This window comes from Parambassis ranga, chromosome 5 (genome assembly GCF_900634625.1).
Source record: "Parambassis ranga chromosome 5, fParRan2.1, whole genome shotgun sequence".
Taxonomy (NCBI): Eukaryota; Metazoa; Chordata; class Actinopteri; family Ambassidae; genus Parambassis; species Parambassis ranga.
In genome coordinates this window covers 20,088,805-20,218,631 of record NC_041026.1, presented here as the reverse complement: position 1 = coordinate 20,218,631, position 129,827 = coordinate 20,088,805, and the positions used below count along the sequence as shown (strand labels likewise).

At 40.0% G+C, this 129,827-nt stretch overlaps 12 protein-coding genes and 1 pseudogene across 16 annotated transcripts; 6 read left to right on the top strand and 7 right to left on the bottom strand.

Annotated features, from left to right (window-relative positions):
* Window positions 1-3,661: 3,661 nt before the first annotated feature.
* On the top strand, window positions 3,662-22,306 carry mapkapk2a (MAPK activated protein kinase 2a). Its single transcript, XM_028404946.1, has 10 exons — window positions 3,662-4,421; window positions 14,060-14,199; window positions 18,720-18,784; window positions 18,979-19,058; window positions 19,208-19,334; window positions 19,443-19,518; window positions 19,717-19,841; window positions 20,593-20,678; window positions 20,782-20,862; window positions 21,186-22,306. Exons 1-10 carry the CDS (start codon window positions 4,182-4,184, stop codon window positions 21,333-21,335), a joined length of 1,170 nt encoding a protein of 389 aa, XP_028260747.1. The 5' UTR covers window positions 3,662-4,181; the 3' UTR covers window positions 21,336-22,306.
* Window positions 22,307-25,984: 3,678 nt separating this feature from the next.
* Window positions 25,985-27,703, bottom strand: il10 (interleukin 10). The gene is made up of 5 exons (XM_028404950.1): window positions 27,414-27,703; window positions 27,258-27,317; window positions 26,973-27,137; window positions 26,364-26,426; window positions 25,985-26,248 (listed from the first exon to the last, which is right to left on the bottom strand). Exons 1-5 carry the CDS (start codon window positions 27,576-27,578, stop codon window positions 26,153-26,155), a joined length of 549 nt encoding a protein of 182 aa, XP_028260751.1. The 5' UTR covers window positions 27,579-27,703; the 3' UTR covers window positions 25,985-26,152.
* A 10,420-nt stretch (window positions 27,704-38,123) lies between these two features.
* il19l (interleukin 19 like) lies at window positions 38,124-39,418 on the bottom strand. Its single transcript, XM_028405200.1, has 5 exons — window positions 39,257-39,418; window positions 39,063-39,125; window positions 38,788-38,940; window positions 38,627-38,689; window positions 38,124-38,219 (listed from the first exon to the last, which is right to left on the bottom strand). Exons 1-5 carry the CDS (start codon window positions 39,416-39,418, stop codon window positions 38,124-38,126), a joined length of 537 nt encoding a protein of 178 aa, XP_028261001.1.
* A 3,033-nt stretch (window positions 39,419-42,451) lies between these two features.
* On the bottom strand, window positions 42,452-47,628 carry prelp (proline/arginine-rich end leucine-rich repeat protein). The gene is made up of 7 exons (XM_028404947.1): window positions 47,526-47,628; window positions 44,305-44,746; window positions 44,046-44,231; window positions 43,800-43,957; window positions 43,480-43,676; window positions 43,160-43,235; window positions 42,452-43,085 (listed from the first exon to the last, which is right to left on the bottom strand). The coding sequence occupies exons 2-7, from the start codon at window positions 44,734-44,736 to the stop codon at window positions 42,995-42,997; spliced, it is 1,140 nt and encodes a 379-aa protein (XP_028260748.1). The 5' UTR covers window positions 44,737-44,746; window positions 47,526-47,628; the 3' UTR covers window positions 42,452-42,994.
* Window positions 47,629-55,689: 8,061 nt separating this feature from the next.
* LOC114435320 (lumican) lies at window positions 55,690-58,357 on the bottom strand. Its single transcript, XM_028404948.1, has 4 exons — window positions 58,052-58,357; window positions 57,555-57,879; window positions 56,944-57,261; window positions 55,690-55,841 (listed from the first exon to the last, which is right to left on the bottom strand). Exons 1-4 carry the CDS (start codon window positions 58,355-58,357, stop codon window positions 55,690-55,692), a joined length of 1,101 nt encoding a protein of 366 aa, XP_028260749.1.
* A 7,378-nt stretch (window positions 58,358-65,735) lies between these two features.
* On the top strand, window positions 65,736-68,094 carry fmoda (fibromodulin a). The gene is made up of 6 exons (XM_028404949.1): window positions 65,736-65,806; window positions 66,276-66,659; window positions 66,765-66,887; window positions 66,962-67,102; window positions 67,185-67,452; window positions 67,847-68,094. The coding sequence occupies exons 2-6, from the start codon at window positions 66,300-66,302 to the stop codon at window positions 67,996-67,998; spliced, it is 1,044 nt and encodes a 347-aa protein (XP_028260750.1). The 5' UTR covers window positions 65,736-65,806; window positions 66,276-66,299; the 3' UTR covers window positions 67,999-68,094.
* Window positions 68,095-70,418: 2,324 nt separating this feature from the next.
* Window positions 70,419-74,658, top strand: slc6a14 (solute carrier family 6 member 14). Of its 2 annotated transcripts, XM_028404940.1 has the most exons (15): window positions 70,419-70,504; window positions 70,739-70,886; window positions 70,968-71,099; window positions 71,526-71,687; window positions 71,924-72,038; window positions 72,130-72,262; window positions 72,377-72,517; window positions 72,596-72,731; window positions 72,812-72,904; window positions 72,984-73,109; window positions 73,185-73,303; window positions 73,432-73,531; window positions 73,613-73,722; window positions 73,826-73,993; window positions 74,066-74,658. In XM_028404940.1, the coding sequence occupies exons 1-15, from the start codon at window positions 70,439-70,441 to the stop codon at window positions 74,219-74,221; spliced, it is 1,905 nt and encodes a 634-aa protein (XP_028260741.1). In that variant the 5' UTR covers window positions 70,419-70,438; the 3' UTR covers window positions 74,222-74,658. The 2 variants fall into 2 exon arrangements, with proteins under 2 accessions (XP_028260741.1, XP_028260740.1); XM_028404939.1 differs by having other exon boundaries at window positions 70,742-70,886; window positions 73,826-74,658.
* Window positions 74,659-76,727: 2,069 nt separating this feature from the next.
* Window positions 76,728-81,321, top strand: LOC114435493 (sodium- and chloride-dependent neutral and basic amino acid transporter B(0+)-like). Its single transcript, XM_028405187.1, has 15 exons — window positions 76,728-76,843; window positions 77,002-77,143; window positions 77,220-77,351; window positions 77,432-77,593; window positions 77,699-77,819; window positions 77,898-78,030; window positions 78,150-78,290; window positions 78,548-78,683; window positions 78,905-78,997; window positions 79,088-79,213; window positions 79,357-79,472; window positions 80,008-80,107; window positions 80,210-80,319; window positions 80,956-81,123; window positions 81,208-81,321. Exons 1-15 carry the CDS (start codon window positions 76,793-76,795, stop codon window positions 81,319-81,321), a joined length of 1,845 nt encoding a protein of 614 aa, XP_028260988.1. The 5' UTR covers window positions 76,728-76,792.
* Window positions 81,322-81,718: 397 nt separating this feature from the next.
* LOC114435317 (acidic mammalian chitinase-like) lies at window positions 81,719-84,413 on the bottom strand. The gene is made up of 11 exons (XM_028404945.1): window positions 84,283-84,413; window positions 84,143-84,172; window positions 83,853-84,054; window positions 83,718-83,774; window positions 83,475-83,640; window positions 83,181-83,305; window positions 82,838-82,961; window positions 82,576-82,758; window positions 82,380-82,499; window positions 82,162-82,300; window positions 81,719-82,084 (listed from the first exon to the last, which is right to left on the bottom strand). The coding sequence occupies exons 1-11, from the start codon at window positions 84,305-84,307 to the stop codon at window positions 81,825-81,827; spliced, it is 1,431 nt and encodes a 476-aa protein (XP_028260746.1). The 5' UTR covers window positions 84,308-84,413; the 3' UTR covers window positions 81,719-81,824.
* Window positions 84,414-94,652: 10,239 nt separating this feature from the next.
* Window positions 94,653-97,246, top strand: LOC114435312 (leucine-rich repeat neuronal protein 2-like). The gene has a single exon (XM_028404934.1). The coding sequence runs from the start codon at window positions 94,693-94,695 to the stop codon at window positions 97,030-97,032; it is 2,340 nt and encodes a 779-aa protein (XP_028260735.1). The 5' UTR covers window positions 94,653-94,692; the 3' UTR covers window positions 97,033-97,246.
* A 1,736-nt stretch (window positions 97,247-98,982) lies between these two features.
* Window positions 98,983-117,234, bottom strand: elmo2 (engulfment and cell motility 2). Of its 3 annotated transcripts, none has more exons than XM_028406399.1 (23): window positions 116,986-117,234; window positions 113,666-113,709; window positions 113,218-113,311; window positions 112,943-112,983; window positions 111,982-112,054; window positions 111,849-111,899; window positions 111,063-111,232; window positions 110,601-110,700; window positions 110,039-110,190; window positions 109,556-109,634; window positions 107,760-107,795; window positions 107,391-107,441; window positions 106,620-106,742; window positions 106,078-106,197; window positions 105,874-105,978; window positions 105,675-105,783; window positions 105,410-105,546; window positions 104,481-104,644; window positions 104,167-104,279; window positions 103,969-104,076; window positions 103,730-103,812; window positions 103,540-103,617; window positions 98,983-102,280 (listed from the first exon to the last, which is right to left on the bottom strand). In XM_028406399.1, the coding sequence occupies exons 3-23, from the start codon at window positions 113,293-113,295 to the stop codon at window positions 102,080-102,082; spliced, it is 2,172 nt and encodes a 723-aa protein (XP_028262200.1). In that variant the 5' UTR covers window positions 113,296-113,311; window positions 113,666-113,709; window positions 116,986-117,234; the 3' UTR covers window positions 98,983-102,079. The 3 variants fall into 3 exon arrangements, with proteins under 3 accessions (XP_028262200.1, XP_028262201.1, XP_028262202.1); XM_028406400.1 differs by having other exon boundaries at window positions 113,666-113,706; XM_028406401.1 differs by lacking the exons at window positions 107,391-107,441; window positions 107,760-107,795; window positions 109,556-109,634; ... (7 more) ...; window positions 113,666-113,709; window positions 116,986-117,234 and adding an exon at window positions 106,931-107,384.
* Window positions 117,235-118,504: 1,270 nt separating this feature from the next.
* On the bottom strand, window positions 118,505-127,271 carry arfgap1 (ADP-ribosylation factor GTPase activating protein 1). 2 transcript variants are annotated; one of them, XM_028405986.1, is made up of 13 exons: window positions 127,053-127,271; window positions 125,882-125,952; window positions 125,340-125,449; window positions 124,928-125,099; window positions 124,676-124,776; window positions 124,498-124,584; window positions 124,299-124,413; window positions 124,161-124,217; window positions 124,040-124,072; window positions 123,119-123,175; window positions 121,965-122,024; window positions 121,387-121,439; window positions 118,505-121,310 (listed from the first exon to the last, which is right to left on the bottom strand). In XM_028405986.1, exons 2-13 carry the CDS (start codon window positions 125,939-125,941, stop codon window positions 120,971-120,973), a joined length of 1,245 nt encoding a protein of 414 aa, XP_028261787.1. In that variant the 5' UTR covers window positions 125,942-125,952; window positions 127,053-127,271; the 3' UTR covers window positions 118,505-120,970. The 2 variants fall into 2 exon arrangements, with proteins under 2 accessions (XP_028261787.1, XP_028261788.1); XM_028405987.1 differs by lacking the exon at window positions 123,119-123,175.
* A 530-nt stretch (window positions 127,272-127,801) lies between these two features.
* LOC114435492 (ammonium transporter Rh type B pseudogene) lies at window positions 127,802-129,247 on the top strand (annotated as a pseudogene).
* The last annotated feature ends 580 nt before the right edge of the window (window positions 129,248-129,827 follow it).

Sequence of the window (129,827 nt, the reverse complement as noted above, 5' to 3'; positions counted from 1 at the left end):
GCACAAACAAACTCTATCTTTGTACAGTCACATCATTTGACATGTTGACTGCAGGCAGCGTACAGCCTTTCATTAAAATTACTGTGTGGCACAGTGTGCAGACAAAAATTCAACAAGCTGTAAGAGCAGCTCTGGATGGTCAGCTCCGCTGCCATTCTTTGTCAAATAAAAACGTATGAGAGGTGTGCCTCATTTACTTTACATTACACTGCAATATTCATCTCATAAAAGAATTGTGCTGAGTGCATAGAATTCATAAAATATTTATACCCTTTAAACTACAGCAGCCTCCTTCTTATGTTTGCATTCTTTATGTATTTATTGGATATTTTACACACCCCAGCATAGTATCTAAAGCCAGTTACATGAGAACAAGCGGTGAATAATTATGTATAATTTTTATGTGGCCTACTGCTGAAACATCCTAAATCTAATAATCTAAACTGCCCCGCTGGAATGGATCATAGTCCCTAAATGTAATCTTGACTTGAGGACACAGGCAGCTACGACTGGCAGTTTGACAGTGACTTTAAAGCACACCCTCTAAGGTCTCTACTCTAACTGTAGATAAAGCTAAAGGATTCACACACTAAACATATTCCAGGGGTATTCTTTCTTGTGATTACCGGTAGTTTTTCCAAACATGTTGAGACTAAAACAAGTTAGCAGTTGAAAGAAGTTAAAGTTAGTGTGACATATGAGTTATGTCTTGACCCCATCGTTCTATTTATACATGACATTACACAAGACTAATGTATGTATGTGAGGGAACATCTTGTGACAGAGGCATGAAACAACTTTATCTGTTTATATACTTATAATTCTACAAAAAGTCAGGTGACATGTTCAACCTTTTGTTTTTATCAAATGTAATGAGAACAACACTAAAATCTCAGCTGACTGTGCTGCTGTGCAGACAACCAAAGAGGCCAATGCATAGGTATTGTAGTTAAATCAAATTCCAGACATTTTTTGCATTGTTTTCAGATCTGTGCACACTTTGACTCCACAGAAAATGTGTTATTAACCCAGATTCTGAGGCTTTTCAGTGGTAAAACAGCTTTGTGCTATCCAGACACAAAGGTTCAAACGCTCAGGAGTATCTTCAAACCACTGTCACCAATTATACTGAGATTGAATAGTTTGAAGTGTGTTGAATTTCAGCCACACAAACGATCCATGATAACATATCTGAAGCGGTTTCTTAAACAAGGTTTGGATTTTGGTCCACACTGTATTGACCTGTGGGCTTCCCCATACAGGCTGAAAAAACACCACCACTGCAGATTCAGTATGATGCTGCTTAAGGAAATGTCTATTGTGAAAACTGAGGCTGGTCTGACATCTAGTGGTGAAAGGAGGTTCCACCTAAAGACATGCAGTCCAGGCAATGTGATGTAGCATAAGGAAAAAAAGACAAGGGTTAATTAGACTCAGATGGAAACCTGCATAGTCAATATGTTTAATATGTCCTACATATTACCTGATTTTTCTACTATTCTTTCTATCTGATGTCAGACATTTTGGCATGCAAGCAAGCCTGACATTCAAAAATAATCTGCTCTTTATGTCTTTATATTATTAGTAATTATTATTCAGCTCAATTGATATAAAATTTTGTCTTATCGGTGTGTATAACAAGCCAAGTGACCCCATTTTATTGTTATTATGGTGAGTTAATTTTTGCTAATTGCTTATTTTTTTCAATAATTGAACAATAAAGCAGTAAGGCAGGCTTTCTATTCTGTTATAAATATGTCATGCATGTACACATGGCTGGTATTGCACAGGCCAATGTCAAAGTCCTACACCTCACACTTTTACACTAAGTTTATTTTTGGCTGTAAGTCACTGACCTTCCTGCTAGAGAATACAATCGACATTTATCTAAACATTTAAAAGTGATGGAGAAGAAGCTAAAATTCTGTCTAAGGCGATGTTTCAGATTGAAAACATATGATTTTATTGATTTTTCTATGTTTTGAGGCAGCTATTGTATCTCAGGATGTGTCCAAATCCTTTACTTAGGTAAAAGTGCCGATACTGCAAAGTACTCCATTACTAGTGGTGGAAGAACTACTGAAGCTTGATACTTGGTAGAATTAAGTACTTAAGTGAAGGTCTTATGTAAGTACTTACTTTCAAATTCACTTAAAGTATTAAAAGTAAGTACCGGTACACACAATGAGTTGTCTCTCAATATCTAGGTGGTGTCATTTTGATGAAGAATGCAGATAGTGCTCCTGGTAATACCTCTGCCTCTACAGATGTCACTACTAGTAAATAACCATCAGCAACTCTATACTATATACAACTATATCCATGATATATATACTGTGTATATGTGTGTAAATCAAATTATTGATTTCCATTGCAAAGGATATATAACAGGTTAAAATAATCAAAGAAAAAAATTGATGTTGATTCGTGTGTGGTTAAATTATATTTTCAGTACAGACATCTTTGAAATGTACCCAGAACCAGTTATGGACACCTAGTCCAGTCTGTGTGTCCTGACACAGGCTGTGGGCATCGAGTGAACAGAGAATCTGGTAAAATAGATGATAATAAGTGGCAATATAGAAATAGGTTTTCACCATTTTTACTGTGTATTTTAACTCATAAAACTTCCTGCTTTAGTTTAATGTTATGATCGATGTTGTGTTAATCGATCATAACACAATTAATGGATGGAATTGTGTTAGCAGACAGTAGCTATCTATCTGAGCCAGTGCACCGGCATCATGAGTGAGGCACATTATAAAAACACAGCGCACAGCGCGACACATCTCCATGCAGAGTCTGAACTCCCGACAGTCCAGCACAGTTCTATGAATACAACTGTAGTCATAAAATGTCATATAATGTAAAAACATTGTAGGAATGTAGTGGAGTAGAAAGTACAGATAATAGCTGTATGTATGTAATGGAGTAAAAGTAAAAGTATGCACTATTATTTTTACTTAAGTATAAATACATAAAAACTTACAAATACAAATACTCCACCACTGTCCATTACAAAATATGCTTAAATATTAGCAGGCACATTAGGTAAGTATGTAAAATAGTGGTTTGGACATTTGTGCAGTTAACTGTTTTTAAGAGACCTCTACCTTAATAAATGATAGTTTAACTAATCTATTTTAATCTATTTTATGTGTTGTAGTCGATAAATCTGAGAGGTCGTCAGATTATTAATGCTTATAATTATAAAGCTTGGATTCACAGTCATACAGGTTTTGGCACAGTATTAATATTAACCATGTAAGAAGTTTAAAAGTTTAAAGGCACAGTTTCGTGGAGCTATTGAAAGCTGGCCTGTCCACAGTGAATGGGCGAAATCATTCAGAACAGCAGGCTGTAAAAACAAAAGCCCAACCTTGAGGTAACCTATAGGACTCTGGTCAGAGATTAGTGGGTCTATTTTTGTACCTCTCTCTGTTACTATCAAAACAGTGCAAGAGTGTCTCATCTTTCAAAGGTAATAAGATGAAACCAAAAGTTAAATAAAAAATATAAATAGAAATGTTGGTTCCTTAGGGTTATTGCATGCAGTAATCTTTAATAGCAGTGTTGTGTGTCTGTTATATAAATCACATTTCCTCTGTCGTACTTCTCCTTTAAGCGCAGAAAAAATTCCGGCCATGACGTCAGAAGTAAAACCTGCTCCTGCTGGCTGTCCGTTGGAAAGTGAAGTGTGTTTGCTGTGCTTCTGGTTTCGGAGTTTTCTCCTGTTGTCTGTCTTTTGTCGAGTATATTTGTTGTTTTTGAACTTAAGTCGACCGTTTTACGGTATTTCTTCGAAAACCCAGCTCAGTAGCCGACTTCTGGGATGTTTTAGAAAAGTTCCTGAGGCGTTGTTTGAAGACCCGGTGGACGTCGGACGCCACCGGCGATGGATAAGCTAAGCTATAGCTGAGTTGTTAGCCGAGTATCACACATCACAGTTATAGGGTCGCGGTAGCATGCTACCAGCTAGCTAATTTAGCATATTATCGGCTAACCAAGTGACTTTGTTAACCTGTAACGTCAGAACTACTGCCAGTAAGTTCAGTGGGCCTGGCTGCTACACGGTGAAGGCCGGCTAACTCAGGAAGACTCGGTCTCTGTTTAGAAGGAAGAGGCAGAGCCGTATTGTTGAAAAGTGGCTCTTGTTCGTCTCCCAGCGCCAGACTGTGAGCATGCTGTCCAACGCACAGAACCAACCACTGTTTCCGATCCCGGCGGGCCAGCAGAACCCGGCTGGGCAACAGAATCCAGCGGGCCAGTTTCACCCTTTCCACCCAAGACCCACCTTACAGATCAAGAAGAACGCCATAACAGACGACTACAAGGTGACCAGCCAGGTGTTGGGGCTAGGCATCAATGGCAAGGTTCTCGAAATCTTTCAGAGGAACACTGGGGACAAGTATGCGCTGAAGGTACGTTTGATACAACTAAACTCGTCAGAAACCACAGTTTGACCAAATAGTACATCTGTTCATATCCCAACTCAGTCAACCCACACCCACGGAAATGATTTCTGAACTCATTTATCGAAGTCACAGTTGACAGATTCTTAACCCGTAGTCTTATGATTGAATCATCATAGTTGAATATATTTAGCCATTAGCTCATTGGTAGAACAAAACAAAATCTTTAAGACCTCTTGGTTTTCTTAAAGATTTACATTTCACTCAGCTTTTTCACATTTTACACAATGCAGATAAAGTTAAACTTTACCACAGCGTTTTCACAATTTACACGCTGCAGATAAAGGTGAACTTTATCTTTTATACATTGTTCTTCTGATGGTATTGTGATAGTCTGCCTACCTTGCTAAATGTTGTCGTCATTGGCTTAGTCATACTAAAACTAAACCAGGTGTTTGCTGCCAAGTTATCTGTGATTAACATGTTTGAGACAATCATGTTGTAGGTTAACCCTCTAAGTCCAATTATAACAGAGTACCGTACTTCAAACTGTGAAGTGTGTAAAACTATACAACCCTGGTAATACAGCTCGCTGCAGGCAACACATGATGTTATTATTGTTTCTTAGTTAGCTTTTTCTCTGGTATAGCTTTGTTTTGCATATGATTCACATCTACAACTTCATAATAAGATGGGAGTCTCAATAATGGTTCAGGGTTTTGTTTGGGTTTATATAAAGGTGCTCTCCTCTGACCGGTAAATTAGAAAGGCTTAGGATAGGCTGTAAAGTGGCGCTTGCTGTATCAGGAACTACATGTAGAGATCACTTTTTGTATTGGTCAATGATTAATAAAGGGAAAATAGCTTAACAGGTATTTACAGGTGATCAAAGCATGACTCGGTGAAGCCACACCTGTATTATTTAAGGTATTATGTGACCTCAATTTGAATATTACATACAAAATTTAGAAAAATGTGTGGTCAGTCAAATCAATATACTGTGTAAATAACCAGGTTACAACTGTCTGTGTCTTGTGTAAACATGGCATAACCACACACATACCAATGTTATAAGTTGGTGAGTTGTTGGTAAACTGTGTGTAAGTGGTATAACCATAGACAAAAAATAACATGTTGGCATAGCTATCAAGCCTTTTGAGTTTTTTCACAGTTTTTACACTTGGACATAGATAGACATGAGGATGCAGAGCCGGAGTCCAAATTGACACACACAAAATTCACACACTTTGCCCCAGTTTCTGTTTTGTGGTATTTGTATTTTTTAGTCTAGGAATGTTGGTTTCAGGTGTAAGTAATTTTCTAAATTAATTTAGGAGAGACTTCATGTATAACATACATTATTTTACTTAGTACAAATATCATGCCATACAATCAATTAGCAGTTTATAAGCATAATCTGTTAACCTGTTTGTTCCTGTTGCTGTCAACTCATGTGTCCCTAGACTTCTTTTGGAACAAAAGTCAGTAAAACGCACATTCCTTTAAGCTCCTCCTCCCTTGTGGGAAGAGGAGCTGCAGTGCAGGTAAAGAAAGTCTCAGCTTGTACCATGCACTGTTGTTGTCTTGTCTTACACTTGTGTTGCGGCTGTTGAAAACTTGGTGTTGTTAGAACTTGCAACATAACAATCTGCACAATTGACACTGGGCATCTTGTTCTTCTCCTCATTGTGTGTCAGCCAGGGAAGCTACATTTGTCAAAGTACATTCTTTTTTTATATATAGCTGCTGTCTTTTTATTTGACTGTAGTTACAGCACTTTGGACGACTCAGTTGAATGTTCATCACTTCCCATGTTACCAAATGTTGCTAACCAAATGTCCAATACCAGCTGCAACCCCAATGTTGCAGTAGCAACAATATGAAGATGGTTTTCCCATTGTTTCTTACTCATGCCCATAGCTTTTCAAAAATAATTGTAAAACAGAGTAAGGCCACACCTACTCGGCCATTGCAAAGTTTAAAAAAAAATGCAAAGACATCTTAAGCAAAAGAACCCTTTTATAAAACAGCACAAATTTGGCAGGGAATTAATAGGAAGTCTGCATAATGTGTCAGAGCTGTACCTCTTAACTTTCTGCACTGTTTGGATGATAACATAGCTGTACAGAACTGTGTGGTAAGTATTTGAATTTGGAAAGATGTTGGTAATCGTCTGTAACATCAACCCGAGAATAGTTTTTACACTGTATATTAAAGCCGCATTCAACACTGCATTGAAAAACACACATTTGATATATACATGCCCAGGTTAATTGTTAGTAAAAGGCTACTGTCTAATATCAGGACCATTGAATTCTGAACTTACTGCTTTTTGGAGCAAGTTGAAAAAGTACCTAGCTCCACTAATTACTTATCATGCTGTTGTAAGACTTTATCCAGATAGACTGACATCTTTACTGAATGAGTTGATGTCCTTGTTGTTCCCTCCAGTAATGTAAGCTGACTCATCCCGTCTATTGTACTCATTAGGTTTGCATTATGCTAGGACCAGAAATTTGCAACACTTTTCACCTATCTACTAAAGTACTGCAATTGTGTGTTGTGTTGGTGTGAGACTGTGGCAGAGGACAAGTGATGAAAGTTCTAAAAGTCCTTATTTCACAACCTCATATCATGTATCATTCTTAATACAAGCTGTCACACAGAATCAATAGCTGTTACGTTGTGGCTCTTATCTTAGACAAAGCTCTGTGTCCTTTTTGTGTTAATTGGTCTGCCATATAAAGTATCCTGCTGCAGGCACACTTTCAAAGGTTGTAAGGCACTGCAAGTGTCACCTTACACACATTGCATTTATATATTCTACTGGAAGCAATCAGGTTAAGGCCACATTCTGCCGGATACAGGCACTGTGTTTGTTTAAAAAAAAAAAACAATACACACACACACACACACACACACACACACACACACAAAGGGCCTAATTTGTGTGGCCCTGTTATGCGATACAAGTGTAAGTGGAATAACACATCCTGAAATCAAATCCAATATGCTAACACAGCTTTATAACTTTATAAGTTTTATTGTCGTGCAGTCTGTGTCAGAAAGTGAAATTATGTAGTAACTTATTGTTACTCCCAGATTTTATGTTTTACACACATTATTTTTAGTTATAAGTGTACTTACCACAGCCCTGCATTTTGTGTTGCAAAGGCTCCTTCACTATACTACCTTTGTGGTGTTATTGCAGTAACTGAAAGCTTTTTAATTCACACTCAATAAAATATTTACCTCAGAAAGTTGAGTGCTAGTTAAACAATGACTTATTTAAATTTCTGGGCTTCAGGTGCGTTTCTTATTCATTTGCTTCAGACATTATTAGTTCACTCTCTAGCTTGTTCAGAAAGTCCTGGTTGTTAAAAAGGTTGGTTATTTATTGTAATAAGGGTTACATCAGAATTGGCTTTAAAAGTTGTTGACACAAGACAAATAAAAAAAAAAGCTACAATAAATACAAATTCGCAAGAAATACAATGTTTGGGTTGGAGTTGTAAGAACCAAGTACAGTATTGTAATTTATAGTGCAAAGCGAACAAGGTAAATAATACTTAGTAGTATTACTACATAATAGTAGATGCAGATATATTTTCTATATTATATGAAAGTTACCGCTGTTAACACTTCAGTAAAGTTGTTACATGTTTGCAGATGGCTGCAGTTTATATTTATTACCTAAATGATAAAGCCATCGAAAAATGACTTAGTTGCCTTTTATTTGGCATTTCTATGTCAATAGTATGACTGTTGCCACACTTTCCTTTTCCAGTGTGAAAACACACTCGGACACACAATAAATTATTTCTAATTACAGTCAAAACTGCATTTAAACTGTTTCACATCCTATAGACTTTTTATATATTCCACATGTAAGTGAACAGAAGCTGAATTGTAAGAATGTATTTCTGTTCACCTCTGGTATCTTTTACTTTCCATATTTTGTGTGATGGATTTGATTACCGTAATTTTCCATCATAGCCTTCCTTAATTAAGGAAACTCTTGTTTCTTGTTTGCATAATGTGTAAAATATGTTTATTGCAAAAGCTGATAATACTGGTTTGCTGAACATTATACTGTATGAATTCCTGTTTGCAAGGTAATGGATGAAAACAAGTGACTTCTTAACTGTAGTTCTCCTTTGTCTGGCATCATTAAGGTAATAGACAATGGTTGAATTGTCTGGCTCCATTTTGTGAGCTATACCAGTTGCACCTCCTACAATTTAGGAAGATTTAGAAAAATACACCTGTGAGGGGTTGGCAAAGTTAGAGGAACTTAAAGCTCTGGGCTGTTGTAGTGTATTCCCATTTTTTGGTAGTAGCACCCCTTTACATACACACTGTCATGTTTGATTAACACCCAGAAGAGCTCAACTCATAATTCAGTCATGAGATGGTGAGAAAAGGAAGGAAAAGGAGGGAGGCAGAGAGGAAGGAAGAGGTTCTCTGTTGGCCGCTGACTTGATTCTGTACACTTATGAGTGTGGCATCTTTTAGTTTTTTTAGTCCACTGTGTCACTACTTGCTTCAGCAATAGCAAAATCCCTCTACTTTCACCATAAACTGTATTCATCAGCCAATTGTTTGTAACTAGTTGTAGTTCCTTTACTTGAGATTAAGCTGGTAATAGAAAGTTAAGATTTTATCATCAGATGTAGTAGTTGTTCATGGGGTGGGTATTTGATAAAATATATAGAAAATCATTTTCATTTTACAAAATGATTATGAAAAACACATAATAATGAAAATATTATTGTCCAACTTGCATCCAGATGTATACAGGCCTTTTTTGTTCTCTTCCATAGTATTGTCTTCCAGCAATGTTTTTTTTTATTTTGCCACCAAAGAATCTGTTCTAGAGTTATTCCTATTAAAGAAAGCTATTGTCATCTTCTACCTGTAAAGGTTACACTGCTAGAACATATCCAGCTGCAAGAGACAGGGTCTACCTTGGATCGTTCCCCAGTCTAATACAGAGCTAACACAGACACTCATGTTCACCCCTGCAGTCAATTTAGACTATCCAATTAAAATAACATGCACATATTTGGCATGTCCCAACAAGGCAGGAGGTTTCAACATGGAACCTTTTTGCCCTGAAGCCACAGTACTTACCACTGCCCCACAGTATTGTCCTGTTATCAAGATTATTGTGTAAATATTAGTTTGCCATATCACAAAGTGATTGATAATTATTTTGCATTATAAGCTCTTTAGACGTAGTATGTTTTACTTAGTTTCCTTTTTATGTATTTCTCTGCATCTTTTTCTGTTGAGGGAAGTGCATTTGGGAGGATGTGGTATTGTGGTTGTTATAGATGGACCCAGAACTAGCCAACCAACTGTAAATTTGATGCAAAGTAATTTCCAGGCCCCATGCTGATGTAGCAGTTTATTCTATCTTTGACTTTTCAACTAACACATCTTTATAGAGTATAATTTGATGTTTGTGTTTATGCACATGTTCTTCATCAATGTCTGTGGGCACGTTTTCAGCATTTATTGCTACTACTTGGTATAATATTAGTACTTATTATTTCTTACCTGAACTATTAATGAAGATGCAGCTGTCAAGATTTCAGGTGAAGGTGAATATAAAATACTGTGATATTTGATGTGATACTGTGATTTGATTTTGTGTCATTACAAGTTTAGGATGAGTGACTAAAGGCTAAAATCTTAACTTATCACTTACTTTTGAGTGGACTTTAGTGTCACTACATTATACATAGGGAGTCGTGTGATAAATCTTTATTATTATTTTGTGCTTGACTAACCTTTCAGATTTACTTGTGTGACTTGTGTCTACTGTGCCATGCACACAGCATGCATACACCCTAAATTAAAAAAAAATTGCCTTAAGGGAAGAATTAGTGAGGCTACCTTTAAATTCAACTCTGCTGTTCCTCTGCTGCTTTGTTTCCATTATGGCTGTCCCCTGTGTATTCGGAAGTGAGACAGCTGCTTGTGTGTCATCCAGATTTAACCCTCTCTCACTTCCTACCCTTTGCCAGACACTCGATTTTAACAGAACTTGGATGAAACCAGATGTCTTGAGCAGTTGACTGACACATTGACTGTAAAAACGTAAACGGCACCTTACATAAAACTTACAAACATGTAGTGTAAAGTTTTTTTTAATGAAAGAAATAATCACTTTTTACTGTCAGTAAACAAGCAGATGTGTCTGATATGGTCACGTCCTATTGAAATGCAAACATATTTGCTGTTTTGCTGTGCACAAACGGACAAATCAAATACACATACACAGTTCTCTGGTTGTTGTTTAACCCCTTTTGTCAGGTTTAAGAAGCTTTCTTTATTGAGAGCAGCTTTACTTATCACCCCCTCTAATCTGCCCTGTGGAGAATTTCACTGCCCTGTCACCCGTAATGATGTTTTCCCATTGGTTTTAATAAAATCAACCATGGGTGTTTTTGCTCATGAGTGGCAGGTGGACGATGGGTGCTTCTTCAGCTTAACCCATTCCACCTCCCACTGTCCTGGGCTGGGGTGCCTTTGTGTTGGGTGGAGGAAGTGTATTGTCTGCCCATCTGCCTCCCTCCCTCTCCATAAGCCACACTGTTTAGCTTTAAAGGGCTAGCAACCAATTGGGGCAATGCAGTCCAACAAGCACCAGCAAATAGATGATGGGGGGATACTTGTGCATATATGCGCATGTGTAACTAGGGGAAGTCTGCTGTGTTTAGTTTGCCTTTTCCCATAAATGTGAAATGTCATTGTTCCTCTTTGACAGCTAGATTGGTAGAACACTGTAATGACTTAACATATTCAGTATTGCAAGAACTAGCTGGCTTCTTGATCTATATTTGCTTTTAGGTTGATCAAAATGAAACAAACAACCTAATAGGGTTTTTTTTTCGGCGAAATTATATGTTTTGCCCAGTTTAGAACCTGCAGTAAAAGCTTTTAAGGGCAAATCCTACTTGTGTGTTATCACAAGATGGATAACCATTGTTTTCAGTTTTGTCCTGTGTGCTAGTGTTTTTGTTCTGTGATGGCAAGTAGATTGTACAAATAGCCTATTCTGCTGTTGTACTGAACTGAGAATTTCTGACGTCAAACCTAATGTAACATATTGCATAGTGCTGAAACCATACATCGTTCTCCCACACAGACTATTAACATGCATACAAGTGTATTATGTGGCCATGATACTGTTGCCACATCTGTTCACTGTTTGGATCCTGATATAAACAAAGTTGTAGTGGTAAGAAATCCATTTTTTATTAATTGATCAAGGTCAATGAAGAACATTTTATGTGAATGACAATAATTCTTACCTGTTGCCCTTGTTCTTACCTGCCTTTCCAGTACATCAAATGCAAAATCAAACAATCCTGTTTTCTATTTTTAATTTATGTACAGTGTTCTGCCTAGTTGGATTGAAGCACTGTAACACCTTTTTTCTGCTACTGCTTCTGAATTTCCTCTTTTGCCTGTATCCATAAGTTCAGTGCTCTTTTTGGTTTTCCCCCTCTGCTGTGACGCAGGAATAAGGACCCTCCCTTGTTTGTTCTGTTCCAAAGGGTGGTTCAACTGTGCTTTGCGTACAGTGTTGAGATAAAGCAGTCATACACCATCATGCCATACCAACTCCTCCTAGTAACACTGATGGTCACTCTTTATTGGTTAGTTAGCCCTTGTAGTTATATCCTTCCACCTCTCGTAGGCACACAGCAGAGTGCACAGTGGAAGTGAAGATTTTCTTTACTGTAGGCAACTGTTTACACTAAAACTGATGAAAATAAGGGGATAACAAATGTCCATTTGGTGGAGGTATGGTCTTGATTATGAGGAAATGTGCAAAAAATTAAGTTCACTTTAGTAGTCAACGACTGCTTGCTGTTAACAAACTTAACTGGTTAATCGAGTACATCAAGTGAACAAAAATACTAAAGTATATACAACAATGTACAACAAAGTCTTTTAAAACAAGTGCAGTCAAAACAATTAAAAAGCACAGTGTCTGGAAGGCAATGGACTGTTTCATTTATTTTATAAATATACAATCAAAGTATATAAAAGATGAACTAAAGTAACATTTGACAGTTCAACAAAGTGGTGGTAGAGAGGCCCTTTTCCTTGACTTGAAAGTCATTTGACCTAAATGGAGACATCAGAGCTGTGTCGTAAGCTTTTAGATATCTTCAACATGAATACAATGTTGAGAGAGGAAATAAGGTGAGGACGCATTTGCACAGTTCTCATCACACAGCTTGTGACCAAGACAGTGGCAGACTAAAATATTAGTCACCTATAAAAATGTTTTTTTTTTTTTTAAATAAATCACTATAGTGTTTTCATCATTACTTTAATTTGCACAGAGTAACAGATTTTTTTTAACACAAACCAAAAACAATATTACTACTCCTCATTAAGAACTGTCCTCTTAATTTAGCCATAGTATTAATAACTGCTATACAAGCAGTTTTGCCTTAACTTAAGGAAGTATCATGCCAAAAGTGAAAGAAATAAGTTTAGACTCAAGATAAAGGATTGTCCATTCCTACAAAGCAGGAGAAGGAAATAGGAGTTTATCAAAACACTTGTTTCAAGAACTGGCATGACAGGTATTATCAGGAAATCCAAAGTCAGTCAGTACAAAAGTGAAGAGGAAAAGAAAGAAAATTGCCTTGGCAGTTGTTATAGGGTCTTTTCTCTACGGTGGGTTTGTATTTGGGCACTTACACACTGGGAGTTTGAGTGATGAGTATGTCTTGAAACAAGGCGACAATCAGTTTTCTCATTCAATTTATTTAAGAATTCTTAAATAAATACCTTGCAAATCTAACTGGCTTATGTTACAGTATCATGTACAGACTATCCAGTAATCCAGCAGTAACTGGTCTTTTTACCCTTAGTTTCTTGTGATTGTATAAATTTACTGACAGGCTTGTGTGCTAGACTAGATAGCAGACTTAGTACCGGTACTCTGCCCGCTGGAATGAAACCCACTGTGGTGACTATGGGGTGTGGGCAGGGTTGGAATGTAATACACAACAAAATGGACAGACGATGGGTCATTGTCAAAGCTGCAAGGAAGGATATTTTAAGGTTTTCTTGTGGGATTGCAGTATGTCATAATTTAATCTGTTTACAAAAACCTGCAGTTTACTTGTTGCTACTTTATACTTTATATAAACTGTGACACTTGTGACTTTGCTCTTGCCTAAACAAATAATGCCAGAGTGTAAATTACACAAAATAGTTGGTTTATATTTTGAGTTCCAGACTATACAGTTACAATGGGTCATAATGTAGCAACAGTTTATTTAGTTTTAGTCAGGCCTTTTCATTGAAAGGTGCATTGCGTAGTAGCACACACAGAGGGTGCTGTATTCACATTGGATTAGAGTGCAAAAACGATTTTTGACCTTCTGCCATGTGATGGCAGCACTGCACTTCTGTCTTTTATGTGTCTTATTGTTGTGAAAGGGACGTGATTAGTCTGCAATTGTTTGGCCTCAGTCAATAACATGAAACCAGTGTAGTGACATTGACAATGGCTCATCTTTTTTACTTTATCCCAATTAGTATGTGGTATGTTGTCATGTTCACTTGATGTTAATCAGTTTCTACCTTTCTTTTGTTGTCTTTCTTTTCAGATGCTGCAGGACTGTTCCAAGGCCCGCAGGGAAGTGGAGCTTCACTGGAGGGCTTCACCTTGTGCTAATATAGTGCGCATCATTGATGTTTATGAGAATCTCTATCAAGGCAGAAAGTGTCTGCTTATTGTCATGGAGTGGTGAGCACACACACACACACAAAAAATACTGTGTTCTGTCAATTCACTGTTACTACATCTCTACACCAGAAAGCTGGAACATCAATGCGTTATTCTGTTCTATTGTCAAGTCATGTGAGAGCCATGAGCCAGTATGTAGCTGGGACTGCGAGAGTGGGCTGTTTTGTGTATGATGATGATGATGCTAAGATACGTTTATGGTTACATTTATCCTTTGGGTTTTATATGTTTTAAAGCCTGACTTTGACTTAGATGGACTTTATTGTCCTTCCGATAAACAACTAGTGTATACAGAACCTAATTTTGTTAGTAAGATAGTAGGGATGAGTGAGTTCTGATACCAGGTAAATTTAAAAATTGTCATTAGATATTATTGAGTTATATATATATATATATATATATATATATATATATGAAAGGCCGGATTCCGGTTTGCGAGTAGGTTGCTTAGAGGCACAGTTAATTTGGCCGGAGTGACAGCTCGCATTCTGCGCAGTTTGTGTCTCCGGGACACTGTAGTTGCTTTTAGAAGTTCTGTTCTTCTGAAAGCAGTTTAATATGACCTACAGTATATTGCACCAAACCAAACAATCAACAAAAGTGAAAACAGTGCCAGAGTATTGCTAAACAGTCTAATTTAGTAATTACGGTGTGTCTACTGTTCTGAGGTCGCGGTTTTCGGTTCGGTTTACATTGTTGAGGTTTTTTCCAATTTAAACACTGGAAAAACCAGATGAGCACAAAATACACAGCCTATTTAGCCAACATTCAACATATTTAAGAATTGGTTCAGTGTTTCCCCTATTATTATATTAGGAGAGACTGACTGCTTGTAAATACATTGAGGTGGGGGAGGAGCTCACGGCCGCTGCTTGTCGAGGAGAGTAGCCTGTCTGCAGAATGATCCGTGCTTTCATGTCAGTCTCCAAAAGTCCCCGGAGAGGGTCACTTCAACTTGGATTCTACAAATTTTGAATGGCCAATTATATTCTTAGTATGCATAGGCTTGCTAGCAGTACAGGCATTTTTTTAATAAAATCCAAAAATCTGTATAGTTCTTGCTTATTTGTATTAGTCCTTAGTAGTAATGTGACACATACATGATGCCTTCTTGAAGTTAGGCAAATGTGAAGTGATGAGTATGTTGTCGGCTACATCATTGTAAGCACTTTTCAGTTTAATTATTGTAACTCTGTTGTGTGTAACCTTAGGAGAAAATGACCCATTTCTTCTAAATGAGCTTACTATCTTTCCTAACCTTTGCATTTCCACCTTGTGTAGCATTTTAAACCACCAAACCCCAACTTTTCACACGTGCCTTCATTAGGTCTGTGGTTACCATCGCTCTGTAGAGGTCAAAACCTGTCTGCCTCCACACTCACATGCAGAAGACACTGCTACTGATGACTAATTTCCTGGAGAACATATGCTCAACATGAAATGGCTAACACAAATTTTTTTTCTGCTAAAGCTAAAACATTTCCTTGACTATCACTTTTCCGTCTTTCTCTTTCGTCTGATGACCTACATTCTGCCGTTTAAAGTGTCTGTTGTTGTGTAAAGGGTCACTGTGTCACTTTGTCACAATAATAATTTAGGAAAATTGGTGCAAATTTACTTAACAATAATTACACTGGGAGATTTTTTTCAGTTTGTTTTTAATATTTGAAAGTTATTGTCCCAGCTAGCTTGGAACTCTTTATGAGACGATAAGCCCGTAAACTGAAACTGTGTTAGGGAGGATGTTAGTTTTCTGCTGTGATGGTGCAAGATGTCTGCCCTTTCTACCCCAGTTTTCATTAAAAACTAGTATTCTGCTGAGAATTCACACTTGACATTTTGAGAAATGCACGGGAAGAGGGTGTGGCTTAGAGGTTTATCTCTTACCTTTAACCACATAAAAAGCCAGTGTGAAGTAGGTTTGCATAATTGAGGGAGGGATAGCCTTACTGTTGCATGCTTCTCACGAGTCTTATACCAAAATACTGTAGCCGCTGTCTGTTTCTCAGTATGCAAGTTGCAAATGATTGATTTTGAGAAGGTTAAAGTGGGCTGTGGTTAAGCAGTGCTATCCCACAAGTCCTGGTTTTTATTTTGTTAAAAAAAAATGCACGCCTAAAGAATAGGCCCAAGCAGTGTTGTGGTTTTCAACACACACAAAATTTGTGAGTGGTGATTTGACCTGAAACTCCCAATGTCATACTGAGCAAAATGATTAAATGAAACTTACCCTATCAGCTAATCTAATCGAGTTCAGTTGCTTTTTCCTCTTTTCGTCTTTTGTTGAAGGTGTTGGCACCATAGTACATTTCTGTGATGTTATTTCTGCAAGGTCCACAATCAAGATGGTTAGACATCTTGTGTTCAATGCCAATGTCAAGCTCTCTGAGTCAGTAGGAAATACTAGCAATAAACAGCCTATGCTGGGCTCACACTGGCAGCAGAAGCTCCTCAAAGCATTTTGGCACCAGGTCCAACCTTTCTGTGTGCTAAACAAATATTATGTTTTAAGTTATGTATCCTACTGTACTTAATGTTAGTTCTTAAACAAAGCAGGAAACTCTGCTGTTCCTGCTTGTATTTCTCCTATTGTGTCCTGTCCCATACTGATACACACATTTCTTTCGGTGTTTACTTTGATTAAAATCTGAATTATATACTCAAGAAGTGTGCATTCAACTGCACTTGGTAAAAGCAGATCTTCCTAGAACAGACAAGCAGTCTGTAACTCTTTCCTACCTTCCTGTCTTAATTGACAAATTCCCTGCTTTGGCTGACCTATATACAGGTACTTGAGGGTAAAATGCCATAGTTTGAAGTCTTGATGTATCTGTGCATTTTGTTAATAAAATCAGTTAGGTACAGTCTTGACTTGGAGTGCCTTGTACACTGATTAAGTAGAAATACTATCATATAAAAATATCATATCATATCATATCATATAAAAAAACAACCATTTCCAGTAATGCTTTGGAGAAAATCTTCACTAAAATCAAACATCTGTTGATCACCAAAGTAAGAAATGATCAAGACATTAGGTGGAAAGAAAATGTCTGCGTAGCTTTGGAAACTGCTTTTCCACTTCCTCTTAAACTTTCATAGAATTGCACTTTTCATGTACTTTCTCTTCTACAAATCAGTGACAATGACTGCCACTGCTCACTCACATGGTCTCTGGACAGCAAATGATCACATTCTTGAAATTCACAGCTGAATTTTAAGATGGGTTCAAGATGTGTGCAACATCAGCATTTTTGACAACATTTGTGTATTTCTGAGAATTCACACTTCTTGAGAAATAGAAGAGGATGTTGAGGGGACTCAGGTTTATCACATATATTTAACCACATCAGAATATTTAGAATAACACCTGCACAATAGATCAGATTAGACTGCAATGATTTAATCTAAACTCTACAGGAGAGCATTTTGATTTTAATATTTAATAGAAGGATTTATCAGTGTACAATAAATTTAGTGTACATGACTGCAGCAGTAAGCCTTTTTCATTACAGGTGTCATTAGAATTTGTTAAATTATATGTGACATGCACAATTGTGTGGTATGCACACACAGTCAATAGCATTAATTAAACATTATATTAACCATCATAAATCCACAATTTATTTTTGACAGCCTTGTGATTCACTACTATACTTATCTGACACAGATGATCTATTCCAGCAGGCTGAGCATCTGAAAATAGTCAAATTAAGTCTTGGGTCTAATTATGAATTTTCAGGTTAAAGTAATTCATCAGTTTGTTGTAAAGGGTTTCACATAAATACATAATGTAAAATGCTGGCCTTTACTTCATAGATGTTAACGCCTGCATCCTTGCCTGACAGTTGACAGGGTTGGACTGTGTATCCTAAAATAGGGGCACATTTACCTTAGACATTATGAGGCCTGATATAGTTTCTTGTTTTGAGTTTAGCAGACCTGCCAACATGTATGCACTCACCAACCTGCCCCTTCTAGCCAGATGCTGGCGCTAGTCAGTGGAGTTCAGTCTATCCAACTAGCATGCCATGAGCAACAGTGACAACAGGAGTCCTCTATCTGCTGGTGTGAGTGTGCTCCCTTGTATGTGTGCACACACGTATCTGTGTGTGTTTGTCTGCCCACATATCTGCGTGTGTGTGTTTGTGTACGTGCATCGGGCCGCAGTGCACAGACAGCAGTGGTGAAAAGGACCGTGTAAGGGGAGAGGTTGGTGTTGGGGGGTAGTACAGTATCAAATCTTCAAGGTTGGCAGGTCTGCTTTAGCGATTTTAAAATTGTATACAAATGTCTTAAAATTTAAGATGTAGCAATAGTTAATTCAATGGAGGAAGTTATTATTAGTTCACTGCTCAGAAATAATTCTTGTGAGGTCAATTTCCTCTCAATGTTTCTCTTACCGTCATTGCAACATAATGCATAACGAATGTACGGAATAGTAAATCAGATGTCTGCTTGGTATACTTGGCCAAAATCTGATTTTTATTTATTCATTTACTTATTTATTTTTCTTGCAGCATGGATGGTGGAGAGCTTTTTAGTCGTATCCAGGACAGAGGAGACCAGGCTTTTACTGAGAGAGGTAACATGCTTATGTTGACAAAAATATCTCAGAATTTAATTAAATATTACCATATTTATTGTTTGATTACACAAAACGATGCTTCCACACACTGGTTCAGACACACTACTGCAAAACTGAACTTTGCCGACACCTGCTTAACATAAAAATAATTTTAAATGCTCAATGTTAAAAGACACTTTTTCTTATGTTAGAGGCATCTGACATCATGAAGAGCATAGGGGAGGCCATTCAGTTCCTACATGCAATAAACATTGCTCACAGAGATGTCAAGGTTTGTTTATTGTCATTCTATTTCATAAGAATTTTTCCATGCTCATTCTGAATAAACTAAAGCAATCTGAAAGTTTTACCGTATTAGGCATTGGTACAGTTACTAACGTCATGATACTAATGTGCTGGATTCCTGAATCCTCCCTGCAGCCGGAGAATTTACTGTATTCCACGAAGAGGCCCAGTGCCTTGCTCAAGCTCACAGACTTCGGCTTTGCCAAGGAGACAACATCACACAATTCTTTAGCTACTCCCTGCTACACACCCTACTATGTTGGTAAGAATCTGTTTCTGAGTGGAATGTTTACTCATTTTTTTGTAGCTTACTAAAACAATCAAAATGACACAACCTCTTAATTTCACCTTCCTTCCTGTCTGTCTACAGCTCCAGAGGTTCTGGGCCCAGAGAAGTACGACAAGTCATGTGACATGTGGTCATTGGGTGTCATTATGTATATCTTGTAAGTTAGACATTTTGTAACCTTTCTGATCCTCCTGTTTTACACACACACACACACACACACACACACACACACACACACACACACACACACACACACACACACACACACACACACACACACACACACACACACACATATATATATATATTTCTTATTTATTGTCATATATAATATTTCTTTTTAAACCATCAATAGGTTGTGTGGGTACCCCCCATTTTATTCTAACCATGGTCTTGCCATCTCTCCTGGGATGAAAAAGAGGATCAGGATGGGTCAATATGAGTTTCCCAACCCTGAGTGGTCTGATGTATCAGAAGAAGGTAATCTTGCAATAACAGTTGTGTATGTACAGGGAATTGAAATGTGGCAATTGTAAAAGCAGTTTGTGATGAATTATGTGTGTGTTATGTTCATTATATTTAAAAATTCATTACAACGAAAGGATAATATTTGTAGGCCGTGTTATGGTTTCATAAACTTCTGCAGGCACACTTTGTAAAACATCTCACCTAAGCAACAGACTGGTCTTTACTGTCTGATCAAGAAATTGAAACTGAATGGTGTTTCACCTTGTATTTGCTACAGTTCACCCTCAGTACGACTGAAAGTGATGTTTTATTTCTGCCTGATTGGTTTTAAAGAGAAACCTGTCGATGCTGCTTTCTGAGTGGGTTTTGTTTCACTGTAAGATGAGCTCTCTGGTTGCCTCCTTCAGAACAGTGCAATTTGCATTACTTACCACAAACTTGGTTAGTCTTGGTTTTTAAGGTGTTTTTTTGCATTGTTTAAAAATACTATAATCTGCTACTTACAGCATTCAGGTTTCATTGGTACTGCTGTGAGTGTGAGGGATGTTGGTATCTAGGTTTAGATGGTATACATGTGGTTCAACATTTTAACAATGTCTTTATTGATGGACAGTGTTATAAAAAACAAAAATCCAAATCCAAGCAAAATTGAAACTAAATACCACTCATTTATTTATAAAGTTTAAATCATCATAATCTGTAATTTGTTTATCTCCTGGGAAGATGTTTTTTTTTCTATTGATACAAATAATCATGCTTTCAGCTAAACAACTGATTAGGACCCTCTTAAAGACTGAGCCAACTCAAAGGATGACCATCACAGAGTTCATGAATCATCCATGGATCAATGTAAGCACAGTCTCATTTTGTCCCCTTCTTAATTTTGATTTTGGTGGCCAACATCATCACTGGAGTGAAGTAAGATTTGTACACTCTATTGTTCCTCCTACAGCAGTCAATGGAGGTTCCCCAGACACCACTTCACACCAGCCGTGTTCTAAAGGAGGAGAAAGATGTATGGGAGGATGTCAAGGTGAGACATCATAGCACCACATTCCTGCCTGTGTGGTAGTACTCCATGTCAATTAAAAGGCAATCTCTGTTTAGCACAGTGGTTCCCAAACTCGGGGGTGCACCCCCTAAAGGGGGCCTGTAGTTTTTGCAGGGTGAGAGAGGAGCCCTCAGTTCTACCAAGCATGTAGGCGACAGGTTGCCAAAACTCGTGAAAAAACTCAGTTGTAATACTCAGTAGATACCCTAGGCATTGACTTGAGAAAGTCAAAATGTCTAAATAGAAACTGCAGATATTGGTGAGAAATAAAGTAGCCTAACAGCCTTCTTCTCTTGATTTCTCAGGAGGAAATGACTAGTGCCTTGGCAACAATGAGGGTTGACTACGAGCAAATCAAAATCAAGACCATTGAAGACTCATGCAATCCACTGCTAACAAAAAGGAGGAAGAAAGCCAATAATGCCACAGCAGACCCGCAGTCGGCTGCCCACTGAAAGATGCATGCACATAAAAACACAGGTTGTGAAAAGGAAGCAATAATTTGTTGATACAAGGAGTCGCATTGCATGGATTTTTCTCAGCGTTTTATTTTTCATGACAAATTCTAATGTTTTGTAAGAGTGTTTGTTTTTATTACTCTACTGTTTTAATGCATCACTCTGCTCTGGCAGAGAGGATGTTGAAATGTGTTTTTACACCCTTGAAGAGATTATGAATTATAGAGAGGAGAAGGAGAGGGAACTGGTGAGATTTCTCCTCTGCTCTTCTTTCCCAGATATCAGGTTGTGTACTCTAAAGGGGTTTGAATGTTGGAATAGGACATGAAGCCTTAGCAGTAGTTATTTTTCACCCAACAGCCCTGCTCTAGCTCTAGCCCTAAACCTGTGAATGTTAAATCCAATGGCTAAATCCAAAAATCTAAGAGAAAACAAGGGAAGATTTCTGTAGATGTACATGCAGAGTAAGCAGATGTATTTTGAACTGACGAGTGGAATGTAAGGACTCTGTCCCTGAAAAGCCCTGAAATTGGCTGAATGGTTGCTGATTTCTTGGACTTGGACTGGGAGTGTTTGTCAGGTTCACTTAGTCTTTTTGAATGTTGAACAAAGGCCTATGCACTCACATAAGGGTCATGTACCATTCTGACTGAGCACCTCACTGATGGCCCCTCTCTCCTACCTTAATCTGTGCTTGTTTTTCAGGTACGTAGTGTTAGGGCAGAGAATGATAATGTCTTTCTCTGCATGTAGCTCATAGGAGAGTAGGAGGCAGATGATACTGTATTTTTTTTTTCATGGATTATTTTTGAGCGTTTTAGCATAGGCCTTACTAAAAATTGCTAAATCAGCAAATCTGTTAATCCATACCTACCATTGGGTTCAAGCTTTTACCAATGTTCTGCTTCAGAATTGAATTTACCAGATTATATTTCAGGTTAAATGCTATGCAGACATTTTTATCAGCCTGACATACAGATAGACCTGTTTTTAGTGACTTCTGTTTGCAATGGTGTTGGAGAATTGTTGAGCAAATCTAGTGAGTGTCTTTGTGTGTTTATGTAAGCAGTAGCAGCCCCTAAGAAGGAGTCCACAATACCGTCTGATCATTTAGAGTTAATGTTGTTCCACCAGCTCAACTGTCAGGTGGCTTTATTTGTGTCATTGGGTTCAATGCAAGTGTTTGCCACAAATCTCCACTTCCTGAAGGACTGAAAGGGAGTAGAAAGTACTTAAGCTGCTCCTCATCCTGGAGCACAATGTGACATACTGTACCACCAGCAAGCTGCCATCATAGTCAGAGAGGGTATAATGGTTTGTTCCTCTTAAGTGTTATGTGAGTGCAACAGGACACTCATGGGAAATTATTGTTGATTTAGTTTGATCCACTTTGTAAAAACTCACATTCACGTTGCCTGTTGCACATAGAAAATCCTCACAGTACAAAATGTTAATTGAATGTTTGTGAATTCTGTTTTTTTTTTTCTTTTGTCCCTCTCAACACATTTTTGTAGTGGAAGCACAGATGTGTCTGTCTTTTTCTCCTGTCATTGACTGTTCAGCTTCACCTGCCATACTTTTGTCTGCTTCAGCTTTGGATTAAAAAAAACACAAAATATAAAAACATGCAAGTTTCTGCTTTTATTTTATTATACTTTACATATGCCTCCGCAGACTATCTATCAGCTCACATACGTCTCCAGCTATGACTCACTTCTTCGAGTTGGTTTGGGATTTGTGGCTTTGACGCGGACTGCGGAGACTCAACTCGTGACAAACTCATATCATCCTAGGTAGCATGAGTGACTCCTGGAATATACACATTTGCGTAGCAAAACGGCTCAGTGGCATTGAGTCAGCACGGACATTTGCCAACTCTGGGGTGTTTAGAGCATTTTACCACACATACACACGTTTCTTGCTCTTCAGGTGCAAAGCAACTGTAGGCTGTGCTTCCAGCTCTGAGTGTGACGAAACCCATAGTCATCTCTGTCAGCCGTGTGTCTGACAGGTAACTGAGAACGGGGGTAAATGGGTCTTCAGGAGAGTCCCTCATGTTAGTTGTCCTTATAAAGGTTCAACCCCATTGCCTAACAGACCGCAGGACACCCACCAGTGTGCTTTCATAGAAGGGAGGCCTTCAGCCCTTTTATTGTCTAAGAGACGGGAAGCTCGGGTTTTTGACCCCAATTCCTCCAAATTTTAGGGGTATGTGATATAAGTGGATTCTAAAATCATCTTCTCAACCGTTAACATAAGAGGATTTTCATCACAAATGGAAGTACAATATGTTTTTCAGAAATATGAAACCAAGTGACATTTGTTGTGTGCTATGGGTACTGATAGCAGGTCGGGCCTCCGTCATTGTTTTGTGCACCCTTTTAAAGAGATGAAATTTTGGGGACGGAGACTTCTCAGCTGAGCAGTGACACGCTCGGATTTCTTTGAAGTGGCATGCCATCCTGATTCACACAGACAAACACACATCCTCTTCTCACATGAGACAGTGCTGGCCGACCTGCCTCAGAGTTGTAAGCGGTAATGCTGCACATTATCTCAGCAGAAACCTGCTGCTCTGAGCAAAGTTTACACACTTGCTCAAATGGAAAACCTTTCATTTTGAGTCTTGCATGTGCAATCTTTCACATGCTGGAAATCTAACTGTTCTTACAGTAAAGCACAACTCCAGGTACATGTTGTGGTTAGTGTGGTTGCTTTGGCTTTGTTTCTTGGCTGATTATTTTAAGACTTTTTCTGTAGAAACTCAATAAGAAAAGTGTAGAATCAACTTTGGAGCCAGACAAAGGGCATTGATTATGTAATGTATATGTTGTAAATTGATAGACTCGACCAGGAATATGTGTCTTTCTCAGTAGCAGGTGCTCAGTAAGAGTCTACACTTAAATTTCAGTGTGAATAGTGCAGGTCGGAACACAATCCCTTCATGAATGTATTGGTTTGAAGAATGTAATTATATTCTTATTAGCAACTATTTAGATTAACTACAATGAAATTCAATAGATTCCTTTTCTCCCCAACTTTGTGTGTGAAAGCATCAAATTAATCATACAAATTGTGACTAGTAGGAGGCTTTGTGTGGTTTTAAAATTGCCCCTAATATGGTCATCTCACTATTTAGGAAGTAACCAAACTTCCATTTGTTTCATAATCACATCAGTGGGGACTAATGTTTATTTAACTTGTTGTGAAATAGACGTCTTTTTTTTTTTTTTTTTACAACTGGTTTAAACCGACATGCTTTTTCTGCAGTGAGTATCCATTAGAAACCAGCCAATGCCTAAGCTGCATCATACAACGAGGGCTTTTGATGATTGTGACAAGCCATGAAGCCGGACTAAGGATCCACTCTAACAAACTCTTTCATGAATGTTGTTGCAAAGTGATGCAACACATGGGTATCCATGGACTGTTGTTAATTGGCTCATATACAACACACAACTTTTCCCCCAGTTTAGTCAAAGCTTTTAGCTGAAGCTAAGAAAAAAAACTTTCTGGTAATTCTTACATGGATGTTTGCATTTGTATTTTATCACTGCACATGGTTATCTTGCCTACCACTGTGCAGCAGTAGCTAATACATGTGAAACAATCTGTCACTAGATTTTCTATCTAGATTTTCTCACCGAGTCTTGAAACCGTTGCCGTCTGAGCGTCTGTGTCTAGTCATCTCATAACAGCCAGGCATGATCTTAATCATTTCACATGTAATTCTAAATGTAGAGACTGTTTATAGAGTCCTTTCAATTAGGAATGTTTAAAGGAATGAGCACATGACCGATCAATTAAACCTTGCCATTGACACTGGTCAAATGAAAATAGCCACAGGGCTGATGTTATGAATGATATCTTCACATAAGCATTGTCATTGCCAAAATGATACTATTCAAATCCTCCCATGGTGACTAACCAGAAGACGAAGGAAATGTGTTAGAGTAGTTTCAGTGCAGACTCCTGAGTCAAGTCAGGAATTAGTCAAGTCATGAAAGTCTTGTGAATTTGCTGTCTGTTCGGGGCATGTATGTCTGTTCAAATATTAGCTCAAATGCTGTGTGCCACTTCAGCCTATTGTATGGCCTGTGTATTAAAATGTAGCACATGTAGCGCCCCCCCCCCCCAACTGCCTCCATCAGAGTAAAAAGTAACCATGTGATGTGTCTGAATGTTGTCTGAGAGTTGCTTTATTTTACCCAGTGCGTAGTTCTTCTCTGTGTGTGTGTGTGTGTGACTAAGTGAGGTTGCTTCTGCATATGTATGTGTGTGGAAGTGTGCTGCATATGCCATGAGGGTGAGGCTGGCTAGTTACAGTTACGGTAAGTTAAGATACAGCAGGGCTGCTGCTGGTAAGTGCTCTATTTGGGTCACGTTTGAGGTTAGTGCATGAGCCGGTTCACTTTACTTTAGTTCCCCACCTTTACGGCAGCGCTGCAGGATGTGTCATCTCTGCATTCCTTCTAAATGGCATTAGACAGCAGGTTTAATAAAACAAAATGAAGCATTTGTTATCAGCAAGTCATTTATTTATCTGTAAAAAATATTTAAAAAATACAAATAGGTTTAATAAATAAACAAAAAAACATTACATAATATGACATATATGATACTATATGATAAAATAAATACCCCAGCTTCAATTTAAGTGATACTTTGATACCTTCATGTTAAGATCTTAAAACAGACCTACACAAAAAGACAAAAAAAACAAGGCAACCTGACTGATTGAATACAAACAAGACTCTGTGACAGTCTTCTTTCTTTGTCCTGAGATGTCTTTGTCACTGAGGTCTGCAGGTCATTCAGTGTCTCTGCCGTTTAGACGCCAGATATGTCTCAATGTAGTTAAACAACAGATCCAACTCTCCCATGGCCTTATATAGACCTTTACTCTCCATCTGTGGACAAACGCACAGTTCACTTACTTAACATCCTCTGTCAAAGCAGAAGCAGGCACCATATACATTTCTGATCAATAATAAAATCTCCCTCTGATGCACACTTTAAACTCACCTGAGTGTAAGTGGAGTTTAGGTTTTTCATGTCAAAGGGTCTCTGGCAGGAGAAGTACCTTTTCTGTAAGACAGACGTGCAGAGATAAGTTCAGTTCTGTAACTCAGTGCACATGATGTCTGAACTGGCATTGGAATCTTTACAGAGGCATGAGCTTAGTAAACATTCCTCTCTTGCTCTTCCAAGAACGGAATGATACATATACAGCACGCAATCACTGTTTAACGCAATATTATGACCTGTTCTGAACTCCTTCCTACCATCTGACAGCAGGACGTTGACAGATAATCACATGCAAGGAGGAAGCTCGCTGTAAGAGCCCACATGGAGCCTAAAAGTCTAGATATATTCACTCATATCAAAACAGCCAGGCATGACAAATAAATTCACACACACGTGACTCTAAGGCTGCTTTAGACTTTTTAAAGCAGTAAATACATGATTGATCAATATAACTTTGATACGATATTGTTAATATTGCAGCAGTCAGTCCTAATCAATTCAATCTTCAGTGCGCATTTCGCAGCGGACGCTCCATCCGCCTTCTACAGCTGCGCGTATTTACATCTGGATGTTTCTGTAGGAGTAACACGTGTGTCTGCTACTCACACATTTGTTGACATCACTCTTGAGCTGGTCGAAAATATGCTGTATGGACTCCACATGAGGTATTAGGTCCTTGGTGTCATCGGTCATCCCTGTCATGGCTGTAGGCAGCACCGTGCTGAGGTAAAAGTTCAGTATGTTGTCCATAGTGTGGCAGGCAAAGGGGCTCTGAGGGAGGAGCAGCACACAGCTTACATTACTGATCTGGTTTCACCAGCGCGGTGATAGATCTAAGAAGGCTTTTTCCTCCCGGTGTGACTCTCACGGAGACTTTGCAGAGAAACGTACCTTGAAAGAGTCTTCGACGCTTTGATCCAGCAGAGCTGTTTCCAAATCATCGTTTGCTTCCTATAAGCAGAAAAAAACAGTTTAGTGCGCGCCGTGCACACGCACACGGTGAGGCATGTGTTCAGAAGATGCTGCAGTGCCACTGCTGGTACTCACATAGAAGTCTCTGATCCGGGAATAATCCTGCCTGAGCGTCCTGAGCCTCACAGGGAAAGTCTCCACGAAGCGACAGCACTGGTTATTGCAAGTCGGACTGGACCAGATACTGTTGAGGAACGAGAGGAGAACCAGGACGGACATGAGGAGACACCGAGGAGTCATGGCTGCTGGACAGGTCTTCTGGCTGGAGAGGAGAGAGTGGGCCCTTTAAACAGCTGCTAGCTGGATGCAGATGAAGTTCTTTGGCCCCTGGAGGTTATGCATGCATTTTAACCCCGCTTGATGCCCAAATTTATAGCCAGAATTGGGACATATAGGAGGGAGGAGACTAACTGGAAAGGAAACGGTTAATAGCCTATATGAAACATGCCTGACATCATGCCGATGGAATTTTTTTTAGTATGTTACCTTTTTACATACACTCCTCCCATGACAAGGATATTTTATGTTGAAGTACTTGATAGATTCCATAAACAGAGTTATGAAACTTTGCTATGACATAGACTGATTTTCTACTACATCAGTGTCCATTAGTCATCATTTCAGGTGTTTAATATTTATTATAATAAAGCTTTATAGTACATGTAGTTATAATAACATTAACAAAAAATAATAACATTAACATATTATTATTATTAGTAGTAGTATTTGTAGTAGTAGTAGTAGTGATGGTAATTATTCCAAATACCAGTCCACTAAATCCTAAATCCTATTGACACTTAATAGGATTTAAATACTGCTACTTTAAATAATACTTAATAATAACAACACTAAAAAACTGAAGTTGCGTCAAAATGCAGTAAGTTATTTTATATCATTCCACACACATTCTTCACAATAACAAGATGCCATTCAGATGGAAATGATATTAAGCTGTGGTTTGATGACGCCGTGGATTCTCTCTGTACGTAATGAGACTGATGACAGCTGCCTCTGCTGTTTGCTGTGAGATAGTGACTTCACTCAATATAAAGATTCTATTAGTGAGCTAATAGAAGCCTGTTCCATGCTATATGCTCAGTTTGGTTGGTAAAGAAACATTTGCACAGAGAAGAGGTCCAGCAGTGGACATTTCTTTTTAAAAAAAAACTATTTAAGTTAGGCAACACTGGTATTTTGAAAATTGTTTGAGGAAAATAATTCCCAGTGATAAAGACTTGACTAGAGATAAATTTCAAAGTCATAAGGTTCAGGTTAAAGTTCACTGACTGGCTTGAGGAATGTCTGTTAACAGTGATTACAATCCCACTGCAGGCACATGGAAGAGTCCAGCAGCCAAGTTTAGATTCACTTTTTTTTCTGAAAATTGCAGACAGTCTGGAAAACACAAAATGTACTAAACATGCACTTTAGGAATGCAGTGTGTCATCTTCTGAAGCCGCTTTGTCCTGTAGTACAGGGTCACAGGGGGGCTGGAGTCAATCCCAGCTATCTACAGGCCAGTCCATCACAAGGCCGAGCACAACATCTTAAACATATATTGACAGAATTTAGTACAATGTGCTATGAATGTTCACTCGGACTCAAGCATTCATTGGTCAGATGTGTCTGTGACCATGACTCATTAGTGGAGGCAAACTACCAGGCCCATTTCAAACTTACTCTAATGAGGAATTCCAGCATTGTGGGTAAATGTACAGATCTCTGGGCACAAAGAACTGTTACTGTATGCAGAAATGTAATCAAATGACAGCTCTTATCATCATCAAATAACATCAGAATTCGAGAATTCTGTTTTTCAATTCTCACTATGAAAGTTTATATGCAAAATTAATTAGTCAGCAATAGTGCATTTATGGGAAGCCCCTCGTTAGTACCTACTGGTTGTCTACGTACGAGCATGCGTGTCTCCGTGTGATCTTTTTTTATGTGTGGTTGCAGTTGCGTTGCTTCTGTGTTTCTTTTAGTTGTGTGAGTGAGTGATTTGGACTCTTATAATATGTCATATCGGTTTTTTCATGTCACTAATTATTAAATACTGTGAAATGCTGACTATACCAACATGACTCACAGAGAATAAGAGGTTTAGACAGCTGTTCATAGAACGGGGGTGTTAAGAAGTACTGATCATTTCTGTGTCATATGTTCTTTCCTGGTTTCAAAACAAAATACCGTGACAATAAAAAAAAAAAACACCACATGTGAGTTTGATGTAGTTGCATTTCTCCTTTTTTTCCACATTGGACTGATATGTGTGCATTGAGAAGAATTTTTTTTTCTAAATAGTACCCAAAATCCATGACCCATAGCAACTTAGGGTCACCCTGGCTGCAGGCCAATGAGTCCTTGGGCACATTGGCCCAAGGACTAGGGGGGGGGGTCGAACCACCAACCTTACGGGAGTAGACAACCGCTCCACCACCTGAGCCACAGCCACCCACAACACTGATACTAGATGCTGATAAGATTACACTCTGACAGGATGGGGCAGGGTTCCTGTCTCTGCTGGGTGGATGTTTTCAATCAAAGTGTTGAAGAATCTTAAGTGGCTTGTGGTGTGTGACATCACTGTAACTTACATTTTACTACAAATGAAATCTGTTTAAAAAAAATGAAAGTTTTGACCTCTTGGTTCTCTCATTTTTTTTTTGAACTGGGTTTCAAGTCTCATCAGGCTGTCAAAGCTGATTGTAAACACACGTCCCGTCTCTACCAGGAACCAGTGTCCGTCCTCAGGTCCTCTTCACACTGCACCTGAAATGGGGCCAGATGAATCACTCATATCTTGTCTTACACTGAGTGAAACTTAACAGAAAGCCGTCACTTCTGAATATAGTCAGGTGCTGATGTGGTGAGGGCGTCACTTTGTTCTTTCTGGTTTTTTAACCCCTCACCTCAGTTTCTGATGTTGTCACACACCGGTGCTCAGAATCTGCAGTCAGCAGTTTTCAGCACATTACCTGAAAACAGACTGCTGATATCATATCTGTTTGATTCAGTTGGAACATGAATCACATTGGAAGCCCATATTACATTCAATATGAAATAACTTACATAAATAGTGATGGATGCTGCTGCAGCATGCATGGTCCTGTTTACTGAATCCTCATGCTCTTGCAGACCTAATGAGTTGCGCAAGTCACATTTGTGCATGTTTGCACGGTGCAATGTCTTTAGAGGAAATGTATTTGTCTTTACATTTACATTCACCACATTCCTGTTTCACTTTCACACCGGTTGTCCTTTTGACAGCATGTCTCTGTGTGTGTGTGTTTGTTTATGTATTTGAGTAGGTATTGATACATAATTGAAAATAATAGTACAGTATGGTGTGGTTTTATGTTTTTTTATATATATACTTTTCCTAGAAAAGAGGATCATCCTACCCAGTCACTTACCCAGACTCACATGGATGTGGCAATGACTTTGTGTGACAGCTGATGTGATGCTGATATCTGGGTGGGTGGAAGTACAGTTTTAGGAAAAGCATTTTTGGAGTTTAATGTGTGTAAATGACCAAGAGAAACCCGTATTCTTCGTCATTTCGACTCCCTTCCTGTTCGCTCATTATGATGAAGAGCTCCTATTAGTAATATTGCCCACCTCACCTTGTAAAAACTCTGCTGTCACACGTCTGAATGATCATTCAATGTGACTGTGTTGTGTAATGGGCCCATGTAAATTTTAACCATCAAATGTGACTCCAGATCCCTCCGATAATCAAAATCAGAATCAGAATCAGAAATACTTTATTGATCCCAGGGGGAAATTGCTTTGAACCTCACAAACCTTATCCTTTCATCACAGCTGAGCAAGCAGCTTTAATGGAACATATTTCTGTAACCTGAAACGAAATAGCCCCGTCCTGCTGATGAGCAAGCACCAAACAAGTTAAGATGAAACTTCAAAGTTCCCTTTGCATATAAAGTCCGGACGTCGTCAGTAATACCAGATTAAAATAGCAATTAATGACTGACAAATTCCAGTTTGATGCTACAAGTGTGACGCCCTATTCTTCCATCCTGCTGTTAGTATTAAGCGTACGTCTATGTGCGTAAGCATATGCATGCATACGACCATTTGCATAAGCTCCTGTCATAGTGTTAACCGCATTTATGTAAGCACTGTTCAATGTGACAGCTCATATGTTCCCATGGGTTTTGTATCAATAAATGCTGAATTGGTGAAAGTAAAAACAGCACAGTTTCTTAATGTTCTTTGAGGGATGAATCACAGTTTCATTCACACTGTATATCCCATTCTATATTTTCAATGCAGATTATATCTGATACAACTATCAGTGAATAGTTGTATCTCATGTATGAGAAGTGTAGGATATTGTTGGGTCTGCTTGCTCCAGCATGGTTGAACTCAGGTGAACTGTGGAGGAGCGTCCATGACAGTCAGCACTCAGTGTTTTTTTTGGTTAATTCTGGCAAAGCATTTTAGGCCATAGACCGTGAATAATGATGATGAAAAGATTGACCCTTTGTGACTCAACCGATTGTCATCAGAATCTGCACACACCTCAAAGCAGGCACACCCTTAATTATGCAAAGCCTAAATATAATTCATTCCAGTCTCATAATATTTTCCGTCCTGATGTTGTATGAAAGTACATAATCCATAGAGACCAACACTGGTTCTTGGACATGTTTATTTCTCCTATAAATTTTAACATGGCCTATAGTGGGCCTAAGTCTATAGTGACTGATTCACTTTTGAAACAAGGCCCAAGTGGCAACTGGAGGAACTGCAGTTTTCAGAACATCTGTTTTTGCATCCTTTCTCAGCCCTGGATGTTGTTACTTGGATTAAGCTCATCATCTTGCAGCAGTAACAAACCAATGGGTGTAGTGTTTGTCTGAAGCATGGACAGCTGCTTCTATGTGGTTATGGTACAGCTGATATGGTGCCAGTGTCCAATCCTGGGAAGCTGAACAGTCTGACAGCAGTTTTTTGCGGGGGTCGTTTGACTTGTATTTTTTTTTCTCCCTATGTCACCGCCAGTAATCTACTGGGATTCATCTGAAAGTAATAGAAGTATTGATGAGACTCTGTAAAAAGACATGTTTCACCCATGTTTCACTTCACAGAAGTGTATGGCCTTGTTTCTCTTCTCTGAGTCCACAACTGAGGTTTTGGGTGCGGGTATCTGAGCAAGACTGAAGCTGAATGTAACTAAATGTGTTTGACACACCTCTCTTATTTATGACATATAGACTTTATTAGGACATTAGATGTTCTGTTTGTTACCACTATCAGTGCATACAGCTATAGCTTAGTGTTTCTGAATCACACTGCATTATCTACAGATATCTACACTTTCCAATATGCCCGACCCTGATCAACACTATAAGCCATTTATGCCACTCACTCATATTGTTACAATTCACCCACATTTTTTTCAGTACACAACTGATTTGTAAATTGAAGAAATGTATTCACTGTATCAAGTTATTCTGAAAAAATGATTTTTTTCTGCATCTTAATACTGCATGGTAAAAACAACAGTGGTGGTGAGCGTAACTAGATCACATGATTGTGAGACTGCTAAAAAGATAGCCGACTTGCACTAGCATACATCTCCCTAACTAACTTTGTTAACAACATAGCTGCTGAGGTTATGATGAGGGTCCATGATGGATATGAATTATCTGCAGATATTACATTGTGACAGCCAGTGGCTTCACTAATTCTCTGAATGCTGTGTTCTTACATTTACTGCCTTGCCCTCAGACCTGCTCCTTTCCAGATAGCGTTCTCTACACCATGGACGTCACTAGGGTTGACAGATAGGGAAGGCTTAGCACCACACCCCCCCCCCCCCCCCCTTTGTGTTTTTCATAGAAGCGCTGTTAGCGATATCTCCCCTGTTCACCCGGAACGCCTTCAACGTAACTTGGGGTTAGCGCAACAAAACAGTAACGCTAATAATTCAAATAAAACGTTTCCAGTAAGAAACAGTGTATAACAGGGGTATACAGAACAACACACTTTCTGGCTGAGACAACGGTCCGTTACGCCTCTATTATTGCGTGCAGAGCCGCTTTTAAGACGTCGAAAGTGTCGTCGACTCAGGAGATACTTCTCTTGTCTCCAGAAGACATCTTTGATATTCCATGTCAGGCACAAGGCTCTACAATTGGATATTTGAGCCCCTTGTGAAATCGCTTGATGGTCCGATTGGACACTGAGTTTAGACTAATACAGCCAGTTTATGAGACACAGACATGGCAGATAGCTCCGCAGAAAGCTTGAAGTGTCTTCTTTTAGAGGAAAAAAACAGAACATCTCAAGCTATTACCATTCCTGATATGAGCTTTTTTTCCAAGACATATGCTCTCATGTTGCATAAAACATGGTCGACTCCGAAGGAAATTTTAAGATAATAATAATAAATAAAATATCCCTCCAAATTATAGGGGGGCTTTGGAATATTTTAGGGAGGCTGAAGCCCCCCTAGAATATGGCTAGCGATGTCCACGCTCTACACCATATCCTTAGCTCTCTCTAATCCTCCTAGATGTTGGCGTAGTGATTTACGTTTCGATCTTACTTGCGGGTTCGCTGTGATTGGCTGTAAATTAAATGTGATTTTAGGAAAAGTGTGGGTGTTACATCTCCCACATCCCCCACGGCTGCGATGCCCATGCTGCACTCACACAAACAGCACTTTGACTGATATTGACATTTTATAAAATTCTGCAGCTTCTCTAAATTTGTTTTTCTTTTCATCCCCAAAGCTCACTCTGAGAGCATCATCATCTCTTTTGCTGTGAATACTAGTGATTAGCTCCACAAAACATCATGTGCATCCCACAGTGTTCTGCCTGGCTATGCTGCTGATACTAAGAAACAATGAGAAGTCCTAATGCAGACACAACATGTGAGCAAAGACTCTGATGAGTCAGTCAACATGGGAAACTTTGGGGCATCACGGATGCCAGTCTGTTTCAGCTGGATTGCTGACTTGGACCTAGTCCGTGGTTCCTCATTTTACATGTGATACACCTTTTTGGTGTTTGTCTGTTTCTGATTGGTTTGCGTGGAACAGGATGGGGGCTTTTCATCATGACCAATGTGGGATGAGGAGCAAACTGTCTAAATGATTCATGTTGTGTTTTCAGTGTAAACAGGAATTATTTTTGTTTTTCATAAGTTTGGCAAATAAGCCCCCCCACACACACACACACAAAGGAACGCGGTCAGCTCTGTCCACTCATGAATGTGACCATCTTAGACACACATTCTTAGTCACATACAGTTAGATTATTTACATGCAACAGTAAAGACAGACAAAAAGTTGCTGCTTTTTCTGTTCACGGATGTGGCTCAGTGACAGAGTGGACTGTCTCACCTTGTTGCACACTGACAAACACAGCTGGGTTTGTTTGCATCAACTCAGTGCTATGTTATGTCAGTGCAGCACGGACGCCCTGGTGCTTTTGGTGCACTCATGTACTAAACAGGCAAACAAATTCCTAGTAATGTGATTCGTCACTTACATGGCAATAAACTCGATTCTGATTCCGATTCTGATTTCTCACCACAGTCGATTGTGAATTGAGCTGCTTTGTATCATGACATAAATTTGCTCATTTAAAACACAACTGCTTACGAAAATGCTTATTGCTGATTCAGCAAACAGCGCAACAGACCACAATGAAGGTGTATGTCAAAGGGTATATTTTTTCCATTCTCCTACATTTTTCTGCTTACAAATTCCTCATGAACAGCATATTTTTCTTCTTTTACTTACACTCACTGATTATCACACATGCCCGATATTGGAGGTCACTTTGTGTATCTCTGGACTGACTTTGGTTTCATGGTAATGCTACACAGAATTTCAGCATGCAGTATCAACATTATTGGTACAGTAGCTACTCAAACACTTTATGGGAGAGTAATAAAAGACATTTGTCTTTCTTTCAGTGGAGGTTAAAGTTTAATAGACTTGATGACCAGCAGCTTTTCTGTGGTTAGTAACACAAGGCTCTCCTGTTCTTGTTTCTGGATGTCATTCAAACCAGAAGGGGTTTTCAGTGGTTTGACTGTGGTTATGAATTTTGTGTCTTGCACACATTTTAGGAGTATCCTAAAAACCGAAGCATTTAAATAGAGACTCGTACTGAATGGTTATTTTATGACATTAAGGTAGCCATGTGACCTGTTGCTCATAACCCCACAATCCCCTTTTCTCCATAAAAACTTCAGAATCCTGTAAAATTACAGTAACAATTTAGTGATTCACAAATCACAAGGACAAACACACCATCTTGTATTTCACATATTTATCCTCAAAAAATAAAAGTTAATTTATTTAAACTGAAGAATTTACCATTAACACCCACTAGGACACATAATGTCATATTACACCAGGTGTCATTTTTGACACCAGGGGGCAGTGTCTTTGGGGTGAGGGAAAGTCAAATGTCACATGTCTATGTCAAATATACATATGTTTTCTTGGACGCTTAACGCCCAATGTGACATATGTAACTTTTCAGATCTTTGACAAGGATGATATTTTGAAAAAAAAAAATCAGAAATGTATTCTTTGGGGTCTATTTAGTCTGTGCTACCTCCCCCATAATTTTCCTTTAAGGAAAAAGGGTTGTTATGGGTTAAATTGGATCCTTGCAACATGTCTGTCGATGCTCTCTTTCATCTAGGTCATGTCTAAGAGTTTAAATCGAGGCGACTGGACTCATGGAGTTTTTTGTTTTGCGCCTCCTCCCTGAGTGGCTTCCTCAGTTGTGCTGCTGGGGAAATGAGAAGTTGCAACAAAAGGCTGCAAAATGCTGTGATACTAAAGCAGATCCTGTATTTTGTCATTGTTGGCATGCAGAATGTTCTTATAGAGCGACACTGAGTCTGATTTGTGTTTCTGCCACTGCCAGTTTAAATGTTTCAACTCTCTGGGACGTGTTGGGGCTACTTGTTCTGTGAGTTAAAAGAAGTCTTACCAAAGAGTCATTTCCTCTCATTTTTCTCTTCCCTTTTTTCAGTCATTTTACTGCCCTAAAAAAAACGTAACCTTGAAGCAGAACGAGATGCTAATTTGCTAATTTGAGTACAAAAACTTGTATCTTTTTTTCTTTCACAGCTGCCTGTCTTACAGACATATTTGCTGCTTCTACCTTTGCTTTTTGCATCACCGATCACCTCTGTTAACATACAAGTATTGGATCACTTCAGCAGACTGCTGCAGAGAATAAAACTGTTAATGACACCTTTCAAAGAAAGAACATTTAACCAGAGCGTCAACCTTTCACTTCTCTGTCTTATCAAAGTGGAAAGTTATTCTGCCAAATGTCATACAAGAGAATGTTACTCTGCATTTGTCTGCTCCTTTGGTCTCTGAGGGTTTTATTTGCTCACTGATTTGCTTTTTGTGAGACAGTGGTTCATGTTTAATTGTGCCTTACAACAACAGTTCCAACAAGAGGTGATGTGCACCATCTGTGAATAAACTTGATAGTAATATTTGGACATAATTATAATAATAAATAATAATAAATTACCCAGTAATGTTTACAGTTTACAGTCTGCTGCCAACAGCAGGAGTCCACTGTGATGACCTTTGGGAAACACACTGACTCATGTCTCGACTTACAGTAAGTGCTTCCCTCCTGAGTTTTTATTGATCACCACTAGATGGTAATGCAGAGCAGACATCCTTTGTTGAAGGATGTCCTAAAGCCTTTTCTTATCAATGCAGAAATGTAACACATTGCTAAAATTAAAGAGTTAACGTAGCACCACATATTTTGTCTGTTTTTAGACGCCTCAGTAGACCGGTCTGGGTCTTCAGAAAGTTTACAGTTTTCTCTGGAATAGCTCCTTTTAAACAACCTGACACCAGATACACACACGTGGAATTATTTAACCAAGTTGATGTGCAAATATACATCAGTGGAGCTCTGATACTCCTGATAATAGAGAGCAGCATCTCCTTTGTAATCAGTGGTGCAGGAGCATGACTGTGTGCCATTTAGGAACTCAATATAAGGCATCACTCACTGCTGTCCACCTGGTCACCATCTACTTTATTTCTAATTCTGAAGGAGTGAGTCTGTGTACAAAGACCTGACAGGGTTAAAACATATGAGACAGCAACTGAAGATCAAAATGTGAATCCATGAGAAAAAGAATGATTTAATCTGAGCTCTGATTACAAAGTCACAGTCTGACCCAGTCACCCAATGATGTGGAAGCGTTGCATCTTTGCTGTTTGTGTCCATACAGTCACATGTTTCTGGTGATATCAGTGAGTGGAGAAGGCCAAGCCCCTCTTAGAAAACCCCGTCTGCTTTAATTTGTGGTGGAGAATCTGAGCCCCAGCTGGACTGATGTGCAGCCATGGCCTTTTGGGAGCACTGCTTTAAATCAAGAGTCCGTTGGTGTTAAAAGCTGCATTTTCATAGATCACCACTAGATGGTAATACAGTGCACACACACATGTTGAAAGGAAAACTTCAGTGAGTTTCAGAGCATGTTTTTATTGAAGAAATGAAGTAATTATAAAATCAAAAAGTAAACTTTTAAAGTTATTTAGTCCTTACAGGGAGCAAACATACTGTTATATATATAATTTCTGATAAATACATAGTACATGTTAAATGTAAACTCGGAAATATTTTGTATTAAAATATTTAACCCACGTTAAGTTAATTCAAGTGCAAATAGAGAAATGCAAAATGGCACAAAAGTGAAATCAGTAGTGAAGATCAGGTTAGCGTGTCAGTGAGCTGGTTCTGATCATTTTGTGTGTGTTCTCTGTCCCACTCCCTCCAGCCACTCCAGCACAGTGTCCAGTTCTCCCACAGCCTTCTGTGCTGCCAGGTTTGTCTGTAGCTGCTCAGCATGAAGGGGGAGACAAACGTGGAGACAGGTTAAGTGACGATGCACACAGCTGAATACATTGATAATAAATAAGGGCAAATTTATAATGAACTAGTCATTATGTCAAGAAATAACTGAAATTTACATAATCTGTGTTTTAAATGAATAAATAAGTGGTTGTCTCGTGTTTAGAAGGTCTGTTCTACATGGCAGCTGTTTGATCTTTATAACTACAGCCCACTGTGGTCAGAGTATTCAGCACAGCGGTGTATTGACTGATAATAGTCTGTTGAATAGAATAACATCCTTTGCCAACTATAATCTGTAATCTAGTAATTGATCCAATTAGGCCTCACTCTTGAGCACTCTCCACACAAACCGTGTAAACAAACATGTGAACTGTGTAAGATGAGTTCTACCTTGATAAACTCAGCATGTATGGAGTCGATTGTTTTCTGGGTCTCTTCTCCACAGTGACAGTGCTGCACAGAGCAGATTAGAACATTAGTACAACATGCAGCTGCTTTTAATCAAGCAACATTTTTCCATTGAATGACAAACACGTGAAAAGATAACTTACACATTTGTGTATGTCTCTTCTGATAGTAACAAAAGCATTAGCCAAAGCGCTGGAGCAGCGTTGCTGCTGCGGCTGAGAAGAGGCGTAGTTGCTAAAGACTCTTTCAACATAGAAACGCAGCAACAGACGCAAGAAACAGCACGTCTGACCCTCCTGCGGGTGACACACAAGGGTTAGCAGCTGCCACTCACTCATGGTACTAATCCCACACTGTTAGTGTAGCTGTGAAAAGTATTTGGCACAAAACATGAAAAATGTGAAGCATAAGATCTCACCTGAACGTGTTTTATCAGTGATCTGTCCAGAAGTTTCACTCCGATCTCACTGTCGCCTGATCTCTGTCACACAAACAAGTCAGTAAAGTACATTTCTGCTCTTCACTTAAAAGTGTCATAATCAGTATTTTTCCAGGTATAATCTGTTTGATGGTGTTTGCATTTAAAGTGAGAGGTTTGGGCCTTAAACTCACGGCACTTGACTGTATTTCAGAGTAATATTTGCGTAGCTCGTGTGTGTGAACGTTGACCGAGCAGCTGTCCAGATGGAGAGTTTTACTCTCCACAGATCCAACGAGTGAAGAGAGCAGAAGGAGCAGGGCAAAAGAGGAGGTGAGCAGCATCTTCGTTACCATGGTGATCTGCCAGAGAACACTGCAGATAAATTTCTGATGGATTCATCTATTGTAAGTTAACATTATTATAATCAGCTGAGGATAAAGTAATAAAAAATGACCAGCTATGTTCAAATCAGATTCAAAATTTGTTACTCGAAATAGATATATGTAGATATAGATATAAACAAGTAACTGATCAACAAAATTGTCTTTCCTGGTGATATGGTCACTAGGAAAACAACCCTCCAGTACATTAAAAGTATCTCCCACCACCATGAGCCAGAAACAGCAGCTCCTGTGTTAACACTCACCTGTGTGTGTGTGTATGTGTGTGAGTGTCTGAGGAAGAGTCCTGCATGTGTCTGTGCGTCTCCATCTGTGTGCTCTTATAGTGGCGTGAGGGGGTTTTTACCAACTATTGAACAGCTTCCACACTCACACACACTCATGCATTTACCTGCACATGCACGAGCACACAAATTGGTTTACAGGAGAAGGAAGTGTGATGCAATTAAAGGAACTGCCAGCTGATGTCTCAATACCTGATTGGAAGAAATGGAAAAGGTATGATGAATGATGAAGCCTGTTTGATGTGGAGGGGCACAGTTATAGAGAAACACCTTGACTTTGTCAGTGACCGACTGTGTGATTATCTGTCATTTATCATTCTCTTTGCAGCTGCATGATCTTGAATTACGCTTTATATTTTTTAAATATGTGTTGCTCTGTTTTGCACCAACGCTCTCGTAGATTGATCACCATGGTTCACTATTGGTTCATATTTTTAATACTACTAATACTACCATCAAAAAGTGAAGCTTCAGCTTTTGTCCTTGACAACAATGAGCAAGCGAAATGCCTAGTCACAGCGTCTTCACTTCTGTCACACAAGTCCTGATCGGAAAACACCAATCAGACCTGCTCTCCTTATGCCTGCTCGGCCAGGGTAAATTTAGGTGCCTGCATGACAATGCAGTAGCAGTGAAAGGAAATTTGGCGAGCAGGGAAATCCAGAGGAAACAGGAATAACCTGTGCTGATGGATGGACATGACAAAAAGGGAAGAACAAACTTCTGCATTTCCCTCTAGGAAGTAGCTGTCAGCATATGTAGTAAAAATAGCTGACAACACTTCACAGCTTAGGAATGCTTCATGCTTGATGGAGTATTATTTGTTAACCACTAGAGGTCACCACAAACCTTTTTGAACATCACGACCCCAGCCAATTACATCTGCAGTTATTATTTTAAGATATTGACTGTGAGTTGTGCTCAATAACACATGTAAGTGGAACATATCATTTATATATCATTTACAAAGTGATGTTTCTGTGCCTCACTGTTTCAATTTTACAGGTTTATGTGAGTGTCCACATGCTTATGACACATCATAAGTTATTGTATTACATAATGTGGGAACTCCGGGGACCCTAACTCAGCATTATTTCCTGGGGTGGGAAAACATATCTAATGCATTTTTTCTTGTTGTCAGTGTGCAGCTTATTTGGGTTCTGATGAATTTACATGTGAGAGGTAAAGATAACACAAAGCAGCCTTTAAAGCTAAAAACAAGGATAAAAGAGGCTAAGCCTATATCCTGTATATTAAGGGGAGGATGGTGTTGACATGCAGCAGATGTCTCCTTCAGCCGAGTCAGACCATCAGTTGTTGATGTGAAGTAATGCCTGCTAAAGGCTGTCCGGGTAAAGGAGGGAAACAGGAGGATAAAGGAGAGAGGAGACAAAAGAGCAGAGGAGGAGAAGCAGAAATGTGTAGTATGACAAACATAGCAGGTTACAGATAATAGTGTTATTAGACAAGCTGCAAGTTGTATGTGTTGTATGTATCTACATTACAGCTGTTATATTGTTAAATAAGCATACTGAAAACACTGGGCTGGGCTGCAGGGCAGCATGCAGCTCTGGAGGCAGAGACAGAAGATACAGAGAGACAGAGAGACACGACATGACCGTTACCTAACCAGCTAACATGATCCATGATCCAAACTTATGTGTTTCAGGAATTTTAACCAACATTTAACTCTGCTGTAGGGGTTCCTGCCTTGTAGGGAAGTAGGGAAGGCAAGGCAGGTGTCTTTGTATAGCACAATTCAACATCTGAAAAGGTTCATAATGTGCATGCATACAACTAGAATAGTGTGGTCATACTTCCTGGTTTTGATCTGAGAAGATAATTAATTGTGTGACCCAAAGCGGCAGCTAGACCCAGCAGAGACTTTGTGTGAGTTGGTGTTCAGGCGAATGTCCTTCATCATCTTGATGAGTGCAGGCTCAGTGCTGTGATGAGGCCAAAATCCTGAATGGAAATCTAATTACCTAAATGATCAAAGCAGTTTAGTTGTTGCCAGTACAAGACTTTTTTTAATGACAGAACAATACTGACTATTCAGCTGACTACTTCAGTAAGTGGTGGAGGGTGTTCACTGTGACAAATTAGAATGTGAGTTGTGACTGTTGATGATCTCAGAGAAAATCAATCCCCCTGTTCTTTGAAAGTTCTTTGGTGCTCACTGATACAGTATATTATAATGTAATCATCAGGCAAGATAATAATGTATATGTATAGTCAGCACAGCTGTCACAGCTGCTGCAGCTACGCCTCTTTATATACATTACTTTTATTGAGTATCATTGATGATGATGATAAAGGCAGCGACTGATGTCATGTACTTTCAGACCTATTTACATCTCTGTGGTGTGTCAAAAAGCAGAATAACCTAAGGATCCTATGCATCTACATCCTCATACATAACACGAACAAAATGGGGAACCCTGGTAAAAAACGTGGTTTCACAGCATTTCTATAGGTCAAAAATTAAAGGTCAGAAACTCATGGTACCTTTATTTCTTTAAAAAATGAAACCAGAACTTTACTTTTTATCAGCGCTTAATTTCCCTCAAAAGTACTGTGACATATGTTGAACTAGACTCCACTCACGCAATGTTTCCAGTGAAATAATTCATTGAACATGTCACAAAAATCAACGTCTAAATGCAGATGAATTACAAATGTAATCAAATGATCGAAGTAAACATTTTATTTTCCATTATTTGTACAAAGTTTTTTTTACAAACATATACTATACAGAAGGCTACGAATACAAAGAATAAAATGACGTTTTTACATGAAGTACCTTGAAAACCACAGGCACATTGTGGGACAGTTTCAACTACATGGTAGTTATGTTTTAAACTGACGTCTTCTGATGTTTACTGCAGGCCTGTTTGCTCCACTCAACATAACTACCTTTTACATTTGTAGCATGTCTGTCAATGTACCTGTATTTTCAGGCTTTGCTCGTTCTTTTTTTTCTCTTTTTTATTGCATTGTATTTTGAAAACTGTAAATCCTACAAAAAAACTAAATATTGTGCAGATTCATAGTTCAGCATTTGGATTCTGTGAGATCTGCCAACAAAGATGAAACAATGAGTTATCAAAGCTTTACAGTTATTTGGAGTCCCTCTTTTAGTATCTATCACTGAGCATGTGCTGTCTTTCTTTTTTTGTCTTTGTGTTTGCTTTGTGCATCATGACTGTTCGTCTGTGTGTGTGCCCCTGGCCTCCAGGTTCTCCTAAATGACAATAGAGTGAAGGTGTCTGAAGCACATGATGACATCCAGAGGGATTGGAGGACTCAGGTGGTTCCCATCCAAACGCAGGTACCTGTGGGAACAGAGCAGGTAGCATGCCATCACATGACTCATCATCTTTCTTAGATATTATTTATTTTGACGTACCTTAGCCTGGGTACCAGACTGTGATCACCCAGGTCAACCTGCAGGTTGTATGGGCAGATCTGGGTGCCGTTGATGCCTGTCAAGAAAACACAGTCAACAATATGTTAAATGTCTGCATGAAACTAGAACAAAGAAATCTACCATTTGACATAAGCTTATTGTACTTGTTTATAGTAGCAAACACTTTAAAAATAGAAAAAATAGGCAGATAAATAAATGACAGACACCAGAACGTGCAAAACAATGCCCCCATGCTAGAGTATGAATGGCTTGTGACTACTCTCTTTACACATTGGTGCCTAACTAAGACGATTACTTACTCTCAATGCTGTTGTGGTTGAGATGCAAGTGCTCCAGGTTACCACTGAAGTGGGGAACTGAAGCCAGCTGGTTGTGTGACAGCTGCAGGTCCAGCAGACTGGACACGTTGAACACGTCTTTGGGAACTCCTTTGTCACTCAGCTGGTTGTAGTTCAGCCTCACAAATGCCAGGTGAGTGAAGCCTTCAAAATAGTCTCTGAACAGGATGACAGTAAACGATGAGAACAAGTGGAGAATCTCACAGCCAGCTATTAAGGCAGTGTGTGTATGCACATGTGCTGATTGACTGTGTGACTGTGTGTGTGTGCTGTATACTTGCTTTGGGATGTCATCTATACGGTTCCTGTCCAGAAAAAGCTGTATGAGGCCACTTGGAACACCAGGAGGCATCTTCTTCAGAGTGTTGTGAGCCAGGTTGAGCTGCATGAGGCCCTTCAGGTCCTTGAAAGTGTTCTTTCCCAGGTCACCATCACTCAGCTGAGAGAGAAGATGTCACATCTTTGGTACAGAAATGTTAGCGGTTGTTGATAACGTCCATAAAGCACAGTGTTAGAATTAGACTCACTTGGTTATGGTACAAATCGAGCAGAGTCAGGTTGCCCATCTTGTTGAAGACTCCAGGAGGGATCTTAGTAATATGGTTCCTACCAAGACGAAGCTGCTCAAGACTCACTGGGAGGCCTGAAGGGACTTCATTGAGCTGGTTTCGCTGCACGTAGAGATACAGCAGTGCTGGGATCTTCTCAAATACCTACACACAAAATATCTCAAATGGTTAAATGACATTTAGAAATAATGTGTAATATTAGAGGATACTTCCTGACCTGTTTGTCTATTTGATGGATGCGGTTGTTTGCCAAATTGATCCAGCGGACATCAGTGGCATTTTTGAATGCATCTGCTTTCACCTCTGAGATGTAGTTGTTTTGCAGGTACAAGTAATGAGTCCTGGATGGGATGAGAGGGATCACACGGATGTTCCGGTTCTCACAGTTGAGAGCATTGGGATAGCTTGGGGAGCATGAGCACTCTCTGGGGCAGTCAGGAAAGACGGAAGGCGGGCCCAGAATGACTGGAGGGAAGTCTGTAGGCTCCTGGGGCTCGGGCTCTCCTGGTATATAAGGCTGGAGGACAGAAGGCTTTCTGGTGGTAGGTGGGCGCTTGGTGGGCCTCCTTGGCCGAGGTCTCTGGGTGAACACTGCCCCCATAAAGAGGAACAGAGCCAATGCAGAGAAGAGTCCTGCGCCAGCCTTCATTGTCCTGTGACTGTGAGTAAAAAAAACAAGCTGCTTATTTTGTAGAGCAGAAGAAGAAGCCTTACAGTTTGCTCCCTAGTGATGGGTGTGTGTGATGAGTCATGACCATACAAACCCCTTTTCCTTTGTCTGATTACACTGAGGATGTCAGTGAACAGTTATTTCTATGTAACGGTTTCTATTTAGAGAGGAGCGTGGGAATATTTCTGGCAGTGTTAGGACTGTTTTCAGAACTAAGCAAACACACCATGTTATTTGGATTTTAACCAAAATATGTGAAGACTAATATTTTATATCCACATGTTAATCAGTCTGTAATACTAAAAAGAGACACATTCATTTCCTGAATAAAGTGTTTTCATGCACCAGGTGTCCTTCTGTGGATCATTATCACTATATCACTATCACCTGACATACCAGAGGGTTTATTACATAGAAGCTCCTGCAATTTAAGAATACGAACCAGGTGACTGGATGAACCAACCAATCATTTGCAAACTAATCTCAACCTATCAGTGTGCTGGAGAAGAAACACAATACACTGAGGTCTGTTGAAAGCTGCCAAATAACAAAATATGCAATCACCCTTTTTTAGATAGAAAAACTATGATTCCAGTAATAAATGTATTAATATGAATGTAGCCTAAGAATCTGATTATCTGAATAGTCCTGTCCCTCTGAGTTGTACAAATATGAAAAGAGGTATGGAGGTTTGTTGCTCGTTGAAGTCAGAGGACAGAGTCGGTGTGCTGAGGAAGAAAGATTTATTTAATCTGATTAAATTTAGGAGGAGGAGGAGGAGGAGGGGCAGCTGCTGCTTCAGGAAATTAGTGTTTATGAGGCAGAGGAAAGGAGAGGTTCAGGGATAAAGGCTCTATTGTCAACTCAAGAGGGAGAGCTGCAGAGAGCTGAAGGTCTGGAAGGTCAAAACGCTTTGACCCAGAGGAGGAAACTGCACTAAATGCCAAAGTAAATCTCCTTGATCCAATATGCACGTGTATGTAAACATGGTCTATAATATGTTTGCACATTTGCATGCTACTTTTATGTCAGTTTGCGTTAAAGCCTAGATACTGTGATGTCCTCAGAGTGGTCATGTCACTGTATCACTAACCATCACAAGCACTCACACTTGAGTTTTTAAAAGTAAAATAATCTTTTTAGGCCATGCTGACCACATCTGTTGATCTGAGAGTTTTACATCATGCATTTTTTTTCTTTTGACCTCATCAGCATATCACTGCTGTGAATAACCACCACACACACTGAAGACATTGACCCTTCAGCACAGATTCTCCATTAGTTTCTGATCACTTTGATGCATGGTGTAAAGGCTCTGGCCAATTTGATAAACATCACTCCTACATAGCAGAGCAGGAATGAGGCTTAGAGCCAGAAACTGTCATGCCTGAAAAAACAAAATCTGCAGTTTTCTCTGACAGCATTCCCTGGCACTGCCCTTCCTTTCCCCTCACAGAGCCCTGTTCAAAAACCAGAACCAGCTCTCCTTTCTTTAGTGCTGCTGTTGTCATGACCAGAAGTCTGGCAAACTATTCAAACACTTAACGTCTGACTCATTGTTTGTGACCTCAATAAGTAAATCTGATACATATCAGCATGAGAGCTACAGTATTGGCAGCGGGTCAGAGATCCTTCATCTACATCAGACGCATTACAACAAACCATCTGATCATGCATCAATTGGAATCAGATAATGATGATTACATTACGAATAAGAAGTTATAGGTTTTAATCATGTGACTTAAAAAAGATATATAAATATATGTTTTATATATATATATATATCATTTAACTTTATCCAACATGCTTTTTTTTTATAAAGACGTGAACTTGACATTAGAACAACTGAAATTAGGACTACATATTAGCAAAGATATTGATTAGTCACGGGAGGATATTTTGCAGATCTGGACTATATTTATTTATATTTTTAGTCAATCAGTGCTTGTTGAAAGTCAAGCAGCTGTCAGTTCTTCACAGAGCTCATTCCAGTTCTCTGGTTTCATTTTGGCAGAGCAGCTGCTGCCATTCCCTTAACCAAACATGATCACCAGTGTTTTGAAAAACCACTGAGAAAGCCCTGGATGAGAATCACATGTCTGCAATAGCACAGTTACAATCCTACCACTCACACCATACAGATGAGCAGTGGAAGATGCACTGCTTTATATTTGTATTGATCATCATCCAACTCCATGAAGGTTACTTTTTTCATAAGAAGAAGAAGAAAGATTTCTACAAAGTCAGCACAGAGAGTGCTTTCATTAAAAGGGGCTGTTTTTAATAGTCTTTGTCCAATATGTCTTCTCATTTTAATTTGACTTTTGGTTAACACCCATCTGGGAAAAACAGTCGTCTGTATTTGCTGCAAAATTAACAGAAGAAGAAAATCTTGTGAATCTATTTGATTGCATCAGCCAAAACAAGCAGTACTGGGCATTTTTCAAAAATTAAGCCAAAGCCCTCCACCCTTCTCCCTGCTGCAATGGCAGCTCTCCCTTCTGACTGATAGAAAAGCTGGAGTCAAGGTAAGCATGCAGCTACAGAGAGGAGCAGCAGCTCCCTGCAGGACAGAGTACCACTTTGTATGGCAAAGCGTTTCTATAGAAACACACCAGCATGGCTCAGCTGTGCCAATGCCAAGATCCCCTCCTCAGCCCATAAACACTTCCCTCTCTGCCTCTCTGTTTGACACACAAACATGCTCCTGCATGAATCCTTCTGATCAAGTCTCATCAAAAACAACAAGAAACACTAACGTTTCTTACCTGCCTCTGGTGCCTGCCCTCTTTTGTCAAGTCACAAGTTTTGTGTCTTTTCTTCTCTCAGCCTCTCTCACTCTTTTGCTACCCCTCCCTCTCTCTTCCTCTGTTTCTCTCTCCGTCCCTAACCCTCCTCTCCCCTCCCCTCTCTCCTTTGGTTGACAAGCCAGCCTGTTGGGTTTGTTCCCTGGCTTCTTTCCCTCTGAAGGTCACAGTGGTTCTTTCTCCCCCTCTGCTCGGCTCCTGGCCAGAGAGATTTAATCTTAATTCCTTCTGGAAGACCGCAGGCTCTTTCATGTGTCTGAAATGTGTCACAGTTTGTTATTTTGTTTCGTCACACCAATCGATGAGTGTGTTTTTTCTCATATGCATTGTGCATGTTTGTGAGGTGTTTCTATATATTTGAAATATATTTGCTATAGACCTCTATTAGGGAAAGCCCAGATGTAATTGCATCTCTTCCCTGTCTCTCCCACCCACTCCACTATTGTTTAGAGGGCTGCACACAGATCCAGTCATGTGTTTTTCATTAGCAGCATCTCACCACTGACTCCATGGCATCTTTTCTGTGTCAGTTAAAAGTCCAGGCTGAGATTCTTTCTTTAGGAATCTCCAGCAGTCTGGTTCCTGAAGGTCCAGCAGAGGCTTGTTTTTGGAGCTTTCAGGAAGTAAGGCTGGGTGACACTATGATTAACAAAGTGTAGAGCCTGTGTGTGTGTGTGTGTGTGTGCATATATGTCACTGGGGGCTAGGAGTTGGACATGTGTTTGTAGCCCTGCATTCCTGCAGCGTGAGCTGAAGCCGAGCGTTAATGAGGAGAACATATGTGTGGATCAGTGCACACATGTATACACATCTCCTTCCCCTGCTTCCCTCACTTTCACTGCACTCCTGTCTCCTCCTCGGTCAGTCATCAGATTCGGGACACTGAGCTCAGCTGGGCCAAACATCTGGACTGGACTGGTCCCAGCTAGAAAAGGAATGGGTAGTTAGACAAATAGGAGAAAGAAAGGACAGACAGAGAGATGGAGAGAGGGAGAGCTGAAATAGTTTGTAACAAACACGTCACTCATTGGGTGGGTGCTGTTTCTCTCTCATCTCTCTGCTACCATTAAAAATGTGCAAGAAACCTTTGTATTGACTCAGCTCCTCTGATCAACAGCAGCGACCTCATTTCTCTGTAAAAGTTTCACTTCAAGAATGACATCATTGGAAATAGTTGGTCATTGACAACGTTTCATGATCTTGTTTAGTCTTTGTTGTATAATGATCATGATATTATATCATCAGACTTGCATTAAAAATGGAAGATAAATGCATGTTTAGATTGAATATCCTGTAAATAAAAGTGAGGTCACTGGCTGAACGAGGTGGTCTGCCACAAATTGTTGGTATGCTGCTACTGTTTGGCCTGAGACTGACAGTAACTGTGACAGGAGCTGCTCTGTGGCTGCAGTGCTCTCTCTACAGAGGTGGCCGACAAATGAAGAAGGGAGGAAAATGAGCCGCAAATCAGAAGCTCAAACAACCACATGATACAGTCAGATTAGTGATGTCACAAATACTGGACACTTCCACTGTTGTAGGACTTCATTTTCTTCTCTATGTAACAGTCCAGTTTTTTGAATTGAAACAAAATCATAATATGGGGCTTCCTATATTTTTTATAACTATGAGGTGGCATTGCATAGATGTTGAGCTGAAACTGTGAGGATAATTCTGCATGTGGAAACTGAGTCATATGACCTGTGGAATGTAACTGCTTGGTCCGCAGCACCCAGATACACACAGAGCCTGGACAGAGACGGTCAGATGTTAGTTCTCTGTGCTGAATTCAACCTGTTGATTCAAGAAAAGTGATATAGGGCAGAAAGCCTAAAGCCTTACTAAAGGAAATCTTTCAGGGCAGCAGTTGTTGTCAGTGTTGGGGCAGCTGTTTTCCAAGCAGATGGAGAGGGCGATGCAGCCTCAGACTTGAGCCCCAAATGAATGTTGTGTATAATAATCTGAGAATGTTCCAAGAATGGCCTGTTCTGTCATCTACAGAGTGATTTGGATGATTGAACTGTTTAGTTTAAAAGAGACACGCATGAGCTTCAGCCAGAACTTTTCCCAGAGGAAGTGCAGCCAGAGAAATGCTAATATTCTCCCCAACATTTACACACAGCTTTATGATCTATTTCTGCAGAAACAGGATGATGCAGTGTCCTGCTAGCGCTCTGTATACATACCTACATCTGCCGGCTGCGCCCACTTTCCTTTTCCTAAAGTAAAGTCACAATCCAAACACCAACCTGGCAGATGTCAGAACCCAGATTTTACAGTTTTGTATTTGTGTTTGCAAATGAATGTTTTTATATTAATACAAATCTGTCTCATGAATCACTCTGTCATTGTTATTGAACGGATCACGAATAAACATTGTCTTTCAGTCGAAACAATGAAGAATATTTATAGGAATAATAAATAAAGGGATTTAGCGCATAAACAGCAGATGAAATGTGAAAACAAAAACTGACACTTCACTCTGTGATAAGCTGCAGTCTTCAAGCTTTTACTACATCTGTGCTAACACAATGACAGCCTTTCGTTTTATCAATCAAAAACTGTCAATGAATTAACAGGAACACACCTTGTGTGTCTTTAATGCAGGGTCATTGTAACAGTAAAACCACATTAAAAACTAAAAACAACAAAAACAAATTAAGACAAAATGTTTATTATTACACATTGGTGTGGTGAATGTAATGGTTGTGTTTTGATCATATGCTTACCAAGGAATGTGTGTTAACTGTGACATCCTTTAATGGCATCAAGTGTGCAGTTAAGTCCTGTTTAAACTCCATACTTTCTAAGAAAGTTGTGGGTTTCATGTGGTTCAGAGATGATACTCGGTTTTGTTTAACTCGCTTTATTTATTTTAACTGTATCTGAATTTAATCAGTGCTTCATAATGGATCACAGCTGTTTATGAGAGTAAATCTAAAAAATCTACTGTATAAACTATGAAGTACCGTATATCTTCCTTTCATCTGAAGTCACTAAGAGATGCACAACTCCAGCTCGTTTTTGTGATGTCACACACACACACGCTACACAGCTTCTTCTTGTCTGCATCTCCTGCAGGATTTATGAGCCCTCTCAGTAAGCATCACTTCACATTTGGTTTCTGTACAACAAATAATGTTTTTTTTAGTGTTTTTACACTTTTGAACACTGGATCACCAGTGAGACATAGACGTTCTTTTTCTTTTTCATTTCTGTTTTGCTAAAAAGAGCCTGCCATAGCTAGCAATCCAGTTAGGCTGTTGGAATAACACCGGTTAAAGGTTCCAACTGAGCTGTTGAAAACGAGTCCTGAAGGTGTCTTTCACACTGACTGCTATGCACGCTGCCTCGAAATCTGAAGTTTGACGACCTGCCGTGCATTTAGGCTCATAAGTCAGGACAGGTGTGAATACGTGTTTACACATGTCCATAAGCTTCATGTGTTTCACATATGAGCCTAAATAAGGAATGTCTGATACAGATTCCATAAGAGGTCAAACTCCTCTCTCACACGCAATGCGCATAGTTCACACATACGAACTTCAGCCTGGACCCTGAATGCCACATCTACAGTAACACCTTTAACCACTCTGACACAGCTGCCTCCAAGCTCTGTCAAAGTTTTGTGATAACAGTGTCACATAGGTAAATAAAAAAAGGAAAACCACAGCTACTTACTGGACTCTGAGTTGTACTGAATGATCAGCTGGCTAAACACAATCTTGAGAAAATGTCCTGGTAGTGCAGAGTGCAGGGACTGTGGGAAAACCACTTGTAAACACTTGTAAACAGTCCTTTTCAGGCAAACTGCAAACAGATCCTTTATGTCACTCTCATGTCTGATACCATCACTGTGGAAAGAGAGCAGAAGCTAAATTTAGCATTCTTACAAAAACTCTTTATTGCTCATTTCCTTGGCTGAGGCATAAGAGAAGATTTAATGAAGGTCAAAGGCTTCAGCTTCCTCTGTTTTAAAACAAAGACTTGTTGCAGCTCTGTATATGGAGGACTCATAGACTAAACCCCACCACCACCACCACCCACCTAGACCGTACAGGAAAGACAAGACAGCCCAATCAGCAAATGTGTGTGTGTTTATGTGTGTGTGTGTGTGTCTAATGAGAGGGCTGGAGGTCTTAGTCTTGCTTGTAAACAGGCCTGTAAATGTAACGGCTTCCTCAGTCATCTCGCCAAAACCACAAGAGCCATACAAGTCTGCATTGGATTTGGAGGCAATTTCTCCGCCCAGCACCACATAACTGGGAGGTCCCATCATGTCTGTATGTTAGTCCTCTGTTCAAGACCATCAAACTATCCATTAGTTACTTTTGAGGCCAAGAAAACTGATGTTATAGGTCCGGGCTAAAACAGTCAGGGTGTCAGTAGTGCAACAGAAAACAAATCTTTAGAGGAAAGCTGGCTAAAACTCCCATAGTACATTATGATGCCAAATTTTGGCTTGAATCTGAGTGGTTAACCCAGACTAGCTAAAATTTGGTAATGAACTGGTTAAATTCATTGTAAGCACAAACAGAAATAAGGTATATATTTTGTAATTAGTCCAGGTTGACCTGCTGTATCTGGGCTGAGATGACTACAGCCTCAAACCAGGGATGGTTTAATGAAATCCGGTTATTATCCCTTCTTTAAACCAAATGCAAAATGAGGCTGATGAAGAGGTGAACGAAAATAGCTAAACTGTTGACCATTAAATCAAAACAATGAGCCAACAGATGCTAAAATGCTAAAACCTGTGGAACTGCAGACTCAGTCCTAGACTCAGACAGTCTGTCACATGAATTTGTTTTTCAGCAGCACTGTCAGTAGCAGATTTTTTTTTGGAAAGAAATGGAGAACAAATCAAGAAGCAACTAAGAGGCATCTGGAAAATGTAACACTGCTAAACAGATTATTAATAGCAGTGAATAAATTAGCATGATATTCTAAACCATCCGTTTTAACGAGTTGTTGGTGGTTTGACCAGTTAATGTCTAACATTAGAGGACAGTTGCGTATAAAGTGTGTATCTGTGGACAGTGGGATGTGATATGTAAGGGCTCCTGAGCTCTGCAGCTCTTTATGCTGCTGTTATGACACCGCAGGGATCTTCATAGCAGAATTGTTTTGACTGGTGGTTTCCAAGGCAGAGGTTCGTTCAGAGGAGAGGAACGGCCAGCTTTAATGATTCCACCAGCTAGATTTTTATTCTGCTAGTCAGTATTATACTTCTAAACCAATATGAAATCCCCATTCTTCTTTCTCATGATTGATGAATAAAAACAGATCAAAAGCTAAAATATAATAAAAGGTCATGCTTTGAGCTCCTTTTTAATTTGAAACAGATGTCGATCCGTTTAAACATTATTTGTAGGATATTTTCCATGTTAATTTTTTTTCAGCAAATGAGTGGGTCTGATGGAAAAATTAGTGATTATTATTAGTGATCAGCTATTAAGAAGAATGACCGAATGCCCACAAGAGAAAAGCACCTTTATTCAGCCAGTGGTTCATTCCTGTGGGACCTGCCAGGCAGCCCTTCAGGTACCACGTTGCCATCTGGCTCCACAGTGCCTCCTCCTGCTGTGCAAACCTCAGCCAGCTGGCAGGTTCTAAAAGCTTACATCTGCATCTTCTCACTTGGTTTAGAGACACAAGTGAGGGTTTCACTAATACAAACTATGTACCATATTTCAAATGTGGTTTAGCACAAAATACCAGTAATGTTGCTGCTAATAAATCTGTGCCTCACTTTGGAACTTTGGAAAACAGAGCTTCATGGTTCTGAAAATGAGGAATGTGATAGAGGTCTGCTTTAAGTGTGCGAGAGTGATGGATTTACAGTCTGAAAAAATACAACTTAAAGTTGATAGTGAAATGCAAAGCCTGCAGTGAGATGGTCCTCCCATAAAAAAAAATAGTTTTTTTTTGGTGAGTGGGTTGCTATGACCCATTTACTAGGACAGTTCCCTCTGAGTGTCTGTAATAATAATGACGCTTTATTTGCAAGTCAAAAACTGGGGTTATGTTACTGATGGCAGGGCAGGCTGGATAGATGGGTAGACGAAACACTTCATTTTAACACCAGTCTTGGTTCCCACAACAATAATGTTTCTTTTAACCGTGACCCAAACCATGATGGTTCCCAAAAACCTCACCAAAGTGTTGTTGTTGGAGAGTTTCCACACCCCCTTCATGCTGGAAGTAGCAGGAGTATGAAATCTGTTAGAAAATGATGTATGACTGTTGACCCATGACTTCAGCCTTATGAATGAGCCACCAGACAACAGGTTTTTATAGAATATAAGCAGCATTAAAGCCAGTTACTCCTTAAACTCAATGTTAAATGAATGGAGACAGGTGGAATTTGTGCTCACTATGGTGGACACATGGGAAAACAGGTTCAAACTGCACTCCCAGGTGTCATAATCAGTCTAGGTGCAGTCATTCGACCGGGGAATGCCGGTGGTACCACTTCTCAGGGAACAGTTATGATGTTAAAAGGGTCTTAGTGGGTTTGTTGTTAAATGTGAAAGGGGAATACCACATGCATGAGGAGGTGTGATGAAAGACTCTGCAGCAGCCGATAGGTAAACAAGAGGACAGCTAGCATAGGTCTATAGTCACACAATCAAAGTAGTTGAGCAGTATCAATTGTCTGATCACATTCTCAGACTGTTCCTTCAAAACATCATGATGTAACTTGTGTTTACAGCCTCTCAGCAGTAACCAGTGAGCAGTGTCTCCCCGCTCTGTCTCCTTCCTCCATGACTTCATGCGTACCCAGAAGGCTGCCGGCTTGTCGTCACTGGAACAAACTTACTCACAGAAAAAAAACACAGACTTTTGTGGTAACTCAGAGTGAGTGACTCCTGCCCCTGTAAAAAGTGGGTCCAGACATAGCACAGGTTTAATCACAACACCAAACACACTCACTTGTAGGACATGGAAAATATGGCAGTGGATTTGGTAACATGGCACAGAGAGAGAGGAACTTTCTGGAATCTTTGAACTGACTTATCAAATTATCGAAACGTGTTCCAATAAATGAACCAAAAACACATTATGTAATAATACAGAAAATGGTAGGATGGTTAAAAAAATAAAGAAAACATGAAATTGAATCATGTCTCCTTGTACAAGTTATAGTAGTTTTTATTGTCTGTGTAGACATTAGGTAGTTGTTATTCCATCCTTTTTGGCAGTATTAACCTCATGTTTGTCAATGAAATCTATATCTCACTGTATTCATGATATTCATTGATGATCACAGTTACATTTGAAGTTCAGTCCAAATTTACCAATATTCCGTCACATTGCTTTAATTAAATAGTAACCTAGACCCAAATTAAGATGTCCTTTTCTAAACCTAACCTGGTAACCTGACTCATCTAGGCCTAAAGCTCATTACAGAAAGTAAAAGCTGTGTAAAACAGCAGTGTGAAGTGAAAGAAATGAAATAGAACAGAACCTGGATTAAAGGTTGAAAGTCTGGAGGTTAAAAGTGCCTCTTTTATAGCCTCAATATTTAAGCTTGTTTGGTTAGATGCTGAGCTACATCATGTTGAGTATATTTATTTGCAAACAGCACAGACAAAGTTTAATGTAATAACAAGTTTATTAAAAACCAAAGGTTTACAGAATTTGGAAAACTTCATCAAAACCATTTTCCACCAAGCTTCATATGTGACTGATTAACACTTTCCTGTTAACTGAGTCAGATTCATACATGTTTCCCTAGGACAGCTCAGTTTAACCAGAGCACTTTTCAGTATTCAGTGAATTCAAAACGAGAGGTTTGTTACTGTTCGTGTTCAGTAATAACACACAGATGTACAAGACTGATGAGGCAGAACTTGGATGAATGGGAGAAATGGGACTGCACTGATGGCTTAGGAAAGTTTTTTTTTCTTTTTTTGCAATACCAAAAAATAACACTAGCTTATTGTAAAGTTCAAACTTTGGCATGTTTTGCAGATCAGTTTTTCTTCTATCTGCACAATAGTTATTAACAAATGATGTGTGTTACAAAGTAAAATCATGGTTACCGGTACTTTTTTTTACACTGGATGAGGTTAGCCAGTCATATACAGCACTTTATTTTAGTCATGATTTGGAGGTGACATCAAATGTAAATATTCTGAAGCACTCTTAGGCAGAAGATCCAGTCAGGAGGCAGCTGATGGTAGGACATTTTGTTTCCATCCAGTCGGAGGACCTTCATCCTGGAGTAGGACAAAGGTCCCACCTCTCTGCAGAAGCTGGTGACGTTGAACTCTGTGGTGCACAGACATAAGGATATTTATTAGTTTGACAGCCATCTGATTGTAGCTGTCTTGCCAAGACACTGTGAGCAGGACAGACCTTTGATTTCACATCATGTACCATATGTTTATCATGTGTAAATGATTAAGATCAGTCAGTCACATTATAATCGTTGTCAAAGCAGCTCTGTTCTCCCTGCAAATGTCCTCTCATGGCGCCTGTTTTTAACATTGGACTCTTACAGGTGCTGCGGTTAAAACGGAGGTGAAGGACCACAGCACCCCCGATTTGTTTTCACTTTGGCATCTCAGTAGCAGAGCTCCTACTCTCAGCCCAGACTGTCGGCTTTGGCAGACAGCAACTGTGGTAGCTGTTGTGCTTCTAGCTAGACGATGAGGTGTATGTTATTAGGGAAGTGTTTTGCTGTCTGTCTGTCTGTCTAGTAATGGGTACACAGCCTGACTGTCTGCTGCATCAGAGAATGAGAAACAAGGGCTCACATTCACTCTGCCAGACACCCCGAACCTAAATGCCGACTGCCGGTAGATGGACGTGGCTACTGGATGCACAGCTGCTGCTCTGTGATATATTGTACAGTAGTACAACTGTCTGTTTAAAAAAACAGTGAGGGACAGATAGAGAGAGAGGAAAAGAGAGACTGAAGAGGGGAACAGCATGTGCTTCTGGCTCATCTGGCACTCTTACCTCTGAATCCATCACAGATGTTCTCATAACACATCCAACCAACCACCATTCCCCCTTTCTGATTCTGTCCTCCACCCTCTCCTCGCTTCCTTTTTTCCATTCCTTCTTCAAAGTCTCTGCCCTGCCTTCATTCTCTCCTCCCTTTTTGATTCCATCTCCGACTGGCCTCACCCAGTTGCCACCCAGTCTCAGTCCCACCCCTGTCCGAATCTGAGGGCTAGCTTCCTGTCAGATTTTCCACATTTCTTCTTCTCCATCCCAGCAGGGTTTCAAAGACTTCCCCAAGTGTTCAGTCACATAGTATTAACTTACTTAATGCTAAGATGTATGATCATGTGTGAATAATACCTCACTATGTAAATTCTGTGTCTGTGTTTGTGTGTAAATGCATGTTTTCTTTGTACATCACCTTGTATTTCATTAGCCTCCAAGTAGAGGTACTGCAGGGTGCTGGGGACCATGGGGATGGTGGTCAGGTTGTTATAAGAAAGGTCCAGCTCCACCAGGATGGAGGAGTTGAAGACACTGGGATGGATGCCACTGTTCTGCAGGCCACAGCCACTTAGACGCAGATATTTGAGGTTGTGAAATCCCACAAAGCTGTTCTCACCCAGTCCAGAGAGAGAGTTGTTTGACAGATAGAGCTGCTGGACGGAGGCAGGTAAATGTTTGGGGACAGCTTGAAACTGATTTCCACTGAGGTCCAACAGGTTCAGACTGATCAGACCTATGAGACAACAGGAGACTCACATAAACACATGCAAACATTCTGACAGGTAGATATATCACTCAATATAAAACACTATATATTGTGTGGACATACAACTGTACAGAGGAAGAAGTGTGTCAGCAAATATATATTATTTAAAAAACTTCTTTGCAGGTGTGGAACGCCTCCATCAAGCACATTATTGTAGATGGACTCAACAACAGTGCCACACTGCCTGTGTCCATATAAGAGAGTACTCCCATCACCCCCTCTCTGCATGTACACAGCAAGGAAATGACACATAATGCTACCTTTGAGGTCTCCCTCAGTGATGGTTTGCAGCCTGTTTCCCTGCAGCAGCAGCAGCGTCAGGTTCTGCAGGTGCTGAAAAGCTCCTGGGTTGATGCTGCTGATTTGGTTGTGGGCCAGTCGCAGCTGTCTCAGTCCAGTGGGTAGAGCACTGGGTACTGAACTCAGGTGGTTGCGGTTAGCAAAAAAGTAGCACAGCTGTGTCTGGTTCTGCAGGGCGGCCTGCTCCAGCTGGTCGCTATTCAGTTGGTTGTTGTCCAGGATGAGCCAGCGTAGACCAGTAATGTTGCCCAGGACAGAGGAGGACAGAGATGTGATGTTGTTACCCTGGAAACCGAAGGAACAATATCTGATGTGATATTAAACAAATCTGTAGGAATAGTGCTGTGGAGATCAGCTACTGTAAGACATGTGCAGGAAATGAAAAGCCGCTGCTGGTTAGTGGGAGACCACTGTAAGGTAAACACATGCTCAGCGCCTGTGTCAGTGTTTTTCCTACCTGTAGAAAGAGGTATTGAGTTCTGTGTGGCAGGTGGTCAGGGACATGAGCCAGACCTCTGCGTTCACAGTACAGTGCTGTGGGCCACTGAATGGGACAGTCACACTGTTCAGGGCAGATTTGAGGGTTGTTAGCTCGAAACCAGGCCGGGTCCATCCGGCCCTGCAGGCTAATCACGCTGGGCTCACCCAGCAGACGGTTAATCCACAGAGGAACACCTCCATAGTCAAAGCCGTCTTCCACAGTGGCCGAGCTAAAAGCAACACCACCCAGCAGAATCAGCACGCCACAGCACAGGAGAGCCATGGAGTCAACTGGTGAGACAAACATTAAGACAAACTATACTGTCACAGGTAAGGAGAACTAAAAAAAGCTGCATAGTGTTATTAAGTTATCCTTTTGTTTTTAAATGGAAAATATAAGGAAACATAAAATTCGGAGTCGTTTGCCAAAATAATAGCCAACCTCCAAGGCTGAAAAATTGTGCCAAAAATACACTTCTATACACCACACACACACACACACACACACACACTTGTGTCTATTTCCTCTATTTCTTGATCTTTATCTGTGACTCTCTACCAACATCAGCCAAACCAACAAACACTGTGACATCACAGGCACCTTGCTGTGAAAGATATTTTTTTTTCTTTTACATCATTTACTGTTTGTTAGTATATGAATGTTGATAAGAGTAGAATTCACACAGTAAATCATTCTAATTTTGAATTAGCTCAAAATTAGTCAGCAAAATGTAAAACTATGTTAATATGAATGACAATACAATGATATCATCTAGAGCTTTGGGTTTAGAGTTCTTAGGCTTTGACCCATATGACCTCCATGGTATCACAAACTACTAAAGGTAGGGTAGGAGATCTTGAAAACTCAGTGAGAGTCAGCCAGAAGTAAACACATGCCCCTTTCTCTCGGAGCTCACCCCGAAGCCACGCCTCCCCTTCACATGGACACGCATTACCTGAAGACGAGCTGAGGTCTGTGACTTCGGCCATCATGCACGTACCTCTCTGGTGCGCAACAAAAAGTGCATCAGAATGAAATCTCCTACCCTACCTTTAAGACCTTAACATACCATCCCACACTGGACTTAGTAAACCTGCCAAACAACTGCAACTTACAGCACCTAAAACTGAAGTTTCTATGTGAATCCACAACTTATTTTTATGGCAACTTTGTGCAATAATCAGTCACTTGGATTCAAATGAATGGAAACAATATGAAACTGTTGCACAAGCAAGGTTTGCATGTGCACACACACTTCTTTGCATTCAAACTTTGTTTTTTTTCTTTGCCTGCAATGATGGTTACAGTAACACCCACAGAGCAGGTTTACATGAAAGCACACACACACACACACACACACACACACACACACACCAAGGTACTGTACACAGCAATTTGTAGGAAAGGTTTGCATCATCATGAGGTTTGGCTTGATCAGCATGTTTGCTGCATGAGTCCCAGCTTGTTGCACATGCTCAGAATGTTGCCAAGATATTACTGTAATTAAACATTTCATCATTTCCAGTTTTGCTGTGTAGAAAGAGGAAACTGAGGCAGAAAAGAAACAAAGCAAAATGACACTTACCCATTTGATCAGGAGCTACAGAACGGAGAAACCCTAAGGAGCTCTGTGGGATTTTGTGTCAGTGCTCTGTGTGTGTGTGTGTTTTTAAGCTACCGGCAATGTTTGCCCACTGTCTGATACATTCCTCTTCTTCAAACGCTGCCCACATCCTACACCCAGACCTCCTCCATAATCTTCACTCACTCACTTCTTCCATTTTCCTCTCAGTCTTTAATTGAACGCACAACATTTGGTGGAAACATGTTGGGTTGCAGCGTGGAGCCAGCATGCACAGAAACACTGACAGAGGAAATAAAGATGGAGGACCTCAGGGGGCACTTAGATGTGACTTCTGGTTTAGAAGACCCTTACAATAACCATGAGAAAATTCAAATCCACCTTTGTGCATGTGTTATGTGTGTGTGTGTGTGTGTCTGTGTGCCTGGGTCTGCAGTATGTGTTCTGCCTGGAGGCACAGTAACCACAAAAGTACCTGGGGAGCCAAAGAGACCATTCTGTGTGTACAAGTGTTTATGTGTGTTATTAGTGTGAGTTTGACTGCACACGTGTGTGTGTGTGTGTGTGTGTGTGTGTGTATGTGCTGAAGAAACTTTTGCAAGTATCTGACCAGAGGGGAGAGAAAAACGATTCCAGATTCCTTTCTCCCCAACTATGAGGGGAGCACTGTGAGAAAAGAGGCAAGGTGGAGAACAGGAACACCAGAAATATGTATCTCCCGATGAGAGCATGAAGAGAGCTCCCTCTAGGAAAACCACACAGAATCACACTCATAATGAAGGCTCTACGTTTTATGAGAAGCACTTGTGAGCACTTTTGTGAGGTGATGGGGATGTGAATGTATTATGTAAGCTTTGCAGCACTTTCAATGTTACGACATCCAGCTTTAGAAAGTGATAGACTGATGTGTGCGGTTCAGCTAGATACAATAAAATGTTTCATGTAGGCGTGCTTAATATTACCATGGTAAACACATCTACTGACCACTTATAGTGTTTTAATATAGTATGTTTAACATACACTTGCTCAGGCTGATCTGATCTATGTCTCAGATCACTCTGTTGTATGTTGCATGTGCACAGTGTGTCCAGAAGAAGTATTCATAATGGTCAAAATGTTAAATGTGAAACAATGTACAATACAGTCAGTGGTTACCATCTTGGTTAGCCTCAGAGCTAAATGTGACAGGAAGTAAAAAAGCAACACAGGTAAAGTAACTGTAGAAATCAAACAGAATACTGAAAAGATAAAACTCAAACCATGACAAGGTATTTGGAGTCATTACACACTGCGTTCCTCACCATTCTACACACCTCTCTACTCTGTTTCTGTCTGCTTTACTCATTAAAAAGAAGCAGGGAACAGGGCCTGCCTTCATATTGGCTCTGTTTCCTCATTAAAACTTTTCACTGAAACATGCTCGGCACATATATACTCACCTCACTCATATACAAAGTCACCGCTGCCTGGAATGATCATATTCTTACTGTGGCTATGCAAACATTCTTCTTTATAAAGCTTACTTTCATTGTGGTTGTGCCAGCGTGTTGCACATTTTTACCATCATGTTGTGATTAGCAGATGATAAGTGGGGTCAGAAACAAGATGGAGATCTAAATTAAATTACTCTAACCTTTATGAAGAGTCATAAGGATAAACAAAGATCAGCTAGGACACACACACACAGGAGGACCAATTCAAATGACTGCTGCATGATAGAATTCTAGAAATGTGAAACTGGACTCTATGCTCATATGAATGTGCAGTAATTCATAGAAATAAGATGCAGAAAGTTGTGCCACTGAAAATAACAAATAAAAATAATCACAAACCAAACTGTATGTAATTACATTTTGAAAATGCTTTATAACACACAGCCATGTCTAAAATGTGCCCCTTAAAACCAAAAAAAGTCTGATCTATCATCTGAATGACTTCTAAGAAACAGCACCACCTCACAAAGATCAGTTATCAGTGTATGTCATTATTACACAATATTTCCTGTGTTAATGAGTCATCATTTTTAAAAATAATCCCATTTAGCTGAAGTCCTCTGCTCCTACCAGTTCTCAACCTGTTTGGCGAGTAGATTCTCAGACAGCGTGTCAGAAGTTGTAGAGACATGCCAAATGTAACTGGATCAAAACAGCTGTCTGGTCTTGACCTGAAACTTAGTGCAAGTCATTTTTTTTTATTATATGAGCCTTTTTTCAGTTCGTTGTCTATACAGTTGGATATTCACACATTTCAAGCTGTTTTATACAAGTTTGTCGTTAGACTGGCTTTAAGCTTTGATGCTCCTCCTGAGGAAATTATTGATTTTTTGTTTGATGCATGGCCAAATGGTATTTGGTATAAGATATTTTTAGAAGTGTTCTGCTAAAAATAGGTACTGTTGCAGACTTAAAAAGACCAATAAAAGTAAAGATTTTTTTTTTTCAAGTCATGTCCCCTACTTTCTTTCTTTCCTTTTAACTAAATCATTGCATTTCCTTGTGCTTACAGTAGGGGGCTTCATTTCCCCATTTATAAACAGCACATATGTTTGGTATGGGGTTCAATAATACCAACAAATATTATGTATTCTGTCATTTAAATGAATATTATGAAATATGGAACAGAAAGAATAAAATGGATTAATTCATATAAATACATATTTGATCTGAAATCAACTTACACCTTATTTTACACCAGATTTGTCATTTTCAGTTTTGCAAATTGTGAAGCACTTTGTACTGTGTGCCATATATATATATAAAGTTATTGTAATCATTCGTATTCTTAATAATCCTTTTATTATTATTATTACACCTCTACAGCATCTGGAGCATCAGAGGTATGAAAGCATCAGAAATCATAAATTATAGCAAGCTTAAACTCATAATTGCAACATGTTAACATGAAAAGAGCTGCTGCTTCTATCAATATGGAAAAAAGATGAGGAGCTTGACATGGTGTAATCTTGAACAGCTGTGCATGATTTATTACTCCTTCTGTCTCTCCCTTTCTGTGTGTGTGTGTGTGTGTGTGTGTGTGTGTGTGTGTGTGTGTGTGTGTGTGTGTGTGTGTGTGTGTCTGCGCCACAGGAACATCTGCTTCCCATCACATGGTTTTGCTGCCCCTGTGCCCTGGGGTGCCATGGTTCAAGTTACCTTATGGAGCCACATAGTCCCAGCACTACTAAGACCATCATCCCACATCTTTGCATCTTCTTCTTTTTCAACATTAATTCATGTTTTATGTTGTGTAGGTTCTGATGCAGGCCAGGAGCATTTCAAAAGGACATGATGTAGTTGTGGTTTCAGTGTGTGTGTGTGCATAAATTAATCATTGTAAAGACAACCATCTGGTTCACACAAGGCTTTAGTTTTTGGTTAAGGTTCAGAGCTGGGCTGAGGCATGTGGACGTTAGGGTTAAGGTTTAGGTTAGTGTCCAGCAAATATTAGGTTGTAAACTATGGTTAAAGGAAGGTTGCCACAGATTCCACTGTGACACAGTGATAACAGCAGTGGTGTTAATTATTGTTTCTGCTTTATATTTTGTGTATCTGCACCTTTTATAAACATACTATGTAGACCACATAACACTTAAGAGAAGAAGCTTTTATTATTACATGTTATTCATATAAACCTGCATGACAGCCAGGAAAGAGAATGTCAGGCCCCCAGCAAAACATGTTTCAGTGCTAAGATAAAATATAAAGACATTTAACAAATGACATAATACATGTGTGAGTGTCTTTTTTTTCTGCAGGTGAGTGGCTAAAATGGCAGTTTGACGATTGCTATGACATTCCTGAGCTGAAAGGGTTGAGCTGTCTGAACTTCTGATCTCTGCCCAGTGCTGCTCAGGGATGGTGGGACGGATATGAGTGGGGGTTGGATGTGTTTGCAGCTACCCAAAGTCCACTCCTGTTTGGCCTTCAAACTCAGTTTCTCTAATTCTAAATGTTAACTTGCATACACTGACATTACTTTATGACTGTTTATGTAGATATGTTATCTGTATGTTACACACACACTTTTATCTTTTTGACCATCTCATTAAAGCAGATCTCTGATGTTATATTGGAAGAAGAAGTGACCTCATAACAGTGACTGATGCGTTTACACCTGCCACATGTCACTGGGCAAAACACAAACAGCTTATGTGACCCTCTTCAATGAATTTTTATATTTAAAATAATATTATATGACTGCTTTTGGATGCACTGACAGGTCCCTTCTGCATCTGGTGTCCATGGATGCCTGCAAACACACAGAATAAACCCTTACCCCTTCAGCTGTAATCCAGCGTGGACATCTGTTCTTCCTTTCCCCTTTTCTGCTGGATTTTACAATCAAACATCGGACACAATGGCTACAGTGAGACCGTAAAAACCTAAATCACGTGCATGGCACTTTTTTTCAAAGACACTTTTGTGTTGACAGGCATACACTTTGATCACCCACAGAGAGAAGAGAGTTTGAGGAAAATATTTATACCATATGCTAACAAATGTGTTGATGACATCCAAGTGTTGTGTGCTCATCACTTAGCTCATCTTAGCGATGAAGCTTAAGGGCTGAGAAAAATGTAGATACATCACCTTTTTAATAACATTTTTGTCAGAGCATATTTTATTCCTTTACCCATCAATTATTATTTTGATCACCCCTTCTTTGTGATGAAATGAATACATGAAAAAACACACACACAAATGGGCTGTTAATGTTAACTCTTAAAGCTTAGTCCACATTACTACTGTTACCCTCTCATCTAACACTCTTTGCAGGAGACAGTCAACCTGTCACAGCAAAGGCTGAAACACGCACAGCATGCTGATCACTGTGGGCTGTATGCGGCTCTCTGAAGACAAACACAAGCCCGTGGGTCTATAGTTAGTGTGAATTAGCTAAATAAAACACTTTCACCAGAAGTGGCAGCTTTATCTTCAAAACACAGAAAAATTTCATGCTTCCATATGTTCATGTTTGCAGCATCTCAGCTCCTTATATAAGGCACTGACACCTCATTATAATGTGTTTATTAAGATTATTGCAGACCAAGAGAAAAAAAGTGATATAATTGTTTAGGGAATTGACAAATGTTTGGAGAAATGAAAGATAATGGTGAAAGGAGAGCCCGGGTTCAGCTGAAGGTGGAGTTAGAGAGAAGATACAAAGAGCAGGAAGAGGCCCACATTAAGACCAGACAGACAACATAAGAAGACTGTCACACATGTTTTCATTTAACCCTTTACAACATGTAAGGTTGTTGGAGAGGAGTGAAGAGGGTTGGTCCAATGTACAAATGTGTGTCAGGCTTTGTAAAATGAATATCTTTTCATAATATCTGATCATCTATGTTATTATATCATATTGTTACAGACCCTTATTCAAATTCTGACCCTGACTCTCATCCTCCAATGTGGCATCTGCACAGAGTTCAGCCAGCTACCACTGCAGATAGACAAATTGCAAACAAAGCAGCACTTGCTTATAATTGATCAATCTCACAGACTGATCACTATGTCTGATGAGTTATGAATGGCCCTACCATTACCAGCCTTGGACACTGGCTGGCGAAACCAGCCTCCTCATAATGATCCTTGTATACATTGTCCGGTGTGTTTGAGTTTGTCACCACAGGCATAAGATTTAAATAAAAAGCCACCAAAGGCTGGCTGTAATACTGCACAGTACCAAGTTTGCACTTGTATTACATCAACTGCAGTGTGCCCACTCATGGTGTAAAATAATACTGTTGACTCTCAGGTGCCTGAACAGCAACAATAACCTCAAAAAGCAACAAGTCAAACAAAGTTTGGGTTTCAGCTGGAAGTGAAAACACTGAGAGACTGATTGTGCTGCACACAGATGGTAACAATCCCTGAGACCCACATCAGTCACATGGAAAAAAAGAGTGGAGTGTGCTGGGCCAGTCCTGAACTAACACAATGGGGTGCAGACAACTGGACAAGGGGGTGGAAGTAATCAAAAGCACAGGAACAGAAGGAGGGGTGGAGAGGGGGCTGGCATAACAGAAAGGAGAGCAGGGAGGGGACGAAAGGGTTTTTTTTTTCAAGTTTTCAAGTTTCAGCGTCCACCTTCAGTCCTCAGCACACTCTGAGAGAAAGGGGACAAGGAGGGCCAGTCTCTCTGATCAGGTAGGTGTGTAAATCTTATAGCAGATGAATGACATGATTATATGGGAGGGTTTTGATTTGGGAATATTTTCCCACATTTCTGGCATGTCTGTATGGCTCCCTGGTGTGTTAAGACCCCAAAGAATGTTCCTCTCTGCAGGTTGTCACATTATCAAAACACAGGCAACATCTGGCTGCTTTAAGTGTTCAATAACATCTGCAGGATTACAGTCAAATTTGTGTTCTTTTTGGAACAAAATACATTCTGCAAATACATTCTCTGCAGGTGAAGAATTTGGTGGATTAATCCACATTTTTTTCCATTTCTTGACTTGTATATCACAGGAACAGAGGAACTTGTCCTCTATATGCATCGTTTCTGTCAGTGACCCCATGAACAGAATGTTCATGTTGTTATTGTGGCTAAGCTTATGACTTTATAATTGTTTTGTCATTGAATGCTGCTGTCTCTCTGTTCTCTCTGTCTTAGTTTTCAGTGAAGAACTGTGTGACCATGTGCCTGGTGGTTGTCTTCCTCTTGTCTACCCTGCTTCCGCTCTCTTTCTCCCACGGCCAGGACCCCTTAGAGTGGCTGTATGGCCGCCAGAGCCAAGCATTTGCCTCCCTGCAGGCCAGCATTGCAGGAGGAGAATGTCCTGAGGAGTGCGACTGCCCCCCATCTTTCCCTGTTGCCATGTACTGTGATGGGCGGGGCCTGACGGCAATGCCAACCGTCCCCTCTCGAGTTAAATACTTGTACCTCCAAAATAATGCCATCACAGCTGTGCCCAATTCAGCTCTGGTCAATGCAACCAATCTGGTGTGGCTCATGATGCACCACAACCAGCTGACATCTGACCGCATTGACAAGAAGGTAAACCTCCATCCTGTCACAGGCACGAGGGCCCTGCCACAGCAGTGCTGGTCCAAATGTGTGTGTGGGGGGATGTATTATGTACATCTACATAATGTTTTTTAGGTATTTCTAAAGCTGGAGGGACTACAGCGTTTATATCTACACCACAACAACTTGACCAGCATTCCTTCAAACCTTCCCCGCTCCCTGCGAGACCTCAGAGTCAACCATAACAACATTGAAAAGGTGATACTTTTGCACAATTCTCTCTCCTCTAATTCCTTATATTAGAGTTTAAAATGATTGCTTCTGTTGCCTAGGTAACACCTGTAGAGCTAGAGGGAATGGATAACCTCACTATCCTTCATCTTCATGATAATGCTGTGACAGATGTGGGCACATCACTGAAGGCACTGAAATCCCTCACACTGCTTGACATCAGTGGCAACGAGCTGACAAAAGTAATTGTGAATACTTGTTGGCAAATGTTTCTAATAATCAAACAAGCCATCTTGAGTGAACATGTTGCATTTTTATTAACAGATTCCAGATGGTCTCCCTGAACATCTGCATCAGCTCTACCTGGATTATAACTCCATTGACTCTGTACCAGAGGGCTTCCTGGGCCGCTTCACTCAGCTACAGTATGTCAGGATGGCTCACAACCAGCTAACAGATAAGGGCATCCCCTCTAATACTTTTAATGTGACTGGGCTGGTGGAGCTGGACCTGAGCTTCAACAAGCTGGAGAGAATCCCTGTCGTCAGTACCACACTGCAACATCTTTACCTGCAGGCCAATCAGATTAAAGGTTAGTGGGTTATGGTTCTGGTCTATCAAGGGAAAAAACTTCATTTTTATGCCACATAATAGTGTTATTTGGAACTGCATGTTAGACGTTTTACAATCCAAAAACAAACAAAAGTCCATTATGCAGTGGGGGTGTAGAAGAATCAATGGTGAAGCATTTCCTCAGTCAGCATAGGTCCAAGGTTGGTTTGTTTCTATACACTATAACAGTGTTTGTGCATTGACTCTCACTGCCAGAAGAGGGAGGCAAACGTTACATAACCAGAAATTCTATCTTAAATGTAATAGTTTTAGTCATGAGATGACTGATGAAAATGAGATACTTATTTTTAAATATATTTTGCATTACAAAGTGTTTTTAATTTGTAAAGATAAGATCTGTTCTGTGGTTGCAGAGTTCACTCTGGGAAGTTTCTGCAGTGTTGTGGATGTGACAAATTTCTCCAAACTGCTTACACTGCGGCTGGATGGGAATGAGATCAGTCGTCAGGACGTCCCTTCAGAGTCAGCCCTCTGCCTGCGCCAGGCTACCACCCTCGAAGTCTAACCATGTGTACCGTTCTGTACCAGATGTTTATTCAATGTGCCTTTATCCATAAAAAGCAGTTTAGATGACATTTGTCTGATCCAACTTATACTTTACTGTGAGGATCAATAAACTGTGTAATCAGTGTGTTTATTTTGAAGCTATAGTGTTTTTTTTTACAAAGTAAAGAAACATATCATCTATAATGTGAATCAAACTCATTAGCTGTCACTACAAAATACTGACCTCTGCATGAAAATATCTCTGTGCGGCTGGGTACATTATTTTGTCTTGTGATAAAAAAAAAAGAAATCTGTGACTTTGATTAGATTTTTTTATACACAACAAAAGCTTTCTGAAAAATCTTGATGTTCAATGTGAAAACTGTTCCATACAGTATAATTGTTGGGTTACTGTATGCATTGCATAAATTGTTTATAAAATTGACAAAGGGTTTTGTGTTGGAGCCCACTGCAGAATAAATAAAGTTTGGGATTTAAACAAATGATTGTTGCACTTTTGCCTAGTGTGATGATGGATATGTTTTTTTTTGTTTATTTCATTAAATAGAACACTTGATCAGGCTCACATCTGTGAGCAGGTGCACAGTTTTTTGAAGATGCCGATTCTCTTGAGGGTATAGGATGAAGTGGTGTTTGTGGAATAAATGCAAAGTGCAAAGTTCAGTTGATGGATGGATGGACATGAAGCACGTTGTTTTCTCTTGACAGTGAGGTGAGTTCATGACTCATCCAGCCGATCGAAGCAGCCTCCATCCTTTTTGATAATAATTAGTTTGATTGCTGCAAAGCAAACCACCTTCAATTTTGACACTGCAAATCTTGGCAGGATCACTTTGGGTTTGTCAAGATTTGCAGTGTCAGTTGTGTTAGAGTTTCTCTTTCATATCTTCCAAATATTCAAATGTTTTCTACATGATTCAGCAAAATAAATTCAGGTTGCTGATTCTCAAACAATTTAGCAATCCTTCACATCAGCATTCAAAGCAATGCTTCAGCTGGAGCAATTAAACTCAAACTACGTAGTTGTAACTTTTGGGAGCAGGGACAACATGCATGTAGTTTTATTTTTTGTAACTGTTCTGCTGTAAACCAGGTTCACCTGACAAAGATCTGCATGTTTGAACATGTGAACATTACTGTACTGTTACATCAAAGCCAAACCCTCTGTGTGTTAAATAACCAGTGCTAGACACAGGGTGTCTATATTTATGATGTTTTTTCCCACTGTTTAATCTGTGGTCACAGCCATGTTGTCATTACAGGCACTGTATATTTTTTGCATTAAAGGGTTAGCGTGTGGCATGACATCATTAACCACAATAACTAATAGATATTTAGACCATTGTACAATGAGGTCAGAGCAGTCCCCACCCTGTAGGAGTAACTGCTCAGAGGTCATAATACAGTCACTCACCGCTCAGAAATAAACAGTCTGTTTAATGATCATTATCCCAGTTCTTCACTAGGTACTGTACTAAGATGCTTTGTGTCACATATAGAATTAAGGACAGGATCAGGAGAGAGAGGTGATATTATGCTGCTCACCTGGTCTCATTTCCTGAACTGACAAGGTGATTAAAAAACAAACAAACCTTAATTTCATATTTAAATTTAAAACTCTCGTTTGGGCTGTTATTTTGTGAAGTCAGCTTTATTTTGATTTGCCATCATGCAGCAGGTATGTTGGGTTACAATCAATTCACCTGTTGCTACCAGAAAACGATTTTTTTATTTTTATTTATTCATTATTAATTTATTTATTGCTATTTTGGATCTTTCCAATAAGACTACTACTTTACAATAATACTTCCATTAAACTACAATAATTGCATTTTATCAGATGCAGTTATTGTAGTCTAATGTTTTAGATGTGTTGTATGTTGATGTATTCATGACTGGTGAACTTTGTGTTGTCATAGTCTAGAGCTGACTGTTGTCCTTTTCACCTCACAGGGTGGTGATTACATCTTTAGTCTCTAAATACAGTGTAATATGCTAGCAGTACAGTCATTATGTGTCCATGTCATTGACCAAAAAGATCATCATTCAGCATGATGAATGAATCATGTGGTTCACTTGAGTCAGACACACAAGGTCCTCTGTCACTGGACACACAACAACAGTACAGACTATAATGTTATCACTGCTCCAAGAGGCTGAGGAGAGAAGTCATACAGTGTAATATTTTGTGGTGGAAATCCAAAAAAATCATATATATTTAAATAACTTCTTTCCAGCTGAAATCAAAGTCACTGCTGTGACAAAGAATGAAACTTCACTAATGTGTACTAAGAGTTTAAAGGTTTTATTGTGGACTCACACAAACACCTGAGGGGAGGGTCCTGAAAGATGATTGGTCATAGACCATCACTGGAGACTTTAAAGAGGACCCATAGCAGTGACATCAATTTGTTATGCAGACAAGCAGGTGAAAGGACATGAGGGAATACAGCTGGAACAGTCTGAAAGATTTGATTTTCAGGAATCCTGCAGTAGTGGACCAGGTAGGACCAAACTCTCCCTGGATATACTTCACTACTTTTATTTATAAGGAATTCAATGCTGGTATTTTTGATCTTTTGTTTAAGAGTTGAAAACATATAAAAAAATATCTGCCTTGTGTGCAGCATAAAAATGGTCAAAACTTAAATATTTCCTGTATCATTTTTACATTAAACGCACTGTATTCACTAACAATTGTTGACAAGTTTACAATATTTTTTAACTTTTTTAATAAGCAGGACCCACATGCTAATGATGATAATGAGAACAATGAGCGTGGAAACTGGGCCAACAAGAGGGAGTACATCCTGTCTATGATCGGCTATGCTGTTGGTCTGGGAAATATCTGGAGGTTTCCTTATTTGGCCTACAGGAATGGAGGGGGTACATCAGTGCTTTTTTTCTATCACTCTGTGTATTCCTGTTAGTGTTTCTTGTCACCACATTTCATTTCATTCCCATCAGGTGCTTTCCTCATTCCTTATTTTGTGATGCTGCTGGTGGCTGGAATCCCTCTTTTTTTCTTGGAAAGTGCCTTTGGTCAGTTCTGTAGCCAGGGTCCAGTTAACATATGGAGGGCAGTGCCTATACTGCAAGGTAGGACCACCACCTGAAAACCAACATGACTGGTTTTATGAGGCTTGTGGTTAATGATCAACTGTGTAACCCTAACCTATATTTTTTTTATGTGTTCAGTGACAATTAGTAGTCAAAGAGTAGAAATAGTTTTTTCAAAAGCAAGTTTGAGGTATTAAATATACCAAGCAAATAATATTGTGCAGGAGAATACATGTTCTTTGTCTTTGTGGGCAATAAATTTAACTCTAAACAGTACATGTCCCTCGGATATATTTTAAAAAATATTTTGTCTTTCTGTAAACAGCTACTTGTATGTTATGTAACTTATAAACACTTAAAACTATGTAATATACTCTTTAATACATTTTTATGTATCAGGTGTCTGCACGCCCTCTGATAAATAATATAATAATAGCTTCTTTTATTCTCTGTCTTCCCCTCCAGGTGTTGGTGTTGCCATGGTTATGGTGACTCTAATTGTATCAATTTACTATAACGTCATCATTGCCTACAGCCTGTACTACATGTTCGCCTCCATGCAGTCTCCTCTGCCGTGGTCTGGATGCTTCAGCTGGGCTGACAGTAACTGCAGTGCCACACCTTCAGGTGCTGATTTCCTGTAAACCTGTTTAATTAAATCTACTGTTTGGTGAAAGCTGAGTCATCCTTTTATAGGGTGGTAAAACAGGATTGGTGTTAAATTATTCTGCAGCAATTAAGTGCAACAATTTACAACTTATTCATTATTATAATGATTGACAGTTATTAAAATGTTTTTTATTGGAATGTCTGTAAGCTGACACTCTAGGTGAGTTAATCACTGGCCCTGTCTCCTCTTTCAGTGTACTGTAATGTCAGTGGAGTTTTGATGGCTAACTGGACTCAGGATAACAACACCTGTCCTTCATCCGACATAATCCCAGTTCCAGTGCAGAACCCCAGTGAGCAGTACTGGGAGTAAGAACCCACACAAAAACACAATCTTATCATGCTGTTGCCATACAGTTATTTGATATGTCTTCCTCCTCCTCCTCCTCCTCCTCCTCAGTCGTGTGGCTCTGCAAAGATCCAGTGGTCTAGATGAGACAGGACCAGTCGTTTGGCACCTGGCTCTCTGTCTGCTGCTGAGCACCATCATTGTTGCTGCAGCCCTCATCAGAGGGATCAAGTCATCTGGCAAAGTGAGTCAGCATCCACCACACATAGAGTTGTACTACTATAGTTTTGTCTGATAAACCATTCAGCAACATGCATAGTGACAACAATCCAAAAACTTTTTCCTTCTGTCTCTTCAGGTTGTGTATTTCACGGCCACATTTCCTTATGTGGTGATTGTGATCCTGCTGATCAGAGGTTTGACCCTAGAAGGAGCTGAAGATGGGATACAGTACTACATTGGCTCCCAATCCAATTTGACCAAGCTGACTGAGGCACAGGTGGGTTATCTTTTCCTGTTCAGGCACATCACAGTCTAAGTATGAAAAAGAACATTTTTTATACTGTATGTGTTTTAGGTGTGGAAAGATGCTGCCACTCAGACCTTCTATTCTCTCTCTATTGGCTGGGGTGGAGTCATGACTCTTGCTTCCTATAACAACTTTCACAACAATGTATTCAAGGACTCATTTGTTGTAACACTTACTAATGCTGGTAGGAGCCTGGCTAACTGCAACATTTATAGAAAGAGGGAGAATCATACATATTTATGTCTGTGTCTTCTTTTTTTTCAGGGACCAGTGTGTTTGCAGGCTTTGCCATATTTTCAATCCTTGGTCACATGGCTCACGTCTACAAAATGCCTGTTGGAGAAGTGGTGAAGGAAGGTCAGACGGACAAACCATGTGGGATCAATTCACAAAAATGTGGAAGACTAGTAATTGATGCCCTCTTGTGTTTGTGCAGGATTCGGCCTGGCATTCATTGCCTATCCAGATGCTCTGTCTAAACTGCCCATTTCCCCTCTGTGGTCCATTCTGTTCTTCTTCATGCTTTTGACTGTAGGACTGGACTCGCAGTTTGCAGGAATTGGTAAGACTGAAGCTTTCATTAAAAGTTGTATTAGCAGGATACACTGTATCCTGAAACCTCTCTTCTTCCTGTTAGAGGTTGTGACCACCTGTCTGCGTGATGCTTTCCCTAAAATCTTCAAATCCAAACATGCCTTACTGACAATAGCAACAAGTGCCACCCTCTTCCTCCTGGGTCTGCCATGTGTCACAAGGGTTAGTGCAACGTTTGTCACTGTCATCAAACAGAAGCTCTCAGCATGTCTCTATATATATAGCATATTCAGTTGAAGTTTTTAAAGATCAGCCCCTGTGTGTGTGTGTGTGTGTGTGTGTGTCTGAAGGCAGGGATATACTGGGTGACTCTGATTGACCAGTTTGTTGCCAGCTGGGTGCTGCTGTTTTTGGCTCTCTTGGAGATCATTGGTGTCGCCTACATTTACGGTAACTCTCATCACTGTAGACCTGTGCATAGTGACAATCATTGTAAAAGACCAGCATGTGTGCTATTCTTACACTGTACAGGAGGTAACCGTTTCATTAAAGACATTGAGATGATGCTTGGAAACAAGAGTGTGGCTTTCTGGCTGTGGTGGAGGGCATGTTGGTTCTTCATCAGCCCCTGTCTCATAGCGGTGAGTGTGACCATCTTCCTCCTTAACACTACCCACTTAAAATCTGCAGAGACATGGAGCCAAGGGTCCTCATCAGATGCCTCTGACCTAACATTTTATGCAGGTGATCCTAGGCTGGTCTATAGTAACCTTTGACCCTCCAACCTATGGAAAAGTCCAGTACCCAGACTGGGGTTTGGCTCTTGGCTGGTGCATGGTTGCATTCATCCTTCTCTGGATCCCTGTTGTTGGTGTGTATAAACTGATCAAAGCAAAAGGAAACCCCTGGACGGTGAGTGTCGTGGATCAAAACACTGTTCTAGCTTCAGGAAGGGATTTCTCAGACTCTGCTTGTGTTCTACAGCGGCTGAAGTCAGTGTGCTCTCCGACTGAAGAATGGCATCCCTACTTGGATGTCCATCGAGGGACCCGCTACTCAGAAGAACACTGCCGTCGTGAGGAAAAGCAAAAAACCAAACAAGAAGTAAATGTAAACAAAGTCTCCAGCTCGTGGCTCTAATGTGTCTGTCTCTGTACTTTGGCCTCACAGAACAAACATAGTTCTTCCACTGAGTGACCTGTTTGTCCCTTTAAGGTCATTATTAACTATTAACTACAAAACGACAAAAAAGTACAAAACTCTAGTCCTTTAAACTGACTGATGACATACAGCGTTGAACTTACAGCATTTCATTGCCCCTCTTCTCCTCTCTCCATGACTGTCTATGGTGAGCAGGGCTGTGCAGAGACCTTTGGGGGGGCGGGTGCTCAAAGGGAAAAAGGGGCATATGAATTTGAAACACTGGTTGAATCGTCATAAAGAATGTGACATGGACTCAAACACACACACACACACACAGTGACATTTCATAAAATTGTACTGTATAGCCACACATTTAATCCATCCGATCTGACTTTTATTATTCCAAGTGCTAATAATAAAGTAAAAAAAAAATACTTAAATATTATTGAAATCATGTATTTAAATGGTTTTGTGCATTTATTCAGTTTGACTATCCACTTTGTGTAAGCCAGCAACGCAAAGTTACATATTTTGTATGCATATATTTAATTTGTGTGTAAATGTTATAAACAAATACTGATATGTTTAGATGGTAGGTTAAGAAAATCACAATTCAAATTCTTCTATTGTTATTGTTGTTGTATTTATACTGTAATAGTCCAAAATTATGTGAATATGCATATTGCATAGTTTAGTGAAACATAGGCTTGAATTGCCCCCCAGGGGACAAATAAAGTTCTTTGATTCGATGTGATTTCATAGCCTATGTCTCATTGCCTCTAAACCAGAAACATAAGGAAAACACAGCTTGACGGTAAAATGATAAATTAAATCTCTCTAATGCACTTCACCCATGACAAGACAAACATACAGTCAGACGACACACAGGATGGCTCACTTCACTCTGTCAGTCATCTTGCAAGAATACACAGTGCAAAAATGAATACCGCTGCAGAACCTGCTCACCTGACCAGCTGTTTACTCCCTTGGCTGCTTAGCAGCACTTAGCTATAGGGCCTGTCAGGACAGTGAGGGCACGCTGTGGATCATGTGACCAACAGAGATCTAAATTACTATTATTTCCCTTCATTTATTATTACTTTGGGCCACACTGACAGACTGTCACACACAATAACAATATTTGTATCAAGATGCAAAGGGGCCAGACTAGCAGTTCAAACAGTTTTTACACCCCTGTACACATTTAAACTGAAAACCACCGCACTGCATCAGCACTCAGTGGGCACCCAGGCTTGCATCCTGCTGTAAGACACAATATGTCCACAGGCCAACATTACCGGTACGTAGAACAAGGACAGAAACATGAGGAGAAGTGTGTGGAAATTATTCTTTTTTATTGATGATTAGGTATTGATTCTTATCTTATTGATGTGCTGGTAGTTTTCACCTGGCTTCTGTGTCTCACTAACTCTGACACATGAAGTCTGCTTATGTGTGTGTGTAAGCTAATGTGACTATTTGTATAGCTCTCATAACACAGAAATTGTGTGAATTGGCAGCATTTAACATGCGTAACTGTAAATAAAACAAGAGATATTTTATAGTCAAAGCCGATAATAGTTTGTGTAAACATTGATCTGTCTGCGTCACACCTTGTGAGCTCTCACATCATTTTATTGTCACCACAGCTGTTAGCACTGTGTGCTGAGAACTGAGAACTTTCCTCTCAACCAGATATGCTGACAGGGTAGTTGTGTGTTGTAAGTTGCAGCAGTAATAATAAAAGGACGCCAACATACAACATGGCAACAGGTGAGTCTGTAGTGACTGATGCACCACAAAGGTTTTTATATGTGGTCATGTGTTATTTTTTCTGTCAAATGTTGCTACTGTGCTGTAATATGCTGCTTTTTATTCAATAATGTGAGCAACATGTGAGGTTCCATTTAGGTTGATATGTGTTATGTTTATATCGTCTTATGCATATTATAAGTGCATTTCTTAGCACCACTAAATGGTCAATAGAGAGACAATCTGGTAAATGTAGTTCTCAAAATAAGTTGTCTTTCCAAGTCATTGAATAAAGTCTTTTAATTACAAACAAGGTATCTAAATGTTTGCAGTAGTTTATATATCTGAGATGAAATGAAACCAAGCCAAACTGTATGAACGATTCTGCTAAAGGGTCTTCTCTTTTGTTTAGATTTTTTTATTAGGTTATTGTACTTTTTTTCCTTCTGTCGCATCAAATTAACAAAAAAGTCAAGGAATTGTTGAAATGACTTTTGAAGTGATCTATGTGCATATTCCGCTGAGACAGAATATTCACACAGAACATACTGCCTCTGGTTCTTCCTCTCCCTCTGTTAGCCCACAGTGTATTAAGCACTGCAACACCACACACACATGAGCTTCTGTTCCTCCACATTCTGTTGATAGCTGAACTTTGTTTATTTTTAGGTGCAGGTGTGCAAAACTACAAATAAAACTCTTGTCTTGTCTGAAAGTGATCAGTGCTCACTTGCCAGGTAAACAGTTTAGTTTCTGTGAGTCGGGGCAGTTTTTTGGAGCAGTTTGAATATTCAACAATCCATCAGAGCAAACACAATGGGAACATTGTGTTCAAAGAGTTTGAAGGATCCTCCTGATACTGCTGAGGTAGGAATGCTGGGATATTTAAATGTAAGCAAACATAACAAACCTATATGAGCATATTTATTTTGTTCATTAGCAACCTTACAGAACTAAACAAAGTCAAAGAAATTTGAAAGTGGTCCGTGAGGACAGGAAAAGTTGTAACAATCTGTTTTATGCAGGACGCACCAGAGAACGGTGACAGGAAACCTGAGCGTGATAACTGGGCCAGCTGGACGGAGTACATGGTCTCACAGATCAGCTCCACGGTCGGCCTGGGAACCATCTGGAGGTTTCCATATTTAACCTTTAGGAATGGCGGCGGTAATCACTTGGTGTCTGTGACATTAAATGATGTTGATATGTTATCATGCAAATGCCTCTTTATTCCTTTGAACAGGTGCTTTTCTCATTCCCTGTTTCATTTCAATGTTTCTGTGTGGAATACCAATGCTGGCTCTGGAAAGTGCCATTGGTCAGTTCTGCAGCCAAGGTCCCATCCATGTGTGGAGAGCGACACCAATAATGCAGGGTAGGCTAGAAAGAATATTACATTTTTATCATGTTTTTGAGAGTTTGCCATGCAGTTTTAAGAGTGTTGTCTTCTCCCAGGTGTTGGCTGGGCAATGATTACAACAAACATATTTATGACAGTTTACTACAGCGTCATCATTGCCTATGGGCTGTACTACCTGTTCGCCTCCATGCAGTCTCCTCTGCCGTGGTCCAGCTGCTTCAGCTGGGCTGACACTTACTGCAGCAACACGCCTATAGGTGAAGGGTTTTTTGATCAAATGCAGTACTGTATTTTGCCAGTTTTAGATGAACTGAGAGATTTTGAATTTGAATCTATCAATCAACTGTTCTCTTCTTTTGTAGAATACTGTAATGTAAGTGGTATTTTAATGAACATGGTCAACTGGACTCAAGAAAACCACACCTGTCCTTCATCCAAAATAATCTCGGTTCCAGTGCAGAGTTCAAGTGAGCAGTACTGGGAGTAAGAATCACACACCGAAGCACAGAATGACACTCTGGTAATACTGCTGCTGCACACATGGATGTGTTTTTATTACAGTCGTGTGGTCCTGCAGAGGTCCAGTGGTTTAGATGAAACTGGATCAATATTTTGGCCCTTGGCTCTCTGTCTGCTGCTGAGCTGGATCATTATTGCTGCTGTGGTCTCCAAAGGCATCAAGTCATCCAGCAAAGTAAGTCAAAGCCACCTCATTTCAAATCTTTACAAGTTCTTACATCAGTTGCATCATTTGTAAAGAAATGTAGGCACGTTATTCTGTCGTCAGCTCACTTGTGTCACATGACTCTTCAGGTTCTATATTTTACAACAACATTTCCTTACCTGGTCATCTTGATCCTGCTAATCAGAGGCATGACACTGGAAGGAGCTCAAGTGGGAATAGACTACTACATTGGTTTCCAATCCAATCTGACTAAACTGACTGAATCACAGGTAGGAACCCAACACTCCCTCATCCTAATGAATTATATATATATAAATATGACTCAAAATCTCACATTTCATCACTTTTACTTTCTCCTAAAATTGTTCTACACAAATTTACAGGTTATACATTCTATCTGTTTAAATCTATAGATCTTAGCTCCCCCAATATCAGGTGAAAATGTCCAAAAGGTGTAATGTTGTCATCATAAATCATGATTGCATCATCTGTGTCTTTGTTCTTGGAATGTGTTCATGTGTTGTAGGCCTGGAGGGATGCAGTGACGCAGACGTTTTTTTCCCTGACTCTTGGATGGGGTGGCATTATCAATTATGCCTCCTATAGCAATTTCCACTCCAACATGTTCCTGAATGCAGTCATTGTAGGCATTGTTAACCAAGGTATGAAATATACCTTCTTGCTTGATTTCATGGTCAAACTAGTAAATATAAAGCCCGTGTGTACATTCTTAAAAACTTCCACTGCGTCATTGATAGCTGTTCATGTCACAAACTTTACCATTCTTTCCTAGAAAGCCTCCTGGCTACATAAAGACATGCATAGGGAGTTATGTCTCTGAACTACTTAGTGTGCTATAGTGACTGTTCTTTTCTTGCTATAGGCACCAGTGTGTTTGCAGGCTTTGCTATCTTTTCCATTTTGGGTCATATGGCTTCTGTCTATGGAGTGCCTATTGAAAATGTGGTTATTGAAGGTAAGGCACCTACAATACTCACATTTTCACTTTATTTTTTAAAAACATCCTTCTGCTTGTTTTCTGATATCTTCTCCTTTCTTTGTATAGGATTTGGGCTGACGTTCATTGTGTATCCAGCGGCTCTGGCCCAGCTTCCAGTCGCCCCACTGTGGTCTGTTTTGTTCTTCCTCATGATTTGTAGTATTGGTGTGGGCACTGTGTTTTCATCAACAGGTTAGAAGTTACTGTAATCTCACATTTACCACTGCATGAGCAGCATGTTCTTTGCTATGTGCTATTTTACAAGCTGACCTATTCTAAAAAGAATCACATGACTCATAGCTCTGCTTCTTTCTCATTTCTCTCTCTGTCATCAGAGGTAATCAACACTTGCCTAGTTGACTTATTCCCTCAGATAAGATCCAAACGTGTGTTTCTGACTGTCGGGGTTTCAGCCCTCCTTTTCTTGTTGGGCCTCCCATGTGTGACAAAGGTCAGTTTTAATTATATAGTGCACTTTACAATCAGAATTGTCTCAAAGCACTTAACAGAGACCCAGAGCCTGAACCCCCTTAAGAGCAACAGTGGCAAGAAAATCTCCCTTTTAACAGGAAGAGACCTTGAGCAGGACTTGACTCATAAGGGAGAACCTTCCTGCTGACAGTCGGCCGGGCAGAGGAGGGGAAGAAGAGGTAGACAGGACAGAGAGGATGAAAGAGAGAGAGGGACAAATATGCACATCATACATTAGAGAGAACAAATATTATGTACATGTTGTTGAGCAAGATGAAACAGTGATAATATATTGGATATACATATATACATATACATATACATATACATATACATATATATATATATTAAAGTGACTATATTATAGTCACTTTAATATTATATTTATAATATATATCATCAGTTAATAAATAGTAATTTAATAGTAATTAAAGTACTGTAGTTGTGCTGACAGTGTTTCAATTGTTCTGCCTGTTCTTACCTGCAGTGTGTGCATATGTATGTGTTTGAAATAGGCAGGAATATACTGGGTAACTCTAATGGACTATTCTGTCAGCGTCTGGATGGTTTTAATCCTTGCTTGCACTGAGATCATTGGCTTCTGCTACATATATGGTAAATATGATGTCATACTGTAAACATGACAACAACTGATTAACTTTAGTTTTTACACACTGGCTGTGTCCAGAATCACTCACTGCTTCTCATGCATTACAGGTGTAAATCGTCTTATTAAAGACATAGAGATGATGATTGGAAAAAGGAACTTCTGGTACTGGTTATGGTGGAAAACATGCTGGCTCGTCATCTGCCCCTGCATCTTAGTGGTGAATACAACCAAATTCTTGCTTTTTTATTACTGCTACATATAATTTAAAGAAATAATTAACAATCAAAAACAACTTAAATTTCTTTGTTTTTTTGTGCAAAGACATCTACTGAAGTTAGCATGCTAACTTAGCATGCTGCTGATGTAGTGTCTTGTCCTGCCTTGGTCCAATAGGAGGGAAAAGTTACAGTGTTTGTGTGTAGAAAGAAATGACCAAACAAACATGATGAACTGATGACTGTTCCTCCCATTCTGTGTAATAATGTGAGATGTCAGATTAAGAAAAACAGGGAAAACAACGAGGTAGTTGCAGCAACTGGTGTGTTACAGCATACAGCAGCTATGCATCTTTTGGTCATGTAAAATCCCCTACTTAGGGGGTACTTATCCAGTGAGCCAAGATAATGACAATATGTGTTATTGCAGCTTTTCTTTGTAATGGTATCATCATATTTCATTTGCCTAAATTTACCAAACTGCATCTGAAAAAGTGGACAATGTAATGGTTTGCATGGTACCTTGAGTGGAGGCCTGAACATGGTCATTGTAGTGCACCATGACATTTGACAGAGATATACTCATCACTAGTTTTTTTTAATAAATTTGTTTTGTTTAATTTGCTTCCTGGCTGCAGTTCATCCTGATATGGTCTCTGATACCCTATACCCCCCCTACCTATGGAGGTGTCCACTACCCAGACTGGGGTTTGGCTCTAGGCTGGTGCATGGTTGGATTCGTTCTTATCTGGATCCCATGTGTCATGGTGTTCAAGATCGCAACAGCAAAAGGCACCATCTGGGAGGTGTGTATAAGAACAGGATTCTATAGGCATCTGTTTCTGTTGTTTTTAGGCAGTGATGGTAGCTTTAACCATATTTGTTTGCAGCGCCTGAAGTTTTTGTGTTCTCCATCTGAGGAGTGGCATCCCTACCTGGAAATCAACAGAGGGGATCGCTACGCCAAGAAAGAAGCATTGTCAACTAAGGATAAGAAAATGTAACATATGGGAGCCACATTACCACAACATGTACACTTTGCCATTAGCTGAGCACTTTAAAGACATATATATGTTTTGGTTGAACACTTACACAAAGTAGGCTATAATGATATGGTAGTGGGAAATGTGAATCCTTCATTATCTGTGTATTTAGAGACACACTTTGATAAAGTTGCTTCTTTGTTGTTATTTTTCAGCTCTATTGATTTGACATCATCAATGGCCTGATTAAAATTAAATGCTTTCAATAGATGTTTACAAATTGATGCTTATGTTTAAATGGTTTTCTCAACAATACAGCTAATATATAAACTCAACATACAAAGATGTTATATGAGACTTACTGGTGTCAGTTTTACACCTTCACATGGACTTGACAACACATACAGAGTCATCAAAGTTGCTTTCAAAAGGGTATTTATTGAGATTCTATTAATGACAGATGTTACAGATTGTTTTATGATGGCTGACTGAGCTTCTAAATGCAAAGAACAATCAGAAACTGTCTAAGGCCAGTTGCAACACTTGCAGCTGTTATCAAAGACCAGGCCGGCAGCACAGTTACGAATGTAGGTTTCTCCTTGGTCGCAGTTATAGAATTTGTTCTTGTTGGTTGGGTCAGGGTACAGCCCGTTGGACTTGCCAGCACAGAAACCAGAGCCTGTGCCACTGCCGCCACTGCCACCACTGCCGCCACCACCACCACCAGGCTGGGGCTGCCTGGTTGGTGTGACTGGAGGAATGGGCTTAGCAGGAGGTGTGCAGGCTGAGGAAGAAAAATGAAAGAAGTTAAAGATATAATAAATCACATTTTTCACAAGAAGATCTGTGATTTATGCATACAGGATCCAGTTCCCAGTCCACTCTTGAGCGTGCTGATCAGTGGGTTTTTCCCCTGGCCACAGAAAGTGCCAGTGAAGTCATCCAAAGCCAGACTCCACACCATGGCTCCACCAAAACCGTTCTGCTTTAACCACTGAATCTGTAATACAAGGGGGGTTAATAAGCTTAAACATAAGTATTTGTGACAGGAGTGTAAAAAGTGAAAAACATCTTCATACCTTAACCTGGAAGCTTTTAACATTGTCATATCCAGCCCAGATTCCATTATTGTAAGCATATGGCACCTGCTGGGGCTCGTCCCAAGCCTGTGTGGCTCCGTCCTTCAGAAAAGTGCAGATCTAATGGGAGGAAAAAAATTTGACGTAACACAATGTCCTGTCTTCACCGTCAGAGTCATAAGGATGAAGTACGTACCTCATAGTAGGCCCAGAATCCAGCCTGTCGGGTGAAAGGTCCAGCAGGTCCGGCTCCACTGGCGGGAGCTCCCACACCTGTGCTAGAAGAAGCCAGGCGGAAGGTGTGTCCATAGGTGGGGAACCCAACCAGCAGCTTGTTAGCTGGGGCACCATTGCTCTTCCAGTATTTCATTGCATAGTCCTATGAGAGTACAGACTGGTGTCCTGTAATGTATTTTTATGAATGTATGGCACTCTAAAAGACGGATTCCTGCACTGACCACATTGAAGTAGATCATGTCTCCATTGTCAGCAGGGCCCTTGTACAGGGGGCTGTTCTCTCCAACGTTGCGCTCCCAGGAACCATGGAAGTCATAGGTCATGACATGAAGGTAGTCCAGCACACTAGAAAGCAAACATGAGTATTGAAGTTGACTCTGAATATAAATATCTCTGCTTTATTATCTGTGCTTTCTGTATCACACCTGCCTGTCAGTGACTGAGTTACAACCACCTCTGGTCAAATTCAGTGTTAACTAAATAGGACTACTCTAAGGTCAGAAATATGGCAAGTGCTCTGTTCTGAGCACTGAATGTAAGGGTATTTCATGTTTTCATACGTACGCTCCAATCTGGGCGATCTGGTATCCACCATCAATGGTTCCCTTTCCAGCAGAAACAGCAGCAGTCACCATCAGACGAGGACGGTTTGTCTTCTTGCCCTCCTCCTCAAAGGCGCTCAGCAGTTCCTACAATAGGTAGAGTCTTAGATCAGTCTCACCGCTGATTCACTAATGTGTTGCACAAAGTCTCCAATTCAGTCATGGGAACAGTGGATGCTGCTTTTACAGGTTCAGTTGGCAACAGAAACACAACACAAAGAGCTGTTGATACACAGAATAGCAGTAACCAACCAACCTGGACCAGGACGGTGAAGCGCTCCTTATCCTGAGGTGGGGAACCACGGCTACCAGGGTACTCCCAGTCCAGATCCAGTCCATCAAACTCGTACTGACGTAGGAATGTGATTACACTGTTGATGAAGGTCTGACGATTGGCAGCACTCGAAACCATAGCTGTGAACCTGGAGACAGAAAGACAAAGGGGTTTTTTTTGCATTGTTTTATTTATTTGATGAAAGCGCTGTTCCCCAGTTCTTACTTCTGAGTACCAAAGTTCCATCCTCCAATGGCCAGCAGAGTCTTCAGGTTGCCATTCCTGCAAACCAGAACAACATGCAGGTTAACATCTGACATTTTGCTCTGTGTGTCTTTATAGACATTTGTGTCTGCTTACTCATTCTTCAGGGCCTGGAACTGTGTGTAGAGTTTCTCATCATTCCATTCATAGGTCGTGATCATGTTGTTTTTCATGTCAGCAAAAGCATAGATGAGGTGGTCACAGAGACATGGGTCAATGTTGGTGGGCAGATACTTTCCTGCTCCAGGGCGGTACTGTGCCCAGTTAGTGAAATAGCAGGAGAGGATGTAGGACGATCCTACAACACACAGGACAGTTACATTACAAAAAGTGGACAGATACAACATCTCACACAAACACTAAAGGGATAAATATTACAAAATTACCTAGCTGCACATGCAGCAGAAGAGCCAGACCTGCAGAGAGAAGAGAGAACATGAGGAGGAGGAGCCAGGTTAATGAGTACCAGTCTGACTTATCTGAATTCATAAAAACTAAAAAGAGATTTAAAGTTTCTGTAGCTTACCAACACAGATGAGTAGTTTGCCCATGTTGCCTCTGTACAATGACCTGATGGCCTGCAGACTCTTATATAGTCCTCAGCGGTTCCTCATATCTGCCGTAAATGTGAGCTGTGTTTGATCTGGATTGATGAGTCAGCAAAAGTGAACAGTCAAACTCCTGTACTTGTTTGGTCAGGATTAGTGTTACAGTGGATATACAGGCAGCCCTGATATCCTTCAAGTGCCTTTTGATAACTAACATGATCCGATTAAATGACTTGTTTTCAAGGTTAGTATTGACCACGGCCGTAGCTTTCCACTCTCATTGAGTTTTTTAGAATACTTGTTTATGTTTTCAGTATTTACCACTAATATGACTATGACTATCTGTATACCTTTTATGTTGTAAATTATTCTAACAAACAGAAAAACTGTGGCTGCACCACTTTCCATTTGCACAATGTTTTTGATAGTGACCTCTACTCACTTGTTTGTAGTTCTGTAGTACATGCCTTATCATCTTTAACCAAGTTTTAATATCAGTTTTAAATGGCATTCAGTAATCTAAACCACAAATAGGCTTTCTGACCTCTCATGTCCTTGGCTGTAGATCAGTCTTTTTGTGGAGTGTTGTTAGTTTTGCTCTGTCGATCCATTTTTTTTAATTATTATTCATTAAAAAGCATTTAAAACATTTAAAAAACTGGTGATCCTAAGATATAGTGATGTTACCCAGCTATTGTAGCCAAAGACCAGTTTGTAACATTAGATAACACAGTTGTGTCAGTCACACACAGAGCTCACAAGGACATCGCTCACAGTGACAATGAGAAACTGCATGTGAAACAGCTCTAACTGGCTCACAACAGATTTCGACAGTTTTATACCTTCTATATCTTTAGATGTTATCTTTTGAACAGTGCCAGTATTTTGTGTATAGTATATTGTGAAGAGAACAATACAGCACAGAAAAAGTTTTAATTTTTGGTGCCATAAGTCTGACATAGCATCAATTGGCATGTTTCTATGTGTGTCATATGTGAATCACTTTACAGTGTGCAGATGTTCTCAGACAGTGTGTCTTTAATATGTGATCCCATAATATTAATAATAATGTTAGCTAGCATTCTAGCAACTGTTTGCTCAGAGGGGTTTTCTGACATCACTCTAGTTCACACAGTTCGACTGTTCAGTTATGTGCTCTCCTATTACTGGCTTCGCAGAAATCTCTCAGAAAGTGAGAGCGAGCAGGCTGATTAGGCTGAAACTTCTGGGCATATGGGTACAAAATTTCATGGCAAATTCATTCAGCAGCTATTGAGCTTGAACTAAAGTTGTGGACTGTCAGGGCCATTTCACTAGGATGAACACACAATTAACAGTGAGCCAGTGCTTGCAGTATGGATTATCATACTCTGCACACAATGCTGACTGATGCCATTTTTAATACCTCTCAGCAGTCCAGCCAATCCATGCTTTCAGTTACTTTTACACAGAATATAACTTGAATGTTGACAACTACAGGATTATCCATGCAAACCTAATGCAACATAGCATTATTATTCCATGAGAGTTTCACCACAGCATGGTTTCTTCAAACCAATACTGTAATCTACATATTGCAGCTGCATCACTGATGCATCATGGTAATGTACCACGCGTCCACATTTTTCTTATATATAATTTTTTTCACTAAGGTGGGGGTGTTGAGGTGGGGACACTTTCCCTCTGTGGCCAAATGTAATGTTGTTTGATTTGAAGAGGACAGCACACTTTTATAGAACAACAGGATAAAAAAATGAGGGACTAACATACAGTAGGTTGAATATTTAAATGCAATCCTGAATCTCACCACTAGGGGGAATCAATAAGCCATGTAGACTCCGAGTCCATTTTGTGCAAGAGGTTAGAGACAACAGATCACTTACTCTTGAGTCTGGTTCCTCCAGTGATGTCATTTGCTCTTTAAAATGGGCAGAATTATGCTGGGCGCAAAGCAGGCTTTAACCTGCATCGGTTCTTCTTTGCTTTAGAGATAAATTACATAGAACCTATTGAACCATAAACCACACTGTCCTCTCTGCCTCTCTCACCATGGCAACCATGCACAGGGAGTCAGCAGATGAACACAGACCTGTTGCCATCTCCCACACAACACAAACAGCGACATAACATAGACAGTAAGAATTATGACATATAAGAAATAATGATTAATGGTAGTTAATAATGTTTTCTGTTCTGTTAGAAAGAAGAAGAGTAAAGCAAGTGAAATCTGCAGTGGTGTATGAATTGAAGTGCTGCAGCATAACTGTAAAGGTCTGTAATTAAAATGCATTCATTTATATTTATCCCAGCAGGAAAGCAGGTGTGATTAAGTTGTACAAGTAGCAGCCTCTCTCTACACGAGGTGTGATTTTTCTTCATCTAATGAACTTCTCAGATATGTAGGAGTGCATATTTAAAGCAGAGGGAACAGAATGGTGAGAGGAAGACGCCATCTGTTTTCCTTTTCAGTTTGGAAGAATGTGCAAATGTATGAAAACTATACTGTTAAAAAAATCATCATCAAAACATGAAATATGTGAACAGCAGTCAGCTCTACCCATCTATCTGCATCCCCCTCCCCTCCTCCTCCCTATAACCGCATATTTCAGGCTTCTCTACAGCCCGTTGCTATTAGATACTGCTGGGCCTGTCGCCATGGCAGCAAATGCTCAATCATTTTCTCTCGGCCATGTTTCTATTGGCACACAACCCTCACACATCACGTTTAGCTGAGATGCGGTAGCGTTGTCCTTGAGCTGTTGAGTGTTCCCGGGTCCAGCTGGGAAACAGCCCACCTGTGAACAGAATTCAAATGTAGTGACAGGAGAAGAGAGGCTCTGACACACATTGCCTTATCACATTTCCACACACAACCTGTTAGAACCTGAGCTCAGTGTGTCACTGACATGCACTCAGTGTCTCTCTTTTTTACAAACTTGACAAAGTGCCATGCTCACTTCTGTTCAATGGGAGAAAAGACATATATTAGAAGGAGATGGGTCTTGGGATTGTGACTCACTGGCAGCTGAACGCACAAATAATGTGACAGGATGTCAGAGCATGATTTGATATACATATGATTTAGATATTACACAGATATGTTCATTTCTTTGCACACAAACATGCACATTTTAACTCCATCATTTACTGTGCTAACAGGGAGAGACGTGACTTGAATGTCCACAGATGTCCTAGGAAGCTGACGTCAGCTTGTGAAAGATGAAATGAACATACAGAGAAAAGGAAAGGTGAGATGGAGGAAGGAGAAGTGAGGGAGTGAGGAGAGAGAGAGGGAGAGGAAGAGGGATAGAGAAAAGAGAGAGGGAGAGAGATGGGGGGGATAGGCAGCACTGATTCTCTTTCTCCAATAAAAGTGGCAACCCCCAGTGTTGCTATGGCGACCTCCTCGCTCTCCCCTTCCTTTCAGAGAGCTACCACTTATCCTTACTGCCTTTCAGTCAGCAGGGCATGTGGGTGTGTGTGCTTTTGTGTGTTGGCTCTTGAATGAATCAAGCAAATGAACGGGAGAGCCATTAGAGAGACCATTTCACATACGTACGAACACACACACACACACATGCACTAACACACATTAATATAAGCCCTTAATGTGCAGAAATGTTTCATATATTTAAGAGAGTGGACTCTTCTCTCCTTTACTGGCAGAATAAATCCTGCAATAGCTCATTTCTCTGTGTTCTGTTGCTTTATTCCACAACCATCTGGTGGATTTTCAGTTACCATACACCCACTCACATACATACACACACTTCTCTATCAGCAAGAAAAACAATGAGGATAAACGCAGAATGTAACTGGATTTTTTCCCCCCCGTTTGCAAGTGGTGAATTCTTTTCTACACGTGAAGCAGAATCTTCACTGTGACAGGACAACATGACTACAAAGCATGAAATGTACAGCAAACTGTGAAAGTGATCTTCAGAGTTTCTCATACATAACTACCATGCTCACACTGTTTATGTCTGTTTTCTCCCTGTGGAGGATCTGCTGAAAAACATCCCTGATCAGCAGTCATGTGCAGGATGTTCTCCACCATCAAACCCATTAAATGTTACATTTCAGATTGTTCTTATTTTACATTATTCACACATAACATTACAGTTTTTGATTTATTGCATTTATTAAATCATATTTTGTTAATATTTGGAGGAATTGAATATTTGTTCAGATCTTGCACTCATCGTCATTGTAATGACTGATATATCTCTTAAGCTTGAACTCACATTGCTCATCATCTTGAATCTAATAGGAATTGTCATCAGTCTGACTTTGTCACTAGCTTTGTCTGTTTGATACCTGTTGGCTAGTGTAATGTGATTTTGTATATAGAGGAGAGCAAAACCAGGCCAAAAAGGGGGGCTTGGCATTTGTGTTAATAAAGAGTTATTGTATCAGCTGGCCACAGAAAAGAAGTGTGTGATTTGTTTAGTTGGCTCATCAATCCACCCTTATCTCCTCCCACTCTAAGGCAGAGCCACCTTTTACTTACAGACTGTGCAGGAAGATGGATGAACCTGCCCTGATGTCACTTTTATGTTTTCTGAGGAGCAGTTGAAGCTGCTCAGTGTGAGGCAGGAATCAGACTCTACCAGCTAATTTGACAACAGGAACAGAGTTGGAGTAAGTACAGCACATTTGGATTATAATATTTCAAAAGACTGAGGCACTCTATTGTATGTAATGATCACTGAAAATATCTAAAATGCAGAATCTTTGCAGGACCAGTGTGAAACACTCTCTGAACTTCACTCATGCTGTTTGACTTGCACTCCTCTTCTCACCATCGCTCCATTAATTTGACAGTCTGATGTAGACACATTTACTCACAGCACTCAAATGCACTTCACTGCTGTAACTGTTGCTGCTGTATGCAAAAAAACTCCACTTCAGCTGTGGTTTTACTCCATTTATAAAAAGTGTGATGTGTCTTTTACTTCCAGGACAAATCTCACAGGGGATTACTTATTATGCTGTGTGCACATTGTTTATCATATCACTGTAGTATCCCTAAAACCTGAAATGTATCAGAGTGTAAAACGTATACCTCGACCCCTACATGCTTCATATTCAACAGCAGGGCAGAGTAATGAACATGCTGCAGTAACAATGAGGCTCTGTGAATGTCCATCCATCCATACTGGACTCATAGCTCTTTCATATATAAATTACCACTAGTGGCCACCTGCCAATGTGGCATTATAGAGAAGCTGCTAAGAGAACTGTTCCGGCTTTAAAATATACAGAATCAGAGGACACTGCCGAAGCAAGACAGCAATGTAAAAATAAGCCTAAAGTCATTCACATTCTTAGGTAGGCCATTTCAAAAATTATTGAAAGCTTTATGTTCACACATTTGCACTTTGCTTTTAAGATGTGTAATAATTTTGAGTCTGTTCCATGTTATAACCTCAATTAAGCAATGAGACACAAAGTATAAATATTACACAATACAGATTCTAAAAACCTAAATGATTTTTTTGAAAGTGTCTCTCCTGCTCATCAACTATTGAGGGTGGTGTTAAAGGGTTAAATATGACATTTTAACAAAACTTAATACCATAAGTAACTAACGCTATGTGGTTTTTCTCTCAGCTTAGTGAGGAAGAGGAGGGACAGAGTGAGGCAGGCAATAGAAGGAGAGGAGGAGAGATGAGAGGGACAGAAGCGCTGCTGCAAAGCACACCTCATCTCCTCTTTAGCTGGAGGGAGGGAGAGAAAGAGAGGAAGAGAGAGAGGGAGACAGAAAGAGAGAGAGAGAGAGAGAGAGATTCAGGCTGTGCCAATTTTCTCTTCAGCTTTGGTGACAGAGAGTGAGAGGTGATATTTCAGGAATCTTAAGAGATCAACCAACGTGTGACTGAGAGGGAGAAGAAGATTCCTGGCACGTGAGGAAATTTGCAAAGAAAGCCAGCGGAGAAAGGGAGAAACAACAACAGAGATGTCTGTGCGTCTGTTGCGGTAAGATATATGAAATAGAATCTTAGAGCAAACAGGACATTGCAGCACTCAGGAACATGCAGTCAGTCATGCACCATGCACAGTCACTCCTCATTCAAAGGTGATGATAAGGCTGTGTGTGTGTTTGAAGCTTCGGTGGTCACTGTTGGCAGAGCAGAAATCATGACTGTGAATATGTGTGTCTGTGCATAATGCTGGAACAAATGCAGCTGCAGAGTAATGCATCTGAGTTATTTTTTAAAACATCTGCATCCAGCACCTCTACCTCAGTCATACCGTCCCTCTTTCTTCTTCTTTAAATCCTCCCTCTCTCTATTCCACCCTGTTGCAGTATCTCTCAGTGTCGTAGCTGCACTGCCCAAACAAACCAGCAAAGAACTACATCCATCCGAGCATGGCTCAAACCCCCATACAATTTTCACCTCTTCATCTTTTTTCTGTCTGCTTTCCGCTGATGCTTTCAATAGGTGAGACATGTTGGACTTGACAGGAGCAGCATGAATGTGACCTCTCTGCAATTCATCTAATCACAACATGAAAACATCTGTTCACCTTTAAATAAGCTCTGAAACTTTTGTAGCCCCTGACTTTTTGATAGTTGCCAATTAAAGATCAGAAACCACCATGTACGTAGTCATCCCTTACCGAAGGGATACTTTGCCTCTCTTTTCAACCAAAGAGTATACCCGTATTTGTTTCTACTGCCCGGTGGTAAATGCCTGGTGCACACTGATTCTTGCTACCATTACATGCAGATTGACTTGAATGAAAATAAGAACTTGTTGACACTGAATTTGTGGCTCATTTACCTGAATGGAGTGCATATTGGGTAAACATGGCTGATGAAAATTTAGATTAAATAGAAACCATGTTGACAAGAGAATAAAGGTTACAACCAATTCAAGAGATGTAGTGTTAAACATGCATAATACACAAGCTTTGTCAACAAAAACCCAACAATCTAACAAACTGTCTGATATTGCATCTGCATGGTGTTGAGAGCAGGACCCAACTAGCCATATATATATTTAAAAAAAATATTGCAATGCACTGGAAAGTCTTCAAGAGGAAGATTGATACATGTTCCACCAAATACCTCAAGCTATCTCTATTAGAAGCATTGATTTTAGAGTATTTTCCGTGTCTATTGTTAATCTAATAATCATAAAAAACTGCATTACTAAATCAATGGAAAGCACTCTTCACAAAATTGATGGGTTACACAGATAAATACATCTATCAAACTGTGATTAAAAAAAGACATAAGGTTTCTTCTTACCACTTTGAAAAGGAGTATCATGAAGTCTGAGTGGATACCACCTAATTGACCATGATACACTTGAGTCTCCCTGACATGAATCAATTCAGAATTTAATGAGATGTTTCTGGTTTAATTGAATAGGAAACAAGGACGTCATTGGAAATGTATTGACTTTAATTATTTAGATTAGGTGTTCCTCCTTAGACACTAACGCCACATATCAGTGCAGCTTTTGATATTTTATTTTATTTCATTGATTTTATTTTGCTTATCATTGTATGTGTGGAGCATTACTGTAATAAATATGTAAGCTTTTGTGCAGTTATGTATAAAACTTTAAAAAGAAATATGAGTCAGAGGAGTCTGCAGGGTAACAATGGTGACAAAGAGCAAACCAATCTATCTGTGGAGGCTTTGGAGGAGACAGTTATGAGTCAGATGATCTGTTTTACAGTAATTTTGATGTACATTTCAAATTACAAGGGCCCACAAGTCCTTTGTAAACACACACCAGCACTGTATTTCCTCAAACTAGCAAAAAAAAGCAATAAGCTTTTGAGAGCAAATGATAAAAATGGAGGACATCAAAATTAAATGATGAATCCATTATTGAGCAGGTTGCATGTGAAAAGATGAGAGAGTGGAGATGAAAGTGAATGGCTGATAGAAGAGTAAGAAGAGCCCCGGGAGGTGGGAACTGCTCCTGTTTCTGCTGTTACAGCTCAGACTTTAAATTGACTTACACAACAGAAGTCACACAACCCTCATTTTTGTGCTGCTCACACATTTAAAAGTAATCCTTTGTCTTTTAAATTTGGCAGTATTTTCCTCTGTCCTGAATTTCCCCCTCATGCAGACCTGTGGTATTTTAGGGCCAGCTGGCAGGATGGAAGGACTTAGCATGTGTCAGGAAAAGCTGTAAGTTTATGCCATGGAAGTCACAGGCACAAATGGCTGCACCGTTCTTTATGTATCAGATCACTACAAAATGCAATCATTACAAAAACATGCAGACTGAGTCTGTAAGGTTCAGGACAGCACTTAAAGGGGCTCAGGCTGCATCTCACGTTATCACCCTGCAGCCAGTCAGAGGCCTCTCTGGAGCTGCGTGATGGATACAAATCTAAACACTTGCCAACTTTTGCACGGAGCTGTACAATTTCCCCCAGTACAGTCAACGTTGTTTCATCAACTGATAACACAGGTTGGACCAAAACGAATCCCAAAGTAAATCTCACAACACCGAGACAGAGTGAGGATGGAAGATTTGTTTCCATGGCAACTATGCAGCAGGCCTGTGCTTCTTGGCATTTGAAAGTGTGTTTGTTTCTCTATATATGTATCTAAGTAAAAACCTCATACCAATATCATGACAACAATATTTTTTGTCATTTAGCACTAAATGTAGCCCCTCTGTGTTTTTCTGTAAATCTTGTCATGATGATCACATCTGAAATAAATGTTAAGGGAGCAAAGGACTGTCCCCAAATCTACTGTCACACCACAATATGTAATATGATAGAATATTATTTTTAAATTATAATGTAAATAGTATAATTATTTACAAATTATTCACATTAGGTAGAAAGGAGGTTGTTGACCGCTGTGCAGTGTAAAAGAACCTGGTCTTTTATGAAAAGTACCTCATTAAGGATGAACTTCACTGTTTTAACCACACTGAGTGTAATTTGCAGCCACAGCAGGTTGTTGCTTTCAGTAAAGACCACTCCAAAACTAAACCCCACATGTTAGACAATGTGAAAATATTGGAGCATTTCAAAGCTTTAGTTTTAGTAGAGACCAACATTAGAGCTAATAGGAATATAGTACTTTATTGTTTAGAGTAGAACCCGACTTCCACATATTGCACACATTAAAGTCAAAGGACAAGAACAGCTTGTGAAAATAGCACGTGTTTTTTGTACAGTAGGGTGCCTGCATTATTGGCCAGCTAATTACCGGGATGATCTGATGGCTGCCAAATGTCTACGGTCCGTTAGTGTGATGGTTTGTACCATGACTACTGAGCAGAAAATTGCTGTGGATATGAGAGTCTGCCAAATGCTAAAAGCTAATGTGTGTGTGTGCGTGTGTGTGCCTGTGCGTGCCTGTGCGTGATACATTCACACAACCTTTCCCATTATAGTGTTAAGTACAGAAGGCTGATAACATAAAAGATCCTTGGGGTCTTTTTAAGTGTTACATAATAAATACCATTTGTGGGACGCTTTGCTCTAACAAGCCGTAATTGTGAAGCACTGACATGAAATATTTACCTACATGCTACACGGTTTCATCACTGCATGTTTACCTATTCTCCTGCAGGCTGCAAATAACATTAGCGATAATTGCAGAGCTCCTTCTTGCTCATTATTTTCTTGCTTTTCTTTCTCTCAGTTTTCACCTCTGTTGTCTCTGTGCTTATTTGATTCTGTCTCTTTAACTGCAGTAGTCGAGGCTAAATCTCATTTTGAACATTCCCCTCTGTCTGTTTTTTTCCATCCATCTTCTAGTCTCTTTCTTGCTTGGTTCTTGTTGGCTCTGGATCATTTCAGCTTTTATTGTGCTTTTCTGCATTATACACCCTTAAAGCTCCCATGACCTTGCTATAGCCTCCATTGTAACACCCAGATGGAATAAATTCAGTCAGTTTGTTTGAGGTGATAAGACGCAATGAGTAAAAATGTGTTAATGTGTGTTTTCAACAGTTGGCTGGCCAGTTTTCATGGCTGAATGTCTCTTTCTTTCTTGTCTTGTTTTTCTAAAACAAAACAGTGAGCTGCTGCACCCAAAAGCCACAACTCCTCCACCTGTGGTTTGGATGTGGGATTGATGCTGTGACAGGAAAGGCCGCCATCACGCAGTCCCCACCGCGTTCTACAGCTGCAATCAAAGCCACACATTAAAAAGTTGGACATTCACAAGCCTGGGAAGGGAAAGAAGTCAGTGATGATGCGTGTTTAACAGTTGATCACATTATGAAAGGTGACATTAAACCATCTGTTCTGCATTGACAGTTTCCTGACACCTTGAAACTATTGACACCATAAATTTTTAACACATCTCCTGTCCAAATGATTCATCTTGCATCTCCGTAACAAACTCTTCCTCACTTTGTGTGAAGCAGCTCCCACGACCTGTGAGGATTATGAGGCCAGCTTTAGTTCTTTTACAGTCACATTGTCTCTTGTGTGTGCTTGGTGGTTTGTGTGTCCCCGTTGTGGTGGGCTCACTACCTCCCGCGCTACCATGGCATGTCTCCTGCCCGATGAGGTGTGTGTGTCAGATCAAGCTGTGGTTCTCCCCCGACTCTGTCTACCATGAAGCTCCCACGGTGGACTGCAACAATCTCCTACTAACCAAGCTTCCCTTACCCATACCCCCGAACACACACACCCTGCGCCTGCAGAGTAACCTCCTGTCAGTTCTGGACACTGCAGTGCTGCATGGACTCCCCAACCTCACTGACCTTGACCTTTCCCAGAACCGTTTTAGCCGTGTGAGGACAATAACTCAGAGGTCCCCCCTGCCCTCTCTGCTGTCCCTACACCTGGAGGAAAACCATCTCAGTCACCTTCCTCACTCTTCATTCTCATCACTGCCAACTTTGCAGGAACTCTTTCTCAGCCACAATAACTTACATTCAATAGCTCCTGGAGCTTTCACTGGTCTGGACTCCCTATTACGTCTTCATATCAACAACAACAGACTCACCAATGTTGACCCTCGGTGGTTCAGGGCTTTGCCTCGCTTGGAAGTTCTTATGCTTGGAGGCAACCCTGTGGAAGCCCTGCCTGAGCGGGGCTTCATGGCTCTAAAATCCCTCCGGAGTCTTGTCCTTGGTGGTATGGGTTTAAGAGGTTTGGCTGAAAAAGCATTGGAAGGGCTAGAGGGCCTAGAGAGCCTCTCTTTCTATGATAATCTTCTGACCAAAGTCCCAACTCAATCCCTGAGGAGAGTGCCGGGGCTGAAGTTCCTTGACCTCAATAAAAACCACATCAAACTCATTGAGCCAGGAGACTTCAGAGATATGGTCCACCTGAAAGAGCTCGGTCTGAACAACATGGAGGAACTGGTGTCTATTGAGAGAGCAGCCCTTGAGAACCTTCCAGAGCTCACCAAGCTAGAGATCACCAACAATCCGCGCCTGTCCTACATTCATCCACAGGCCTTCCTCCAACTGAACAGGTTGGAGAGTCTGATGCTCAACTCCAACTCTCTGAGTGCTCTGCATCAGCATGTCATGCTCTCCCTGCCAAGTCTTCAGGAGGTCAGCTTACACTCCAACCCACTGCGGTGTGACTGCCTCTTTCACTGGGCTGCCAAGGAGGCCACCCGTCCTCACACTAAGAAAGATGCAGACACACAAACAGCCCGTGTGGTGCGTTTCATCCAGCCCCAGGCAACTTTGTGTTCCGAACCTCCAGAACTGAGAGCTCGCAAGGTGAGAGAGGTGTCCTCAGGAGAAATGTCAGCCTCCTGTCTCCCCATGATTCCTGCCAGCTCTCTGCCCTCCTATGTAGGTGTGCGAGAAGGGGGCAAACTGGTTTTGCACTGCCGAGCTCTGGCAGATCCACAGCCTGAACTGTATTGGGTGACCCCGTCTGGCTTGAAACTTGGTCCTTCACCAAGCCAAGCATCCAGAAATTTGTCAGCTCCAGCTACCTGCAAAAATCTGGCAGCTTCTAAAGAACTGAACCACACTTCTGCGTCCAGTGTCGAAGACAATGCCGCCTGTCGACCCTTCAAACACTATCAGGTACTGCCTGAAGGAACTCTGGAGATCATCAAGATTACCCAAAGAGAGGCGGGGTTGTATACCTGTGTGGCTGAGAATGCTCTGGGAGCAGATACACGCAGTGTTACTGTGGGTGTTCATAACAGAGAAAGAAAAAGGAAGAAGGGAGCGGCTGCTAATCTGAAGAAATTTCTGTTATTCAGACCGGATGTGAGGTTGGAGGTGAGAGAGGTGGGAGAACACTACGCTATCCTGTCCTGGCAGAATGGACATAACATCCCCTCCACCCGCCTATCCTGGCAGGCCGTTTACTCAAATGCCCACATGCCCACATACACAACACGCATCCTTGCTGGCACACAGAGCTTCAACCTGACTCACCTGCAGGCAGAGACATTTTACAGAGTGTGCCTGCACTTAGGGATCAGTGAGGGCACCAAGCATGCTAGCAGAAGATTAAGAGAGAGCAGAACGCCTCAGTGTGTTTCATTCAGGACAAAAGATTTGCCAGAGCCTCAGCACAGTCTGCAGCTCAACCCACAGCTGACCTCCACAGCAATCACACTGCTGCTGCTTGCGGTCATACTGCTGCTGGCCGGCCAGGGCTGGGACACAGAGTCTGGTGAGGGGGCAGAGAAGCACCACAAAACCCCCAACCAGGACACAAAAGGTCCCAAGCAGAAGAAAAGTGGAGGGGACGAATATCAGCCAAAGCAGAGTGAGAAACCACTACTGCATCAGAACTGCTGAGGTGATTGTGCATATTCCGTTGATACAAACATGGACACACACACATGCATAAAAAATGTCAAATATAAACTACAAGATGCAAGGAGACAAAGATGGTGCAGAGAGAGAGAGAGAGAGAGAGAGAGAGAGTTGTATTTATTTTATATACAGTATAAAGTATATATTGACATTGTTTCTGTGTTAAGCCGTGTTGTGAAGAACGCCTAACCGCTAACCAGGGAAATAAAAGTGGACAATCATATTCCTGCTGCACAGTGAGTGAGCAGGAGGAACAAATGAGCCTGAGCTGCTGCTGGCCACTGGACTGAAACTAAAGAGAGTCTGATTCAATCCAGGGATGGATATTTACAGAGGAGAGCTGCTCAGACCTCCAGGGTTTTGTCCTGTTTACTGTCTACATGTTACACAGACTGAACCATACTTTCTCCAAGCAGATGAAAATTTGCCTTGAGACTGAGCACTCAGTCCGGCTTCTTTGGACTCTGTAAGTCTCAGTGATAGATGTAAACAGCTCTTTTGCTTAGCTTTCAATACCTTGGACTGGCTTGCAGTACATATACAGTATACAGTCGTTCTCCACCTTACATTCTATGTTACGTTTCAAAATAAAAGTGATCTAAAAGTGATTGTGTTAAATTCTATTTTGAGCTATATACTATACAATAAAGCCTTTTTTCATTTACTCAAGTGTATTATTTTCGTTTTCTTGCCAATAAATATTCAATAGGGGATCAATACAGAAAATAGTGACATAAACACAGTGTGAGTGACACTGAAGCAATGACATGTTACTGACTCATCTGCAGCAACAACTTATCTGTATGCAATTGCTCTACAGAATGAATAGCTCAGGACATCTCACGCCTACTCAATAAAGACACAGTGTGTCCCCTGCTGGATAAGATATGGAACTGAGCCGGAGATTCAGCCTGCTTAAACAACTTTCTCATTTTCTAGGTCTTGTTACATCATGTGCAGTGGTTACTGAAAATCACACCTCAGTACTGAATGTAGAGATCCACTGGTTAGCATGGTAAAATATGGAGGACTGCAACTATTACCTGCAGCTAATAAATGACTACCATTATTTAACTGCAGATATTATAAGCGTTCAGCAGTCTGTCAAATTAGGGGCTTATCTTCCAGATTTAAAATTCCCTTTTTGTGTTTCCTTGCTGAGCTGTGAGCCTAGTCTTTTCCTAAAAAGACAAAATGGTACAAAAAAGCCTATAATGCCCCATTTAGACATCTACATGAAAAATGAAGCTTTAAAAACACTGAAATTATGAACCCTTCTCTTCTACTTAGTAAATGCAAATGTCATAAAAACCTGACAAGGAAAGTGTGTAATATAATATCAGCCAAATAATATTCTAGTCATTTTATTTGGTGAACATGTTGTTAAATGTTTGACACCTAACCGAGTGAGTGACTGTGGACACACACTGACATTTTGCAGCAGTTTGGATCAATCATCAGAGATCAATAATTCAGAAAGTCAGTTTATGAAATCTTTTGTTTTATAAATTTAAAATCACAAAGAAAAATGAATGATCAATACCGGTCTTTAGTCTGTCCTCTATTCTGCTGTGGCAGTCCAACATTCTATGATTGTATATTGTATTGTACACAAGATGGTTCTAAATAGAGGTATCATTCAGGGAACATTAAATTAAACATTGCTGTAATTGTCATCAGCAGGGTCATTCTCACTTTGCTGCCCACCCTGAGGTATGGTACATGGTATAATACAACACCCTAACTGCACCGTCCTGTATGCCATGCGCACCAACATCCTCATCTATTCCCACCATCTATTCCTCACTTCACAACACAACTCTACCCGAGTCTGTTGCTGCGAACAATAACATCAACATTTTTAATGTACTTATGGCACAGAACGCAGTATCAGTAAGAATACCTTACATAAAGAAGGAAAAACACTCTTGCTGCAGCTGTTAGACTTTGTATTTATTCACACAAAACATAATACATTTCTTCAATAAGGCAGCACAATACTGTATATACATACAATGATCTATATGTATACCATATTTAAACTTTATGTCATTCTTTATTGTCACTATCAAGTGTAAATAAATAGTTTAGCAATTCACATATAAGAGTGCCAGATGCAAAAACGTCAAGCTGTACTGTTAGTGCACCCGATACAAGGATCCTTCACTCACTGCATCATGTCACCATGAATGCTGTGTTTAAGCTGCTGAGCAAAGTGCAGCCACTTACTAGAACACAGCAGCCCTGAGAGCTCAAAGCACTGCAGACAACAAATACAAACAAAGATCCTGTTTCTGTACTTGTTTGTGGGTCACATCAGTGCAGATGTAATGTTATTTTATTTTTATTGTGAGTATATTTGCAGTGAATTGAACTCTCAATGGCACATATTTAAAGAAAAAAAAACTTAAATGCATTTTTCACAAACAGTGTTGGCGATTTTTACACTAAAGCTGACATCATAATTAGAGTTAGATTGGTGTCCTTCTAAGTAGTACAGAGTGCTCCTGGTATGAGAGTGGAATGATATTGCAAAAATGTGAAACTCCTTGAAACTTTTTCAGAGTGAAATGAGTAGGTGGAATAGATTGTGCAGAGATGCAGAAGTGACAACGCTACATTAGTTTAATACCCATTCTCTTCACAACTGATAAAATTGTATGATCATTTACAAAAATATAATTCTATTCTGCATTAACAAACGACAGCAGTGGTTAGTTCAGAAGCTGACAGGACAAAGTTTAGAGTCAAAAATATGGAAATAAGAAAATGACATCGAGCAACCGTACTCCAGTCCAATGTGTCATATAATACAGGAGCAATACTGGATGTGACCGTCTGATCTTTATATATTTAAGGGTTGTGATTTTGGCACTTTAGCCTGTTTGCCTTTACTTGGTGACACAAAAAATGAATAAAATCTACTAAATAATTAGATGACAACAGGCATCAGCTTGTTAAGCAGTATATTAAAGAACATTACAATATAACTGTACCAGTACCTTTAATATATTTTTATGTCTATCTAAAGTGACAACAAATGTTTAATCACACTGTCATCTTGGCTGGTTTTCAGTCCAAGTCATGATTGTTTATAGTGCTATAACCACATCTCACAGCTGTAATGTCTTTCATATACTACTTACAAATGCTAATGGCACCGACATACAGTGAACGTATGAGTGATTTATGTAAAAATAAAAAGTTAATATCATTCTTGTCTTATTTTAATAAGTAGGATATCAAAGCTGTGACCTCGCCTGTAGTGAGCAGCAAGCTCATGAAATATTGACATTACTCCTTTAAGTCTCTCCACATTTACATACACAAAAGCACATACAGACACACAGAAACACACCTACAGACACCTGACGTAGGCAAGGGCGTCTCCAAGGATATATATATATATATCTCCCATATATATATATATATATATATATATATATATATATATATATATATACACACAGTATGCTAACACTGTATAACAGGCTGTGGGGGAATATAACTGCCATAGCTTCAATGCTAATTAAAGTAAGTAAACTGAAGCCATACCCAATACTGTATTTACTCATAAGAATACTTTTGTTGAGGAGTAACAAGTAATCTATTAATGATCAGTTGATTGACAGATGGTACTATTGCTCACATTCTATGTAGGTTTTTAAACACAAAATAGCACGATCTGATGGCACCAATTTCTCTTTCTCCTCTTTTGGCAGTGAGTCCACTTCCACACAGGATGCCACAGCACTGCTGTGTACTGTGTACCCTGACCTCTGACCTTCGTGTGAACTTACAAACATCTCTTCTAAAAATAAACAAAGTAGTCTTTTTCCAGTGTGCACACGAGATGCTGAATGGTTTTTAAACACAAAATAGCACGATCTGATGGCACCAATTTCTCTTTCTCCTCTTTTGGCAGTGAGAGTCCACTTCCACACAGGATGCCACAGCACAGCACCCCCTTTACATTTCCAAAGCCTAACCACAGCTCTAGAAGGCCCACGGTTCATGTTCAGAATTCAAAATACAAATACATTTCTAAAGGAAATGTAACAGTTACATAGCTTTCAACATTTTACAAATAAAAAAAAAACTGTCAGCTTGCATCTATTTTTAGATAGTAGTTTTTCCTTTTTTTTTTTTACTTGGACCATCATCACATTATTTTTACCACCATACTCCCAGCTTCTAACTCATAACATTAAACACATCACTACCGGTTCTCCAGGGTGGGAATGTTTCCTTGAACACCCGATTAAACAACTATAAGTGTACTGAGAAACACAGAGATTTGTTTGGCACTGACAGGCGTGATCAGCACTGTGTAAACTTGTTTGGCAAGTGCTTGAATGTAATGCAAGCTCCAGCTTTAATCACTATTAATACACTTAATACACTCTATTGTTTGATAGTCATAAGCAAACACAAACATGGATTATCTGGTGGCCTTTACCTGCTTCGACAGAACATTAAAGGTCTGTTTCCTTTTTAGTTCTGTTTATCGCAGGGAAGCACCTGGATGGTGTATCTTGAGATTGATGAGGCAGCAGTAAGAAGCTGAATGTAAAGCACTGTACTATACATCTGTACACAGGAGGAGCAGGCAGTGTTATAAAGTCAACACTTTAATAAATCTGGAATAGTAGCTACAACATTCATAGAGTCCACATATATGGCCTGACTGATCAATTAAGCCTCAATCTGACCTCAAATTTAAAATTAATTTGTAGTTTGCTTTTCATTCATATTCAACCTTTAAATCCCATGAAAAGACAAATTTCAGACAGTGACTGGAGACTGTGCACTGTGTAAATGAGATTCACTCACTGAATCTGTACCAGCTCCAGGAGCACTGCTGTGTACTGTGTACCCTGACCTCTGACCTTCGTGTGAACTTACAAACATCTCTTCTAAAAATAAACAAAGTAGCCTTTTTCCAGTGTGCACACGAGCTGCTGAATTCTTCAAAAGATCAAGTATACTCATTCTCTACAGACACATGCATTGCAAACACACACACACCTCAGCTGTAGTTGTAGGTGAAGTTATACGAGCTAGGCTCCTTTGGCACAGGAGGCGGTGCTTCTGGAATCGTGATGTTCTCAAGGTCAAGGAGGCGGAGCTTCATCTCCATGCTGATGAGCGTATCTAGGTCACTGCGTGTCAGGTCACTGCCCATCTCTCTGCCCAGCAGTGCACACAGCCCATCAGTCCAGATGCAATACTGCACATATGCACACAGACATACAAACATGTCACAGCAACTCTGTGTGAGACAATACCCGACAAGCTACATATGTGTTAGGTATTTGTGCGATTCTGACTGCGCAGCTTGTTCTTTTGTTGATGGTTTGTGCGAAGAATAATAGCACCCAGCTCTTTAGTTAAAGCAGTAGTAATTGCTTTTTTTGGCTTCTGGCGTGAAACAAAACAAGCTGTAAACACATTAATATTTTATCACCTAATAAAGTTGATATGGCGAATGTGTTGACAATCAACATATGTGGCAAACAATGAACAACATTAGAATTCAATTGGAGATGTTTCTGGCCATCTGGTAAGTCGGGAGTCCAATATTCATACTCATTCTGCTCCCCAACAATTCCTGAGGGAAATATCTGGCTCTTTAGCTGCTAAATGCTTCACTGTGTTCACCAGCTGGTTTGTAACTTTGTCAGTCTGCTGTTTGGTAGTTGGAAGGTAAAATTTAGCAAATTCATTCAAGATTCTTCAATGAAAACAGCTGCCTGCTGTTGCTGGAAATGAAAAGAAGATGGTAACATTGGGATTAAGCCAAAATGGTACAGTTGCTAAAAAATATTTATTTTTATTTTAGATACTTTAGTAATCCCAGAGGGAAATTGTTTGAGGCTGCTGCCAAGCAGTGTCATACAATAACTAGCAAGGCACGCCACAGGCAGGGTGAAGTGTCTTGCCCAAGGAAACACAACAATGACTTAGGGAGGAGTGGGGATCGAACCACCAACCTTCCGGTTATTGGACAACCCTGCTATACCACTGCGCCACTGCTGATAAAATGCTCCACAGCAGGATGCTATGAAAAGTAAGTATTAATTCTGTCACACAAGGGATCATTTTCACATTCAACATAATGATGCTAACGTCGCACATTAGTCATGCTGGAAAACGAAAGGAAATTTAATTGGTCACAACCTCCAACTACTAGATGCCATTCATTCTACACAATGATACGCACACTTCATGTCAGGCTGTCAAAAGGAGCCTGCAGTCCTAGCTTTTCTGCAGTGTGTCCCCCATTTTTGACACTAGCTAGTTTAGAACTACATTGTGTTGCTAGTTTTGCTGAATGAAGCCTGTCATTGTCATGATCCCTCTAAATCACTACTCACATTACCACACCAGTTACCTTGACAGGGTAGTATAGTGATGACACAGGACGCTTATATATTTGTATAATGACATGGCCACAGCCATAGTGTTACTGCATGCTGATCAACTTACCTCATATTTGTTGGGTGCAACAAAGTTGAGAGTTTCATCTGGATCGTAGAGGACAGAGAATGCCAACTCTAGCACCTCCTGAGAGAATCAAGCGGTTCAAATTAGACAGTTCCTACACTCAGAGACAACACTGAATCAAAGAGAAGCCATGTAGTACTGCGATGGAGAAAAAAAACATCAATGACACCACCTTGTTTTGTTTTAGAGCACTTTTCTCCTTCATATGAGGGCAGTCCTTCCCTGTCACCACAGACTTGATATCCGAGACGGGGACTACAGAAGAACAAATAATTACACAACCTTATAAATGGCAGCCTCCTGACAGGTGTAGCATGGTCTGCCAGGGACAGTGATACTTGTGCATTCTATGAAATATTTATTAGCTTGGAGATGGATCTATTTCGAGAAAAAGGTTTTAAAGTGTCTTACTCTTGTCACTGAGCAGCTCAAAAGGCACTTCACCCTGAGGTGACTCATCCAAGTCCCCGTAGTGCAGCACTTTGTGATTCAGAGAGAGTCTGCAGAACCAAAACTTCTCTGCAAAGAAAAGAGGGTTGATAATCAGTAAACGCAGCTGTACTCCTTCAGCTGAAAGAGTGAAAGTGATTGTATTGATAGGTTATGTACCTTGCCTCCGGCGGTTCCCTAGTTTACGGAAGCAACTTCCTTCACACAGCCGGTTGAGTCGTTGTTGCTTGATGAGCTCCAAGATCTCGGGCTGAATTCTCTCCCGCAGCTCACTGCAGCACAAACACAGCATGAGCAACAGGAACAGGCACAGAGGCACACATGAGCGCAACACTGTCCTATTCATAACAGAGACAGAGCAGAGCTTGGAGCTGAGGTAGACGTCAAAGTGACACTATTTTAGAATGTAGGAAAACCCAGAGAAAAATAATGAAACTTAAGACAGCAGAGTGAGAGGTGGTACACAGACTGACATAATAGGTGGAGACTGGAAGTCGTCCTGGCTCATTCTTTCTGACTGCCGCAGACGCAGAATTTCTGAATAGTTGAGGCCTCGCAGTTTATTCTTCAGTTGGTCTATAGATGACGGCTTCATGGCCAGAGCCCTGGTGATCTGCTCACGGACCACCTGCATCACCTGGAGGGATAAAAATCACACACATATACGCAGGATGAGTAAGGAAACTATGACACAGTACAGTTCTGTCATGAGCTTAGCCACTGCTGTCACTTTCCAGATTAGCTGCATTGGGTTTTAATGAACTATGAATGTCATTAAAGTTAAATTCTCAGAAGTATTCAGAAGCTGACAGACATCTTCTAAACGCATCAATATTTATAAAAGAGTACACACTGAATGGTTTCATGTTACCCTCTTCATTTCAGTGAATGTCTAGATAAGTAGTGATTGTCATGCATTATTTAATAAACCAAAAGCCTTTTGGCAATCTTCTCAAGTGTTCCGTGACACGGAGCAGAGCAGCTGCAGCAGCAGTAGTGTCTGTCAAAGTAAAAGCTGACAGTGTAAATATTCATACTGGGCTAACACAGACTGGGCAGACTATTCAATAGTACTGGACTACATGTGGGTGATGGCATGCATTATATTGGACCCAATGATGCTAAAGATAAATGCTTATGTCATGTGTTAACAACACAATTAGCAACTTAGGCAGATGAGTGAAACATTACTTTGCAGCATCTTAGTTTGCAACTACACAATTAGATATTGACCTACTGATACCACAGAAAGATTAATCTTTGTGCATCATGGGTGTATTATGACTGCACCATTATAAAAAATGCAACCAATATGTAATGCAACTATGACATAAAGGCTTATTTTTTTAATTGTTACTAATTTCTGAAAAATCCGTAGATGACGTGAGCTTTCTTCTCTGACCTTGTTAAAATCCTCAGCTGTGGCCCTCATTTCCTTCCAGGTTTTATTGAGCAGCTGGATGCACACACAGAAGAACTCCTCCCATGCACGATCATGAGTGAAGAACATGGGGTGATAGTCATTGCAGCCCTCATTAGCTACACAGAAGAAATGAATACATCTTAGTTGGAGAGGGATTTATCTTCCTTCTCACACTGTCACTGTTTTGTTTTTAGGACAATTTTAATGTAACTGTTTAATAAGAGTACAATACAGATTTACTCACGCAGTTCTCCGACCTGGAGTATCTCACACAGCATCCGAGTGAGTTCAATGGCGCAGCGGCCAAAGGGACACTCGTGCTTATCCTCCCGGCTGCTGTTCTCCAGGACGATCTGTCATGAGGGGAGAGACACGTGTGGAAAGTGAGGAAGACTTTTCATGCCCTTTGAAATGAGTTAAGTGATGCCTGAAACAACACACACCCTGATGTATGTATCCTGGTGAACCTTGGCCAGATACAACATGTTGTCCAAAGCCAGCATCCCAGGAGGAGTCTGAGTGAAGTCCATGGCCGGGTTCACATGGTTCTTAATTTAAAAGGGAGATGATGTGAGCTAGGAGACAGCAACCTGCTTATACTTGCATATTTTATACAATTAGAAGAAGAAGCTGAAGTGGAACCTCACAGTGAAACCAAGCATCTTGTAGTCCTTGGTGTACATGGCCTTTCTCTTCTCTGTACCAGTGGGGTCATTTTCTCCATCAAAGGCAATTCTACGCAGCTCAAAAATGATGTCTCTCTGAGACTGGGACAGAACACCAAGATGTAAACAGCATAAAAAAATTATCAGGTAAATCGTTGATAACATGATGGCTCTAAACAAGCATTGGCAAGCAGAGGACAGACACAGACAGGGATGTGACCTGGCTGCTATGTTTTCAGACACCCTTACCCCTACTACTGGCTGCCCACCATGTACCTTTGGGTACCAGTTGAAAGGCCAGAGACATCATCAACACAGCAAAGTAAAACATATGTAAAGGAGTATTTCTGCATACATCTGTAAGTGTTATCAAAGAGTAAACTGTTTCAACAAGGTTTATATGTCATATTTAGGATTGCTAACATTTCAAACTAATCTGTCTTACTGCATTAATTACACAAACAAATCTGTAATAACAGGATTTTGTATCAAATAGATGAAAAATTAATTTGTTCATTTCTTACCTGGTCATTAGGGTCCATTTTGGTCATCATCCGTTCTTCCAAAAGGTTAAAGGTCAGCACCTGAAGCACATACAGCTGATGTGCCATTTCTGCTTTGATTGGTCGATTTCCTCTTATGACATGCTAGAAAAGAAGCACTGTGCTTAGAGCAAAGCTTTCGTCTTGGCTATGATTTGTTCAGAATCAGCACGTATCATACAGTACAAAGCAAATTTACAAATAAAAAAGACCTGATAGTTTGTTTTCTTTTGTCAGTACAAATGAAAATAACGTGGTGGTAACACAGGTTCTGTTACTGTCCAGCAGCTTACTGGGTTTTTCCAGCACTCTCTGTACACTCGTGGTTCCATGAGTGTGCACAATACTGGAGCTGCTCCTGGATATTTCCTCGCTCGAGGAGGCTGGAGAGCAGCTTCCTCAGTGACATTTGGAGTCTGTTCAGTCAGGCACCTCCAGAAGAGTCATGTGCCAGAAAAAAATCATTTTTAGAGCAGATTTTGTTCCACTTCACAGACTTGGTGCCGCATCTCATTGGCTGGTTCTGTGTCACAGCTCTCCAAGTGAGTCGATATTTACATTTTCCAAATACGGACTAGCTCTTAGGATGAAACTCAAACCCAAACAGATGAACAGCAATATTCTGTTGAAGGTTGTTCCAAACACAGTCATCTAGGACTGCTTAAAGTTACCTGAGAGCTTAACAGGCTGATGAAAGACTGATTCTATAGAAATATTTTATTCACTATATTTCAAACTTAGTACCGTACTTACATTAAGGATGATAGACCTCAGGTGTTTCTGAGCCAAAGTACTCGCCATTTCCTGAGGGCAAAGAGTGACAGTATTTCATTTCAACAGCACAACTAACACAACTTTTGTTTTGGTTTTTTTTGTTTTTTTTAAACTTAATTTATTCTGAAGCTAAATTTCGATCACTGGCTTTAACCAGTTCTACACCTTTTGTAAACTATACCTAATGTGCTCTGACACAGCCTGTCTGCTGCTGCAGCAAGCTATGGTTCTATCATAATTTGAATGGGTTACACAGTGGCAGTTCCAAAACAGACACAGAAAGAGGTGGACAGTGAAAGAGGAGAAGAGCTGAGAGATGGTACGACCCGCAGAGGGATGTGTACTTACAGTGAGGTGCTGATCCAGCGGGTTAGTATACGCCTCCTGTGTGGGTTGAGGGCAGGAAGTGGGGACATGGGGGTGACAGTGATGGAAACAAAAAATGCACAAACATGGACTATGAGATACAGGTATACATCATCGGCACAGCATGCATGTGAATAAGAACACAAAGCACTGTGTCACAAGAGAACATCCAACAGGAGCATGCATTCATTCATTTGTCCAGCTGGTTTTTAAAAGGATTTCACAGTCAACATTTTATCACCCACTGAGGAGCAGGAGATGCATGAGGCTCATGTCCTGTCTCTCTCATGACTTAACAGGAGAGCTTCTGTGTGTTTGCCTCATTCTTACTGTCTAACAATAAGCTGTTAAAAGAGGTAAAGAGGTCTATACATTTACATTTTAAATAGAAACACTAATCCACTAAATAATGTGTAAACTAAACTGGCACTTGGTAATTGGTAATTACAGCAATTAAACAGCGGTAGACACATAAAGTATGTGCTGTACTGTACACTGTGTGCTAAGAACAGACTTTTTTCGCCCCCCAGTGGCGAATAAGCGCATCTGGAAATACATGTGAGAGCAACTGTCCAAGAAAAAAAGGAAACAACGCAGCTCACAATAAAAGTAGAGCACATACTCCACATTTTTTCACACTCTGACCCAAAGCATTTAGAATTTAGTAAACTATTTTCCTGTACACAGTGTGTTCTATATTAAGTAAAAAGTTGTGATTTGTGTCATTTCTGTTTTTCTGGTCTTTTTTCTCCTGCACAAAGATATTTGTAGTGAAGCAAAAAAATGTTGGATATTTGAATACTTCTGACAAGTCAACATGTACTGAACAATTTAACACACACGCATTCCTATTCCACACACATTTCTACTGTTTAATTGTTTTGGTTTGTCTTCACCTGTTCTTGTCTTTTTTTGTTCTTTTAATACACATTCCTATCTGTACCCTGCATTTGATTCTTCTTTGTTCAGTCCTGATGTGACATTAAGGTGCACTGCATTATTAGATTTATTAGACTGACTTCTGCTCTTAACTGCAAATCAAGTTAAAGTTAACGTGGAGAGCTGTATTTTACAAACAAGTCGACAGGACAGTGTATTAAATGAAATTAAACACTGCAGACCTGAACTGGCACAGAAACAAAATTATATAGAGACATTATAACAATGACATACAAGACAGAAGCACTCACTCCTTTTAGTGTTTGTATATTTGTCTATATATGACAATTCAGATTTTTTCGTTTGATTTTCTTTACTTGTAAAATAAATTAAAAAGCAAAGTTGATTGAAGATGATCTCTTCAATAATAAAATAATGATACATTCCACCTGGCTGTAAAATATGTACGAGCTCTTCCAGGTTTGCATGTTTATTTGACACCCACAGTCGTCCTCTTGTTACAGCTCTGTGGCTGGTCTGCCTCACTGAGTCACTGCGGCAACGACAAACTTCAAAAGGAGGTGAGCACTGCTGTGTGTGAGTGTGTCATTAGAGCAATGAGGACAGAAACCACAACATGACAGCTGGCAGACAGGCGTCTATTCATTGCATTGCAACTTAAACGATCCTGATGCTGCAAACATTAGCAGCCACAGGTATCTCACAGGAAAATGTTAAACTGTTATAAATAACTGTCTATTATGTACAAGTGGATTTCTTTAAAATGTTATATTAGGATGGAGCATTAGTACTCCTACGATTTCCACTAATGTCTGTCAATTAGCAGTGTCTGTGGCACCCCTAATGCAGTCACAGTGCTGTGAGTGTAGGCTGCTGACCTGCCGTCTGTCCTCTGGTGCCTTCAGGAACAGAGCGTTGATGAGGGCGATGGCGTAGGTCTGTATCTCCTGGTTTGACCTGAAGAAATATCCAGCACCATAACAACCAGTTAGAAGCATCATGCTCTAACATAGAGCATACTGAAACTACAGGTCAACAAAACAAAACAATTAATCTTAGTTTTATCACCATCAACACATATACTCAGGATGGGTGCAGGATGCATTTAAATACTCATTTACTCCCTAAAAGCTATTAGCTAGAGCACTATACACTAGAGCTAATTATGTACATAATTATGTAATTTTTACATTTACACTAGTAACCTGGAGATCTGGGACTAAAAGCCACAGATGGGGTCTGAAAAGTAGCGAGAATTACTCATTGTTGGTCATTTATACATCCTGAACTCACCCTTTTTAGTACAAATATAACATATATATCAGAGTGCGGGAAGCCCCTGTGCGTGTGTGTGTGCTCACACTTGCAGGTGCCCGATGAGCTGTCCCACGGTGATTTCCTGGGCCACTCGATGATAAAGGTTGTGGCTGTTTAGAACCATGCTCTCCAGGATTGCCAGTGAGCGCTGCAGGATTGACACGTCGACCATCGGCTGGTTTACATAGCCTGCAATCTGAGTAAGGACAGAGGACTGAGCAACACAGAAATCATTAAATCTGGGCTTGAAATAAGCTGAAACTGCTCCAAAGTTATATGGCAGAAAAAAAGGAAAAAAATGAACTGTATGTGTAGAATAAAATAAAATCATGAGTTCTGAAACTTTCCCCTGTGAAGGCCAGAAGAAAAGTATTCACATAAACACTAAAAGAGCTCTCCAAATAATGTGAGGAGTTGCTAGGCAACAGCACCCACGCACTTCCGGCATTTGGAATGCAGTGAAGGTCAAGTAATTAAATAAAAGTGCATGGATAAAAAAAATGAAAAGACAGACTGAGAAAACTGACTGAGATTAGATATGTACAGTGAAGTTTTTAAGAAAACTGTAGTGTATATAATGAGTTGTTATTTTGCTGGAGGAGGTACCTGCTTGATGAAGGACAGGGAGATAAGGTCCCAGGACACAATGCCATGATCCATCAGCTCCAGGAAGGCAGTGAGAGTGAAGGCCAACATTTCACCAAAGCTGGAGGAAGTAGAGTCAGTTTGTGCAGGCCTTTTTCACCACTTCTTTAGCACCTAGTTTGACTTTAAATTAGGATATTATAAAAACACACAACTATGATTGACTTAACAGCTTTATCCCTCAATGATGTCAGCAAACTAGCATGTCAATGGAAACTAGGCATTAGTGCTCATAAAGGAAGCTGGTCCTGTGATTGACTGGCAACCTACCCTGGCTCTTGCCTGGGTAGGTTGCCCTGCACAAGTCTCTCTATGCATGAACAAAAGGTTGTTGGAAGTCAGGTTTATTTAACTCTCTACCACAGCATCATTACACTTATTACTGTCAACTCTGCCGACTGTTAAGCTCAAAAGTTTGCTCACTGAGTGCCGCTTTCTACGAGACGAGCCAGCGTCGCGATGCCCTCCATGTTGATGAACTCTGTTGCAAAGGTTGGGTCTGCAGACAGTTTGGCAAGTTCTTTTAAAGCCTCAAGGCGAGCATCGATACCATGACACTGGATCCTTTCCAGGAGCTGACGAGCAGCACGACCCTGGTGAGAAAAACATAATTTGTTCACGTGTTAGAATTTACCTCATCCATCTGCGTGATAACATTAACTGGTAACCAAAGATACCGATGGCCCTTTACAGTTTGTAAAGAGCTAACAACAAGCAATATACAAGTAAAAACATCAAGCATAAGACCTCAATAGTAGTCATTTGAGTTAAAGCCAAGCACACAGCACATTCAGTGTTTTTGGAGGTGGGGGTATGAGGTGCACCCAACCGTCTGCTGAGAAGGAGGGTGGGATTATAAAGACAGATTATCATACATTATTAGTGAGTTAGAGGCAGCTGCTATTAACCGTGGCAAATCACATCAACTCCACTCATCCTTTTTCAAAGCAGTGCTCTCACCACTGTCACATACTGACAGTTTGGTTAAAGAAAGCAGATCAGCATGTCCTATGAAGAAAAAAAAAAACTTTTCAACTGAACTCACATTTTTCCAGGAACACAAAACTCTGGTGATGTGTGCAAAGCTTCAGTGGTGCAACATACCGACTGACATTCCTTATTTGCAATAGCCAACTGATTCACTTTATAATTAAATTACAATTACAAATATCCTGACAAAGCACGCTTGTGTAAACAAAGTGGTCTTACAGGAGAAATTGCTAATCGAAGGATGGTGCCATTCTTGATGTCACCACGGCTCTGAAAGACAATAAAGGGAGAGGGGTGCTGAAGCTTAGTATAAATGTACGTCTTAGCGCATGTTTCAGAAAGAAAAGCTCACCTGCTCCGTGATATAAAGCTGAGGACCATCAGCATAACGCAGAGCAAACTGCTCTGAGCCTGACAGGGACCAGCTGAGGATACAAACAGAAAAGAATTAAAATTCACTGTTAGTTAAGTACATACTGAAAAAAAATATGTGAAGCACAATGTAGGAATGTTCTAATGCCGCATGCTCCACTATGCATGAACAAAAGGTTGATGGAAGTCAGATTGTTCCCTCCAGCAGTTGTATTTACACTAGTGGCAAGCTGTGAGATTGTGGAGGAGAATTATTCAGTGGGTGTTAACAGTAGAGTGCAAAATTTTCCATTTCAAATGGTTTGGGGAGGCAGTGGGTAGATGCAGCTCGGCTAAGTGGTGGAAGGGTGAAATCAAATTTGCAAAGTTCATCACTAAAAAGTAAGAATGTGAAAAAGTGAAAACAAAATCCCAAGTAAAGCTATGGATTATGTAACAAACCACAGTCAGGTTAGTACCAAAGAGTGGGCATCACATTCATTTTATGAAATGTTTTGAATATGAGGATAGACCCAGTTTAAATGCAAGGCAATTTAAGGTGAATTGTTTTTTTTTTCCTTCCTGGTTTTGCTTGGCCCCACAGACCTTAGTTAGTATGATGGTTAATGAAAAGAGGTGTAAATAAATTTAGGGTTAGTGCCATAAATGACGCATATATTTGTTTGCAAAACTATTTTGCAAGTAAAACAGAGGGGCAGTCTCAAAGATATAGTATAGTACCCTCTCGCACAGCCTACATCATCAAAATGGCTGTCACCATGGGAACGAGGGAATATGAAAAGGTAAAAAAAACAAGCTCACAGATAACGATGATGTGGACTGCAGCTACGTGAAATGAGTCTGTAAGACGCAGCAAATCCTAAGAAAATATTCTCGTATGTTCAGACTGAAATCATCTGGAAAACATTATGTAGTGAGTGTAGAGGTCACCCAGTGCTCACCCATCACAAACTTCCCGGATTATTGAGGACAAAGGTCTTTTCTGCAAAGAGAAAAAAGCAACAATAAAGGTCTGTAAAAAAAGCATACATCACTACTACTCCCTCTAAAGTATACCACAGTGATCACAGCTTCATCTTTAAATCTTCTCTGTCATGACTACAATTACAGGTACTTTCATGCATTCAGCACAACTAAAACACTTTGCAAAACTCTGAAGTTAACACTGTGCAGAATTATCGACTGAGTTAATGTAATGTTTGAAATGAATACAAACCTGGTCCATTTCAATAAGCTGAGCATTAGCGCCGGGCCATTCAATAGCCACTTTCACAATGTCAGCTGGGGGTGGCATGGCTGTGCTTACAACCCTACATGAAGAAAGTTTTCATCTCTGTTAGTCAACTCCATTACAACACATTTTAACAAACAAACAATATTTTGTGTAAGATACCTGACACAGTCTATAATGAATGCCCTGATGGGTCTAGTATGGGATGACAACTTATAAAAAAATATATAGTTGTATTTATCATCAACATAATTACATTTCAAATGACAGAGTAAGAACTCAAGTCAATTTTATATTGAAATGTTTACTGATATATAACTCTTCTAGTAACAGTACAGGGACATCATCTAACATTTTTCTATACCGTTTATATTTTTTTTTTCTCTCTGTGAATAAGACAACATAATTATATGAGTTAGTGGCTGTACATCACCTTATGGACAACAGCAGATAGGGTCAGTCACTCTCACAGCTCTGCTGTGAACACAGAAACACACACCCTGGTCATGCAAGTGCAAAAACTTCAATTCCACGAAGCCCAAAATCTCAGTTTGCTCCATCCCCAAATTTTCTCTCCTCTGAACTGAATCTGTCAGAGAGCAGCATCAATAAACATGACTGTTTTACTAAACCACCCCCACACACACAGTCACATAAATGTCTTGGCTGGGTCAGGCCTTCGACATACTGGGTCCGTAGGAATGTGCTGGACTGCATCTTGCACTGCATCACCAAAACATGTTTATCTGCAATTTAAGTCACACCTTTCTTTATAAAAAAAACCCCTCCTGATGTAGTTATTATAATAAGATGTACATATTCAGTAATATAAAGATGCTGGCATTGAATAAGCAAATACAGATTGTATGATAAATCATATGAATATTAAATCCATGCAGAAATGGTTACAAATTAGAACAAAATGAGATGTTACTGAGAGACCATCTGCTGAGTTCATTTTAAATTATATTTAATAGCTCACGTATTTACAGGATTTCAATTTTTACAGCTGTTTCTATTTCACTTTTGCAAACTCATTCCCTGCAGCACATCTCCTGCTCATTTTAATCAGGCTTCATCTTTATTACTTAATGTCATTAAAGCACTGAAGCTTATTAAACTTATTTTATTATAATCTGCAACAATGCCTCTGTAATTCAAGAGCTGGAAAAACGTAGTGGCAAAGACCAGCAAGAGAAAGAAATTTGTCTCTATGCTCTGACATCAAGAGAGCATGAAAGGCTTCTGACAGGCTTGGCTGATGATTGGAAGACAGAAGTAGAGAGAAGAAAAGTGGGAAAAAAGGCAGCGCTGCTCTTTGCATTCAGGGCGCTTTACAGATACAAAACACTTTGTGCAGCTTACAGCTACTCGTTTGAAAAGGAATCATTAGCCTAATATTATATGTGAGACAGCCCCTTTTGAATGAACATGAACCAGCAAATGTTTTCCCTCGAGATTTCTCCGAGTTGTAGTAGCAGTGCAGTGTTTCAACGTTTGTTCTATAAATATGTTGGCCCGCAAGTTTACATCCACAGCATCTGACACTCCTTTGATCAGTCAGGAAATAAAGCGCATTGTGCTCTCCAACACAACATTATTGTTTTGAGAATACATCCTCAGCTGTCAGTTTATCAGTTCACTGCAGATGCCGTCACCTTGTGATGAAAAGTTGGTATCACAATTTAAGCTGCTCTACAATAAATAACAAGCACGTCTGAATCCTTTCATCTCAATATATTTGAACCAGAGAATCATACAGTAAAAAAACGGAGCCAAACAGACTGACACAGAATGATACACAGCATGAAATCAACGTCAACTACAACAAATTATAGGTGGATTCTACAAATGATACAGAGAGAGAGCTGCCAATTAAATTCAGATTCCAGCAGGCCATCTGATGGAGACACTGCGCCACCTCCGCATCTTCGAGCAGACCGAGCATCACATCCCATAATGTGTGATCTCTGAGTCTGTATGCCCTGTGGAAGAGGTTGTTCTAACAAAAACCATGGCAAGAATGTTTCCAATAAGTTATCCATATTACATTACATTAAGATAAACAGTGTACTGCCTGCACTCTCTATCACTAACTCTATCTGTGCAGCATAGTTCTCACTGGCAAATCAAATGGCCACAAAAACATCTATCAATCACCCAGCGACACAGCCCACACAGAATCACCACAGACAACGTCAAGATTCTGGGAGCACAGTAAGTGATGATCTACAGCAAAAAGCAGCTGGACACATTTTAATACATCACTGTGTCAGAGCACAAGGTCCTGCTAGAGATTTTCCAATGCTGCGACACAGTAACTAACACGTAGAGGCTTTTTTTTTTTTTTGCAATACCCAGCTTGTTTGGAAACTTAAGTCACATTGCAGTGTCAGCCATGTTACAGCACATCGCGGACTTTACTTGAGGGCAGTGGCCCACATAGATGCCAGTAAACATATGACATGATGCATTTTCTCAATTCAACTTTATAATATAAACCTGTGCATTCACAGCTAAAGAATAAATATAAAAAGTGTTTGGCTTAAATCTTTAGTACTGAAAAACTCAAATATTGTAAAGAATATCTATATTTACGGAGCAGCTTTAGCCAAATTTAAAATTGAATAATGAACGTAGACCTTAAAAAGTGATGAGCCTGTTTGGTGACTTTTGAAGCTGCAGTTGTTTTTAATACACTGGTTGCATTCATCTTTCTGTTTGTTTTTAGGCTATTCTGACAGGTTCACACTTAAGATGATGTGGTGCATTTGCAACCCATATGTTACAATAAGGATGTTAGTGTGTATTTGCAAGTGTTTTTCTTAGGTTGCAATGCACCGGCTTCTCTTGAAAACCATGTCATGAGCTTCCTAATAAAATCAATAGGTCTGATTGATGGAGTCTGTTTTACAGTGCATTATAAAAGGGTTTCTGTGCTGATGACAGCTGCACGGGGACTGTGTCCCTGTCATCTGGCTGCTGTGTGACTGGTTGCAGTTAACAACATTAATTTGGCAGCAGTGTGGTAGCTTAGCAACAACTGCTAAGGAGCTCCAGCCTGAAAAGAAATCCAACAGTGCGGTCTGAGCCGCAGATAAAAAGGCTTCTCATGTCTGCCACCAGCCGGCCTCCTTCCACCGCGGCCCGGATGTTTCTGACGCCATTTTACTGCTCCTGTGAAGCGTTTCGGGGCTCTCTACCAAATAAAGAGGGTCACTCATGTAAACTGTGAAGTGACTAACTTTCATGATAGCTCGTTAGCTAGCGCGGAGTAGCGCCCCCCTTTGGCTACACGACGCTTATTAAGAGACGGCTTCTCTCTGTGAAGAAAAAAAGTCTTTCTAAATTTATCACCTATTGTAACATGTTTTAATTTACATTCTTTCATCCAAAGCACAATAACAGCCGCCCTGTGTTAGAGGACAGTTTGCTGGCTTGCTGCTGTTAGCATCTCATTTGCGATCGGCGTTAGTACCGTCAAGCCTGCTTCTTTCATCAGCATCCAGGCTCTAGTCAAGTTTGGAGATTGTTTAAGGCCTGATTGTAAGTGATCGATCAGGCTGTGTTAACCAGGAGCTCTCAGCCGGACTGATGCAGCAGCGGCGGCGGCGGCGTTTGAAACCCTGTGACGTTCAGCGACATCACATCACATCTCGACATCGGGTCGTTTTTATAAACTGATGCTAACACAGACAGCACTGACAGCCTTCATAATCTCAGTCAGAAAGTGACACTAAACCGCAAACTCACTCGCTATCACCGTGAGACCGCGGAATCCCTCAGAAGGCGGCGAGTGTTATTCAGTCATCCGCTCCTCCAGCCTGTCTCCGTCCGCTCCTCCATCGCAGTCAGGATGCAGCCCGGCTCTCGGAGGCAGGAGACGCTAAGTGCGGTGATTTTAGCGAAGGTTACGTATCATCTGCTGGTATCGATACTTGGTGCTACTCAGCCCGTGTGTGTGGGCCATCGATGTTGCCTCACCGTATCCCTCTCACCCCCTCAAGTCAGATACTTGTGGGAAGCAGACGTGTTTCCACGCCTTGTAGGCGGGACACAGTGTGGATGTCACCGTCTGCAAATGTGAGGCAGACCCTTCATCTCTTCATCATTTATCACGACTTAACCTGACATCTTCTTCAAATGAAGTGCGCTACTAGAAGCAACGTCAGTGTGTCTGCATGTACAGCGGCGCACGGTCAAGATCGATTATTTGGTTCCTAATTGATTAATTAGGAATTATAATTATATTATAATATATATATCAAAAATATATATATTATATATATAATATATTATATTATATATATATATTATATATATAATATATTATATTATATATATATATTATATATATAATATATTATATTATATATATATATTATATATATAATATATTATATTATATCAACTATCCACTATCCCTTATATCAACTATCCACTTGATAGTTTATTATTTAATTCATATTTTCCCTGAATACAATTATAAACTAAAGCCTAAACATAAAAGGATGTTATATTAAATATAATAAAAAAAATCCACAAAATGTTGATTCTGCACGATACAATATCATTTTTTTATTTTTATTTTTTTCCACAGAAACCATGTGTACACAGGGAAAAAAAACTCAACAACGAAAGAAGACGCTGGCACCGCTGCTGGTGAAAACTTGAGGGGGCAAGCAAACGACTGCACTGAAGTTCACCGAGGTTACACATGAATGCATTTAACTCCACACTACACCTCATGCATGACATCAAAAATAGTACTTCTGACATAATTAGCTTCATCAACAAACACAGACATCATAACCCGAGCCCACATGTTGTACAGGCACAGAAACTGAGCTGAACTGCTGCTCTGGAAAGTTCAGAGTCAAATCATGTGAAGGGAAAAAAACAGATTAATTTCATTCAATGACATTTTCCACAGTTTTTCTAGCAGTAACCCCAACAAGACACTCGGCAAAAGAAAAGCTGGAATATTTTAGTACTAGAAGCTTTTTTGAAAGGTGAGATATCACAAAGCCCTCATTTTATCTCTAGGAAATTATGGGTTTTACAGTATGTGATGCCATCATAAAACAAAAAGAAATACCTGGAATAAAGTCAAGTGTTACTAATAAAATTCAAGCTGGTGACAAATGTGACAATTTACTGACATGTACATCTGGCTGTATCAGACAGACACAGAGCAAACAGAAAGCAGACACTGTTTAAGGCTTTTAACAGGACCGTACATTAACATGACTGCAGAGGTTCCAGGAGGGTGTTTTTTTTAAGCACTGCATTGTCACTGAACGCCACTTTGTTGTTACACACTTGTTACACAAAGACAAAATGAGTCATTAAAATGCAGGATTGATAAACAGGCAGTAAACTAAAGACTTTTAAGAGGTAGGATAACAGAGATGGAATTTATTCTTCACTTGTCAATACCTGGGATAGCAACATATTACTTTAATAAGCTCAGCACAAACACCCAAATAATAGACAACCCATTGCTCTGCAAGCAGCAAAGTAATCACTGGCTAATGATGCATTCACCAGAGCTCACACAATCAGATGCAAATCCAGCATGTCTTCTGATCATTATATAGACTTATTAAACAAGCGCACATAAATCCAAATCATAGTTTAATATGAGTCGGTTGCATCATTTATGAAGACCACAAATGCTCAGTTAGTAGGCAATAAAACAAACGGGATTACAGGGCACGAAAGGCCACGTAAAACTGGGCTACATGTAAACCCAGACTGCTTACTGTAATTTCATATGAATACCTAATATCACACTGATCACCACTTGTTATAGCCATTTGCATGTGCACTCATGATGAATGCTGAACACAGCTGCCATTTAAAATGAATGATGGCTGCTCTAAGTTGATTGAATTTATCTATAACAAGCGTGTGAGAACTATGACTAATTCACCAGCCAGCGTATAACGAGCCTCATTAATATGACCCCGCTATTCAGATGTTAATACAAGAGTGAAGAGATCTGTGACACCAAATCCTCACAGTACACAATGGCCAGGGTGTGATAACACTCGACACAGTTCACAGAGAGTGGCTTCATACACGATGAAATATACAATGACATATCAGATCAGCTGAGGTCACGAGTTACAGGCTAACAGGTTGGCAGTTAGAATATCAGCTGACAACAATCCAGTCTATACAGTCCCTTCCTGTGTCCAGTTATTAAAACCTTTACACTCGCATACACAACATCCAGCAAAGAGGAACGTCTATGTGAAATTATCCACAATAAACTCCATATTTAATCTTTAGAAATTATTCAGTCTTGAAAATAAAACTGCAATAATAAGAATAAAACTATTTATTTTGTTCATAATATAATCCACATAAGTAAAACCAGGCCTAACCTAAGCCTGGTTTAAACCACTTTACAAAGGAAGAGAGTCTGTGCTGACTGTGTGAACTATGATTTCACATCTGTTCAACCAGCATCTGTATCAGAAAAGATATAATAACAATAACATTACAGAGGAAAATATAGTAATGTATCCCCCCTGCCCTCCCTCAGAATTGGCAGGTATTCCAGGTATATTACAGTAACATTTTTACACTCCCAACATTTAGATCTACTGAAGGAAATAAACTGCTGCATGAAAAAACTGAAATAAACTGCAACCAGATGTTACTGAGAAAATCACCACAATGAATGAACAGAGGAAGTGATTTTTCAAAGGTATCATACATATCAAATTTGACAAAAATATAGGTTGGTACCACATACTATGTCCCTGAAGCAACTCAACGTTTTAGCGTTTTGGTAATTTTTGATAATTATTATTTATTAATGAATGAACATCTGAGTTGTTGCGTCCTGATAAAGTACCCGAGTGTTTACATGCACAAAATATTTCACCGTTATTCTGAATGACAATATATAACACTCAGGAAATTACACTGCTCACATTTTCAACCTGGAAAATGTAACATACAAGATTGGTCAATGTTATCCATGATGTTTTAGATGCACTCTTTGGAAATATAGTGCATTGGAAATACTGTCACTCTTGGTTTTACTACTTTGTCACACAACCTCTTTCCTGTTGACACTTAGACTTAAAATAAAAAATACAGTCTGCTTCAAAGGGACGACAGACACTGGAATATTTTGTGCATGTAAGGAAGGTTATTGTAATTGTATGCATGTATTTAAATCCTTTGACTACTTTGCAACAGGTTTATGGGAAGTATCTTACCGAATAGAAAATAATGTGATTGATGTTTAGTCAATCATACTGTATTTACAATCGTTTTTATTTACAGCATCAGATCTCATGCATCATTTTAATGTGGAGAATTAAATCCAGTATCTTTAAACTGATGATTCAGTGGGAACACTGGCTCATTCACCTTTACGAGTATTAGCTGTGGGGAGCACATACAGTTAAGTTATGATCTTATCTACACAGATTTGTTTTGATTGTTTTTGATAAATGACATTTACAGTAAAATACAGGACTGCAGTTTATTTTACTTTTCTTTGGATATTTGTTTTATAATAAACTCAAATTATCCCTGGGTTTCATTCAGTGTTTGTTGGGTGTATAATAAATATAGTTTCAATGCATTAACAAGACCTACGTTGATGCAACTCCCTTCCTGAAAGTGCCAGTGAGCTGATCAGAGAGAGAGAGAGACAGAGGGAAAAGGCCAGAATAGGAAAAAAGGTCAGAAGATGCACATGGTAGTGAGGTCACTACCAGTCGGCATTACCCCAGGCGTCCTCAGCAGGTTTTGTTGGACTCTTCTTCGTCTTACTATCCGCGTTCTCCCAGTTGTTGTCCCAAGCCTCCCAGCTCTCCTCTGTGCTGTGTTTGTTGTTGGATGCTGCTTCAGAGCCCCAATTGTCCCAGCTGTCAGAGCTCTTCTTTGCAGAATTATCCGCGATGGTCCAGCTATCACTGCTGGGAGATTGCGTGGCCTTTAAAGAAGTGTTGCTGCCAAAGGTTTCCCAGAAGTTCTTTGATATACCCTGGCTAGAACTGCCCTGATATCCCTCAGTAGCATCCATGTTCTGGTAGCTCTCTCCAACAGACCTAGACACAGAACTGCCTGTCAGTAAATTGTATAATGCTGAAGGATTTGTATGTCAGGGTAGGTTGTTTTTATTACCCATCTTCTTTTCCAGAGAATAGACTATTCAATTTTGCACCAGCTCCCTGAACCTAAGGTGCAGAGGGAACAAATTCGATTTTTTTGCAGGTCACTATGGCATGAAAACAGATGGATGGATAACACAGAAAACTAAATTTAAAGGCAAAATTTTAAATTAGTCGTAGAAAGAATAACTTATGACTTACATGCCAGTAAAAATATATTTTAAAAAAATTAACAGCCAGATAAAAAAACTGTATAACATATAATACAGACAGTAACAATGATTAAAGAAATATGCTATCTGACACTTTTATAGCACCAGAGTTCACTATAGTGGTACTCACCACCACAAAAATGGCAGCAAAAAAAGGAGAGATTACAGATTATTAGCATTTTTCAAACAGTCATCAACAGTGCAAAACCAGTCTCCACAGAGGGTTCCAGTGTTAGAAGGGGGAGCCTCCTCTACTGTTTTTACATTCTACTGGTGGCGTAGGAGGCCTGAGTTACAAGGTTTGGATCAGGGCTGCAGTTTCTCACCCCAGAGACTGGTTTTGCATCTGCACAGTGTGGCAGAGCTCTGCCCATCCTACCTTGCTTGCCAGCCCCGTGATGCTGACTGCCATTTCATCTAGCAATTTGCCATCTTTCACCTGGGTAAGCCACATTATTATTAAAAACTAATAAAGACAAATATCTCTGCTGAAATATGTTTTAACATTGAACATGTAGCAAAGTTTTGATTGTGAGGAGATGAATCAATTCTTTGTCATACAGCAGTGATCATTAAAAAGGGAAAAAGACAGACAAGTAAAAAAAAAGCACATTCAGCAGTTACCTTAAATCAGCAATGCCAACTGTACATTAGAAGACAAAAGCATTTGGTTTGATGTCTCTTAAGTCTCTGTGTTTTCAGAGAGAAGAAAACTCCACTAAACGCGGAGAACAAGATCGTCTTGTTAAGATTTAAGAAGAAAAGTTCTTATAGCTACACAGAACTTATTAGAGAACACAACCAGGGGCTGCTCCTTTGACAGAGTGAAAGCTGACCACTCACCATTACTGCAGGGGTGGTGGCAAATTATTCACACAGAGCAGATGTAAAAACTCAAAACACACCAATTTGGGAAAAACAATAAGCACATGTGCTCAAATCAAATGAGAACCCCCTAGCTGTCTGTCAGGTTTTAAACCTCAATGAGAAAGTTTTCTGTCATGATTAGTGGAGATTAGCTTAGCCTTCTGGCAAAATAAGACAGATGAATAGGAAAAATGTTTCCTTATCAGTAACGGGGCTTATGAAGTAGCGGTGAAGCAATTTTTGTACGATGGAAAATGGCTGATGTAACAAAAACATGTTTAGAATATATAAATGAAATGATACCCTGAAATGACACATGATATGTGCACAAAGAGTTTGGCTCCTAAAAATTTTTAAATGTCCTTTAATCTATATCCAGCAACAGCGCAGACTTCACATTGACTTAGACATGTTCTCAAATGAACAGTTCACAGCTGCATGCTTCTGCAAATCTCATGCCTGAGTCACCGACTGAGAGAAGCAGAAGTCTGATCTTTACTTATCTTTGAAACCACAAGCTTTGGCGTTTAATGTAAGCTGGCATGAAGCAGATAGACTAGCACAGACAGAAAGCAGAGAAAATAGCACATTCACATCTGAAGCTGTTCTTTTGCCTAAAGCACTCCAGCCCACCACCAAATCGACAACTTCAAACATCAATGTTACCTTTTCCTGGGTAGGTTTGATAACATTCTCATTTAATGTTTGTCCTAACTCAGTGGCCTAGTTGGAAGTCAGAGAGGAGAGTTCACTTAAATGAAACACAGTTTAACATTCATGGTACTGCAAGACACTGAGCTGCTTGTTCTGAGAATGTTCATTCCCATTCACCATGACACTGAACAGGCACTAGAGGGCATGATGGTTCAAAACGCTTGCAAGTAAATACTTATCTTCTTATCAAATACTAGCAGCCTTATAAAGGAGCATTTATAATCCATAATATTTAAATTAAACAGAGTTTGAAAGAATCTTCAAACCATTTCCCTCTATAGCACTGTTAGCCATTAACGACAAAACATGCATTGATGAATAACCCATTATCAATGGCTGTGAGTGAACAGTATTTATATTAGGGGTTGGAAAAAGTAGCATTCCTATCCCATAATATATCTGATCTCTCAATACAGCTACAAGTGGTCTGTTGAAGGTTATCCATAACTCAAAAAAAGATACCAAGTCAGACACAATGCCATGTGTTAGTGGGCAAATGCATATAAAGAGGATGATCACCAATATGTTGCAAAATGTTTAACTAATAAAAATGAAATAAATAAAAGTTAAAAAAATTATAAATTATCAAAAAACATGACGTGAAAAAAGCACCATGCACCTATAAACAGCTTTACCGGTTCTGGGGGAGCTTTATAGCCCCTTAACTACATCCAGAGAGGGCAAAAAGATATTAAAGTAGTAACACAGTTATTACAGCCTGTATATTAAAGAGATCAAGCAAAACGGCATACAGTAGCATACAATGTTAATCCTAACTACTCTGTACAACTGATGGAAGAAAACAGAGGAAACTTGTGTCAAATCTATCCCTGACAGAGAAAACAATTACTAAATGAACCTGTGACTACTTACCTTTAATGTTGCTTGGTTTGCCAGTTTACTTGTCTGTATAAAAGGAAAAAGTGCATCTTTAGAGGGCCTTTTTTTTTTAAAATTGCAAAAACATATGCTGTACAGTATATAATGTACTCACACTATCTTTGGCAATAGATGCAAATTTGCTTGCTCCAACAGTGAAATTGCTCCAACCCTGCCAAAACAATACATAGTTAAAGCGAGGCCCTCTACAACAAAATGTACCGATTAGCCAAAGGAAAGAAGAAAAACCTACTGAATAGAAAGAGGACATAGCGTTGTTCAGGAAGTCATCCTCTTTTTTCTCTGGGGTCACCGTGTTGCCAAAGCCAACATAGCGGTTTTCCTGATTACCACTGTAACCGCCTCCACTGAAGGAGTATTAGACATTATTTAAAACCAGTCCACTTTTACAACAGAAAAAGCTTGAACTCAAACTAAAATTTGAAAATTACCTCTGATAGGAGTTAATATCGTCACTTAACCAGTCTTCAAAGGCTTTGTCGTTGGATTTTGCCGAGTTCTGTCCAGGCCCTGCAGATCTAAAGAAATAAGTTAAATAAATATTAAATCAGTGCTCTGGTGGCTGTTCAGTATTTGGAATTTTCAAAAAAAGAAATTCTTTATTCCTACCGATGAGAGGATGAAAGGCTGGTCTTAGGTTGAGGTGATGTCCAGTTTCTGGCAGAGGACGTCTCCATGGACCACTCCTTCCCCTCTGCTAAAGTTGCAACCTGTCACAGTTTTGAAAAGAACACCGTTATATTTACTGATAACCTCCTTGTAAGGATCCATGAAGAATTCAGTTCAAAATTATGCAATCTTTTAAGATGTGGCCTTCATGCTGCAACAGAATTGAGCATATTTTCAGTGTGCACAGCTAACCTTGTCCCTGAAGAGAGCAGCAGCTCTGCTGTTGTATTTTTCCTGTAGAGTCCAGTTGGGGTCATAGTCGTCTTGGAGTTCAAGAAACATGCGGAATTTACCGTTTCCTCCCGCTTTCATTTTCTCAAGCTCAATATCTTTCCATTTGTCCATCGTGACTGAGCGGACAAAACTGCAGACAGAGCAGAACAGATGAATTCAACATTGTCAAGCTGTACTAGGTTATTGGTAATGAATGACCAAAATATGCCGACTGTTAGGGTAGGCTGTTCATATATGGGACATATTCAATCATGCATTGCCAGATGTCATCTAGAGGTTAAGAGCTTTATAGTTTGGCGAATTAAACAATCATCAATAAACATAATGCAATCAAAAAAAGCATCTCATATGTTAAGTCCAGTGTTCTTACCTGAGATGTACTCCCAGGCCTCTGTGTTTCCCAGAGCACTCAAGACAAATCCAAATGCCATACGTCACACTAACCCACTGAGGGTTAAAAGCTCCACACTCAAAACACAGCTGAAAACAAGAGCCTATGTTAGCTGGCAGTTATTATCACTATTTAAAAACTCATAGTGACTATGCATTTTATCTCAAGCTGTAAACAGACCGTTTTACTTTAAGACACTAGTGTTTGCAACTACTGAACACAAACTCCAAATAATCCAGATTCCTAGGACTAAATATTTCTACACAGACCAAATGCAAACCCTAATTGTCTATTTTTTTTTTAAACTTAGGTTGATCTACAGTAACAACTAGTGTGTCATCTAAATAATACAGACTTATAAAACATTCATTAAGGATTAGGATAGTATGAATATGACACGAGCATCTCAGACACCTGCTACCTTCTGTTTAAATTATTCCATTAGGTTCTATTGAAGTGACATTACTTAAACTGAGACATTAAATTAAACAACAGGAATAAGCTGCTGTAAGGATTCTTACGTTATTCTCATCTTCGGTTCTCACTTCCTTCAAAACTCTTCTTGTTCTTGGACTCGCCATGATGACCCACACTGAAACAGAAGTGTATAGGAGCTATTGTTGAAAGCAACTAGACTACATCCTAATAATAATCCCTGGGATTAAGTACCAAATTATTCAGCCTTGTTTTATGTTACCACTCTATATCTGTGGCCAACAACTGCATTACATACCAAAGCATTACTTGACACACAAGTAATCGTGTGTAAAAACATCACACCCGCTCATGAAAAGCATTCTGTAAATTTACTCAATGTTTTTCATGAGCGGGTGTGATGTTTTTACAGTCAAAAATGTACTATAAGAACAGCTGGACTTGTGGGAAAAATATCTTCCCTCATAAAAAGATCCAGCAGTTTTGAGCTGTTGCTAAATACAGCTTTTGTTTACAGTGCCCAGAGCAGGGAAAAAAGAAAAAAATATTTCAAGAGTAAACATTGATTTTATTTTGTAGCTGCTTTATTATAGTCCTTATTTAAAAGTTGCTTCATAAAGTCCTTCTACTATTACAAGACAAAAAAATACTTCATGTGACTTGTGTGTTCCTACTCAGCAGATGCTGAGATACACTTAAACAGTCGATGATACAGTATGAATCCTGATTTTGTATAGCAGTGCAATTCTCTCTGGTAAGTGTTGTTGTTTACTTAAAGGAGCACTCTTCTCAAAGCTATGCAGCTGGACCGGTTAGCAAATATGTCTGTGGAGACTATTGAGAATTGTGCAATTGTATATAAACATTTTGTTTAAGATTATCTTTACTAAACAACATCTAAATGCAGACAGCTATAATCCTCAACAGGAGTAAATGTACAAGGATCACGATTGCTTTGTGTTTAATTAAAATTAAATCATTGATGTTAAAACAATCGGCTCTGACACAGTTGCAGTCGTGTCAACGCTTTCACTCATCCGTTTACGTGTACAGAAAGCACTGCAGGCCTGAAACATTCGACAATTTTGCTATGTCTTGCTTCAGAAAATGATTACAAGCTGATCTCTAAATGGAACTGAGATAAATATATATATATATACATATATATATATATCAATATTTGTATGTATTGACGTGATAACTGACACTGCTGCATTAGCTTTTGAGTGTGGCAGCGTTAGCCGACTTAGCCGTTACCTGTCTGTGATTGACGCACAACGAAGGCGCTGTTTTCAGAGTCTGCAGGCTCCGTTTAATGAACTCCACGAAGGGGTTTCTTCTGTCGCGGAGGCACAGCAAATGTTGGGCTGTCACAGACAACGTCGGGCAGACAAAAGAGTATTTTCAAGACTGCTGATGTTAAACACCGGTGGCCATGTTCCTGTTTGCCTACGTTGGCAGTGCAATGTATCATGGGAGGCCTCTTCTACTTCTTTGTTAATTCCTTTGCCAGCTGTAAACTAGCCTCAAAGTGTGCAGTACCGCCACCTACTGGAGTGTAAGAAATATGAAACACATGAATTTACTCACCTGTTCCCTGCATGATATTCATCAGTTTTCAGTAAAGCAGTTGTAAGCATGATCATGATTATAATGTGTTTATAACCCAGCTGAATGTTTTGTGAACAGTTTTGTGTAGAATTGTTTAAAATGTTTATATTTGCAAATATTGAAAAAAAAGAATTCATATTGCTTTTGTTGTCTAATTTTTCTATCAGCTTTTTCCTTTTTTTGAGCTTTAAAGCTATTCTCAGAGATCTCAGAGAAGAATCTCTGAAGAATCTGAGGGAGTAAAGTACATATTGCACTGATTCATTGTTGTATAATAATGTCCTGTATGGGCTCATGGTCTTTGCCAAATGCTGTTAGCTGTTCTTATCTGATAAAAAGGAGGTATAAATTGGACGCAGAGGACAGAGCAGTGTGGACTGAAGCCGTGCATCAACATGACTGCATCAAAAGGTTTGAGGGTGCAGCTTCCTGTGTTGGTGTTGGTGTTGGAGGTGGTAATCATAGCTCTTTATGCTGTGTTTGTCACTTATGATGACAATGCCAATGCTAAGCTGCAGAACAATGAGACCAACCCCATGGAGAACTCCCTGTATCGCGACTACCCGTACTTTGCTGATGTGCAGGTGATGATCTTCATCGGCTTTGGCTGCCTGCTGGCCTTCTTCCGCTTCTACGGCTTCAGTGGGATGGTCTTCAACTTTCTCACAGCTACATTCGCCATCCAGTGGGCCATCCTGGTGCAAGGTTTCTTCCAGTTTTATCATGAAGGTAAAATCTACCTGGGTGTGATCAACCTGCTGAATGCAGAGTTTGCCTGTGCTGTGGTTCTCATCTCTTTTGGAGCTGTGCTGGGGAAGACCAGCCCTGTGCAGCTGCTGGTCATGGCTCTGCTGGAGATCCCTGTGTTCTCTGTGACTGAGTGGGCCGTGCTGAAATACATTAGGATCAACGACGCAGGCGGCACTATTCTGATTCACCTGTTTGCCTGCTACTTTGGTCTAGGGGTGACATTTGCGCTGTACAGGCCGAGGCTGAATGAGGGACATGCTAAAGAGATCACCAGTTATCATTCTGACATCCTGTCTGTAATGGGAACCCTTTTTCTCTGGGTGTTCTGGCCTTCATTCAACTCTGCTCTCACATTTAAAGGTGACGATCAACACAGAGCAATTCTGCACACTTTTATAGGTCTAAGCTCATCTACTATTACCGCCTTTGCACTCTCTGCAACTTTTAATAAGCGAGGGAAGCTCACCATGGCTGATATTCAAAATGTGACTCTAGCAGGTGGTGTGGCAGTTGGGGCTTCTGTAGACATGATGATTTCCCCTGTAGCCGCCTACGCCCTGGGCGTGATGGGCTGTACAGCCTGTTTCTTCGGTTACAAGTACCTGACCCCCTTTTTGGCCCAACGCATGCGGATCCAAGACCAGTGTGGTATTCACAATCTCCACGGGCTCTCTGGACTCATATCTTCCACAGCAGGGATCTGTGCCATCCTGCTAGCCACCGAGGAAACCTACGGGCCCAGCATGTATCAGACCTTTTCCCATCGAGCTCCCCCTGAGGGAGATCCAAAGCTGCTGGAGCTGCAGAAGCTGATTCCTGGACTGAAGCCGGGTCTGGGCCGCACTGCACAGGAACAAGCTCTCTACCAGGTGGCAGCCGTCTTCACCACCATTGCTGCATCGGCGATCGGCGGGCTGCTCACTGGATTGGTCTTGAATATGTCGTTCATGGCTTCACCCTCTGACGAGGACTGTTTTGACGATGAGGTTTTCTTTGACATGCCCTCAGACTTTGAAAGTGTAAAGCTGCCGATGAGCCCCATGAACTGTGAGGAGAACCGACAAATGAAATCTATGAAGAGCGAAGTCTGAGGTTTTTAAGCAGACAGTCAGATGTTAACATGATGTAACCATTGTGTTGAAATGTCATGTAATGTGTCCTATTTTTAAGAGGATGTCCATGAAATAAATTACATACATTATCATTGTTTTCTTACAAGGTGATTTAATGAAGTCAGTGAGTGTTCATTTAGCTTTATATACACTACGCTTTATTAACTCTTCTTCTGTGTTAAAGATCACCACACTGAAGGTGCTAATAATAACAGAAAGAAGAGATCAGTGAAAGTGTATCTACATTTACAGACCACAACGTGCTCAAAAACTCAAACAACTCATTCTATTGTTATTGTAGCATAAATGAGTGACTTTAAATGTCCACAGAGTAGCATTTGGTCAGGCAGCAGCAACAATAAAATTCATAAATACACAATGAAGTGTCAGAACAATATGCAGGAAGACAGGAAGTCTTCTTACAGTAAGATGTAAAGGTCATGCAGAGGGCATTGTGCCAGTAAATTTAGTTTGACCCTTATGAGGAAATGAGCACGGAGCACAGATAGCACATCAATAAAAGCGTCAATAACAGTGATTGGAGCTGTAAAAACAACTC

What these genes read in the sequence shown, in the direction of transcription:
- mapkapk2a (XM_028404946.1), top strand. Translation starts at nt 4,182, where the DNA reads ATGCTGTCCAACGCACAGAACCAACCACTGTTTCCGATCCCGGCGGGC. An exon ending in TTGCTCACAGAGATGTCAAG is followed by an intron (nt 19,059 to 19,207) that starts GTTTGTTTATTG and finishes TCCTCCCTGCAG; the next exon opens with CCGGAGAATTTACTGTATTC. An exon ending in ATGTATGGGAGGATGTCAAG is followed by an intron (nt 20,863 to 21,185) that starts GTGAGACATCAT and finishes TTGATTTCTCAG; the next exon opens with GAGGAAATGACTAGTGCCTT.
- il10 (XM_028404950.1), bottom strand. Translation starts at nt 27,578, where the DNA reads ATGACTCCTCGGTGTCTCCTCATGTCCGTCCTGGTTCTCCTCTCGTTC. An exon ending in AGAGTGATGTCAACAAATGT is followed by an intron (nt 26,427 to 26,972) that starts GTGAGTAGCAGA and finishes TCTGTCTTACAG; the next exon opens with AAAAGGTACTTCTCCTGCCA. An exon ending in TAAACTCCACTTACACTCAG is followed by an intron (nt 26,249 to 26,363) that starts GTGAGTTTAAAG and finishes GTTTGTCCACAG; the next exon opens with ATGGAGAGTAAAGGTCTATA.
- il19l (XM_028405200.1), bottom strand. Translation starts at nt 39,418, where the DNA reads ATGGTAACGAAGATGCTGCTCACCTCCTCTTTTGCCCTGCTCCTTCTG. An exon ending in CACTGATAAAACACGTTCAG is followed by an intron (nt 38,941 to 39,062) that starts GTGAGATCTTAT and finishes TGTCACCCGCAG; the next exon opens with GAGGGTCAGACGTGCTGTTT. An exon ending in GAAGAGACATACACAAATGT is followed by an intron (nt 38,690 to 38,787) that starts GTAAGTTATCTT and finishes TGCTCTGTGCAG; the next exon opens with CACTGTCACTGTGGAGAAGA.
- prelp (XM_028404947.1), bottom strand. Translation starts at nt 44,736, where the DNA reads ATGAAGGCTGGCGCAGGACTCTTCTCTGCATTGGCTCTGTTCCTCTTT. An exon ending in TCGATTTGTACCATAACCAA is followed by an intron (nt 43,958 to 44,045) that starts GTGAGTCTAATT and finishes CTTCTCTCTCAG; the next exon opens with CTGAGTGATGGTGACCTGGG. An exon ending in AGTCTGGTACCCAGGCTAAG is followed by an intron (nt 43,086 to 43,159) that starts GTACGTCAAAAT and finishes CTGTTCCCACAG; the next exon opens with GTACCTGCGTTTGGATGGGA.
- LOC114435320 (XM_028404948.1), bottom strand. Translation starts at nt 58,357, where the DNA reads ATGGCTCTCCTGTGCTGTGGCGTGCTGATTCTGCTGGGTGGTGTTGCT. An exon ending in CTCAATACCTCTTTCTACAG is followed by an intron (nt 57,880 to 58,051) that starts GTAGGAAAAACA and finishes TTCGGTTTCCAG; the next exon opens with GGTAACAACATCACATCTCT. An exon ending in CACTGAGGGAGACCTCAAAG is followed by an intron (nt 57,262 to 57,554) that starts GTAGCATTATGT and finishes GTTGTCTCATAG; the next exon opens with GTCTGATCAGTCTGAACCTG.
- fmoda (XM_028404949.1), top strand. Translation starts at nt 66,300, where the DNA reads ATGTGCCTGGTGGTTGTCTTCCTCTTGTCTACCCTGCTTCCGCTCTCT. An exon ending in CTGACCGCATTGACAAGAAG is followed by an intron (nt 66,660 to 66,764) that starts GTAAACCTCCAT and finishes AATGTTTTTTAG; the next exon opens with GTATTTCTAAAGCTGGAGGG. An exon ending in GCAGGCCAATCAGATTAAAG is followed by an intron (nt 67,453 to 67,846) that starts GTTAGTGGGTTA and finishes CTGTGGTTGCAG; the next exon opens with AGTTCACTCTGGGAAGTTTC.
- slc6a14 (XM_028404939.1), top strand. Translation starts at nt 70,439, where the DNA reads ATGAGGGAATACAGCTGGAACAGTCTGAAAGATTTGATTTTCAGGAAT. An exon ending in CCAAGCTGACTGAGGCACAG is followed by an intron (nt 72,518 to 72,595) that starts GTGGGTTATCTT and finishes TATGTGTTTTAG; the next exon opens with GTGTGGAAAGATGCTGCCAC. An exon ending in GTCTGCCATGTGTCACAAGG is followed by an intron (nt 73,304 to 73,431) that starts GTTAGTGCAACG and finishes GTGTGTCTGAAG; the next exon opens with GCAGGGATATACTGGGTGAC.
- LOC114435493 (XM_028405187.1), top strand. Translation starts at nt 76,793, where the DNA reads ATGGGAACATTGTGTTCAAAGAGTTTGAAGGATCCTCCTGATACTGCT. An exon ending in TGTAGGCATTGTTAACCAAG is followed by an intron (nt 78,684 to 78,904) that starts GTATGAAATATA and finishes TTCTTGCTATAG; the next exon opens with GCACCAGTGTGTTTGCAGGC. An exon ending in GCCTCCCATGTGTGACAAAG is followed by an intron (nt 79,473 to 80,007) that starts GTCAGTTTTAAT and finishes TGTTTGAAATAG; the next exon opens with GCAGGAATATACTGGGTAAC.
- LOC114435317 (XM_028404945.1), bottom strand. Translation starts at nt 84,307, where the DNA reads ATGGGCAAACTACTCATCTGTGTTG. An exon ending in CAAACTACTCATCTGTGTTG is followed by an intron (nt 84,173 to 84,282) that starts GTAAGCTACAGA and finishes TTCTCTCTGCAG; the next exon opens with GTCTGGCTCTTCTGCTGCAT. An exon ending in ACATGATCTACTTCAATGTG is followed by an intron (nt 82,759 to 82,837) that starts GTCAGTGCAGGA and finishes GTACTCTCATAG; the next exon opens with GACTATGCAATGAAATACTG.
- LOC114435312 (XM_028404934.1), top strand. Translation starts at nt 94,693, where the DNA reads ATGAGGCCAGCTTTAGTTCTTTTACAGTCACATTGTCTCTTGTGTGTG.
- elmo2 (XM_028406399.1), bottom strand. Translation starts at nt 113,295, where the DNA reads ATGCCACCCCCAGCTGACATTGTGAAAGTGGCTATTGAATGGCCCGGC. An exon ending in TTCGATTAGCAATTTCTCCT is followed by an intron (nt 111,233 to 111,848) that starts GTAAGACCACTT and finishes TTTTCTCACCAG; the next exon opens with GGTCGTGCTGCTCGTCAGCT. An exon ending in GTGCTCTAAAACAAAACAAG is followed by an intron (nt 103,618 to 103,729) that starts GTGGTGTCATTG and finishes TGATTCTCTCAG; the next exon opens with GAGGTGCTAGAGTTGGCATT.
- arfgap1 (XM_028405986.1), bottom strand. Translation starts at nt 125,941, where the DNA reads ATGGCGAGTCCAAGAACAAGAAGAGTTTTGAAGGAAGTGAGAACCGAA. An exon ending in AGCCTTTCATCCTCTCATCG is followed by an intron (nt 124,585 to 124,675) that starts GTAGGAATAAAG and finishes TTATTTCTTTAG; the next exon opens with ATCTGCAGGGCCTGGACAGA. An exon ending in CATCTATTGCCAAAGATAGT is followed by an intron (nt 124,073 to 124,160) that starts GTGAGTACATTA and finishes CCTTTTATACAG; the next exon opens with ACAAGTAAACTGGCAAACCA.